Consider the following 112,516-nt stretch of genomic DNA (forward strand, 5'->3'; position numbering starts at 1 on the left):
GATTTGGACGGGCTCTCTCATGGGTGTTGCCAGAACCATACTGCACCGGGCTCTCACTCACCAGGCCAGGGGTGAGTTTGGGTGGATGTGAAGAGCTGAATTCGGCCAAAGGTATCAGTATGGTGTACCCATGTTTCTACTCTGGCATCGAGGCTATATTCGTGCTCTCCTATGGGGAGTAATTAAGTCCCAAAGTGTTATTCCAGAGCGGGCTGAACTTCACCTAGATTCTTTGGGTTGAGGGAAAGTAGGACGAGGGACTATTGTTTATGAGCCTGGAGTGACCCATATTACATCGCGATTGCTTAAACCAGAAACGGGTAAAAGAAAACCGCAGACTAAAATCTCTGGATCAAGTTTCAAAGTGACCCAAAGGGACCATCACTGAAAAAATCGTCTGATCAAATCTTCATCTGATACAATTATAATTTGGAAAGGCAATATTAATCGTACAGCTGATTTTCTTTTTGATAAATTAATATTTTCCAAACACATAAACTGAAAATGAATGATGAAGTGGTAGCCAAAGAACTTGTGTCTCGCAAGTCCATCTAAGGTAGTTCCAATTAGTTTGTTGTCATACTTATTACGAAAGTTGTAACCGACTATGGACCTTCGATGTCGCCTTGAATTCCGAAGCCAGACCCCTGACAGGGTACAAGCGTGTGACCGTGTTCAAAGAGTTTTACATTGGTATCGCTTTCAGCATGGGACAAGATGGGCTAACGGTATCTCAAAGTGGACTCGGTTTTTAATATTTCATCTTCAATTTGTATTTCAGTTGTTTCTTTCTTTCGTCTGCAATGTTTCTTTTAAAGACAAAGTATACCTTTGGTTTGTTCAATCGTTCGATTGTTTTAACCGTATCTAAATGTAGGGTTATACAACAAAACTATATAGCATTTGAAAACGTGGTCGCGTTTTTGAGATACCGCCGAAAGTCCAGAGCGAATTATGTCCACGCATATTCTGAGGTTAACGACAGAATTGCTTCTTAGATGTAAACTTGTTGGCATACCAATTTATATCTTCAACATAACCCTACTACTTCAAGTGCACTGATTTTCAATATCGTAAGCTGCTATATAGGCTTTTATACCAAAAGTTGTATTGTAAAAAACAAGGCTATAAAAGCCACTCTTGATAAGGGGTTACACGAGGAAACCATTGTATATAGTGGTACATGTATAGGATCCAAAGTAGCAAAGTTCATGGTTGCGGGATGCAATCGCACAACTAGATCGCAGGGCGGCGGGGGGGGGGGGGGGGGGGGTACCTCGGCCGGGGAAATGGGAAATGAGTCACGGATTGATAGGGGTTTGTCCCTAGTGGAGTCAACATCGCTACTTGCATCCCGGGGTGAGGTCGTCCAACACTGGTTTTACGTTTAAGATGAGCCCCTTTAACTCCTTTGCACAACATACCGTTGTATGACAGAGGCTTCATCCCCGTTGTACTTGCAGAGGCTTCTCCTGCCGTATAAGCCCGTTCGCCAGCTAAGGTCCAGTGATGCCAACTTGCTTGCCGTTCCACCTTCCAGGTTGAAAACTTATGGGGATAGAAGTTTCTCGGTTGCAGCCCCCCCGCCTGTGGAACGGCTTGCCTCTCACCCTTAGATCACAACCAGACATTTCTTCATTCAAATCCAATCTCAAAACTTACCTCTTCAGTCAAGCCTACCATTAATTTTTCCCTTGGTCATATTTTAGCGCAGTGAATAGTTTTCTAGATACCAGCGCTTTATAAGATTTATTATTGTTATTATTATTATTAGCTACGAGAAGAAAAACTTACGGAGTCCCAGCAGAAACATTACGTTAGTAACGATTTACGCGCGAAGAAATACTTTGAGTGCTTTACTTTGTGCGCTATAAATAATTTCGTTCCCTCGAAATAAAGGTATCGTTCGTATATTCGTACGCTCTAAACCATTCATTTCATGCGCTCGAAACACACTATTGACGTCAAGTTAGTGTGAACTATCTAATAGGCCTATATTTTGTGATATTGAATTATCATTTTAAGGCGAGGTGAAGTTGTAAGAAATAAATCGTTTTCATTATACATTACTACTCTTGTCGATTGGATATAAAGAAATTAACGACAACGAGCTTTCCCCGATAGCACATAACTGGTATAGGCACTGTGTCGTAAGTTCTTGTTATCGGTACCCTGTAAATAGTAACCAATTACGAAGCAAATGTTACCATTGCTGAAGTACGATGCACTGTTAAGAGCCCTTTAGCACAGAGTAAGGAATGACTGCCTTATGCAGGGGAACAGTAAACGAGTTATTTAATGAGAACTAAAACGCAATGAAACAAACCATCGCACCGAGCATGCTATAACGACAGCTGCGAGCCGAATCTAGTTTAAGCTAACCATCATTGCAGGAACAAAATAGAAAAGGATTTTAAAAGGTTCCCCATACATTTCATGAAAGTTTGATATGAATATTATCAGGATTTTGTTTATGTTACTTTAAAATTTGTTTTAATTTGTTTTAATTTTGTTTTAATTCTTTGTATTTATTTATTGATTTATTAATATAGTTTTGTTGTTAATATTTATTGATATAAATTGTTTTAGATGGGGTTCAAGACAACACAAGTCAAGCTGTTTTATAGGTGATTCCACCTGTTGCAGTTGAAATATGGTCGAAACAATGAATGAGACAGTTGTCATGGCAGCTGATATTCTTCAAAGTTAGGCTGTGATTTGTCGACAGCTTTTGCATGGCGAGAATACACTCTTTCAAATCGCTCCACATCAATATAGGTCCACGGTCATCTCGTGCCACAGTCAATATACCACAAAACAGCCGTTGACAGTTTGAATGACAACACGTGTGTTGTACAAACTGACATTTACTTGATATGAATTGAATGATATCAGCCTTCGTCACTTACGACGCCATTTTTTTTTTTTTTAATCATACGACGCTGGGTGACAACGTCATCCATCAACTAAACCGTCGCACTATAAGAGCAGCCACCACAAACACAACAACAAAACCACAATAATCCAGGGGATTCTGAGACAAGATTTGTCAAACTTCTCTAACGCTTGAAAATAGTTAATGGTCTGACGTTTCGACCCTAGCAGAGACTTTCTCGAAGGCCGTAGCAGAGTCTTTAGCCTTTGAGAAAGACTGAGGTCGAAACGTCAGGCCTATAACTGATGTTTCGCATTTATACCAAAGGTCCTTTTGGTCGGTAAGCAGTTTGAAACATCTATTTTTGTTTTCTCTTCTTAAGGTTGAAAGGCTTTTGTCGTTATTATTTGTGATAATCTTTGGGATATCGTCCCGCTGACAGAAACATATGTGTAACTTTCTAATTGCAAAACAAGGAGGAAATGGCCGATTACACATTTTGTACAGTGTTTTTCGGTTTTCTATTGCACTGTTTTGAAAAGAAAAGAGGAAATCAGCTGATCAGCTGAAAAGTTGAATGCCTGCCGAGGTGTTAATAGGAGAATGAATGGTCACAAAAGGTAGATGAGTGCGAATTCATTTTAAATACCAATAATATATGACCACGCGTGGTTCTGGTTGCTAAGTGAATAATCATGTAGGTTCAATCAACTGACTTTAAAACGGATCCTAAACGATACCAACAACTCAGGTAGGATTTCTACACTTGACCTTGTCTTAAAGGCAGTGATATTTTTGGTAATGTTGTCAAAGGCAAGTACATGTAACCTCACTTGGTTGAATGGTGTATATCAACATGTGCATGAAATAACAAACCTGTGAAAATTTTGATTCAAGTGGTCATCGAAATTGCAAGAAAATAATGGAAACAGTCGACCCGTATCGCATAGATATGTGTTTTCATAGATGCATAATAGAGCTTTTCTAAGACTAAAATTTTGATGTAAAAATTACCTATTTCTGTACCACTAAATTACTTCAAATGGGGTCGTTTCTAACAATGTCTTAAAATATCAACAGCTCTGCAGTGCTCTTCCCAAGTAAGTATGTATGGTCATTAACTTGTGAAGGAAAGTACACCATGCCTTTAATGGAAAATAAAGTATTGGAATAGCATCTTAAAATGTTCCATCTGGGAGCATATAAAGCAATGTTTTATTGGTCATTTCAACGACAGAAGAAAATATTAATCAGAAGTCGACCACTCACAACAGGTGGTTCGCTTTTAGTCCTACTCTAAAAGTGACCTTGTCAGGCCATCGGATGTGACCATACATCATCCATGGCTCGGGGCCACTGGGGGAAACCAGCCGACCAATTAGATCGTTGACAGAAAATAGTTTGTTTTTGTCCTTGGGATATGACATTGCTTGAAATGAGACTGATGGTATGGAATTGTTTGCCTGGGGAGAGAGGATATGTTGGCCAATCAGAGCGCAGATCTGGAATTGTTGAAGGTGCACTCGTTATAATATGTATGTAGCCCATGGTCTGTGACTCTGCCAAAATAGGAGTACATGTATAGTGCGGTATTGTTTGTTTTAGGAAGAGGGGGCAGCTAGCCACTCATATCATAGTTCAAAACTTATTAAAGCAGCACTCCAATAACTGAAGGAGCATTACGTTGTTTCAGTCATTGGTCTGTGTATTTTCCAAATGAAATTAAACATGAATTGTGGACAGAAGCGGTCAGGAGCACGTGGATCAATGAAGATTTGAAATTCACGCATGCTCAGAGAACCAGTAGATCTACTGCCACCAAGTGCCCCTTCTTAGGCCATAGATTCAAGGTGATTAAAGGAGCACGCTAATGAAATTTATTATAGACCTGACCTTGGTTCAAGGTGACTTCACATGGGAATGGAGGTATGGGCTGCCCTGTGTTAATGGGAGAAAGCAGTTGGTCTAACGGATCAGAATTTCAAGGTTAAATTTGATCTCGCCATAAATAAGAAATCAAGTAGGCTCTAAATGGTTTGCATCGGGTTCACATCATTCCATATTAACGGCCGTTGCTCAATCTGTTGGGAGTTACTTCTGGATCTGGATAAACATTCTCAAGAGAAGATGGTGGAGAAATTAAAAAAATATATTTGTGGGAGGAAAACCCTAGAGAATTATTCCAGTAAAAACCCACGCAGTCAAGTAGGGACTGAAAACCCATCCACATAGTGCCCCGGTGGGATTCGAACCTGGGCCCCAGAGGTGGAAGGCGGGGCAAGGTTACAGCAACCTGAGTGCCTTACTACGTAAGAGCTATAAACCAAAAATAACTTTTCCAAAATCGACAATTCATTTACCAGGTTTACGTCGGGAGAATTTCACCGACTCATTCAATATTAACGACCGTTGGTAAAAAAAAAACTGCCGTGATTCTAAACCAGAAAACAACTGCTCCACAAAAATCTTTACAAAATTACGATTCTTTTATCAGGAACACAACTTCAAACAAAATGCTCCATAAATATCACTTGTATGAAAATGTTGATATATTCCCAAGATCAAAGATTAAGGTCACACAAGAGATGTCTTGAGTTCTTGGTCCCACTGTGGAGAGGCTTTACTTTTGTTTTATTTAATAGCATAGCAGAATGTTTTTTTTTGTAAACAGACTTCGAGAAAGACTCTGCTAGGGTCCAAACGTCAGGCCTTTAACTATTTTTTTGCAATAGTTTATCTTGTTCACATAGATATCAAGGGAGTATACTTAGACATGGCGGCTCAAAGGGTAAAATTCAATGGGGTTTATAATACGTGAAGCCGGGGGGCATATGTATCTTGGGACCCACCATCGACCCCTGTGGGCAACCTTTTACGGGCGCATACGTCTTCTTCACTGAATTCATCACAATGTCCCCTCGATCTAAAACCTCGATTTTGCATCTCAATCATCGATGTTTTTTGAAGGCATTTATGGACACTATATTGGTGCTGTTTTTAGATTAAAACATTGTGAGAAACAGTTTACTCTGAAGTAACGCAGTTTTTAAGAAAGATGTAATTTCTCACTCAAACATTAAAAGACTTCAGCCTGAAGCCTTTTATTAGGCATTTGAAAGCACACAAACTTGTGCAACAATGGCGTTTTTCCAGTATTATCTCGAAACTTCGATGACCAAGTGAGTTTAAATTGGTTAGTTTGTTCATATGTTGAGAACACCAAGTGAGAAGACTGGTCTTTGACAATTACCCAACGCGTCCAGTGCCTTAGAGTGAAACAACTTGACATTATTTGAATCAAGGTTGAATATTTCTAGGATCAGCTGATGAATGCGCCCCACCGGGAACGAGGTAGTGGCATCAAGGCTAAGATTACCTTTTTTCACATTGGGGGTGATCTGGGGGTGCTCGATCCATCATAGAAGATGTTAAGCACCTCCTAGGGCCATGGGAAGATGGAGGTTAATATATGGGGCAATGATTCCTGTTGGTGTTAAAAAGGGCAAACACCATTTACATCAGGTACATGTTGGGAACAATTTGAGGCGCACTAAGGAGTCAGTGGTAAATCAATTTCAAATCTCCGGGTGTGCAATCATTTTGTATTTCCTTCACTATACAGCAACTTTATAAAAAGGGGGTAAATTTAGAGTATTGTTTCACGGCTTACTCATTGGACAAAAATGGTACAACTTGGCCGCAAACCAACTTACAATGTGACGTTCACGCTACAAAATCGGCACGTCAATCTTAATGTTGGTAAAACGTAAAGCTCGTCTCACAAAACTGCGCTAGTTGTACTAGCAGCACAGATGGTAAAGCACATTATGCCTTAAATGAAAAGGGAACATGGGTTTTTCGCTAAAAGGGAATTTCATTTGTAAAGGCACACATTTCCTTTAAAGCGCAATAACTTCCTTTATAAAGACACAATTCCATTGAAAGGGCACACCCACTTAAAAGACTTCCTATCAAAAGACACACAAAGGTCAAGATTTACTTTAAATACCACAAAACATGTAATGACAAACACAAAATTAAGTTTAAAAATGGCTTTTGTTTCGGGAGAGTAAAAAAAGACCTATTTTATGTTGCAGCTATTCCCAGGGGTTTCCCCAATCACTCATTTAACAAAAACAGTCTGGTACCTTTTTATGTCACGCTCCTGGGAACGGTCAGTGCCAAAGATACACCCGGGAACTATAAAAGATGACCACAGTCTGGTAAACGTGTTTAGTTTCCGTTGTTGCAAGTGAGCCCTATAGGAGGGGAGGTATCTCACAGAACCCTTGTTCTCAGCCTCGCTACCCATAGGCAGAGCGCCGTATCGAAACCCCTCGTAAGGCATTCAGGGGGTAGATGGCGCAGCGAGATCGTACACCACTGGGAACGAGGCTGTATTGCTCTTGAACCGACCTCAATTTTCTCTGCACTCCGAAATAATTGCCACTGTCGTTAATGCTTATCAAAGAGGGATCCTTTAAATCAACCCAAAGTAGGTAATCCTTAAAACAAAACTCAGGAGGATGGCAATTCTAAACAGTGGAAGAAGAAAATGAGATCCGCACGGCTAGGTGAAAAAAGAACAGAACAAGGAAACAGCTGTTGAAGTGAAAACTTTTGACAATTACAGTCAACTTACCGGCGGTCTTGACCAACACTGAATCGGTGCCGACTTTGACCTCTGCGCGCTGCACTTGTTGCCGTTAACTCAACACTGTGCGGTCCATGAATGTCAGGGTTATTCCTCGGTTTCTTTAATGACACCTTTGAGTCTCGACCTTAAAGCTCAGCGGGCTCCGATGCCAACCGCAACTGGGCTCACCACTGGGGCGTGATGGGGGAGAATTGTTTCAATGTGACGACCTGTCAGGAATAAAAACACAAATATACATAATTGAACAAATGAAAATTAAATATGATGAGATACATTTATGAATATTCTCCGTCATCCAGAATATATAATATTGGTATATTGGTATTTAATCAAGTCAACTGGCATACTATGCTATCGTCACAAATAAATAGCAAGTCCATTTGATTTGAGTAAATTCTAGACCAATGAAACGTGGTGATATTTCAACATAGTGGAGATGGAAAGTAATTATTAATGTGGTCATAAAGGTATTATGATGCAATTATGATTAATAATAACCGAACGGTTTTAATATTAGTTATTGACTTTAAACACCAAACGTATCACTGGCATAACTGAAGAAGATGATATTTTCGAAGTTAAATTTATTTTGGGTTATCGTATTACAAAACTATTGTCTATTTATTTTAAATTTTTAATGTTTTGGGACGAGCAGATTTGAATAAATCAGTAATGATAATATCACCGTCTACAGCCATTTTGTTTCCAAAGTTCAACCAAACCGAGGCTTTACGGGCTAATAGTCAGACCCCTTGTGTGTGTTGACGTAAATCGAGAGCAAGTATACATTGCATACTAATTGAAGAGGGTCAGACAAAATGGTATCGCCATCGAGTCATTAAATAAATGTGGAATGAAACTGCAAAAACAATTTTAATTTTTTTTTTTTCGAGAGAGAATAAGATTTTTTTTAAATATCAGTTCTGTTGCAAGGGTTTATTTCGCGTTTACAACTAAAGGACATTCCAACTCCGTGGTACTGTAGGAGGTGCCCCCTCCACTATACCTCCATGCCGTGGATCTGCCACCATTACGGGACACTTTCACAATACTTCCCCGCCCCAAAACATACTCTCCATGACCCCGGAACTCTAAGAAACATATTTTTAGTCATGGCTATTTATGGGAAATTCCAAGACCCGAACGAAGAGTCGAAGCCAATGTATCGGAATCAGCAGGTGTGACTCCACCAATTTATTTCACCAATTTATTGAACTCTGATGCGATTAAGGATTCAGTGATAACTTGGGATTAATAAAATCCCTAATTTGAGTCCTTTCCCACCTGAATATTTCCTCTGAATGAGTTCGTTTATTTCTCAGCCATATGGCGTAGGATGCAGGTGTTTGTTATGGGAACCTTTATTGGAATATTATTACCGAACAGAGAATGGGTGAATTCCGCGTAATTGGTTTCGACGGTCAGAGACGGGCTACGAGTTCACCAAGGAAGCAAGGTTACGGCGGCAAATCGTTTTGAAAACTAAAGGCGAACTTAAGATTAGCTATCATGTTTATACCACAAGGAAGAATCTTTAAGATTCGTGCTATATCTCGTGAACTTTCTGTTGTTGTCCTGGTTCTTAAAAGTAGCTAGCGATGGAGCAACTTGACGGTTCCATAGAAAATGACGATGGTTTCAGGAGAAAGCTTTGCGTTGGCACAATAAGACGCGCATAATAAGCGTATACAGTCTGACCAGCAAAGCTTGTGACATTTCTAATTTTTCGGACACTACAATAAGCATTAAAATAAAACAAGAAGAGGCCGTCCAAGGAAAGGCAAAAGTAAACAAACCGTCATCAACAAGATCTGCCCTCCCAGACCTTGCTCGTAAAAAGGGTAACCATTTATATACTCTACATACAATAGAAACATAAAATTTAAGTGACAACTAAAACTCGAGTGAGAGAGCCCAAATTATTGTCTTCACAAACACTAAATTTCTAGTTTTTCTTGGAAATCTACACAACACTGTTTTCAACCGAAGTACACATCTGAAATACATTTCTGTGTTTGTTTTCCTGCGGACCAAACACCGTGTGACCATCACCAGAGGTCAGTATGGGTGGGTGGTAGGACAGATGGCTTTCATGGGCCTCTAATTGCAACAATTTCCGTTCAAAATACAAAACAAGTTTCAATTATTTGGCTGTGAACTTATAATAGCTCCAAAGTACACAAGAAAAAGTAGTAGCGAAAACATATTATCATTGAGGATTGGGAAAAGTTTAGGTAGTTAGGGGTGGAAGGTGATGACCAGGGCAACTCTCTTGGTAGAAACTTTTGTTGCTCCTGTGTTGGTCAACAGAGTACGCCGAGGTACGCTGAGGGCCCTGTTGGTGGCAAGTGGGACCCTGCGTTCGCTCTGACCACTATATAAACAAGGTGTTTGAAGGTATCTGTGGAACGTAATACGTAAGGCTTGACTGGCAATTGCCTTCTTCTAGTGACTAGGGTGGCAACAGTTGGAGAGAAGGTACTGGTGGGTGTCGGTGTGTTTACTGTATGCATCCGTAACAATGCCATTAGGGGAGTCTGTAATGGTTACATCAAGAAAATTCAGTAGTGCGAACTTTATGGTGGGGTGAATTTTTTTTTTAGTTTAGATGGTCAATGAACTCATCAAAGCAGTCTTTCCCCCACACCAGATGGGGAAAGTGTCATCAATAAATCTCCACAAAACTAGTGGGCGGTTGGGGGCAGAGGACAGCTCCTCAAAGTCAGCTATGAAAAAATAGGTAAGCATGAGGTGGGTGGGTGGGTGATTGGGGGGGGGGGGGTGGGTGTGCTGTAGAGGTTAAAAAGCGACCATGACAGTGTCTTGTTTGTAATTTCTGTTGTGACTTTTAGGTTATAATAATTTCACAAATCTTGCATTTCATAACGTTGTCATTTCATTAAAGAAAAGTGTTTTGATGCAGGTAGTTTGTTCCTTACAATCACGCCTATCCCGCGAAGGTCAAGATTCGAAGGACATGATTACAGTATTAACACCACAAACCATAATGAGGAAACCTGCCCAGTGAATGACCGTCGTCACGATTCTCTGGCCCTTTTCGAAACCACGGCTTCGGCTCCGGATTCGGCTCAGGCTAGCTTGGCCCGCGGTTGTTTGACAATTCGTGCTTTGCGTACGCGCTCAGGGCTTCAGACGAGAGGACGGAGCCTGAAGCCGAATCCAAATCCGAAGCCTTGGTTTCGAAAAGGGCCATAATTTGTCTTCAAGATTTGTTTGTTTCTTCGGAAGGGGGCAAGATGGTGGTTAAGACAAATGGCGACAGTGTGGGTGTAGTGTTAACCCAAACTCGTGGCGCCTCAAAAAGCTCCAAAATGCATTATAAATGTGCATGTTTATAACAACTATATATAACTGCGAGCCCTGGAAAAAATGGAGCGGGCTTCTGAGGTCGTTGACATCTTTATGCCATAATACAAATTAATAATACCCATACTCTCCTACGGGCTGGAATAAATATCCTTTATTAATTCCTGATATTACATTTAATATAATTCTAAGAAGTTTGAAACGGAGAAAGGGGCTAAGAAAGGCTCATTCTATCAACACCTTAACCGCTAATGATCTACAGACTTCCTTTGGTCAGCCTTCACTATTACGTGGGTGTGATGTTTACGAGCGCAAAATACCACGAAAACTAGTTTCAAATGAACCAACAGGGACCTAGGAACGGGTAGTGGTACGAGAGCCCAGTGACTGACAGTAGCCTACGTCACACATGGCCCTTGCAGTTCTCGATAATGGACCATGTATCCTAACAAAAACCCGTTTAGGGAATTGCTTCAAACCAAGCAATAATATCGGTCGAAATGGTGATGGTTGCTTCCGAAAAGGTCAAATTATTGCTTCATCATTTTCAAAGCTATGCAGCTTCGTAGTGGAGCAAGTTTAGAGGGCTGGGCCGATCGTGAAGCCCACACCATAAACAAAGGCCCATTCTGGGGATTGATTCAAACCATCTAATGCATGTAGATATTGGTGAAAGTTGCCTCAGACAAGGTCAAATTATGGCTCCATTTTTTGGGATCACGTTCGTGAAAATTTCTTTCCACGGAGAATGAACGTCAAAATGTGATCCGTGCACTCACTTCGACAACAGACACATAAAAGTCAGTCCATCGAGACGCAATCATCTATCAACCTATTGATGACGTGTACGGTTATACTACGAGTCAGAAGTATCAACTGCACGTTTTAAACAAACTGCTCATCGTAAAACCAATAAAATATAATTTCAGACATCAGGTCTGATACTTCACGGAGACAACGAAGGCGATTGCCCCCATGCCCCCTGGTGCCATTGAAAAGCTGCACTAGAAATCTGCAATTTCCTCGTGCCCTCAATCAAGGAGATAATGCACTGGTGTCCTTCCCCTTCAACAAAAACGAAGCATACAGGCCTGAGAAATGCATTTCCAACCACCACGAGAGTGTGGGTTCGAATCCCACAGGAGTAGTTTGGTACCTGCCATGCGAGATTTCTATTACAGTGATTGCTTTAGCTATGGGCACCAGAATGGCACCGCATACTCCTAATGAGTTGAAATAGTTTCATGAAGGACAGCAACAGCTAATTGCCAATGTGGCATGGAGTCCATCATTACACGGTTGCGGGTTTGAATCCCAAACAGAATGCCGACATCAAATAATTATAGGACTGTTAACTGTGCGTACTGAAAATGTGTCAAAGTGTTAAATCACTGAAACTACGATTGTGTGATTGAAAAGATGATCTCGTCAGTTTGGGGGCGTGCACTCAATACCCCTCGATGCCGACTCGCCCCAAAGGGGGATCCAGCCATACGTTAAATATTAACATAAAAGACGGCACTTTGTTTCTGGGGTGCAATTTCAGCAACTCTTTCCTCAGTTCTGTGTCTCACTTCCGTCCATTTATTCCACATTAGAAACATGAACTTCCCAAGTTCAAATTACACATCAATAATGTAAAACAGCCGTGTGCTGATATTTTGAATCCCGTATTAAGATCTTGAAATAAAAAAAATATAAATAACAAATTACATAACTCCATGTTCGCTGCATGTGTTGATCCATTCATGTTCGCCACCGAAAGGTTAAAACGATGTTACCGGGGAGGTCATGAGCAAGAAGAGTGACACGACACGGGGGCAATTCGTTATAATCACGGGGCAGTTCAAGGACAGTACCATCAGACAAGGAGGGTTCCCATGGGGTCGAGGTTGAAGCCTTTTTTCATAAGAGGGGTGGGTTCAGCGGGGTTCTCTACGGGATAGAATGAGCCTGTTGAAGTAGGAGGATGACACGGAGAAGCGCAAAGCCAAGGGAACGAATGATTTTACAATTATATGGAATGGTTTTGCGGTAACACCATGTAATGACTATCTCTAATGAGTTGGGTTGGTTCTGAAAAGAACCGTTGGTTTCAACTCGACGTTTCGATCAGTATGCTCTGATCGTCTTCTGGAGAAAGCTTTTACAATATTATTAGTGAACAAAATGTTGTTCTCGTGACTTATACATGAAATTGCTTCATGATGTTAGGCCGATGTGTATATAAAGGTTGACTGCCATTATGTGACAGCACTATATGCATGCAAGTGATAGCCCACAGACATACATGGTGCATGAAACGAAATGAAACTTTGTATTCGGTATGACCCGGTTGGTGATGTATAACGTCGTTAACGAGTTTGCTCCGGTGGCTGCGCGTGATTTATCGAGATTTCAGACATTTTGAATTTGATATGAAATAACCACAGAAGCATCGGTGTGTGTCTCCACTCATGCTACGAAATAATGTGTACCACATAACACATCACTACGAGAAAGTGTATACATCATTGAAGACTGGTGTTGGCGTATAGTGGCGCAGTCCGTGCCTTTGCGTCAGAGGACCAGGGTTCGAATCCCACATTTCGAATCTTGACTGCAGCTTTGCGGTGGTTTTAAAGTCATTTTCATGCAAAAAATGGTACCATGCAGTGACTTTATAACTTGGTTTTCTTTTAACGTTAAGCTATATATTTATTGTTATATTTCGCAAATAAATCTCCGTCATTCGATTGGTGGAACACGCGTTACGTGTCCTTATTTTGCCATACACCCCAAAATTAATTAAGGGAGTTCTATATTGATAAATATAGGACGGCTGAACAGTTTGGACGCTTCGCAGCTGCACTTCGCGCGTATTGGAGATTTTACCTCGAGTATCCTATGTATTGATTGAGTTGGACCATATTGACGCGCGCGTTAGCTTGAACGCCGAAGGCGCTTTAGCAAACCGGTTATAAAACAGCTCCATTTATATTGCTTTATCCCGTTTAATCTTGTTGAAAAAAAACCTATAGATATTAATATAAATGGGGATATAGCTTCGCCAACTAGAAACACCCTCAAGATCCCAGTCAGGGACTTAGTAACCATCAAAACAAAACGACAAAATCAAACTGACTTGGTTCCCGTACGGGTCGATTTTAGTCTCTGTCGAAATAACAATCGTGAACCAGACTGTAACAACAACCACCGCCTCTCTCTATTCCCAATTGGGACCCGCGTTTAATCTGGAACCCATTTTACAAAAAAACCGGTTCAACACTCGGGGCACTCTGAACTGCACCTGGCATCGCATGTGGTTGGCCTACCCTTTAATATATTTTGTCTCAACAATAAATTCGATATTTTGTTTCACTCCTCTTTCATGAAATCTGCAAAAATAAAAGCTCGAGTCCCCCTTACTTAATAATTGTTCACCTCTCACTCCAGCTCTAGAGCCATGTCCCCGTAGACGAAACGATTGCACATGATTTTTTGTTTCAAAAATAATAATCGAAAGGTCGAGTGGACTCACGTCCATTTGAGGCAACAAAACGTGGGTTTTTTTTTTAGTTGCTATTTTTCGGTTAAGAACATTGATTTGGCGCGAAAGCGTTGAGAAAATAAACCAAGCCCGACGACTGCTTCATGACCATGTTATTATAATTAAACTGTCGCTCTTCTTTTTGGTTTCAAAGAAGCTTGTCCACCAGGGTTTCCTGACTAACTTTTTTTTAAAGTTGAAGATTAAGAACATTGATTTGTTACGAAAGCGTTAAAAAAATAAACCGAACCCGATGACTGTTTCATGATCGGACGAAAAAGGGGTTGGAGGTCGTCAGCCCTGGATTTTAAATTTTCGCTCCTTAGTTCAAAAGAAGCTTGTCGACTACTAGGTCTCAAGAGAACTTTCCTCGATCTTAAGTTTCCGGTATTTCGTCTTCCTTCTACTACCTCCATGCTAATAGCCCTTGGGTTTCAGTTAAAATATGCCTACTTCATTTCAAAATGTCAGTATAATCTTCATATTTATCTTGCCTTCGAAATAAAATAAATAAAAAATATGACTTCACTTTAGTAATTCACCAGACGACATCAGCTGATGAAAACCATCTCATAATAGGAAAGTTGAACTAGAAAAGTTTGTGAAGACTTCTCAAAGATGACGTATTCGATGCAGGTGATAGCCAGCCGAGATCACTGGTACCCTTAATCCCATAACACGACTCGTTGGAAGGGTCCAGGGTGGAGGAGATCTGAGCCAAGGGGAAACATCAACCCCCTGATGGTAGACGGGTATATTTACAGCTACATGCATCGGTCACGTTCGTGCCCAGACTTTCCAGGGCCACTAATACTATAGGGTCAAGCCGTTTTAGTCTCTTGGGGGACGGGGGATACTTTCCTCTGGTCTGGTGCCGACTACTTACTTGGGTAATTCTTCATTGTCAGAGGTCTTGGTGCCCAACGGGTGTAAAGCCACATCAATCGTCTAGACCATCTTCGGAACTCTTTTAGAAACAACCCATAGTGAGTGGTTTTATGCGTACGTTTGTTCCATAAAGGTCTGATTTTACATAAGAAGATAAGTTTGTTTACAATATTAGTTCAAAAATTCTGATTGAAATTGAGTGCTGTTGTCTTGTCCATACTGTTTCCACATAAGATAAGTTAGCCCATCCATTCGTCTTCTTTAAAAATAGTTTCTTCGTCTTTAACATAGTTTGTTCGGGGTAAACTTGACATTTTTGAGCGTTTTTTTTTTTATTTTTTTTTATTTGTATGGTTCAATGAACCCTCGCCTACTATAAAATAGTAGTTGATTAATGAATGAATAACTATCCAGATAACTATTACTCTGTATATAAAAATGTCGCCAATATGGCGTGGTACCATTGCGCACAAAATAATTTTCAAACCGTTCGAAAAGCACGTGCAACGCATTTCAAATTCAGATGCAGTTCCTCTGTTTTTTTTTATTGTAAATATAAAACCTACTACATTTCCAATATCAAAATAGCCTCGTCTAATGCTACAAGCCAAGTTCAACCAGGCTGGACAGAGCTGATTTTCGACCGCGGGCCGGGTCTAAGGGTGTGTGCTTCACTGCAGCGTTGACTTGAAATAACCGTTCATTCACCACACGCGTTCGTTGTCGCTCACGCCGCGGGAGTTCAGTGAACGGGTTACCCGGTGTAGCGAGGCGGCCGTGGCTCGCTTGCTTTGCTCCTGGGCAGCATAATGACGTCGCCGCGGCGGTGATGGCGAAACAATCCCCTTCAGGTGTCGGTCAGACTGATCCTCACCTGAAAAAGAAAAGAGAAATCCACCGACCCTTTTTTCGTTCTCTCTCTTGAGGTAGTCTTATATTACATTCCTCATTCGCTCCTTTACCCAATACCGTGTGTGACACACCTGTTCTTTATAAGAGGCACCCCAAGGGTACGGCGCTATCTTCAGATTGACATTACCAGGGCGGTTGGTGAACTAAATACAGATTCCAATAAGTATGTTTCCTCTATACCAATATTCAGACCTGAATCGTGTTGTGGTGTCTGATGCTCAGGCTAGGGTGGTGAACTAAATACAAATTCGAATTAATGTTTTCTCCACCATTTATCAGACTTGAGTTGTGCTGTGGTGTTAACTTGCACATGGATGCGGCCGTCTTCTTCATGTTGTGGTATAGAATGGTCTGATTGGATTTTAATAATGTATGTGTGAAGAAGAACAACGTATAATAGAGAACAACTTTTGTTTACATTGCTCAAACACCACTCGAACTTGTCCTTCGCAATTGACAAAATTTGGCTGTTCAATGGTCGATATCTATCAATCACTATAATAAATTGACAGTTTAACAAAACTGCAATCAATTATTAGACTTAATCGCTACATTGCGGCCATGTTTATTTGGTACCGAACCAATTCGACAGAGACGTGCGCGAAACATTACCCAACATTCATTACGGCCTCGATTTTGATACGCCCGCGAAAATAGAGAAGAAGAAAAAACGAACCCACGATCTAGGATCAAGTGCGCCACAATACAGAGATGTTTTATCAAGGGACCAAAGACCTTTTTTTTTTAAATCGTATTTTACGTAGATCCAGAGTTCGGGTTCGGTTAGACCGGTCCCTTACGTTCCACTGCGAATCTCCATTAGAAATGATGCGAGGTCAAAGGTGATTGGACGTGGGCTCAACGGAAGATATCTGGCGTAACTCAGGGGCCTCGAAATGTGACGTTAGATGTTCAGGCTTTGGTTCGGTTCCCCACCTGGACGTCCGTAGAGTTCAACGTACAAAGGAATCACTTTATTTTGTTATAGTGTCTGCTCGTTTTTTAAACTAATGTTGAGCAACATCTATGTTCTTTACTCCCCATCTCGTGGCTGGCGCAGACAAGTTCGTCAGACTCAGTGCCTGTACTGTAACCCCAACAAACACGAGAGTGTCACAGGATGTTCCGCTTTCTGCGACTGTACTTGTAGATCATAGTGACTAGCACTCACAGAATATATATAATTGGGGGGGGGGGCGCAGACATGCAACTTTTTAATTGCAAAAAAAAAGAGAGGAAGTGGCCGATCACACTAAACTTTTGTACAGTGTTTTTCATTCATTTACTGTTTTGGAAAGAAAAAAGGGAACATCAGCTGAAGATTTGCATGCCTGGGTCCGCGCCGCCTGTTCAACCATGGAAGGTGTGTATTCTTATTTATCAATGGTTCAGCCGAGTAAACCGTAAGGCCCTGAATTGGTACCGACGTACGAGCCCTCCGACCACCATGTCCTCAGATTAACACCAAATTTGTCCACCAGCCTTAGCTAATAACCGGTCATTCGCAACAACTATATTAAATAACCAAGCAGGAAATGATCTTTATTTCCACTAAAAGTACAACTCCAAAAACATCGGTTTACTATCCAATTACTGCCGCATACAGTTCTATAAATTATGTCCGGTGTCTGACAGTAAATAAACTGTAGAATTGACCTTCGTTTTAAGTTCTTAACCCCGCCAGTCTAGGCAACTAAAGTCTTATAAATCAATTTATCTTCAAGCCAGCGTGCACGAGTTGAAGCTTACGGTGAAATCCGGTCTTTTTTTAAGGACACCAATGTAAGTTTTTTTTATTTTCAATACAATGAGAGTAAATATCCCTTGCAATATTTAGTGATCGTTTGCCAAGTTGACATTAAAAACAACATACAAACGAATCCCGGAATTTTCAGTTTAACCTGGGGCTTAAACAGCCGTCGTGTATTAAACACAACTATTCTCGAATATAGAAGCTACTTTCTCCCACGATATACATATTACTCCGCCCATTGAAACGTAACACTCTTTGCTTATTTATGGAACCATTACAAAATATTGACGTAGGGCCTATACGCAAGTTTACATCACTGGCCTTAAAGATCGTACAGAGCAATGACGTGTTATATTTACACACATACTTTAAACTTCTTCCTACGCAACGAACATTTCGAGTTCCAACCGTGACCATAATGCAGTCCGTATTTATTCAATTAGTCATGTGTCGATCAACTTCGATACTTTTTATTTTTTGTATAGCTGTGCTCGTCCGCATTTCGAACATCAAAACCTTTCTCAATCTCAGCGAAGTATACATTGAATTACAAGTCAGATTGAACCGAACTTTAACGTACACCTCGAAACCAAACAACGACCACGAAGCGATTTTTATTCCGTTTGTACAAACATGAGAACTTATCGCACATTTTGTTTTCAAAACTCATTTATGAAAATCGACGAATCCTCGCCAATCGATTGTTTTTGTGAGCTCGTCCCTATAGCCAAATCCATTAATTTAAGTTGCTCTATTCTGTCTGGTAAAAAGTCGAACACGGCCTAATGATTTCGATGTCGCTCTCCTCGAACAGTTTGTAGTTTGATCGACCGGATAGAAAACTGAAGATTATTAACGGCTTTGTTACTCCAACATTCGAACACATTTTGTGTTATCTCGGTATCGTTTTTCGTACTTCTTTTTAAAAACCCGAAATTTACCGCAAGCAACGGCCGAAGATTGAGAGGAAAAGTAGACATCGATATAGGGTTGCGGAAGTTTTCTAGTCGTTCGTTTGTGTTTCTACTTGTTTTCATTTTAATTAATTTTAGTTTATTTTTCGATTAGATCACCGCTAAGAACGATTTTGCTTTTGTCGACTTTAGTCAGCATTTCTCGATTTTTTTTTTCAGGTCGGTTACAAACGAACCATCCAAATTCGAGTCGTGTCTACGAACGGTCTGGTTAGAAAGTAACTCGATCTAAAACGTGAACTGTATTACATTTTAAATGTACATGTATAGACAATAAGTTAATTGAGCCAGTGAAGTTGTAAAAGCTAGAGGAGCCGACGTTTCGATCCATGGTTATCACACTGCAACTGAGTAACTCCAAACATTGCGTCATCTTGTTTGGGTTAAATTGTTCTTGTCGATGCATAGAGTGCGACACTCCTCACGAAACGAAACTCACGTGAAGTAACAAAATTCACAATACTGTACTAACATATTTTGAAGGTCTAGCAATATCAATATCCCCAATTCTGTTTTTAACAATTTGGGGGAGGGGGTGGGGGTAAAGATGGGAACATATTAAACAGTATGGACATCTGGTTTGTTTAAGTTTCTCATTACCACGACTCTACAAGTTTATTGTTGACCACAATAGGAATTTTACATAGTCTCCGTTGCGGTTTACTGCATAAAGTGATTATTGTGTACATAAACAATTATTTGTTTGTTAACAATTCCGAAGCATCAATACAAAGTAGACTTTTGAAAAAGTAATACAAGGAGATTACCTTAACTACACAATGAACTGTGCAGAGAAATCTACCAAACAGTTAAGATACATGCATTAGTTTAGGATTTATAAAGAATGGACCAATGATGGAACCTTGCAGAACTGAAAGGATTTTTAGCTTCTTCTTATTGAGTATTCTGCCTATCATGCATATCAAAATAATGAGCAAATTATATGAGCGGATTAAACTAAGCCTACAGGTCAATAACTAAACTACTTCTAACTTGAAATGTTTACTTTGATAAACGATCACAATATTCACAGCTTTTGTAAAAGTACAAAATGTTCCTAAAACACGAGTCGTGCTGGTGTGTAAAAACTCACTAAACGATTAGCCGTCTGCAATAGTTGGTTTAACTGGTTATTCGATTAACAACAAATCGCCATCATTGGTGCTCAATTTTGTATCCAGAATTAATTTACTTTTAGGTCAACAAACCGGAATAGCCGATGACAGTACTAACATCTCATCCCATCCACATGTACACGCTTTCAAGCTGCTAATTGTTTTGCAAAACGAACCCGGGTGTTCCACATGTCATTTTCGAACAGGAAATCTTAACTTTAAACACTTATTTAAAAATTACACACTGATCACAATTTTTTAACAGATGAATTGTTATAAATTTTACCTCAATATGAATAACAGTGGCTTTTAATGATTTTCTTTAAACATCCACTTCAGAAGAATAGTTTTCAAAGCTGTATGTAAAAAAAAGAACAATGAATGAACACTATACACTAAATAATTGCCAGCTACTTTTAAAAATAAACCATAAGAAAGATTAGGTGTTTGCAGTTTACAATGATCAAGGGAAGTATGAATTTCCAACAAAGTCTATAAAGATTATTCAATCACAGATGATTTTAGAACATTCCTCACCAATAATTGTGCTCAGAAAAATACTGCAGCTAAAGTTTCTTTGTGGAGACCCGGTAAACCTTTGTCATGCTTTCACCATCCTTGTCAGATTCCCTGCTCACATTCTAAAAGGCGCATGCTGATTCCAATCACACATAAGCGGGACCAGACTAATTGTTTTATCCTGCCTCGGTTTGGGAATTTATTTTATAAGGAAAGAAACAAGAAGGCTGCAACATGGTAAAGATGTACTTGAGTCAAAGGAATGAAAAGATGACACCATTCTCTGATAAGTTATAGTTCTACAAAGAATGGGTGTCAAGAGTAAACACTTATTTACACATCAACTTCAATAAGACAGTTCATACAATCTACAAGATACTTGATCAGATGTGGCGAGGGTAGCTACAGGCCTGTATGCTTCATTTTTGATGGTGTAGAGGCATCAAGGCATTTTCTCCTTGGTAAAGGGCACCCTATGTGGAAAGTTAAAATTTCTACTGGAGCATTTCAAGGGCACCAAGGCAATGGCCCGAGGGGGCATGTAGGCAATCACCCTCCATTGCCTCTGTGAAGTATCAGGCCTGGTAACTAACTGCCAAAAGTTTGATCTGCTGAATCCAGGTGCTCTCAGATATCATGATGGATGCAGGAAGGCATCGGCTGTCTATGTACCTGGGGGTCCGGGCTGGTTCTGCCAGCGGTAAGACTGCTGGGGTTTAGAGTTACCCCCTTTTGCCTGATTCTGATTCTGTTGATAAGAGGTTGACTGCTTCTGTTGCTGAGACATAGATTGATTAGGAGGCCAGCCAGCACCACCTTGCATCATAGCATTGCCACCCGCCGCACCAGCACCCATGTTTGCGGATGGCATGGTCTGACCAACATTTGGTTGAGAGCCCATCGCTCGAGGTCCCATACCCTGACCTTGCATCTGGGGATGTTGCTGCTGTGGTTGTCCCTGCTGCTGTTGGTACTGGGCCTGCTGCTGCAGGTACTGGGCCTGCTGCTGCTGATACTGAGCATACTGAGCTTGCTGCTGAGCATATTGCTGAGCATATAACTGCTGCTGCTGCAGCTGTTGCTGCAGCTGCTGGGGACTCTGAGCAGGATTTTGGGGTGTTTTCTTCTGTTGAGCCTGTTGTGCGATGTGGGCCTGAACTGCTAAAACAGCCTGCTGCTGCATCTGTGGGTTTGGTTGCAGGTTCGGTTGCAGGTTCGATTGCAGGTTCGGTTGCAGGTTCGGTTGCTGGTTCGGTTGCTGGTTCTGCTGCGTGTTCTGCTGCGTGTTCTGCTGCTGTTTCTGCTGTTGTTGCTGAAGAGTCTGAAGAGCTGCTGTCTGTGCTGCCCTCAACTGAGCCTCAATATGTTCTTTATTAGGACCAGTAGGCTTTCTACCACTAACTGCATTCTTAAGGTCAAGAATGGCGTTGTTACTAGCCTGGGTTTTACTCATGGTGTTGATGCTATTTGTCATGTTACTAGAAGTAGCTAGCTGCTTCAGCATTGTGGGACCAGATTGGATAAGGTTATCTAACGCCTTCTGAACATTCGGACTGTCTAGGTTAATGTTTTTGTTTGTTGCTGCTGGGGGAGCCTTGCTAGCTGCGGGGGCACTACTCATCGTAGAGAGACTTCCACCGTAGGAAAATGGAAGGGGGGTACCAGCCACAGGACGAGGGGGAGGGGGTGGTGGTGCACTTGGGGATTGGTTAAATCCGATCTTGGGCGCACTAGGCATGCTACTCATTATCGGGGCGGTCTTAGCGGATGTGGTTGAGGCTGAGCCGCCAGGACCAGGGTGAATGATACTCAGGATCTTGGCCGATAGTTCGTTATGTTTAGTGTCTACCGGGGCTTGTTGTACTGGGTTGTCAATCACTGTAAAACAACAGAGACGAAAAATTGTTGCAATGAACATCTGAAGAGAAGGATTCTTTGTTTTGTTTGTCCAGCTGTTTTTTCCCATGAGGAGACGTGCGTATCCATGTCTTTAAATAAATGTTCTTCTATGAGGTATGAGGCAATGGCTCTGTAAATAGATTGTTCTTATTTTGGAAATTGTTTTACTCAATAGGATTGTCAGGTAAAATGACTGTTGACAAGGTTACTAGATCATTTGAAAAAATATTACAACAATTTTTGATAATCATTCTGTAAAATAATCTGCAGTAGCTTTCAGGAAACGTGTCACAAAGTCACAGTCGCCGAGCATTGAAACTCAATAAGTACAATGTTAAGAAACAATACACGATCATGTCAAGGTTTGAAATGTTGACACATGATCAAGAGGAATATTCTGGAAGCAAAATGAACAAAGGAAATGATTTGTTCCATGCCCCTGTCACAGGGACAAAACTTTTTACTAGATGATTCAAATTTGTGAGATTGGTCATCGATCATTCGACGTTATAGTCATACTCACTCTGTTTAGGCTGGTTGCTCTGCATCTGGACAGGGTCAGTTTCAACACCTTGCTCAACGGCCATTTTCCTCCGTACAGCCTGTAAGTGACCGATCACCCGATCCATCTCTTGTATGGTCAGCTGCTTACGATCAGCCAACAGGTTGATCAACTGCGGAATGGTCAGTTCCACGTTTGGAATGACCATGGCAGCGGGCGACGTCTGACCGGAGGCCGGGGTAGCCGCAGAGGATAGAGGGGGCTGGATACGTGGTTGGGTCGGTTCGCTGGGAAGAGGGGGCAGGGTGTGTGGGGCAAGAGCTGTGTGTGTGGACGCTACAGGGAGCGCCGATTTGGGGGGCAGTTTGGCTGGAGCAGAACGATCTTGAAGATAATTTGTGTAGTTTCGTTCGACTAGCGACAGTGCATCTTCTAGTGGCATATTTCTGTGTTCTGATTTACATACAAGGAAGAAAATGAAACAACACTGTTAATCTGAACAAATTGACAAATTTTGTTATACCTATTATTCAAATACAAACTACAACGCATTTATAAGTAATTTTGCAGACTTATAAGCCAAATTGAAATAATAATAGACCATTACAAAACAGTTTTGTTTTCTATAACAAAGTATGACACCTTCACATACCAAAAATAATTGATATGCATTTTATTTTCATTTCAATAGAGTATTTAAAACTAAAGAAGTGTATTTTAAATAATGCATGCACTTAAATGCAGTTACACAAATAAATAAATCAACAAATATGTCTCAACATTATTCATTTTCTCCATTCTTTTTTGCGATTGTACTTTGGTAGATATTTGTAATGAAAAACCACAAAGATGATAAACCATGCATGTAAAGACAGATGTTTGAAAACATGATGCATAATATAATGGTAAGAAAAACATGTTAAGATCAGTTAAATGGAGAAAAGAAAATCTGCATGATCTCTCTTCGGCTGCTGCAGGATAAAAGATGACAAGTCTACAAATGTTACAATAAAATGGGAAGAAACAAAGTATAAACATACACGTATCCGATTCATAAAATATTTGCTGTGTTAAAAAAAATATGAAATTTGACAAACACAATTTTAAAGACAGAATAAGAATGATTTGATAATGTTGCATTTAATTGCATCATACAGCGACAAGATACACAATGTGGGACTGAAACACAGCCAAATATGATTTTATTTTTCAACAACAATGCTTCGTTCAAATTATACACTCATTATTGTAAAGTCCTAAAGTGCGAATATTTTTTTCTTCTTATTCAAACAACTAAAGTATTAATAACATTAAACAGTTATGTGAGACGGAAACACAATACGCCTTAGGTCAATTTATTAGAAAGATTAAAGGAACACGTTGCCTTGGATCGCTCGAGTTGGTCTTTGAAAAGCATTTGTAACCGTTTGTTATAAAATGCATATGGGTAGAAAGATGTTGTAAAAGTAGAATACAATGATCCACACAAACATGGCTCTAAATTGCACGGTTTTCTTTTTACCTCGTCGACTAACACGGTCAGCCATTTATGGGAGTCAAATTTTTGACTCCCATAAATGGCCGACCGTGTTAGTTCGCATAGTAAAAGGAAAACCACCTAATTTTGAGGCAAATATGTGTGGATCATTGTATTCTACTTTTAAAACATCTTTCCAACCATATGCATTTTATAAAAAACGGTTACAAACCCTTTTTATAGACCAACTCATCCGATCCCAGGCAACGTGTTCCTTTGAACATCAACATGAAACCATGTCAACATTTTAATCAGTTCAACTGGTGTTAATTTCCAATAACGAAAAAGCTCCTATTTCAAATAAAAGTGTTAGCAAACTCTAAGTTGATGTACGTCAGCTGTGGAAACAAAAGTAGCTTGTCTGCGCTAGTAATTATTAGAAGGAAAAACACTTTTTCATTAAATATTTTTATGTCATCTGCTCTGCTTTTTGGGGGCTGAAATAGAAATGAAATTATTTTCTGGGAGAGAAGACAAATTAAATTGTTAAGAAGCAAAATTTGAGGATAAAAAGAACAGAAAAGAGATTAAAGTGGGAAGAAATACAAATGGACATTGAGGTAGAAAACATAACTCTATAAGTTTATCCCCCACAATCAAAGAAACAAACAAAGAAACAAACAAAGAAACAAACAAAAAAACAAACAATAAAACAAACAGACACATCAACAGGTGTCAAAGGGCAAATTCAAATACTGAAAATCTAAAGTTTATTTCAAAATTAACTGCTGCTCCGGTGACCTGAAAACAATATTTGTGAAGAGGAAAAGTGAAATGTATTTGTGTGTGTGGAACAACAAATATTAGTTTAAATATCATGAAGATCTACCAATTTAATTTAAATTTAGAGATGAACGAATATTTAAAATCACTGCAAATTCTAAGCAACAGAACATGACAAACTTCTGTTGCTCGATTGAGAGAGCTTTGAACTTAACTCCACTCATAACAGTTGAATAATTAACTACTATTTCACAACCATTCACAACCACAAAATTTCCTCACACTTCGCTTTTTGATGCCACATTGAAAATGTAAATCTATACATTTGTGCGGCTAATTCACGCTGTTCGATTTTTGCAACATACAGATTTTTAGACGTAAAAAAAATAATTAAAATTTGATGTCACACTACAGGTTTAAAGCATATAACATTCAAGGACATTTGCCAATAAAATATTTTTTTGTAACCTCCAAACTAAACCACACTTCAATATTTTGGTGGATTGTTAGATTTTACAAAGCTTACCGGCAGCCGGGCAGAGTGACCTAAGAGTCTCCAGTTCACATCCAGCTTCACTTACTTCTCATAAAGAAGAAAGACTTGATCCCAACTTAAAATCGCTTCTAAAGAAAAGACACATCTCACCTTCTTCTACCAAAAATGAAGTTTTGATCTTCAAAATTACATAAATAAGTAGTCAATTTTACTGACACATCTTTAGCCTCTGAAGCAAAGAAAAGTAATACTTTATTGGTTTTTGAATTTTGTTAATATAATTTATACTTTTAAAAGTGCAATTTTATTCGGGTTTTTTTCTCGGATACTCTAAATAAACTGAAATATAAAGTAAAGTAAAAAAAAAAAAAAAAAAAAAAAAAAACTGGGAACAAAAGTATCGAAATAAATTGCGGCCAGGTTTTTAAAACTTACCCTGTGGGCTCCCGTGCAGGATGTTGAGAGTGACAGATCGATGTACTTCATTCTGAGAGGTAAGAATGATAGCGTAGAGAACCTTGCGTCTAGTCACGTCCTCCAGGGCTTGCGGCAGTGAAGCCTCAACAGAGATAAGGAGCAGACCTGTGTTAAGGGCTATCCCCTTCAGACGGCGCTCTACCAAATCAGCGTAGTCCCTGGTTGCAAACAGATAAAGCCAGTGGTCACACTTAGGCTGTGTCTGAATAGACCGATTCATTAGGCTCCGCTAACAGCGCACGTGTGAGCAAGAACATGTGAGCCTCTCCAATGCCATTCTACACAACTCTGCCACGCGCAAAGCATAGGCGCATGCATGTCGGACCTTCATTTGTCAGACTTTTGGTTGCACAATGGGTTGTGATGGTCAATACGCAATTGATCAGTCTATAGGCGGCTACAGCTACGCTACTGCTGGATTTCAGCATCATCTTGCGTTGAAGTATAGGTAGCCTTAGCAACAACCTTAGCAACAGCCATAGCCGTAGCCGCCAATTCAGTTACAGCCTGACCCTTTAGAGATGATGCCTTTCTAAATCAAAACCTCATTATTTTTCAGAGTACTTGGCACATCGTCTAACACTTATTGTCTGGAATTCACACAGAGAAATTGGCCTTTGTTGCCCCTGATGTTGGCCTTAGTGTTGCTTCAAAAAGATTCCCATATTCTTTGATTTTTCAACGGAAGTGCCCTTTGCAAAATGAAAAATGCCTAGCCCCCTCAAAGTATAAGTTCCTGTCCTGTTATTAGTGACTGTTCTCATGTTTGGTTGCCAATTTGACTGTTCTCATGTTTGGTTGCCAAGTTGACCAATTATTGGTTTGTTCTCTTGCCTGGAAAGTTATGATAAAGATACCGGAGGGCGCCAAAATTCAAAACATAAGAGTCTAAAAGAAACCGCAGCACACCCTGATGTCTGCCACTGGGCCTTGTGCACTTATACTGTACTTTTTTTCCTTTTTGTCTAGATATCCTTTTTTGTTTAGCTTTCCTTTTATCTTGTTGACTTGGTGTTAAAAACACCTGCAATTCAGCTTTTGGCTGCCATAAAATATTTTGAATGAATAAACCACCAATGGATAAGTGAATGAATGGTTTGTTTTCTGGCCAGGCAAGTTATGATAAAGAGAGTGCTACAGTTTCGAAACACCAAGTCCAAAAGATACCGAGACAATGACTTTACTACTGCTACTTACCGGAGGTGCTTTCCCAGTAAGAGTATCTCACAGTCAATCGGTTTATCATCTAGTGGCAGGGGGGCACTGGCAGGTCCAGGAGACGCCAGACGAGGGGCTGGTTCAGAGGAGCGACCATGGAGTGGTGGTCTCCTGTCATAATGGTCCCTCAAATCTTTCTCTCGCTCTGGAATATCACGCCTTGGTCGTTCAAGAGAATCTCGTCTGGGAAATGAAACAAGATCAAGAAGAATTATATTTATTGAGTTTGTTTACCAACTGGTTGAATGTTTTTAAGAATATTTACTGCCGATGTTATAATTCTGGTTCTTATTTGTTAATTTGTCCATAATGCCATGATCAGTGCCCTAGAGCATGTCTACATGATGAGGGCACTATTGAAAGAAACTGTCTCTACCTGTCTCTATCCAACCTATCTCTGTCTCTATCCAACCTATCTCTCTCCCTCTCCCTCTCTGGCAGCCTCTCTCTGTCTCGGAATGCAATATCTCGTCTGTAATCATCCTCCGGTAACAAGCGATCTTCGTAACGATCTCTGCTTGGTGGTAAGCGTTCATCGTAATACCGATCTCGTTTCCTGGTTTGGACAAGGAAAGATACATCTAGTTACATTTAAGAAAAGCAAAGTCAATTTATTTCTGTTGCATTGTATGGACACATTGCTTTCAGATGGGGTGAAAGAGTTTTGGATGGAATACTTTGGAGTCTTTTTACGAGAATTCCAATTCACTCACCTTAGATCTCTTTCATACGGGTCACTCAAGGGATCATCGTATCGATCAAGATATCGATCGCTGTAGCGGTCACGAAGAGGCGAGCGTTCTCTCGGCCGTGAGGGAGTGAGATCCCTGTCACCGTATCGACCCATTTCCCTGGAAAAATTAATAAATCACATTTTTTAAACAGATTGAAAAACTTATGTTGAAACAAATTTAAGGTATGATATTTGACCCTAGGAAAACAATAGGATCCATTTTTTAGCACAATCCTCAAACATCTCTCATCCAAAGCTCAAATGTCATAGAGCTGGGTGAGCATTAAATGTAACAAAACCACTACTGGGCAAAAATGTGCAGGATATAATAGTCTAGTAATTTTAGCTGGTAACCTTAAACTGGTAAGCATATTTGCTTTGCTACCTTTGTGCTTCAGCATCGTTATGTTATTGGAACCGGGAGGCTTTACAAAAAGTGTATTAAGAGCAAGTGCCCTAGTTAAGATGTATGTGTGGCTATTAAACGGCAAAAACATAAGTTCCCACTCGTACGTGTCCTCAGAAAAACATGAAACAGTCTTTCGCAAACTAAACACAAACCTCACTTTTGAAACAGAATTCTTAAAAACCCCAGACAGTTTCGCTATTCCTATTAGTGGAGAGCACGTCATGTGGGGGTGTTTAAACGGCTGATAAAGACATAACTGGAGCTGTTAAAGACCGACTGGCTTTGTGTGTTGGGCAATAACTTACCTACGCGGAATGCAATATGTATTTTGAACACACACATATGCACAACACAACGCGTAGCAAAGATAACTTCAAGACAGTTTTTGGAAACGTACAATCTCAAAACTTTGAGACAGATTGTCACAAATTGACTATACAGTTGAACATTTTTGTTTGCTTTTAAACAAAAGGGAATTTATAAAGAGGAATAAAAGAGTAGTGACTAGTTCTTAAACAGCCGTTTAAACCTTTGCAGGGTACTGTACTGAGCACTGTATATCGCAAAGCAATAATAAAGCATCCTTTATTGAATGATGCCAACAAAATACCACTACAAACAAATTTGTTGCTCCTGAAACCTCAAAGAAATATTTGTTACCTGTCCATAGTGTCATACGGATCTTTCTCTCGTCCTCCTCCATTGTAGTTACCATCAGAATTGATCGCTTTACCAAATCGTGATTTGTTGGTCAATGAAACCCCTGCAAACAAATCAATTTTCAAGATGAATATTTTCATACAACTCATTGAAAGACTTGGAATAGTGTTCCTGATAAAGATCAGAGCATACTGATCGAAACGCTGAGTCCTTTTCAAAACCACTAAACTTGTATTGTAATCTCCTATTCCCGCGGTACTAAGCACATTTCTTAATCAGAATATAAACAAAATCAACAGCATGTGCAAAATGTCCTATCATTATTATTATTGTGCAAATATTATTTTCCACTTTAAATAATCTGATTAAATTCTTCAACAATGTTTTATTCACTTCTAAAAGACCATTGTAGCAATTCAGGCAAAAACATTCCAAGGGAAGTTTTCACCATTATCATCATTATACAAATGTGTTTGTCTCTGAACGTCTGTGAACATCTGTTTATCTCCATTTATTTATCTTTTATTATTTATTTTGTTTTTTCAAAGTCCCACCTCAAGTTTGTTGATACATTCATTTTCGTTTTGCTATTCTAGTTTTACTTGTTGCTGCACCTTCATGTTTTTCACTACATTTCAAATCTCTACTCATTTGAATCCACACTTTGTGCTACATTGACTTACATAATTTTCTACCCTCAAACAGAGATCCATTTTCATTCAATATTGCTCTGTCTGCCTCTTCCTCAGTGCCTAGCTGTACAAAGGCAAATCCTTTTCTTACACACACCTCTGAAAAGATTGTTTGTAAAGATAAGATAAGATAAGAACTCTATTATCCTACACTGGGGAATTAAAAAACTGGCCTTGATCTAACAGTATCAACAAAAAAACAAAAAATTGTAAAACAATACACAGACAGATAAAAATATTAATTAGAATATCAGGTATGTATAGAAATATGTTTCTTGCATGGATTAAAAATTATGCACAGCAATATTTATATATTATTTATATACAAGGTAAAATGTACACAACATTGGTCCATAAAACACAGCAGACTTTAAAGACCATTGTAAAAACGGATTGCAGTAGGGACAAAGGAGTTGTTGTAGCGTTGTGTCCTAATTCTACGTTGCAAAAGGCGATCCTCCCGCTAAGCTTGGGCGATATCGATTTATTTTATTCACGATATATCGCCGACATTATATCGCGATATTCGATATAATCGCGATTAATTAAATTTGACATCATCAGTCTTCAAACTCCAAGTAAAAGTTGTAGAAGAGACAGTCATAGCATAAGAGAGGTGTTCTAATGACCTATTCTTCTGGTTTTACTCCAAACCTATGGGGTGCAACATGTCTCAGCTAGCAAATACGCTTGTTTGTATGTGTGTTTGTTTGTTAAGATGACCTCCTAATAAGCTTGGGCGATATCACGATATTATCGAATATCGCGATATTAATTTGGAAACGATTTCGATATCGGATGGATTTGGTTTTAATCGAAATATCGAGACATCATGCACCCCATAGGTTTGGAGTAAAACCAGAAGAATAGGTCATTAGAACACCTCTCTTATGCTATGAATTTCTCTTCTACAACTTTCACTTGGAGTTTGAAGACTGATGATGTCAAATTGAATTAATCGCGATTATATCGAATATCGCGATATATTATCGGCGATATATCGTGAATAAAATATATCGATATCGCCCAAGCTTACCTCCTAATAAGAAAACTTGGCAATGCTCCCACTTCATAAAATATAAAAAAAGAAATTTCCGATTCAGGTTCATGTACAATAAAGTTTTATTGCAATGTATTGTATGACTAAGTACTCACCGTAGACTCGCCCATACTTTCCAAACCTCGCCTTCAGTCTATCTTCAGTGACGTCAAAGGGTAGTTGAGACACATGAAGACGAGCAGTAATTGGTAAGATCTCAGCAGCCATTATTGTACCATGTCACTGGATAATAAATAAAGGGAAAACAAATTTCAAAATTGAATTTAACATCAAACAAGAAAACTAGCTGCTCCACTGCTCACCAACTAAATTGATGGATGCAAGACAGATCACCTGTGACACAACTCCTCCGTCTGACCAATCGACAGTAAGACAACTTGATGGATTGCACGTTCAGCTAAAAATTTGTCTTGTAAGTTCACGCAAACATTTCAGCTTTACAGGATTTGACAGGAAAATTGTTGATAGGTGGAGGTAGGACAGTCATTCGCACATCGACTTGCCTTGGCACTCCGACTGTTGAGTTGTCTCACTGTGACTCTGGTGACTTGTCAAGCTGAGCTGAGTTGTCATGGTTGTAAAATTGTTATTTGACCGGTCGAGTTTGTCTGACCGTTTAAGTTTTTAGCTGTTCGACAGACTCGACTAGACGATTGATACAGTTGCGATAATGTAACCCTCCTCCCGACAGCCGCAGGCCGGAGGTGGCGGCCGTCGGGAGGAGGGTTACGTTATCGCAACTAACGATTTGTCTGAACCCAAAATTGACCATTCCCTATGATTTAGTGTAATCAAAATTGTGGAAATATTTCCGCATCCTGCAAGCACAGTTTTTTTTTTTATAAAATAATTAGTATCAAAATAATTAACTTTATAAAAAATACAGTCATACTGTAGGGCCACCTATCTGCCTAACTGAAAAAGTGGTGACAAAAATCTTTCCAATTTATTTTGTTATTTATTTTAATATTAGCCTACCTCACTTTTCAGCCCTAGGTACTTAGAAGTAGAAGTAGACTCTGAGTCTGACTTTATTTATTAAAGGCTAAATTTTACGGATAACTTTCTGTATGGCGCCTCCACTTTTTCACTCATTTTTACAAAAAGGGTTATCTAATTGAGAGGAAAGCATGGTAAGTAAAGTTAGATTGATTCCCGGATGATTCCCCTATCAATCATGCCTATCTCAGTACTATCACATCTGTATTTTTTATTTATTTCATTTTGAATGAAAAAGTGGTGACGCCATACAGAAACTTTTCCAATTTTACAACTAATAATAATATAGGCTATACTATTCATTAACTTTTAGTTTTAAATAAGACTTGTCTGGAATTGCAAGTCATTAACAGTCTTCTAAGTAACATTAAATTAAGTAGGCCCCTATTAATTAACAACAGAAAAGTCAAAACGACACACATACACGACGAACAACGAGTCTGATTTTGACCACAAAAATACTTCATGTCCTTTTCTCTGACCTCCACAAAATTAGATTTAGACAAAATGTGTGTAAGCTTTTAAGGTAAAATATACAAATTAAATAAACGTACCGTTTTTCACTGTGAATAAAAAAGTTGTTTCTTTGCTTTGATTTTGAAGGATTCCCTTTTTTCTGCACATGGGATGCCGCGTTCGCTTCAGTTTCAGAATGAGCGTCAATGTCTGATTTCTGGGAACGTTAATAATGTATATTAAAAAACGTGTGTACATCGTGTACAAGTGCGACCACGTATAATTGAGCTCGAGGTTGATGGTAAGATGGAAGAGAAGGGTACCAGTCTAGATTTTGGAAAATTTCCGTAGCACACGAAACACTTGATTAGTCTAAACCTTGACGTCTTTTTCATACACCAACTCAACCTGTATTTTAATTTGTGTTCTTCAAATCTGAATGCTGCAGATTTTCTCGATTTCGAGTAATTTCCGGTGAAATATTCCACACTTTTTCGTAAAAAATAGAACCAACAAACTAGCATTGATGATGAAAATGCCCGTGGAGCAAGTTCAAACTGAAGGTATGCTATTTAGTATTTCTTGTCGTCAGTTCTGACAGCGACATAAATATTGTCACATTGAGTGATTGACTCGACTTTTTGTGTGTGTATTTTGTTTAAGTAAATAAAGGGGAGGGGTCGGGTCATTGGTTGCCGGTGGGGTGGATTTATTCATGATGGGTTCCACTTAGTAGATGTCCTCCATCCATGTTTGAGATAGTTTATGCACACTATATCTTGACCTCAGTATTTATTTGGTATACAAATAAAGCTAACTAAATCTTTTTAAAAAGACATGTAGTTTGTACAATACAACCATGATTTTATTATATATTTTTAAAATTAATTAATTCAACAATCTGTTATAAAAAATGTATCATGGCTGACTGACAGTGACATAGGGTTTGTAATTGTTGTATTTATTTGCTCATATCATAGATTTGAGGGCATTTGAGCGGAGACTAACTGAATACATAGAGAAACAGCGCCCTCAATCATGGTGCTGGAGAGGTAAGAACTAAAAATACAGTGGAAATTATGCAAATTCATGTCTTGCCGTTACCTATGATTCAATCATATTTTTCTACACTGTTTTTGTAATTTTCTAATTATGGTATCCTTTACATTTTGCCTTGAAATATTGCAAATATCTAAAGAAGAGACGGAGGCTGGGTACAGACCTATGTATGGTGGGAAAGAGGATGAAATGTTGATCCCAAAACTGTGATCTACAGTTATGACAGCTTCATATTTAACATTTAATAAATACGGGATGTTGTGGTAAGTGTCTACGCTTAGTAACAAGTTGACATGTTCCTTTGTATTTTTAGTGGTCCTAATCCTAATTGCTACAATAACAGCTCTTGGCGCCTGGTGTTGGCTTCTAGACAAGGAAACATCACAAGTAAGATTCTGTTCTTTAATCAGTAAACCAAGTTATCTTAAATACTAACGGCTTTTAGTAAACCGATGTTATCATTTCTGGAAAAGATGCCAAATCCGAATGATTGAAAAAGTGGTGGTCATATTTGGTATATTTTCCTTAATAAGATTTCTCTCAGAAAATAAAAAAACAAAACAAATCTAACTGTTGAGTGTTCATTAACAAACAACTCTACTCTCCTAAAAAGGGCCCGGTACTTCGTGGAGGCATCAAAAGCAATTGCCTCCATACCCCCTGGGCGTGCTTTAGTGCCCTTGAAATGCTCCAGTAGAAATTTACAATTTCCTTAAAGGGTGCCATTTACCAAGGAGAAAGAAGCATATGGGCCTGACCTGCTTAAAAACATTATTTAATGGCATGTAGATGTTTGAATGACTTTGTCAAAACAATGTTCTAAATCCCCCCTTTCTTTTTAACAGGTGTCTTTTGTTCAGTCTCTCTACAACCATCCGTACTTTGCAATCAGCGGACTTTGTTTAATATTGTTATTCCTATGTGGAATACACAAACGAGTTGTTGCACCAGCTATGTATCCTTTGCTATTAAGCTTTCCAGGAATAGATTGAACGTGGTCAGTCCAATTCTGTATTAACTGAAAAATAGTATTTTAAGGATCTGTATACGTTTGGTAATGACTCTAAAAATTAATGTCAATAAAAACTTACTAGGTTAGTATGAAGTACAGCAGCTTTGGGTGCTTTGAGAAAAAGATATCACTGGTTATCCTTAAAAAAAATTGAATCTTAGAAGCATTACTGCAGTAACATTTCTCAGATTGTGTATTCAAATTGCAGACTTTTCTTCCTGCATGGACAAACTGCTCTAGATTTTCTGCAATATCTCAAAAACGCTACAACATGTACCACCTTTTGAAATGATTTTTTCACTGGTTAGTTTTATGGTATAAACAGTATTTACAACTGTATAGGCTTCTATAGGCAATCAACCAAATTGAAGATAATGGCTTACCTCATGGTGAACTTAACAACTAAAGTAAAACTAAAGTTCAATCTTTTTGTTACAAAAACTTAACTAATAAATTATCACAGTATCACAGCCAGATGTCGCTCTGTACTTGCAGACTTCAATATGTCATGCGATGATGTAAGTATGATATCATATGAAACCAATCAAAAATCATTTTAAAAACTATTTTAAATTTTATTGCAGTATGTTATATTGATTTTCAAGGATAAATACTTGATATTTTTTAAATTGTCTTAGTTTTACCCAGTTACAGGTTTGGTAAGGTTATGAGATAATGGTTAATCACAAAACACATGAACATTGTCTGGAACTATTTTGCTAGCTCTACCAGTCTTGTGTAAACCCTTCCAACATAAAGAAATTTTTTGAGTGAGAATTTTTGCAAGATGCTGCTTAAACTCCGTTATACTCCGACATTCAAATAATAACAAGGGCGGACTTTCTTTTGCTTTTGATTCACAGACAGGAAAACTTATACTTAAGCCACGATCAATGTGACATCGACTATGCCTGCTCTCACTAATGGAGGAACATTAATGAAATAAGATTCAGAGAATCATCGCCCCGTTTCATACATAAGGTCTAGTGCCAACTAGAGGAATTGCTTCCAGCTAGCATCTGAGACATGGATGATGAAGACAGGCCTGGAATTTCATCTTTGAAGGAGGAAGGCCACAATCTTTCAAAGAATGCTCTCGTTTGCATATAATATTACAAGGTCTTTAAAAACATTTCAAGGGAAACCAGACCTAGGCCAACACCAGGGCAATTAGATTATGATGGATTCTGTGCCCTTGAAATTCCAGGCTTGTAAGAGAGTCTTAAAAACTATGAAATGAACCAAGGCAACAAAAATCAACACGGTACACTTTGTTTGATGATAAAGACTTCTAATTTATTGTTTGACACAGCTGGGCATTTTAGGTTCAAAACGCAACAAAAAGCAGAAAGAGTTAGTCAAACCTCTCCCAAAACCCCTTTCCACCCTTTTATATAATGTTCAAGTGAACATAATTGTTATAAGTGCATCTTGTCATTCTGTATCATGTAATGATTACATTTTAACTCAATTAATTTGTATAGATGATAAAATGAAATAAATGATGAATTTATTATACATTATGGGTAAACAAGACCAATATTATTTATGTTTGTGTTCATTTTGGGTATTGGCCAACAGTAATGACAATTGAACTGATTTTGTAATCATAAATATGGGAGCAAGTCCAGGATTCCAGCATACCATGGCTGATTATCGGATGTGGCTTTTACACAGCCAAGGTTTCGGACTATTTATTATAAAAAACAAAAAACTAAAAATCCTGGTGTATTTTATGGAAAAGTTTGTTGTCTTTACCTCATTTAGTCAGAAATTTATTGTGGCAACGGTGTTCTCAACAAAACAAATTATTCTGGAAGTTCCGAAAAGTTTTGAAAAACAATACCAGCGCAGAGGCGAGGTAACAATTTTTTTTTATAGATATCCACGGAAGTGGTCAACAGCTCTGTGGCATTGAGGCTTAAGGTTATGTCTCACGAGGCAATGTACAGGCAACTAGTTCCAGACAATCTCCAAGAAGAGAATCCATTCTGTCACATTTAAATATTCACAGATTTATCTTGAGGATTGTAAGACATTGTTTGAAAATTTACTCGTGTGCTACCAACGTGCACTCGCAGCCAGCACTGCAGTTTGTTGCCTCAACTTTACCTGTAAAAGTTGCTACATGTGACAAAGCCCTTTTACTGCTCTGCTCCACAACCTCAGGCCATAGCTCTGTGTCACGCCAAACTGTATTTAACTTGGGTTGTTAAGCTCCACTCACAGATAGATGGATGGCGGACTTCAGTTCTGCATGCCATTTCTAAACAACGATTTGGATCAGGATCTCTTCCAGTGTAATCAGCTTCTTTGTTCTGCCCAAGAGCTGACAGTCCCTATTATCCATTATAAACCAACCCCCCAAAGGGTGTGTATGATTATCTCCATGCAAAGAATGGGTGGTTTACCTACTGCAGTGAACAGGTACACTGGACATTGTCTAGTACCAAATCACCAAAACTCATGGCAAACCATGATTTTCATTATGGTGAAGCGGGGATAGTTCGGGTTCAAAAGGATGAAGCTCTTCTGGATGTCAAGTGTCACCTCGTTGAGCTTTGTACTGCTCCATCTCTTCAGGGAACATCTTGTTCAACTCTGTTATCAAACTCTTCTTGAATTTCTACAAAAAAAAAAGATACAGCAATGAAAATACTCATTTTAAAATCTTCCTTAATTTCTACCAGAAAAGAAAGACAAATGAAAATATCAACTCATTGTAAAAGCTCATCTTCATTCTAAAAATAGACATGCAACTTTGTAACTACCACCAAAAAAAAGAATATCAGCCAATCCACTGAAAGGAGGCATGCCAGTAAAATGATAATAAAGCTTTTTATACAGATAATTTACTCATTTATTATGCGCAAGTTTCATAAATAATATGTTCAGATCTACATTACAATAGCATTTTGACAGCAGTGAACGATTTCCCTTGTATAGCAGAGCAAAATGCTATGCAAAATGTGTCAGTTGCTAATCAAAAATCATCACTTGCTAAATATTAGCATTCAGTATGCACATAATCTGTTCAGTCGAAATACCTTGCTATGCAAAAATGCGGGATGAAATCATTCCCTGGACAGTACTTTTTGCTCTTACAAAGAAATGGCTAATCAATTGCAGTTTTCTTCACAGTTAATGACACCTCTATGACGAGAGTTTAATTTCTACTGGAACATATCAAGGTGCATCAAGGCAACACTTAGCGGCGTAGAGGCTGTTGCCTTTATGAATTAAAATACTTACTGAGAACGTTTCAATTTTGCCCTTGACTTGTTCGTTTTTGATGACAGCTTTCTCCATACAGTCTTTCGTGTACAGCTGAGGATTTCGGCCCTGGTCTATGTAGCTGAAAACAAATTACAAAATAAAGTTTCCACAACTTAAAGGGTTTGGATACTTTTTTGTTTCACACAAAACACAAACGTCCACAGATTTACGTTAAATTTACACGGTTCAAGATAATAATAGAAAGTTTCTCTTAAGATCCAACTTGCTAAAGTGCTGTAGTTTTTAAAGGATTTGGGTACTTTTTGCAACACGAAACATGTCTACAGATTTATATTAAACTTACACAGTTTGAAGATAATGATAGTAGAGGTGCTGTAGTTTTTGAGAAATGAGTAAAACAATGTCATGAAAAAAATAGGTTTTTACATGATGAAATAATTGGTGTCTCATGATCACTAAGACGAAAATTATTTTCATGACATTGTTTTACTCATTTCTCAAAAACTACAGCACCTCTACAAGTAATATTTTCAGGGAAGCTTTCTACTACCATTATCTTCAAACTGTGTAAGTTTAGTGTAAATATGTGGACATTGTGTTTTGTGTCCTACAAAAAGTACCTAGACCATTTAAGAAATGATTAGAATAATTTCAAAAAATTATTTTTTGTCTCAGTGTTGAAAAAAAGAACTAATGACTTACTCAAACACCTCCAGAGGGACTTGAACATCTTGTACCTGCGCCTTTGTCTTTTCAATTTCCAAAAGGCCCGTAACGAGGGTGTGTCTGCAGAAAATGAATAATGCCATTAGTAATAAGAGAAGTGACAGTTAAAACAATAACATACAACAGGATAACTACAAGGCTCACTCTTAGCACTACACTAACCTAGCATACATTGTCTATTAAAAAGTGCTTACACCACTTCTCAACTTGCCATTTGGAAACCCTGTGCAACCTACTTGTATTAATGGTTATGCACCTTATGATCCAACACCTCTATATGTTTTCCCAACCCTAATCCAACCCCTAATTTTTTTACAAGGGCAGATTTGAAAATAGAAAACCAAACTACCTACACAGTATAACATTTCAACTGTTTTAATTTGAAGAATTTGAAGTTTTTCCTCGTATTGTGTTCTGGGGAAGTTTTATTCTCAACTTAAACAGATTTGAATTTTTGTTAACAGAGCACAGTGGCTTAAGACCCAGACATCAGGTCCGATTTTTTTTCTGAGATAACTACATATCTTCGGTGACTTGAACAAGAAGAACTAATTTGTTGAAGAATTTTTATTTTTTTGAAATTTATTACCCTGTTTTTTTAAGGAATTGTAGTTCGTATATAGTGACATACGTTTATAATCAGCAAAAATCACAAACCCTTATGTTAAAAAAAATACCTGGGTAGGCATATAAAAATTGTTTGAGAAAAAAAATATTGTTTTTAAATTACCTGTATAAGTGACCTTTCACACTGTAGAAAATTAAATAGGGACCGAAGTTTTGATGATACGGCAAAAATGCTTTGAAATCTTCGACTAAAATGTCAAAAATAATACTTATAAAAAAAAAATACCGCCACACATTTTTAAAATAAGCCATTAAGGGCCTGGACGAAATGCTAAAAATATGTAATAGATTAGTAAAGTAACCATTCGTTGTGGCTAGAAATTCACGGTAAATTAGCGAAAATGAGTTTTTACTCCTGAAAATGAGAATTTTCAAAAAAGCAATTGTCTACATCGCAAAATTAAGGAAAATAAACAAAAATCAAAACGTTGGATATTTTCCCAATCGGCCACCAACGGCCAACATATTTTTTGTATTTGTTTCCATAAAATGATAGAGTGACTACTTAGCTTTGAAAATAAAATAGCGCCGAAATCCCGCAAGATCGCCTTCACTCCCAAAAACTAAGTTTTCAGAACGCTGTTTGTAACCAAAAACATCGTGTACATTAACATTACACACAGAAAATATAGCGCCCTCTGTTGACTTCAAAACCACATCATAAAAATTGTCACAATAATTCATGAATCACGACACGGATCGATAAATTGTGGATTATTTTAAAGGACAACCTCGTTTTATCTACCTAAAGATGACATTGAGACATGCTTGAGATATTATAAAGGTATTTTGACCGATTATAAAGGTATTTTGACCGATTATTGTACAGAAACTTGTCGATGTCGGTGTCACATAGTGTGCAGAGTGAACATTTGAACAAAACACAATATTGTCGGACTGGTCCAGTCATAAGTTTACGATGTAAAATCACCGGTTTTAGTCCTGCAGTCCAGTGCAATTTTCAAGCCTAGTACTTTCAACAGGCAACACTTTGGTGCAACCTAAACTGCTCAGAGTTGAGTCATATACCCCTCTCATAAAGCAAAACCATACAGGGACCCTAAGGTCATGGGCACGTTTGTAAGCACAAACAACAAATACTGACAATCGATTTGCCTCCTTAAGCCACCCTGAGTGAGGGTGCTGTTTGGCCTCAGTAAGGAGCTTTTTGAGAGTGTAACATCATATGCAAGGGGTCTACCAGAACTTAAAAAACCACAACAATAATTTTGATGACTGATGTACTCTTACAGTTTCTGATTGAGTGTTATTTGTCCCTGAGGCTGAAAGTCACTGACGATGATTCCCAACTGACGAGTATTCTCAATGAAACGTTCAAGACTCTCAACTAGTGGATCAAACTTCTCAGATGCCATGTTGATTATTACCAGGATCTCTGTTGATAACAAAGTATACAAAAAATTACAAATTTGACAGCAAGAGCTCAGGAACTGAAATATCTAAATTGTTTCCTTTCAAACACTCTTTCTTGATGTAAATGTTTAAACTTGCACTAGACCCAGTAAACTGGGGCGCTGTACTCTTTTTCTATTTGTCATTATCAGTCAAAGTATGAACATTTTTGGGGGAAAAAGGAGTACAGCCCCCCAGTTACAGTGTCGAACATACTTGCACTAATAATAAACATTACCCCGTTACTACTTTAGTCTTTATTATATAAACAATGAATATGGCTCCCACATACGTTCACTTCAGTTCAGACGTATTTAAATGGAATTTGAAGGTGGTCTTCTTTCTTGTTCATCACTTTAAAAACATCACACTTGGTCTGGACAATTTAATCATTTGTAAGCCCTTTTTTTTTTTACAATAAATCCATAAATGTAACGATTAAGATGAAGAATATATGTGATATTTATAAATAAAAGATGGACAACTTTCTGTATTCTGACACTTTTTCACTAACGAGCGTATACAAAAAAAGGTATGGGGTTCAAATAGCGCACACCTTTTTTTGACAAACCTCATCTGCTCATGGTTCTAGAAGTATAAAAAAAAGGCCAATAATATCTAATTTTATGGTAAAATTACACAGGCCTAGCATATTTTAATTCTATTTCGGGAAAAGTTTCCGTATGTACGGCGCCACCACTTTTTAATTCGATATGAAATAATGGAGATCCGAAATTATCTAATTTACCTCAATGAGATATCCCTTTTCGTAAAAATAAGTGAAAAAGTGGTAGTGGTGGCGCCGTACGGAAAGTTATCCCTATAGATTTCCTACCAAGTCAAAGTACACTGACAACAGTTTTGGTTTACTAACACTACTGACTACTACTGTACTAATACTACTAGGCTACACAGAAACTTCTCCCTTTAATTAGGCTTTCCTTTACTTTTATATATTTTACTTTTATTTTAGACTCGTAGTCGTATATAGATGGTGGGCAAACAAAAAGAGAGAGAGCTAGCCGGAACGAGAGCCACGTACAACAACCCAAACAAGGTCAGGTTACAGTAGGCTTAAACTTGCCTTTTTAACTTAAAGGAACACGTTGCCTTGGATCGGACGAGTTGGTCTATAAAAAAGCGTTTGTAACCGTTTGTTATGAAATGCATATGGGTAGAAAGATAATTTAAAGGTAGAATACAATGATCCACACAAGTTAGTTGCGATAACGTAACCCTCCTGCCGACGGCGTAGCCGGAGGGTTACGAGTCACTCCCATTCGATGCAGGGCGAAATATTTTAGTCAACTGATTTGCTCATTTTTTACCACTTTAAAAAATGACACAAATTCTATGAACACGAACTTAATCCTCAATGTCTAATGAATAACATTCAAAAACACAATTGAGAAAATATTTTGAAAAAAAGGACAAAAACTTACCAGATTCCGGGAGCGTAACAGTCACAAATTTGAACCTGTCGCTGGTTACCATGCGCTGACCCCAAGCGCTGAACCAAACCGCAGGTACCAGCCAATTGAATTGACTACCTGCCGACCGAGCCGCAGCCAAGTTTGACTAAACCATTCTGTAAAAGGGGTGTTACAAGGGGTGCTGCAGTGCTTTAAGTGAGTGAACAGCGGGCAAAGTAAATGGACAGCGCACACGCACTGTCGCGCTGCCTTATAACACCCCTTTAACAGAATGGTTTAGTCCAACAGCAATGAACATCGGGAAGTCACAAAATGGCGACTGTTTCGTTCCGGGATCTGGTAAGTTTTTGTACTTTATTTCAAAATACTTTCTCAATGGTGTTTTGAATGTTATTCATTAGATATTGAGGATTAAGGTCGTGTTCATAGTCATAGAATTTATGTCATGATTTTCGAAAGGGGTAAAAATTGAGCAAATCTGTTGACTAGCTGTCGAAATTGTTCGTGTTTGACCATTTCGCCCTGCATCGAATGGGAGTGACTCGTAACCCTCCGGCTCCGCCGTTGGCAGGAGGGTTACGTTATCGCAACTACACACAAGTTTGCCTCGAAATTGCGTGGTTTTCCTTTTACTGTGCGAACAAAATCGGTCGGCCATTTATGGGAGTAACAAATTTGACTCCCATAATAATATGGCCGACCGTGTTAGTCGACGAGGTAAAAGGAAAATCGTGCAATTTCGAGGCATGTTTGTGTGGATCATTGTATTCTACTTTTACAGCATCTTTCTACCCATATGCATATTATAACAAACGCTTTTCAAAGACCAACTCGACCGATCCAAGGCAACGTGTTCCTTTAATCGAAATACTAAATATTTTCACGAAAAGGGTGCAATGAATATCGCATGAGATTTTCCGTTATTAACCCACAACCACCAACAAAAATACTATGCTTTCGTTACTTTTACTTATCCATATTAACGGAATAATTCAGTCAAAAGGTAGATTAAGATGTCTCTTAAACTTACCAATATCTGTAAATATTACATGCCTTCGAAAAATCACCTTTTAACAACCTTTTCCCGAAGCAACGAAGTGAATATTGTTCACAGTGTTAACCTCAGACGGCGATGGTCAACGATGCTGCTCGTTGCGTTACTTCACTAACCAGCATGTACACGACGCCGGATACCAGCGATTCCATTAATGTGGTTTTTTTTTTTGGGGGGGGGCCCACCCCCCCCCCAAAAAAAACCAAAACACAAAATAATTATTGTAAAATTTTACGCTTGACCAATACCGACAGGAAAATCAAAATGGGGAATTTAACACAGTAACAACATATTAAAAGGCATGGCCAGAACCTTTTCAGGTTGGGGCTGGGAAAACCATATTCCTACTTTATCAAGCATACAATGGAAGCTTCTTGATCGACCGAGTTCCATTTCCCCACAATAAGAGCAAACCATCACCTTTGGTTCTTTTTTGGATTTCTGATATTTCGACTATAACTTTTAATGGATGGTAAATTAAAATTAGATTGTGATGGAAAAAAATAATAAAAGTTGAGCAACTCAAAGAAATGAGTTATGTATAACGGTTGGCAATCTCTTGTTCCAAAGAATTGGTCATTTAAAAAGAAAAGATTGACTTTTATTTAAATAAATAAATAAATAAATAAATAAATAAATAAATAAACAAATAAATAAATAAATAAATATTTAAATAAATAAATAAAGAAGTAAATATATAAACAAACAATTGCTATTAATTTATTTAAATTTCTGCATTATTTCCTGTTACTCAAATTTGTTATATAACAGTATTTTTTTGAGACTCTTATTAGTTTGTTTTATTTGATGTGTTGTCGGGTACACCTATTAACAAATATTGTAAATAAACAAATTAATAAATGAAGAAAGGACATTTAAAAGGACATTTAATTTGTGAAACAATAGGTTTAGATTTGTCTTGAAATAGTTATACTTTTGTTTTTTGGGAGTGACTTCTGAAGTAAAATAGTCTATTCCTTGTGTATAAAACATCATATAGCTAGATCAGTAACAAAATACAATATTTAAACAACTCACATAGTTATTCTGACTTTATTTTGATAGGATTTCGTAATTCAAAAAGTTGGCTGTCAAAAAGTAACAAAGACATTAGCTCTGTCCTGAGCCAATTGTGGCTTGATCACCAGGCCAGTGCTTAATGGAAATCCGATTTCATTAGAAATATAAACTGTGAATAACACCCGTGTCTGAATTAGCGGCTATACAGCTACAGCTAGAATTACGCATCAATGCACTAAAGTACATGTATAGGACATCATTAGCAGCAGTCGTAGCCGTAACTGTATAGCCACCAATTCAGATTTTGTCTATTTCTATTCCCTCAGACAGGCTGCCAGTCCAACTCCATTTGCACTCCTGGGTGGAGAGAAGCAATTAAGATAAACTGCCTTGCTTAAGAACACATGGGTCATGACTGACTAGGCCATAGGATTCAAACCCACATTCTGTGCAGGAAAGAGTTAGAGCCAACCGACCAAGAATGCTCAGCATGACACCCCAAGGCTGGTATAGGATGCGGTTGTTCAACAAAAGTCTGATCTAACAAAACTTAGCCAACAATGCAAACTTTTTCCTGAAAACCAAATTTCCCTCAAAGTCAAGTCCATTAAAACCCAAATGAGTGACCAATCAGAGCAGTCAAGTAGTTCAAAGTGTGCCTCAAAGAGTGCCTCAATAATGAACCAGGCCCAATTTCATGGCTCTAGCCTACTAAACTTAAGCCAAAATCAGCGCATTTGGATGCAGGGAATGCTTACCTGGTACATCAAGCGTATTTGCAGAAATTCAGCGCCCCGCAAGTGGAGAATGGTGATCGTAAGCACAGAAGCAGCGGTAAGCAGAGCCATGAAAGTTGGGCCTTGGCTATTTAGTGTATACAAGTATCCTTAACAATGTTTTTATTTTTGCAAAACAGTACAAATTATTTAAACGCACTATAATTTGTGAAAACAAAAGATCACACATGAAAGGGAACTTTCTAATTTCCAAGTGTGCTTAAAAGATGAACAAAGAAAACAATTGCACAAAAAGGGTTAAAATGAATAAAATCTGAATGAAAAGTTTTGAAGATACAAATATCAAGATGGTCATTAGTACAATATTCTATTTTTGAAATTTGTCTCACTGCAGATGGAGCTGAAGTAGTTTAAACTTTTGTAAACAAAAAAAAGTCACTTTCACTTGTTGTTACAAGGACACTTTTGTCGACTAGAGATCGATATTGCCTGGTGCCCAACACATGTTGTGAAGCACGAGTACCAGTTAATATCAACAGCTAGTCAATGAATGTGCAAACTTGGCCATGTCTAGTGGTTAACTAAAAGTAAAAACTTTTTTAACTTTTGGATAAAAGGAAAATTCCAGCAGTTTTTCACAATTATAAATGTTATGTTATATTTTAGGAAATACAAGTAGGATCCTGTTTAAAAACTTGTACAGCATTGTAAAAAGACAAAAATACGGACTATGAAAATTTCACTCCACATACACTCTCCCTTTAAATTACAGGCTGTGTTAAAACATAGTTTGTGTTAAAACATAGTTCTAAAACTTTTTTTAAAAAGCAATTAACATGAAAAATATAGGCATGGTTTGGTAAATAAATAGGCTCTCATTCGTTAACTTTACATGAAGTTAGATTAGTAATAATAGAGTAATCAGTTAAAATTGTTATCAAATGTACAGAAGATGCTCTACAATTAATTGTTTGTTTTCATTATAAAAGTTATTTCAGCTGCATTTTTAAAATTTAATTACAATAAAAATCACAATTATTCGGAAGAAATCAATTTAGATTTTGTAAATTTTGTTCTTTAGAGTAGTGTAAGTTGAAAAGATCAGAGTGATATGAAGACAGTTGGAAGGAATTGTTTCAAAAATTAGATAATATAAATGATGAAGAAGACATATTTCAAGAACTCAAAGGTAACCATGTGGATGATATCATGAGACATTCTACATTTCATGTACGAATAGAAGTAAAACAAACACCATATATTAGAAGTAGGCTTTTTGTACAAAACACAAACTCTTATAATGTATTACTGTTACAAGTATTATCAAGGGCAATGACAACCTGACAAACGTTTAGTTTGTTTTGAAACTCAGTTGATTTGTGTTCAACTGCACAGTTTTTCCTTTGCAAGACATGAAGTGATTATTTGCTTTTCTAACTGTACGTTGATGCTTGACAAGAACTGCATACTCAGTACTTTGCCCCAGAGAGCCATAGAGAATAACAGATATGCCACAAGTATATTTATGTGGGATTTGAACCCACAACTCCTATATTCTAGAGTAGATGTCTTACCACTTGACCAGCAATTCAAATCCCATACATCAGCATCGGGTTCCATACCTTGGATGATTTAGATTGGCTGGGGTTTGAATCCTACCCAAGTAGTATGCCTATGAATTTGTTTTACAAAAAGACTATGGAAAGCACTGAATGTACTATGCTCAGCACACATCAGTGTATATAGGGTAAAAATATATATATATAAAAATAGTATATTTTTATCACCACTGCAATGTGAAGTTGTGTTTCTTTCTTAAAGGGTTGTTTCTAACTCAACAAAATAATGATAAATCAAAATAATCAAATAGTGATAAAAACATATGTTGGCATGGAAAGACTAAACTAGTGAAAAAAGGAAACACTCAACGCTTAACTCTTTAGATACCATAGCGATCACAAATGGCTTGCACCAAAATGCCCATAGCTGCCGCAAACGGCCGCAAAATTTGACCTACTTCCTCTCAAAGCAGAGGGTCAAAGAAAAGGTATTGAACCAAATTAGCATTTTCCAATTTGTCCATGTTAGCATAGACTCTACAATTCTATAACAAAGCTATGTATATCTGATTCAATAACAAATTTTCCAGACAATATTCCCCCCAAGTATAAGAGAGCCCCCGCCCCAAAAACTCTATGAATAAGGCGTAGGGTGATGGTTATACAGAAATAATGGTCTCTAAAGGGTTGAAGGCAGTGGACACTATTGGTAATTACTCAAAATAATTATTAGCATAAAACTTTTCTTGGTAACAAGTAATGGGGAGAGGTTGATAGTATAAAACATTGTAAGAGACGACTCCCTCTGAAGTGACGCAGTTTTCAAGCAAGAAGTAATTTTCCACAAATTTGATTTCGAGACCTCAGATTTAGAACTTGAGGTCTCGAAATCAAGCATCTGAAAGCACACAACTTCGTGTGACAAGGGTGTTTTTTTCTTTCATAGTTATCTCGCAACTTCGACGACCAATTGAGCTGAAATTTTCCCAGGTTGGTTTTTTATCCATGTGTTGAGATACACCAAGTGAGAAGATGCTGTTACTTTAGAGGGAGCCGTTTCTCACAATGTTTTATACTATCAACCTCTCCCCATAACTCGTTACCAAGTAAGGTTTTATGCCGACAATTATTTTGAGTAATTACCAATAGAGTCCACTGCCTTTAACACATGAGGCGTAGGGGAAACACAAATAACATTGTTTATCCTGCTGCAAATTTAAAATATAAAAGACAAACAGATCAAAAATTTACCTTAGAATTAAAAAAAGGAAGATTCAAGCCCACAATTTTGTTCTTAAATGTAACAAGGCTTGCCATAATCTCAATGGGCTCACCTTACTTTGAATACAACAATGTAAAAATAAAATTAAAATAAAATTGGAAGTAAAAAAACCCACACAGCATTTATAACTGAATGTCCTACCTAGGGTTAGACTGGAAGTGCTGCTTTCAATGATGGATGGATTTGCCACGTGAAATATGAACACAAGAGTAAATGGGAGACTTTGGAACGCTAGGTGGCAGCAGACTTACCAGGTAAATGTCCATTGTTAACGTATTTCTGAGCATGCGCACATTACCGAGAACAATAGATTTTACCTGGTAAGTCTGCTGCCACCAAGCGTCCCGAAAGTCCCCTATTGTATGAAAGTTATGCTGGACTTTTCGCCTGTGAAGACATAAGATACTTTGGTTGCTCTGTAACACTTGCGAACTATCATTTGAGCATTACTTCATCAGAATAGCACAAGACGACTAAAACTCATTTTGGGGGAAAGGCTGCATCTTGCAATCTTGAAAAAAAAAAGACTTCTCGGGACACTAGGTGGCAGCAGACATAAAAGGTTAAGCCATTGTGCTGAAAAAATGTCTTTGTGTTCTAAACATTGTCAACAATAGAAATTTACCTGGTAAGTCTGCATCCACCATGGTTCCAAAGAGTCACATTGGTTCTGTGCAAGAAGGCTATATTTTAAATGGGTTGTTTTATGTGCTCACTGAAAAATTAAAAGGAAGATTCAATCTTGCTGAGGCTGTAATACAAATGTGTGTTTCTAATGTGCTTTTTTGCAGAGGCAAGTTTGCCTCTTAATGCCCATTAAAGTCATGGAAAACTGAGATAGTACAGTGGTTTTATAATGCAGCAATTCTTGTTGTACTGAAGCAAAGAATTGTTCACTTCAGGTTACAGCCGATGACCTAAATGGGTCTTCATCTTTATCCATGTGCTCTTCTTTAAAATGTTGATTCAACTGGCAACGAGACTGACCCATGTGACTGCATAACTGGCATTTCATTGGCTGTTCATCTCGTCGCTGATGCCTGTACATCTTCTTTGGCTCGGCCGTGTGGTAGTCACAGCCCCAACAACACAACACGGTGCGGCCAGATTCCCGCAGAATCTGGCGGCTACATTCAAGCGTAACATCACCAAATTTGACGATCTGCTCGCTGATGAGTTGGGAGGGGATTGTGACGGGGGTGGGTGTGGTTACTATCGTTGAAGGAGACGAGACAACTAACTCAAGAGGAAGGTACTTGTCACTAGTGTTTCCCACATTGTACACCCGCGTAGGTGTGGTGTTTGAGGGGCTAGTGGTAGCCGCTAATGCTGAGGGACAATCACTTCCACTTGATGATATTGTGCTCCCAGGGGTTGCTACTGCTGTTGACGACATAGCTGGACTCACTGCATTAACAAGACTACCAACACTGTTTGGCTGTATGGGATTACAACTGGACACAGCACTCACCAGAACACTGGTATCGAGGGGGCTACAAACATTTGTCATGGTTGATGAGGTAGGTGGACTGGAAAAACTACTGGTTGGTATAATGGGTGTGTGGAGTTGATGTGGAGAGGGGTGTCTTATGCCTTCGTGAAAGAATGGGCCAGGGTGCCTTTCTGGGATGTTCTGATGACCACGGTGACCAAATGGTCTCTGGAGGCTGTTGCAAAGGCTCGTCTGTATAGAGGGTTGGTTTCGACTCATTGATGGTGACATGAATCCTGGTGGGAATATATGACCAGAGTTGTCATGCATTGGAGGTGAGTGAGCATAGGGTACAGAGCAACAAGTATCCAAACGCTCATCAGAGAAACTTCTCGGAAGGGAAGAGCTAAACATTCCTTCGGTCAGGTTTGAGGTTGGTAGATTCCTCAGCGGCGAAGAGAAACGAGGACTGTATAAAACGCTATCATGCATGTGGACTTGTCCATAAGATCTTGGAGACATGAGACTGATATCTGGGGGGTGAGGACTCGGAGGTGGCATATAGAGAGAGCGGTGGATAGGTCCGAATGGAGTTGATACAAACATGTGGTTGACAGTTCCTTGGGGGTTAGGTCCAGTGGACTGCCCATGGTGCGGCGTTGGGGGAGGTGTGCCATGTAGCTGGTGGGCCACTCCATGCCCCTGCATTGAGTGACCCGGTAGTGCTCCTGGAAGCGGTACGCCATGGAGAGGTGTCATGGATAGATTGGGAACAGGAGTAGAACTTCCATACAGAACTGATGGAGGAGGCATTAGTGGCATTGGCAAATGAGACACTGAATCTGTAGAGAGTCTGCTTCCAGGTACAGCATGCATGTGGTGAGCAGGATGCTGATGGGGCATGGTGTGCCTTGGCTGCCCCATCACAACATGTTGAGCATCTGTGGATGTCAGTGTATGCCGATCAGCTCCAAGTTGAGGGTGCACTTCAATCGAACTGATGCACTCCTGGTTTGAAGTGATGACACCACTGCTGGTATGACTCTGTGAGCTAACTACTGAAGCTGGTGTTGAACACCTTCGCAACTGAATGCGTGGGGCTCTTGTTCTTTTCTGCAGTGCTTCATTCATGGCATTTCTAGCATTTGCTGAAATATTGCTGTGAAGTGGCACAGATTGTACAACAACATCAGGGTTCTGAAAATGCTCTCCTGAAGTTGCTGTTGGAATAATTGGACCAGGCTGTTCAAGTTCAGAATTTCTAACACCTGCTAAATCAGAACTGAGAGTTGCCATTCTCCTTTGCCTCAAGAGGTTAAACTGTGAGACATGACTACTTATCAAATTTTCTGTCTCTCTTTGGTTACGGATGCCCTCTGGAGGCATACACCAACTTCCCGATTCTGCGGGTCTACCCAGTGATGTATGCATGCCTGGGGCAGCTCTCAAGTGAAGCACATCTCCAATATGATGTGAATGAGCAGTGCTATCATTCACTGCACTGGCAGAATGGGAACTGCAAACTGTCCCTCCGGAGTAACCAGCTGTTGTGGACAGAGTTGATGTGGCTGTAGTTGGGAGGCTATTTGAAACTGTGGATGAAGTGCTTACATTCAGTGGAGACATTAACCAAGGGTTTCTCTCAAGAGCTCTTGATCTGAGTATTGCTGTTGCCAGAATGCCTGCATGATGGGGTACAACTGTTGCCGGTGGTGTGAATAAACTTGGTTCAGCATTTCTCAACGGCAAGGAGTTGGGTTCATTTGGTCTGAGAACAGATGCATCAACATTTTGCCTAAGTAGAGCAGGTTCTGGAATAGTCTGTCTAGGAATCACTGAAGGCATTTCGCTGTTTGGCTGATTGAGAACCAGGCTTCCTATCTGACCATTGGTGTGAGTGGGAGGGTTTCTTTCATGTTCCTCCAGGAGCTGTAGCTGTCTGCGTGCTGGATTCATCACTCTGTCTTCTCTTAACGTCTCTCCTATTTCGGACGGAAAGGGCAGTTCTCTCGATCTATCCATTTCAGAGAAGAAAGCTCCCTGCTGTGTCAGTGGGGTTGGTAAGGTAGGTACATTCAAGTTGGTAGGACTATTGACAAGGGTTGGAAAGTCTTCGTTTCCGCTGTGTACCGATGTCATTGTATTGTGAGAATATGTCACTGCTGTGCAAGTCCCAACACTTCGTCTATTGAGAACGGCTGCTCCTTGAGAAGCGTTGACTATGATACCTGGGGGTCTTATAGTATCTTGAGGCTGAATGGAGGATCTTGGAAGAACACTGTCATGGGGTCGCAGGACAGAGGAGCTTCTATCGGGAAGAGTGAGGGAATTCCTCACTATAACATTGTCACTGGAATTGAAAACTGGTCTTGTGATAATACTAGATGTGATAGTGTTTGGCAACGGCACAAAGTTCGAAGTGGTGATGACACAATTCAAAGATTGCAGAGGACGCTGGGGTTGCATAGGTTTCATGACAGATGACGGGGACAACACTGGAGTACTGTCTCCAAGAGACTTGTCCATTGCTTGTTCAAATCCCAAAGGTGAAGGCACAGAGGCATTACTTGTATTTCTCAGCTGGGGCGGATGCTGATTTGTAGGAACGTGAAATGCTACGGGAGGTGTGGTCGTTGCAGTTGGTACACCTCTCGAACCTGTTGCAAAGTTAGGAAGGCTTGTAGCCCTTGGTGCCACATGGTCTGTCCTACTCCAACAATCGCTTAAAGCTCTACCCATGTGTTGAATGTTAGTGCTTGTGGTCACACAAGTTGACACCAAAGTTTGTCGACTCTGATTCGTTGGCCCACTGTTAACAGGTGCGGTCAAAGGGGAAGCTGCAGTGTCTGGCTTACATGCGGGTCTCCTAGACAATTCTGGTGTTCCGGCACCTTTTCTGTTCAAATCACTTACTAGAGGCACAAGATTAACACTGTCATTATTAGTTACATAACCTGGATGTCTAGTGTGTGTAATCCTGGAATTTCCTATTAATTCTGATCCAAGGTCACTCTGACCCGCCAAAGCACCGTCACGATTTACCGACGACCCATATTGCACATTCTGTCCTTTAGCAGACACTCCATCCCCGCTTTGCTTTGGTGTGTATCTACTAACCAATGGACCATGGGCAACTTGAGTTTGATACAAAGGGCCCCTCTCCGTACTTTGATTGGATCTAGAATCCACTATCACAGTTCTGCCACCACTTTGCTCGCTTGAAGTACTGTGTACAATCACTGGAGGTGCACTGGATGAAATTGGTTGAGTCTTTTTTCCCTTATTGCGACTTCTTGAGCTACTAGTTCTATGTGGTTTGGTTTTCTTTGGTTGATGGGTTTCTTTTTGTTTATCAAGAGAAGCAGTCGCTCTGGGACTTTTCAGCATAGCTCTCAATGTCTCATCCAAAGACATATTGTTTGTGTCCAGGGCACTGGTGTTGTCATTGGGGGTCGAAACAGAGTCTTGCGTGTCACTTCCAATAGATTCAGGAGTTAATACGTTAGAAACAGCTGTGTTGGGTGAGTAGACTGGGGGCATGGTGGCTATTGTAGTCGCAGCCGTTGATATCTGCGGGGATGTGATACCAGGAGCCACCACAGTTGGTTGTACGACCTCAGCATGTTGCCCACAATCAAAGATTTGCACTTGGCCATTGGCGATCCCAACACTAGGCACAGTTATCTGCAGTACTCCAGAACTGGTCAACACAGCTGGGAGATTCAGCCGCACACCTCCATTCAATGAAACAGGAGGAGTGACAGAGGGCTGCAACTTCTGGTTCAAAACAGGATTATTAAGCATGGCTCCATCGTACGAGCCTCCATTCATTAAAAGACTGTACTTGTATCTACTAGCTTTAGGCTTCGCTTTAGTTTTACTGTTAGGACTGGTTATTTTCGGTCCTTTACTTTGTTCACTTCTTGTTGCCGCTTTGGAAGCTCGCCTTTCACTACTTGCCTTACTCGCAGCAACCTCGGTAGATGTTTGACAATGAGACGGTGTGCTGATATTGTTAGTGCCGTTTGGCAATAGCTGAACTACTGTCTTATAATGACCAGCAACATCAGTCAGTGATACCCTAGCTGGAGGGGTCATTACATTCAGGTACTTGCCTTGTGGAAACAAAGTATGGGTCATCGAATACGGAGAAGTGTTCATTGGAATCTTGTCGCCCTCCCCGGGTGGAGCGCGGGCCAACATTGGCATACTTGGGATCAACTGGACTTTGGGGCTCATAAACATGACAGGTCCATTCTTGCAGCCCCCTTTAGTCAAATGGTCTGTATAAGTGACATCCTTGATGGGGACAGTGGCTGTGACGACCGACTGATGGTGGTCCGTGGGTTTGGGAGCAATTGGCTTGAACTTCTTTCTGCAGAGAGTCTCCAGTTTAGGATCAGTGGTACTGTCATCATGTCCTTCTGCTGACTCCAACCTTCGCTTGGCTTTAGGTTGGCTGCATGTGGAAGGGGTTAACTGACGATCTGTTTTCAAACACATACAAAAATAACCACAATTACAATTCTAGTTCTTTGAAGATAATTTAAAAAAAATTGTCCAAAACAATAGAATTGGTATGTTTGCCATTTAGAGCCTATGACGATAAAAACCCAGCTTTATTTGTCATTCAGTCTCTGTTAAACTGTTTGAACAGTATATCACATATAGTTGCACACAGTTTACCCAAACATTGATTAATACAAATGTGTACAAGGGATTTTCTGGCAAGCAACATCCGCGTGTTGTTCATACAGTAATGTTTACAACATGTACTTAGATCTAAACAATACCAAGTACTTTATTGAAAAATAATCAAAACTAAAAATTATTTGTGATCTTAATTTCATACATTAGACAGGGATAAGAACTGTATGAAACCCAAGTAGGATTTGAAACTTTGCATCATGGTGGAAGTATGTAGAAATGCATGGTAGAAATAATTCTGCTTTCTCCAGAAGACGATCAGAGCATACTGAGCAAAACAGTGAGTTGAAACTGACGGTTCTTTCAGAAACACCCCAACTAGAACCACCCTAACTCATTTTAGAGACAGTCATTACATGGCATTACCGCAAACCTTTCCATATTGTACGAAACCTGTAAGCATCACTTCTTACTTCTGCAACAAAGATCTGAAGACGATCAGAGCATACTAATCAAAACATTTGAGTTATCAGCCACTGGTTCATTTCAGAACCAACACAACTCAAAAGAGATTTTCACATGGTGTTACCGCAAACCACTCTTAATTATACTTCCACCATGCATAGTTTCAAATCCTACTCAACAATGATCTGTTTGAATTCCTTCCACACACAATTTGACAGTTACAGGATAACTGATACCCATGTGATGGTGGGTCGCTATAATTTATTCTTCACCTTTTGATCGTTTATCCTTGGCAGTGTGGTTGGTAGTTGTCTTAGTTTTCTCATGAGGTTCTTTAGTTGTCATCTGACGAGGAGGTGAATGGCTTCTGCCACCAATGACTCTTCCTGGTGGCTGGCCAGGTGATTCCTAAAATCAGAAATTCAAATACAAGATAGTTACATTTCAAATTGACAGTTATTGCAGGGTCTTTTTATAATAATAATAATCATAATAATACCACCATTTATAGCGCCTTTTCCTAAGGTTGCAAAGTGTTCAGAGAATGACAGGAAAAAACAACAATGGGAATGCAAACAAAAACCAAGAGGAAAACCACAACTAGGCAAAGCCTACAGTATTAATCAAGAATGTCTCACGAAAAGCAGGTCTCTCTTTGACTAAACGGTAAACCGCCTCCATGTCAGATTTCCTCAAAGGAATTATTCATCATGTTCTTGCAAACTAGTTGATGTCATTTTCAAGCCTCAGGTGGTGCATTTTTTTATTTGTGTGGGCAGGCACTGCAAACAGCAGTAAAAAATTATAAACATCTTAAAAGATTGTGCCCTACATGTATTGATTGTGTTGTTGTTTATATTTGGATTGTTACCGAAAGACTTTCCGCATCCTGCCACCACTTTCTTTAACACTAATTTTTACACAAAAAAAGGAACCTCATTGGAGGTCGAGTAAATGGATTCGAGTAAATTAGATTAACTTTAAAATAATATGATGATAGTAATACTAATACTATTTTTAATTTTTATTTCATAACGAATGAAAAAGAGGTGGCAGGAATGAGGATACAGAAACTTTTCTATCCAATCACACTCTTCTTACCCTTCATAATTATATAATAGAGTATAGACATAGTCATACTCGGAAAAGTTTCCGTATGGCGCCACCACTTTTTCATTCGAAATAAAATAATATAGTATCTAATTTACCTGATTGATATATCCCTTTTTGTAAAAATGAGTGAAAAAGTGGTGGCGCCATACGGAAAGTTATCCTAGCAAAATATCAAGAGAGGGCGCTGTTGATCCCACATAAAGGAATAGGCTTGCATGCCTTAGTTGAAGAAACTGCATAGAAACCGCCCCATATTCCTTCCCACGATTCACAAAGCATTGCGGTTCTGAATCGCGATAAACCTTATGTGGTGAAAAGCAGCAGTCACAGAACGTAACGCTGCACTGCCCATGCACAGGATGACACACTAAGAGTGCCTGCTGACACCACTGGAGGTAGAACCTCCATGATGACACCGACAGTGACACTGACAGGTGCAGCGAATGCATGAATGCATCACCACTGCAGTTGCTGTCTCTGTCGTCGGTCAGTGTGATACAAAGTAGTAAGTTGGGTCCCGCAAACTCAACTTGGGACACAATTAAAACCCAATTATCTATTTGTTTATACATTATTTTTGCCTAGCTAGTGAATGTACTGATACCTAAGACAATACAATTTTCAACAGAAATAACTTTCAGGTAAGCATTAAACGCAGAACACTTTAACAAAACAAAACATTACTTTACGAAAGTAAAACTTACAGAAACATTGGCAGCCATCTTGACATATTGAACCTTCGGTCAACAGAGGGCGTTTTTCTAAATAAATAATCTCATCTGACAGCAACTGAAGAATAACTGAACAAAGTTTACCTCAATATTTAAAGCAATACCCTTCCTTAGTTATGCTCGCTCATCCCATTAAACCAAACATTAAAGAGCGAGTATAAGTATACTTGGCTTTCATTCTTTCTTGCGAGCCTGAAAACATGTAATTTTGAGGTGGAAACTTACACAACATAAACTTGTGTGAAATTGTTTTTTGAGGGCGTCATCTATTTCCTTTTTTTCATTTAATATCCATCCTTTTTGTCTCACCATAGAGTTAGAAATAAGATAATAAACCTGTGGAGTAAAAACAGTAAACTTTAAAAAAAAATATAAAATTGTAATTGAGTTTTTGATATATACCACGATATTGTTATTAAAAAAACTTTTTACAAAACACAACACTTGATGATTGAAATGGCCGGAACAAACCATTCACAAAGAAGGGGTTTCTATTAATCTTGAGCGACCAGTTGTTAACAAAACCATCCAAAAGGTAATTGTAAAAAAACAACTGAAAAAAAAAACCCGCTTAATTTGTTTGGATTTTTTTAAACAATTATGTTATTACAATATTCAACTGTTGTCGAACCGGCATAAAAATAAGATGGCATAATTTAATTAACCCCTATTTCCCGCACCAATTCTAATGACCCATCAACCCATGTCGTCATTTCCAAGATGGCGCTGAATCAGCGAGGCCTATGTCGATGATTTTGTTCGTGTTCTTCATGTTCTTAGATACAAAATAACGGAATCATGGCTGTTCAGGACGTGAAAGGATCTATTGTACTTCCAGGCTCTAGCGTTCCTGGGTTCTTGTCAAAGTTGTGGCTTCTTGTGGATGATGCAGAGAATGACGAATTAATTGGATGGAGCCAAGTAAGTTTGGGAAAGATCTGCAGACTAGACTCGAATGTTGATCGTCTCAACAAAAAGTCATGTCTAAATTGTCATTATCGAGTATACTTCAACGTTTTGTTCAATTCAATTTCAATTTCGACCGATATTAAATTTGAAATGAGACTATACAGATCACTCAGCGCAGTAGGCTCAGCAGGAAATTGGAAAATTCAACATGAACTTCAGTTCAAAATAAAGAAAAACTCTTGCTTTTAAAAGTTGCTTGTGCCCCAAAAAAGAAATTAATAAAGTATGCCACTAACTGTCTGACCTTGTCAGAGCATGACAAAATTGACATAGCAGGGAGTGTCTGTGTCAAGACCAGCTCCACCAAGAAAATGGCTCATTTATTTATATAGTTTCATTATTATTACCCTCTTGATTCAAACACAAAGGCAAAGTGTCTGTTCCTCTTAACTCACTCTGTTTTTCTGGACTTGGTGAGTTCGGGATATCATGGACATGAGTTGACGTAACATGATTAAGGGAATAAAACTAAAAGGAAATAAATAAATAAAATTAATTCATTTGTAGTCTGCACTTTTCCCATAGGTGACTACAAAGGGGTCTTCATTCAAGGCTCCCTGCATGCTCAATGTGTATTATTTTTCTTAAAAAACACATTTTTTTTATGAATATGACCTGTTGTTTATTACACTCGAGTGAAAAATAATAAATAAACAAACTAAATGTAAAAATACAGTACTAATTACATTGTTCTTTTTGTAGTTGACCATAACCATGGAGGTAGATACCTCCATGCCATAACATACACAGAAAACCCATCTCAAAATAAGATACATTTATAAACAATTATGTATAAAACCTGAAATTAAAATAAAATATGAACGATCATTAATTATGGAAAAAACTTTACTTGTGTTCTTATTGCAGAATGGAAGCAGCTTCATCGTTCAGGACCAGACCCGGTTTGCCAAGGAAATCTTGCCCAATTATTTCAAGCACAACAACATGGCAAGCTTCATCCGTCAACTCAACATGTGTAAGTTCTCCATAGTTAAGGGAACAATAAGACTGTCGTCCTTTTTTGTAAAGGGAGTCCTAAATAAATTATTAACATCAACTGGCAATGAATAGTTCCCCATCGTTGTATTGATTGCATGTTATTAGTGATTGATTTGTACACGTAAATTGGTTATTAGTGATTGATTTGTAAATTATAAACTAGTTTACCATAAATTAATTTCAAAAAGTTTGAAGCCTTTTTTAACATATCGCTGAATATCAAGAGTGGGTATGTACATGCAGGAAGAATAATCCGTAACTAAAACACAAAATCTGAGAAATGTGACACAGTAAGGTTTCTCTTATTGAAAATGCTGGGCGATAAAAACTTTCTTTTTGTAATAACCACATTAATTCAAAGTGAAATGATTCTCAAAATGCTTAAAACTATCCACAGCTGCTGTACCTCTAACCGAGTGAGTTCATAATACCATAATAAAGCTACACCTTCCCTTTAAACAGTGTTCTGGCTTGATTTTTCAGATGGCTTTCGGAAGAAGGCAAACCTGGAACATGGTACTCTCAAAGCGGAGAAAGATGACATTGAGTTTCAGCACCCAAACTTCAAGAGAGGGAAAGTGGGACAGCTTGAACTCATCAAAAGGAAGGTATGTTGAGAAACAAGTGTCACTGAAAGCATTGTTGACATTGTTGATCCTGCTTTTTGGAAAAGTCAACACAAAAGGGGTGTTTGGTTTATTTTTGTTGTTGTTGTTTTATAATGATAACTCAGTGACGCTCCTGGCGCTGTAACATACAGTTATTTCCTGCAAGGTATGTGGGATAACGTTTGAATTATGATACCTAATCCTTAGCACCATGTAATGGTTTACAAGGTGCTATGGCGCAATGTGCTGCCAATAAAACCAGCAACACCTGGGCAAACCCCCTTTTTATTTACATGTGTAAACAATACACGCTTTCGTGCCTTCCGAAAGGATGAAGTATCATAGTTAGGTTGGTGTCTTGCTCAAGGACACAGGTGTCAGGACTCCACACCCAAACTCTTCTGAACAGAAACACCAGAGTTTGAATCCGGCGCTCTTAACCAGTAGGACATGACACGCCACGCCATGTTTTGTGTTCAAAGGAGAGTTAGACTCCTTCTGTTTTTGTACTCGACAGTGAGGCTCTAGTCTTACAAAATAAACCTCTTTCAGGTGTCCGCTCGGGAGGAGTCGAAGCTTAGAATTGACAACGTACATCTTCTCCTGAACGATGTCCAAGACATGAAAGGCAAACAAGACAACCTCTCGGGCACTTTGGAGGGTATTCAGAGGTAAGCATACATGTCTGTCAAATCTCCAAAATATGCCAAATAGTTTTTTTTTTTTTTTTCAATTTGAAAAAAGGGTAATAGATAACCCTAAAGATATTTTTGTGCCTCTCAGCCTCACTTTATTTTGTATGTATGAGGCAAAGAAAAACGCCTTAGTTTAAAAATCACTTTTACGTGTTCCTTTTGGTAGAGAGAATCAGGTATTATGGAGGGAAGTGGTTCATCTCAGACAGCGGCATGAGAAGCAGCAAAAGATTGTGAATCGTCTGATCCAGTTTCTGATCACAATGGTCAAACCAGTCGGCCTTAAGAGAAAACAGTGAGTACATCCAATCAGATTATAAATTAACAAAATAACAGGGATGCTGTTGATACCCCCTCATCTCTTTTTTTATATACTGTAGCTAACGCAAAATATAACCAAAAAGTGTTCGTATCTGTGAGCATCTTGACCTTGCCACTTGACCTGTGAAAAATAACTTGTCACCTTTGACCTTGTTCAGCCCCAAAACAATCCAAACTTTCCCTTCTCTAAGACAAGGGGCAGCTGATGCCATAGCCTCCATTTGGTTCCAAGCCTGCAGCATTAATTACTATCCAGTTCCATTTTTTTTTCACTTAGCACTTTATTTAAAAACCACAAAACCATTATTGAATCCAATGAACAAGGCAAAAGCAAAAAAAAAATTAATGTAATAATTTGTCAGTATTTTTCATAATTTTGTAATTGTATTATGTTTATTTTGAATCAGGCAACTGATGCTTGAGCCAGCCCCAGAAGAAAGTAAATCCAAGTACTCAAGATATGCACCTTATAGTGAGGCTCACCAGCTCGTTAGCCAACAACCTGTAAGTTGAAAACAACAGAATTCAAGAGAATCATCAGTTTTGGATTGATTGTGCATAGGATTTTGGAAAATATTTCTGCTCACAAATTGCTATGGAAAAATATTGAATAAAGGACTTACTTAGGATTGTGTGTTTCAGACAAATAAACGTAGATGATTTTCCATGAGTTTTGTTGCAAATTGCATGGAGAACTTTCCAAAACAAAGTCTTCCGACAGGACAAGTGGGTGTAACTGGACATTTTTCAGCGCTCTTGTGCAACCTTTTTTTCAGTAGAATTGAATCTTTGCATGGTAGAAATACGACTGTTTTACAATCTGGTTTTCAGCATATCTCGTACCTTGCCCTTATTAAAGTCTTTGTAACCATAACACCGTTAACAATCTTGACTCTATGTTGCAGCTACAGAGTACGTATGACACTGATCTTGACAACCTGCCGGGCTTAAGTGATTCAGAACCCATCTTGGCAGATGTAACCGAACTTCCCGTTGAGGCCTTCCGAGCATGTCCGAGCAACGATGGTGATAATAACAGTGCAGTGCCAGCCGAGCTCGATGCATCCACAGGACAACTTGACCCCTCTCTATTTGACCTTGAAATATCCGCTGACTCAACAGATGACGTCAACTCACCCATTGTCACATCACCAGGTAGCATGGTACCATCCACCCTTCCTTTGTCCGCCGATCTGGAGCTATCACCTGGCTCTTACAGCAGCAGCTCCACCATGGCTCCATTTGGGGTCGGAGGAGCAGATCATCAGATTGTAAGCACTAAAGGGAATAGCTTCGGACTTGATGCAGGACCAATTCCATCCATGGGGGATTTGTCATCTAGGACAAATTCTTATCCAAACTCAAAAAGTCTGGTGAAGAGAATGCCTTCACATGATGAGCAGCGGTGAGTCAGCACAAAAAGCCATAGCACTTTAAGTCTTTAATTCTGTTATTGTGGAGTGTTGGTGGACGAGCTGTTCACTACACCAGGCCAAGGTTGTCAGAGTTTGGTTTGTTGTTCCAGTTATGACACATTTGTCTTTAAGCAAGACACTTGCTCCCCTTGGTGTTTCTGGCATAGTTTAGCTGCAGATTTAATAATATATATATTATGAAGGAACGCCTAACATCACAAGGCCCCAAATGGCCACTTCAAGATGAGGGCTACACTATAAATGATTTGGGCTATCGAATGGGTTTCACCTGCTAGAAGTCTGGCTGATAGAACAGGATGCATTACCATCCCTACTTTTTAAGAAGCATTTATGGTAAGTGCCTTGCTCAAGGGCACAAGTGTCATGAATGGGTATCGAATCCACACTCTGCTGCTGACAGTACCAGAGCTTGTGTCATGACACACCATGATTGCACACAGCATATTCTATACCTGTAACCAGTTAACTTTATAATTGTGTCTCACACTTTAAGATAGCTCTGACATAAAATTTGAGCACTTTGAGATTTGAAATAAAATGTTGTATATAAATAGTGCATTTAATATTTTTTTAATAATGACTTTTTTTATTTCTAGGCATGAAATTGGAGAGCATGTCACAACTGTTCAGGACAATTTAGACATGATCCAAAATTTGCTGACATCTATCGGACCTTCTGATGGCTACAGCCTTGACATGGATTCACTGCTGGGGGTAAATAAAAGAAAGAAAACACCTCTTTGGGTTGTTTCTAAGAACAAAAATATTTGTTAACCCCCCCCCCCCCCCTTAATCTTTAGGAAAGTAACAACAAAGAAAAGTTAAAGACATTTTACGAGTTTCCATTCTGAGTACTGTTTGAAGCAATAAGGTCTGATGCTGGAAAGAGACATTACTCATTAACAATTTAAAAGGGGTGTGACACTAGGGTTATGTTCATTCTTAGGTATGTGGAAGCTTTATAGTTCCAGAGCGCAACTCGTGGAAGAGCTTATATATTTCCAATTCTGAGGACTTTGTTGGGTTAAAGGAATAATTAGATACTGCTGTGAAAATCTTGAGTCTAATGAAAAGAAGACAATGAAGTGTTCACTGTTCGTTCTTTTCCTCTCTCTTTGCAGATTTTCAGCTCAGATAATAGTGGGAGTACCACTGAGCCGGTACGTTAATGTAGCTTTAGCGTATCAATGTTAGTCATAGGTGCATTGATTACATTATGTCTGATTTGATGGTTAGTAGGCTCTAAATGTCCTAAAGACTTAAAAAAGGCAAAAAGACTTAAAAAGGCAAAAGTGAGTTGTTACACTAACTTTCGTTGTAGGCCATTAACCCTAATCAGCCCTAATCCAGTTGGTATTTTACCTCGGGAACTTAAAAATCCATTTTAATGTTTGCTAGTCTTGTTACATTTAAATCATGTTTTGCTTTCACTTTTTAAAGTAAAGAAGACTACCAGCCGAGATTTTAAATCCCAAAATCTGTTTTTATTTCACCAGGACCTGTTTCCACCTCCGAATGATAATATGTCTACGCTGCTTTTTAACCCGGATTCAAACACCACAGGTGAGAATGAGAGTTTGTCTGTTCTTTAAAGATATTTTGCAGAGACCCTGTAATTCCTTTATAAATGCTTCCAGGTTTTGGTTGGATTGGATCAGTTTTCCTTGGTGAATAAAACCAACGTTAAGTTTCTTTCTAATAATTGGTCTACTTTGGGGTTGAAAAAATACAAATTCACAAGGCAGGATTTGAACCAAGGACCTCTAGATTAACGTACCGGAACTCTACTAACTGAGCTATCTATATATAGCCCTGTGTTGATGGTTGACAGGTTTTCTGCTTGAACAAGCTAGGGGCCAAGGCCATGCTCATGCACCACCCCTAAGAAACACACTACCATGTAATCATGCTATTTTTAACACAAATAATAAGCACATATTAAGATAATATTGAAAAGATAACTTTTTTGTGACTAGCCAGCAAGACCAGTTAGTTTTACATTTCACTGGGCCATCAGCCTTTTCACTAGTCATACTGTTTAGTTAATTTGTTGCTTTCTCTTGTATAAATTGGTTTATTTGTTTGTAAAGCGCATTGAGAGTACTTGCAGAACTGAATTGGGCTATATAAGTATTTATTCTTCTTATTGTTATTATTATAATATGGATGCTTTTAACATTGAACTATCCACACTGACCACTTTGAGAGAATTTTTGGCTGGTCCTCAGATGTTTTAAGTGCCACTTGGCCAGCAGACCACTTAAGGGAAAGTGCTGGCATAATATCAAGGGTGTTACACAATTGGTTAAAAGCTTTAAAATAACCCTTAGGAATCCCAGACGACTGAAGAGACCTATGTTTGAATTCATTCATACTGAATTTTCCCCCCGCAGGCACAGAATTGGTTCAGTACGTCTCCCCTGGCGATGACGATGATGATTCATTACTGCAGTCACTTAATGAAGACTCAGATGCCTTGGAGAAACTATCAGCCGTTTATGATCACACAGTAGATTAATATTCTGTTTAATAGGCATGGCTCGATCCACAACAATCCACAAGACAGCATGGGTCATTTTTACAAAGATACTGGGCCTTGAATTTCATCTTTGATAGTACAAGTCCATTTCTTAAAGTCTATGGGAAACTAATGAAGGGGCACCAAGGCCAAGACTAGGTTTTTTCTTAAAGTCTATGGGAAACTAATGAAGGGGCACCAAGGCCAAGGGCAACAGAGGCAATGACCCCAGTGGTCTCTTATGAAATTCCAGGCCTGAGTCCTAGAACTCTTTAGGAGTTATTAAAAACATAAGGCTAGTCCCAAGTTAGGCGCGTCCTAACTCGAGATAAGACTAGTCTTAACTCTTACACCCCAACAGCCGATGTCACGAAACTTTACGCAACTGCATAAGTCTACTTTCGCAACATTTATGGCACAAGGATGACCATAAATGTTGCGCAAGTGGACGTACACAGTTGCGACAAGTTTCGTGAAATCGGCTGCAGGATTGTTGCTCAGAATCTTTACTGGACTGGGATTTGATTAACAATACCACAATCGAAATGAGAAGAGAATAAGTGAAAAATCTAAACTGCTTCATTTGAACAAGACGCTATGGCGAGATTTATCTCTTCTATGTTATGAGTGATACTCAGCAGGATTGAAGATGATGTGAGACTCAAACTCAACATTTGAACCTCATTCTTTTGAGACAAAGATGTGGAATTGGAAATTTGAGCCCTGCGTGGGTAGTGCGTGATGTCAACTTTTTACACTTGATGCTTATTTGCAAGATGATATATTATTTGGGAAAGTTCCCTACATATTTTTTAGACATTTTATTTTTACTTTAAAAAGAATGTTGAACTGGTCACAGGTGCTATTTCTTAAAGGGTACCCTTTGAAGAGAATTGAAATTGTAAATGTTTGTAATTTGATGAAAAAGCAATGAACGTAGTCACCAAAGTGTATATCAGGGTCGGAAGAGGACCTTGTAGGAATATGGGTTTTACACAGAGGTAAAACACTGGCGTCGGTAGGACCATGGAGCTATAAATAGCTCGGTATGACCATGGAGCATAGCTCCGTAGGACCATGGAGCTATAATAAATAGCTCTATGGCTGGACTGTTGGTTTGCACTAAGGGGAAACAGTTGCATGTGTGCAACCATCAAGACATGGTACCTGAGTAATTTGATTTGATTTGAATGTATTCTGATAAAAACACGAATGTGGCAAAAATATGTACACAGTAGCAGGGGGTTATACAAAAAAATAAAAAAATGTTGAAAACAGGAAAGAAACTTTGCACAAAATTATCAAGAAATAGGAGTTTATATACATATAGAAAGTGTTGTTACTTTGTGAAAGAAACCCTGAATAAAGGGGAAAAGGAGGCCTTGTGTGTCAAGTTAAAATTCTGTATGGAAAGGGAAGCACGCAAAAGAGGCAATTAAAAAGGTTAATTTAGAAAATGTCAACCAAAAAGTTATTGGTATGATTAGACCTTGCACTCTACAAGAGAAGCTGTTTATCTTAGAAGGTTATTATTACACAAAAACAGGAACATGTTCTTCAAGTGGTGCAATGTTGTGGACTTGCAGTTGAAGGACACTCATAAGACTACAGGGTGTAGATCATTTGTTGGCTGCCTTATTTGCTTAGAAGCTTTAGTTTTTGTTGTTGAGACTGAAATTGTTGGCTAATATTTCTATTGAAAAACACAAAATTAAAAGTCAGGATCCATTTAAAAGAAATTGTTTTACTTTTTTTATCTGAGAACCCCAAACTGTATGAAATGTAGGGTCTTGTACATTGTGTGACGTATACATAACATTGTAAGAGATTTAAACAAGCTGGCACTAGCTTGATATAACCAGTAAGCACAGTAATTATCATGTTAATAATGTCAACAATATTTGCGCTAAGCAACTGGCTCATTTGAATCTAACTCAAAGAGTTGTGACTGGTATTGCACTACTGCAGTATGGCTTTGCTTGTGCAAAGTCGGTTAAAAACTAAATTTGCCGAAATTTCAGAGCGTTGGACTTGATCGAGTCTTTTCTCAAAATAGTACAAGAGAATAGGGTTTTACATTATCATAATAAACATCAATATGTCAGTTTTTTTTCTGAATTAACAAAGCAAAAGACTTGAAGGGAGGGTATACCTATTGTAATTACTTTACAGTACTAAGTAACTTCTGACATAACACAATTCATATATGAACTTTTACAAGCTGCACACTACATGCTTAGTAGACCAATAAGCCACTTTAAAAAGGAAGAGAAGGTGGTTTTGTCCAGCTTTAAGAACTTTGTAGTTACAGGTTAAAAAAGTGAAACGTCATGTGATGTTATGGTTTGCCATTGTGGCTGTTCTCTACAAGTGTTTACAAATTAGATAACATTTGCTAAACAAAATATTAGCAGCTAAGCATGGATCAACTACACATGAGAAATGTTTAGATCTACACAAATAATTTGACTAAATTTATTAGTTTATTGAAAGAGTGGCTTTTTCTGCGTTGTCCCAATCAAACGAAACTTATTTCAAATAGATTGTTATTTGTTGTAGTTAAGCGTTTTACTTTGGTTTCATTTGGTAGTTTAGCTCGAGCTGTGTCCACATCTTGTAAATGAAAACATGTACATTAAAATATTCATGCAAACTTCCTGAATTCTGGATTAAACCCAGTCTGTTGCCGTTTTATTTAGTTTCTTATGTGTTTTCTCTATAGTAACAAATATTGACTGCTTCGAGTGCCATGGTTAAAACTATGACTCCCGAGGTGATCCCCGGAGCGTTCTATTTTCCCGAGGCGAAGCCGAGGGAAAATAGAACGCTACACGGGGATCACAGAGGGAGTCATAGTTTTAACCATTGCACGAGTCAAAGCAGTCAATATTTGTTTTATTACACCCCAAACATTTCTAAATACTGTACTATTATTATTTAGTTACAGACCTGAATGCTACAATCCACGGACGACGCGAATACAGATTGCAAAAACTTTTACTGGGTGCATGTAGTGTCGTGCAATCCGAAATGGTTTATTAATTTATCATCCTCGTACACGCAACGGACGTCTGGGTACTGCAAGGAGTGTGCTAGTCTTCGGACTAGCGCACGGCAAACCGACGCACTATCACACGGCCGTCGTCTAGCAAAACTAAGACATGTCATGTGACGCGCTCTAAACCAATGAGCAGGCAGAATACTTGCAAGGGGTGTTCTACATTATAACACCCCTTGCAAGTATTCTGCCTGCTCATTGCTCATTGGTCATTAGAGCGCGTCACATGACATGTCTTAGTTTTGCTAGACGACGGCCGTGTGATAGTGCGTCTTGGTTCAAGACTCGTGATATCAAAATCCCCCATAGACGACACTGTGATAGCGGTCTATGGTGAGAGTGCGCCCTCTTGTGATAGTACGGGAGAGTCTTGAGCCAAGACTAGTTCTTTGCGTCTGGGTGGCGGCCTTGCCCCCCCCCCCCCCCCCATTCATTATCGCCACAGTGTTATCAAAATGTTAACATTGGAGTTAACCAACATCAGGGGACCTTTATGTTTGGTACACACTACACACAATGGGTGTTATCTCACTGCATTGTGTATGTGACGGATTATAAACTCTAGATTGGCAATCGAGTTTTTATAACGGTAACATTTTCTCTTGTTATCTTCTCTCGATGTACAAACATTCAACCTACTCAACGCATACTAAAGCAAGTTGTGTAAGGGGTACGGGTTAGATTAAATAACTGATGCAATCTGTCATATGGGTCAGCCATACCTTCGGGGCTGCCATTTTGTTGTTCAACCAACAAATCTACATATCCAAACCGAGGCTGAAAGGTATTACGAAAGGTATTAAAAAAAGACTTCAATATTGTGACTTTGGGGTGTTAATGCAAATGACCATGCTGGCTCTGACTAATTGAATCGAAATGTGGTGGTTCCTCTGTATACGGAATAATAAACCATTGCTGTAGTTGCAGTTAGAATTAAAAATTAATGACAAAAATACCCCATTGTCCACATTGGACTCGTTATTGTTGCAAAGGTCATTTCAACCCAAACATCATCTCACTGATTGTTATCAAACAAAATTTCGTATTAGATTTATCATTTAGCTGCATAATGATGGGCATTTATTTATACGATCTTTAATGACTAGAAATAACGTTCCACAGAACAACAAATACACTTAAGGTCAATTATTTTCCCAGTTTGTTCGATTCTCTTATAGGTATTTGTGGAAGCAAACGCAACGGGCAGTGTTCGTTATAGCCTAAAGCGCTCCCCGTTAAGGCACTAAGAAAAATTGCAAAGTGAACGCGAGGTATGCTTTGCACAGCACACGATTGGAAACTAAAAACAAAAAACAAAAACCATCAACAAACAAACGAAAAAAGGTTGGTAAGCAATTTGCAACAGCTTATTATATATTTTCTCAATGGATTTATATATAGTTACATGATATGCACTTTTCACGAACGATAGTGGACATTGTGTTTTCATAATGCCGCTGGGTACCAGAGAGCACGCGCGTGTTTGTGTATTATAAATAGCCCATGACCTTTATCGTTATTTAGTACGAAATGCAAATCGACTGATTCAGAAGAAAACAATTAACAGGACATTTTTTTTTTCTTTTCATAATTAACATCGCGATCATGTTTCCTATTTATTTCTTTTCGCCACATTTCATATACATGATTTTTATTTTGTAGTATTTTTTGTATAAAGGCTACTCGTTTACTATACTTGGCAGGTTTTTCCTTCAGTCACGTTTGGTAACCTAATTAAACCTTATCAAACTAAATATTAGCACATAAACTTCCATGGTAACGGGCAACGGAGAGCTGTTTATGGTGAACAATTATTGTGAGAAATGACTCTCTCTGAAGTAACGTGGGTGTTTATTTAAAGGTAATTTCTCACTAAAATACTTGAATCTGAGAAAGACTTCATCAGTCCTGAAGGCATACAAATTTGTCAAACGATTACAATAGTGTTTTCGATTAATTCCTTGCAACTTCGATAACCAATTAAGCCAAAATGTTCACAAATTTGTTAATTTATGCATACGAGTCCGGTGCATCTAAACTATACAAATGTGTTGCGAGTCGGTGCCTCCCTTTTAAAAAACCTCACAATACTTTACACGAAGCACCCCCCCCCCCCCCCCACACACACACATCAACCAAGGTTGATAAATCTTCTTACTGTCCATCCCCTTACACACACAGTGGCGGTTGCTATGCGTGCTACTTTTCCCCAATTTTGTAATATTATTTACTTTGGGTTGTATCTGTAATTTATTTGGAAACTCGAGTGTTGTAGCTTAGCAACCACTGACCAAACAACATGACATGAAAGGCATACCGACAACGAGACAGATAGTTCTTCTTTGCATCCCCGCATTAGTCCCTCCCTGTAGTATAGAACTATAGAATTGGCATCCTCAACAACTTTCCCGATTTGTTTTTAGACATTCCCTTTTGGAATCGCACTATACGGCAGTGGCAAGTTGATGTAAAGAAACAACAAAAAACAATTACAGAATTAAAAGAATCAAAGTGACTTCTCCCACAATAATTTCGGTCTTTTTTAAAGTCCAACTTAGACTATTGACAATAAATTCTGAACCAAAAACAAAAACCATAACAATCAGCTCAAGTGATAAATCCCGTCAACTGAAGTGCTTGCGAGAGAATAACAGTCGTGCAAACGAAAATTTCCGGTCACAAGAGGTAAAAAGGTGCATCAACGTTATTAACTTGCATCCGTACACAGAACGAAAAGCTTTCAACGTGGGCACCATTCAGTTTAATCTTACAGTCGGTGACAAGGACTTATTACACGAGTTTCATACTTTTAGATTCAAATTTTTGATTTGATAAATCACAACCAAGGTTTTTTACAAGATGGTGCAAGACAATTCCACTAAGCAACACTTGGGATGTGTGGAGGTCTTTAACTTCAGGTATGGGATTTGAGGCATTGCATGGGGAGCAGTATTGTAGTCGAGACCTTTAAGTCCGAGAGAGACCTACAACACTGATGGAGAGGTATCAATGTATATTTGGGTTGCGGTAATACCATGTGTATATCTACTTAGGAGATTGTGTTCTTTTGAGAACTTTTCCTGCCGCGGCAATAGACCTGCTTCCATCTTGGTCATGTTCCTCGTATCGAATATCAATTATGAATGTGAATAATCATTTTGAAAATAGGTACCAGACTATTTTGTTCAGCCAGCCTCGGTTTGGTTACATTGATATCAATGGGAGAAATTCAAGATGGCTGCACCATGATAAAGGTCTATAGAGAAGTCTCCCGAATTCCAAAAAATATCTACTCATCAGCAGCATGGTAAAATAGCAAGACGGCCCGGCTCGTCCCAATTTCCCATACAAATAATTGTCTGCTAAGCAAAAGAAAGAAGGATACCAGTCACAGATTATACATGTGCCATGCTTTTTTGGCTGGTAACCTTTCACACAGCAAGTATAGATAAATACACTACATTTAGATTTGTCTTCTTTATGCAATATTGTTTGAATGTCATCCGCCAGAGGGCTAGAAGATGACAGATTATAGACATTGTTAAAGAGTTGTAATTGTTCTCCCCTCCCTTGTCTCACATTGTTTGTTCTAAGGCGGGTATGTAACAGTACTTAATTAAGCTGTGACGTCATGGTGTTTCATCAGATATCACCTATCAATGATTTACGCTATCTACACACAAGCAACCAGGATTGGCTTATCACATCAGCCTCGTACCATGTATGATCGTGGAAACAATGCTATCGTTACTATATACTTACTAATATCAATAATTTCCACCTACAAAACTTGATGTGAACTTTGATCTACACATCGAGCCAGTGCAATGCTGGTAATCTATCAACAACCACACCCGTACATTTGCAGTTAATCTGGGTAGAGATTGTAGAGAGTAGAGACGGTGGTTCTTTCCTTTGGAAATATAGTCGCTGTGTATTTTTAAAGAGATTTTTTATTGTATAAATATTGTGTTTTTTCCCTTCGGGTTGAGTTTAATCTCCCCGCAGGATGGCGAGAAGTACTGCTTTACGGGACCAGCTTTTGGCTTGCTTGATATTTGGAATATTGTTGAAGGTAAGCAATCATTGTATCAGTCAAAGTAAAGCAAATGTGCACTTTATACTATTAATCTAACGTACCATAAAATTACACAATATTAAAATAAATGGCGATCGCACGGGGTCAAAGCGATTCAGCTATAAATAAAGTATCACTACATGTGCATAAAATAGCAGAAAAGATCTGTGAATGGACCGAGGGAGTTCATGAAAATTACATTATTGAGAGTTGTTTATGTTTTGTCAAGTGTAAAGTGAACGAAAGTATAAATCTGAAAGGGCAGAGGTAGTTTGTTTACGAAACAACATAAAACTCAGAATCAAGCTTGATACATGTTTTTTGTTTTGTTTTATACATAAGTTGTATTTTACAACTATCCCAGAACAGTTTTTGTTCTCGTTTTGTTATTGTAAACTGTTATTTGTGGTGTAGTGTGCAGTATTGTGTATGAAGACAGTTAGTGTACGTTCACAGTTGTCTGCTGCTAAACATCTCGATGTGAAATAAATAATCAAAGTCATTAATATCTAACCATAATGTTCCTAATTTTGTTTCCAATAAAGTTTGGAGAATCAACGATCCACGAGGCTGGTCGATGTGTCATGTATAAGGAGTGTACACCAGGCGAATTGAACTGCATTAACAATACATTAGCGGTGCAGCTAAGTGGGCCCGACCATAAGACATTCTTAGCCCAAGTCTGCCCTCACCTCGCAGACAGTGAGAGGGTTTGCTGCGATCTAGATCAGTTGAACACATTGAATGGATACCTCGCTCAAGTTCTAGGAGTGTTCAATCGTTGCCCGTCCTGCCAGGCCAACCTCATAAGGTACCAGTGCGACCTGGCATGTAGCCCGGACCAGAGTGTCTTTGTTGAGGTGGTTCCAGACTCACCAACCGCGACCGAAGTTACAAAAGTCCGACTTTATGCGACCGAGGAGTGGGCAAACGGCACCCTAGACGCCTGCCGAGATGTGTTCTTTCCTTCGGCTAACAGACCCGTCATCGACATCAACTGCAATGGCTATTCGGCTGAGCAATGCCAACCCGAGATATGGCTGGACGCAATGGGAAATCCAGCCAACCGATTCGCCAAATTCACCACTGATGTGGTGTTGACTTCTAATGTGGATATACCAGGTATGGAACCGTTGGATTCAGTCGTAACATCATGTGCTGAGAAGGCCTCACCTGACTTACCAAGCTGTAGCTGTCAGGATTGTCGTGCAGCCTGCCCGCCTGGAATCCAGCCTACCATCCCGCCGATTGCAGAGCCTTTCAAGGTGGCAGGAATCGACGGCTATACCTTCGCCGTAGTCGTTGGCTTCAGCGGTTTCGCAGTGCTGTTTCTAGCCGGTGTCATCGCCTACCACTGCATGCGTGACTCAGACGATCACCCCGAAATGGAAGACGGGAAACGACCATCCAAGAAACAACCACAGATAACCGAAGACGACGTGAGTTGCTTCGAGAAAATCGGGAAAGTCTACGATGATGCCGTCCGTAGTTTCTTCACCCATCTCGGTACCTATGTTGCTTACCATCCCCTAGCTGTCTTGCTGATTACCCTAGCCGTTGCTGTACCATGTAGCATTGGGTTTGCCTTCTCAACAGTGACCACCGACCCGGTGCAGCTATGGTCCGGTCCCAACAGCAGAGCCCGCACTGAGAGGGTGTACTTTGATGACAAGTTTGTTCCGTTCCAGAGGACAGAGCAGCTCATCATCACAGCCAACCAAGACAAGTACAAACCAACAAAGTATACACCCTGGAACTCAGACGAACCTCTCACTTTTGGATCAGTACTCAATATTAAAGTTCTTGAAAAGGTACGAATTTTTCCATAGTAAAAAATAATGAAATTGTAATAACAATACACATTTTGGTACTCAATAAATGCGTCAAGGAACGGGTTGCTAATAATCCAGGTGCTGTATGAAACATTAGTAAAACAATGTCATGACAATAATTTCCGTCTCAATTATCATGAGACTAAATTATTTTAGCATGTAAAAACATGATTTTCAAGCCAATGTTTTACTCATTTCTCAAAAACTACAGCACCCCAGCCACTAATATTTTAAGGTACGCTTTCTGCTATCGTTATCTTCAAACTGAGTAAGTTTAGTGTAAACCTGTCGACACTGTGTTTTGTGTTACAAAAAGTACCCAAATCATTTTGGTCTGAACGCAAGAACAAAGCATTCAAAATGGCTGCTACAAAATAACGTTGGTACATGCACATTGCTTTTTGAACTTTCAAAACAAATTTATCAACAAATTCAGATAAATTAATTGAGTACCATTCCTCATATAAACAGAACCACCCACCAACTATATCTGACAAAATCTTTGATTAAGGCAAAGTATAACATCTATAATCTATAATTGAAGTCTATGGTCCTAGTTTTGTGAGTTCAGATAGGCATGCATGGTTATAGATAACTTCTATAACTGCAATGTCACACACACACCACACGTTTCGTAATCACTCTTCAAATTAATGACTCTACAAACTTTTGGTTTGACCAAAAGTTTGTAGAGTCATTAATTTTAAGAGTGATTACCAAATGTATGTTACGTGTGACTTTACACATATTATACAAGCCTACAATAGCTTTCGACAGTAGGCTTTTAAAGCATCTGGAGAGAACATTTCACTTCAAAGTAATGTGATTATGTAAAAAGATATCAGTTTTTATGCCGCAAAAGTTGAATCTGAGAAGCGTTACTGTCTACTGTCAGAAATTAAGAGATTATTCTTCCAGCGTGTACATCGCTCTGAATTTTCGGTGATATCTAAAAAAAAAAAAGGGTCACTTTTGAAATGAAGTTTTCACATGCTAGTTTTATTGTATACATCTACATTTACAAAGGATTTAAACAACCGAAATGTTCCAAAAACCAAAATGTATACTTTGTCTTTAAAGGCAATGGACACTATTGGTAATTACTCAAAATAATTATCATCATAAAACCTTTCTGGATTACGAGTGATTGGGAGAGGTTGATAGTATAAAACATTGTGAGTAACAGCTCCTTCTGAAGTAAGGTAATTTTCGAGAAAGGAGTAATTTTCCACGAATTTGATTTCGAGACCTCAAGTTTAGAATTTGAGGTCTCGAAATCAAGCATCAGAAAGCACAAAACCTCGTGTGACAAGGGTGTTTTTTCTTTCATTATTATCTCGCAACTTCGATGACCGACTGAGCTCAAATTTTCACAGGTTTGTTATTTTATGCATATGTTAAGATACAACAAGTGAGAAGACTGGTTTTTGACAATTACCAATAGTGTCCAGTGTGTTTGACAATAATGGGTAATATCTCTTTCAAGCGTTAAACCATGTTGCTTTCCCGAAACCCTATAACAGTTAGGTATACATTGCCTTTCAATTTAACAGTTTGAGAATGTTTTCATAAAGTTGTATAGTAAGACAATACAGAGAATGCAATTTTTGTTATACTTGGTAGATTCTCGAGGTCCAAAAATACCTTCAAAATATGGAAGTTGAGCGCCCTTTAGAGGACGGAACCAGTGAGACTATCTCCCTTGCCGATATCTGCTGGGTACCAGTTACCTTACTACCACCTCCTACAACATGCGCGATTACGAGTCCCGTACAATACTGGCAGAGTAGTAATAGGAGTCTACACCAAACAGCTACGTCAGACGATGGCAGACCACAAGACTGGCATGATCATTTCTTATACTGTGTCAGGTAAGAAAGCAAGACCGTGCGCCATGACAAGACGCATCACGTCCTCTCCTCCCTCAAAACCACCCTTGCAGGAGTGTTTTAAAGGGGATGATATCATTTTTCATAAAGCTTTCGAAAAGCTGCGACCGAAGTTGTCTCAGCCAACTTAAAGGGAGCAAATATTGTAAAGCATCTTGCTGAATGACACAAACGTCATGACCGGGACGTGAACCAACATTCCGATTAGTAAACCACTAGAGTTTGAACCACTTGCACATGACACCAGATACCAAAAACCTTGTCGATATGACGAGCTCTGTGCCTAACACACCGGCACATTCAGTGGAACACGATACTACACAATAGTTATTGGTTTGTTTATTACATCTTTCCCTAGTCCAACAAATATTTTATCACCCCTCCATGTCGACACAATCTGGAGATACCATCTTGTTTTCTCCTCCCAATAGGAACCCACTAGCTCTAGCTGATGGGACTAATCTTGCCCTACCTCTCGGGTGTGTATCAGAGTTTCTTGGCCCCAGCTATCCCTTCATTGTGCTTGGTGGATTTAACGTCACCGATGAAGGTAAGTTTCCTATACGGTCGTCATACAGGACGGTTGGTTTAACGGATTTATTCACAAGACCGACTTTAAAAGTCTGAATTCACACAAAAACGTCTGACATTTATCATCTCTTAACAATTGAGCATATTCTAAGACTTCTATCATTCATACCTACATTGTGATCATGGATTATTTTTTAATTACCAAATTGAATCGTCTGGATAACTCGTAATATCGAAAAACACAGAGAGCAACCCTTGATCGAGACGAGTCCGGTTGGGCAGTCAGGTTGGCTCAGTGGCTTCTCTCCACACCTTTCACCTCTGTGTAACCCCGGATCGATACCCGGACCGGAGCCTTACATGATTGGGTTTTAGTCTCTTCTGGCTGCATGGGTGTTCCCTATATATAGGGGTTTTCCCTCCCAAGCCTAAGACTGAAATTCCTTCATTGACTTCTCTACAAAAACTTGGTGTGATGTTTCCATTAGTATGATTTGCCGACTAAATAACTCAGATGCAGAGAACCCTAGAAAACATTTCCTCTCCTTTACAGATGTTACATTTACATCGGGGAAAAATATTCATTTTGGTATTACCCAAATACACCGATTTGTGTTAGCACTGTTTGCTCATCACTTTCTGGCCCAGAGTTCTGTGGAAAAATATCACAGGCATATGTATACTACTTGGTGGGATTCGAACCCACGAACTTTGCAGTTGTATAGAGCAGTATCTATACCAACTAGACTCTTATTTCCTCTTGTTGATGCTAAACAGGTGAGCCGTTGTACCACACTGCCGAAGCAGTCATGGTCACCTTTGCCGTTAATAATTACCGTGATGATGAAGAGGATCTTCAATTCAAGAGATCTCTAGCCTGGGAATCAGCTGCCATCGAATACATCGAGAAATACTTGGAAGAAAATGATGACTTGGTTATCAGATATATGATGGAGGTGGGTCTTGAGAAAAGTTGGGTTCTTTTACTCAAGAAGAAATATGCTTTTTCCAGAAGACGATCAGAGCATACTGATCGAAACGTCGAGTTGAAACCAACAGTTCTTTTCAGAACCACCCCAACTCATTAGAGATAGTCATTTCATGGTGTTACCGCAAACCTTTCCATAAAGAAATATACTCTTGAACGCATTCTCCTGAATACGATCAGAACATACTGATCGAAGTGAATAGTTGTCAACCACCTGTTCTTTTCAGAACCAACACTACTCAAAAGAGATTTACACTTGGTGCTTACCGCAAACCTAACCTTATTATACTCTTTTACCTCCAGGAATTTCCTTTATTTTATCCAAAAAACAAAAAAGGATTGACTTATTATAAGTGGATCAACACAACTAACTTCATATTCAATGCTAATGACGTTGCTTTTCTCTTGACATTGGTTAAAGTTGTTAAAAAAAATTGATATCAACAAAAACCTCAACATTACAGATTACATTTCTGAGTCACAGATGACAAAGTAAAAGGTTGACAATTATCTCGTTTTTCCGTCTTGATTCCAAGTGGGTCATAATTGTTATATTGGGAACCGGAATGGTTGCACTTGACTCAAACTTTAAAGATGTCTTATTTATTTATTTATATGTTGTCTAGCGTTCCATTGAAGATGCCTTGATTGAGAGCAGCGAGGCAGATATACTGACTATCATCATCAGCTACTTGGTCATCTTTGCTTACATCGCGGTGGCTTTAGGAGAATTCAGCAGTCTTAAACGCATCCTGGTAAGATCAGTGCACATCAAGCAGCACATTTAGTGCACGCTCAGTTTTAAATATTGGAGGAAAGCTCCACAATGGGAAAAAAACACGCGATCAGGTTGGGACTCCGCGTCTGGGGTGGGATTCGAACCAGGGTCCACATAGGTGAAAGGCAGGGAAAGAAACCACTCAGCCAATCTGACCACAAATTTTTAAGTGATTAGTCATGATTTACCGATTTCACAGCACAGTACAAAAATTCACAATATCTTGATTAAAATATATATTTCACAAGGCGTTTAGACAAAATTGCATTATTGTTAACAGTTATGATTGAGTACTGAATACAATCCTTACACACATCAGTGTGAGGGTAAAACCAAATAAGGTTATTATTTGCAACAGTTGGTAGGGTAAGACACTGCTCTAGAATTACAAAGGTCGTGGGTTCGAATCCCACTCGAGTAATACACCTGTGATTTTTTCCACGGAGCTAGGGAAAGTACTGAGTACAGTGCTAACACACAGGCGGTGTAAGGGTAAAACCAAATAAGGTTATTATTTGCAACAGTTGGTAGGGTAAGACACTGCTCTAGAATTACAAAGGTCGTGGGTTCAAATCCCACCATAGTCATACGCCGGTGATTTTGTCCACAGAGCTAGGGAAAGTTCTGAGTACAGTGCTAACACACAGGCGGTGTAAGGGGAAAACCAAAATTAATATTCTTTATCCAGGATGCAAATTTCTAATCTATTATGTTTTTTATTACGGTTATGATTATTAAGATTATTATTATGATCATGATTAATATTATGATTATGATTATAATTATTATTATTTCTAGATTGACTCTAAAGTGACTCTTGGTTTAGGAGGTATCGTAGTGATTCTACTCTCAGTCACTATGTCTATGGGTATCTATGGATATCTCGGTGTGGCTACAACACTTATCATCATTGAGGTGGTGCCATTCCTTATGCTTGCTGTGGGTGCTGATAATATCTTTATTTTAGTCTTGGAATATCAGGTAAGGACAGTATGGAAATTACTATCAATTTGTGTTTTTTTTTATAAAATAAGGCAGTTTTATCAAACTACATGTAGCACTTTGCTAGGATTGAAACGTCAGGTTACAGAAACCCTAAGATATTGAAAACCTAAGATGTGGAAAACATGATATCACATGATTAACTAGCCATCAAGAAAGACTCTGCTAGGGTCGAAACATCAGGTCATTGAAAACCTAAGATGTCAAAAATAAAAATGATTTAGCAAGATGTGTAGCCTTTGAGAAAGACTCACCTAGGGTCGAAACGTCAGGCCATTAACTATTCTTTGCATTTATACCATAGGCCCTCTTGGTTGGTAAGCAGTTTGCAACAGCTAATTTTCTTGTTTACTTTGTAACATCCTAACATTACAACTACTGATTTGTTATAAAATAGAAGGTAGTGTATTTGAAAGTTCTGGGAGACGTTTTCCCAAAGGAAAAAATGTTCCTAATTAATTTGTTGCTCAAAAAATAGGAACCAAGTACACCATCCTATAACGACAACTGATTCGTTACAAAATAGAAAGTGTGTGCATTAGAAATTTCTAGGGGACTTTTTACAAAAAAACATTGATTTGTCGCTCTAAAAAGAGGAACCAAATACACCATCACAAAGTATCATCATTGCAGTCTCTCCTGAAACGTCCAGACCACACCGGCTCTTTTCAGGGCCAACACTCCAACAAAGAGATTTAAACACGAATGTACCCAAAAGTTTACTCTTATTTATGATTTCTTCTTATTTATCCACACCTCAAAGCTTCCAACAATACTTAATATTGCAGTTGATTACATTTGTGAACAGTTTTATAACATGAAAGTTTGGTTTGATTTGCAGCGTGATGTGAGACAGCCCGGAGAGTCAAGAGAGCAACAGATTGGCCGAGTCTTGGGCAAGGTGGCTCCAGGAATGCTTATGTGTGGGCTGTCAGAATCCATTTCTTTCTTTCTAGGTTTGAAATTTTTAAACTACTTCAGTACCATGCCCTGAACTTTGCTAAAGAAGGGGTACAGCCATTTTCAGGCACAGTCCGGCACCCTTCTGAAGACGATCAGAGCGTCTTTATTGAAATATTGAGGTGTTCAAAACTGGTTCTGGTAGACCCCACACAACTCAAAAGAGATTTAAAGATGTGGCTATCATAAACCTTACTTAACAAGAACAGGCAATGGGACATTGGACTCATTTTTCATAGTAATGGGCTGGCCTTAAGTCTTACTTCTTTTTCCTCTATCCTTGCTTGCAGGAGCTTTAACTGACGTACCAGCCGTGCAGACGTTTGCTCTGTGTGCTGGCCTGGCTGTCCTGATTGACTTCCTTCTTCAAATAACTGCCTTTGTAGCTCTCCTCTCTCTGGATCTAGCAAGACAAGAAGTAAGAAAAGAAAAATTTAGACCAAATTAAGAATTCACTCCGCGATAGTGAAGTTATCACGATCCACTGAAAGCTAAAGTAGTAGTCCCAGCCAATGTCCTGTCTTGTTCTTCCAAGGCAGAAGTTATTAAGCAAGGCAGTTCTTTTCAGAACTAAGTAATCTCCAGAATTCCGAATCTACTCTATGACAGTAGAAGTAAGACCAAGTTCCCAAAGAACAAAATCTACACAGCAAAATAGATAAAATGTGTTACCAAAAACCAAATATAAATTGTTGTTTCAGTAAAAGTTTATAGATAAATATGCAATAAATTTGCACAGAATTTATTTAAAGTTTAATCATTTCTGAATGTTCTTCTTAAAGAGTGGCCGAGTTGATGTAGTCTGCTGTACTCCTCCATGTCCATGCGGAAAGGGAAATATTGTTCGTCATCCTGGATTCATTCAAATCTTCTTCAAGAAATTTTACTCTCATCTCCTACTCAACAAATGGGTCAAGCCATTTGTGGTAAGAAGCAACTTCACTAGAAGTATTTTTTCTTTGTACAATAAGACCGAGATATTAACACCTTGTTGCCCTTGAAATGCTAGAGCAGAAATTTACAATTTCCTCATAGGATGCCCATTACCCGAGGAGGAAATGCCTTGGTGCCCTTGCCCTTTCAAAAACAAAGCATACAGCCTGTTAACGATAATAATAACAGTGGCTTCTTAAGGCCAAGTCACACTGCAGCGATAACAAAAACGATAACGATCACAAAGCAAAGAGGACGCATTCTATTGGTTGAAGTGCTCCACGCAGAATGCGCACACGCTTATTCACCCAATCGAGGGCGTTCATTTTTAACGTTCTCGTTATCGTGGCCTGTGTGATCGGGCCTTTATAATAGCGTTATTTTGCAGTATTTTTCCTGCAAGATATTGTGGAGCTAGGCTTTTGAAGTATGAAGCAATTCCTTTAAACCAATGTTTGCTTTTAATTACAATTACTATTAATACTAAAACAACTTTAAAAGTTGTCTTGAATAATGCTTGCGTTAGTGTTAATTTTTCATTAAGACCTTGTTGTTGAAGCTTCCCTTAACAATAAATATAACTATTTTTATTACAGTTCCTTGGGTTTATACTTTTGTTTTTGATCTGTGGGTTACTAACTCTGAGGCTACCTGTTGGCTTAGAACAACGAATCCCTGTACCTGATGTAAGTTTGTTTAAGATACTACAGTAACTCTTCATAGTAATTAAGTAAACTTTTTTCAATCTTGGCCGGATTGAACTGGGTTGTCTTTGTTTGCTGTTCCCTCTACCAAACAATTTCCTGTTCTTACACAATCTACCCTAATCGCTCATCTATTCTTCACAGGTTCTTTGTTGTGTCCAAACCTTGCTGTCAGTCATCTTGGTTCAGGACCAGTGCTTTAATTGCTATTTAGCCTGTAGGCCTACAGGTAGTTCTGTAAAACATGTTTAATTTTTCCTGTAGCTTAACTTTTGTCTGCAAGTATTGTTTCTGTACTTTATTAAATAATAATAATAATTTCAATTTGTACTTTTCACAGAACCATTATCTGTTAGATTATTTTGACTATGTGGAGAAATATCTCTCCGTTGGACCACCGGTATATTTTGTCGTCAAATTCGGGGACATGGATGTTGCGAATAAGGTAGAGCATCAGAATCTCCTATGTGGCAGTGCAGGATGTGATATGCAATCATTATCTCAACAGGTCTTCCGAGCCTCTAACATCAAAGATTAGTAAGTCTTCTTGACCTAAACCTTTTTTTTCGGTCTGTTGTTGAGATTTTCCTTCTCTGGCCAGCCACACTAGAAGGCTGGCCTTTTCATAAGTCTACTTCTATGTCATTAACAACTATTACTTGGGTCATCCACAAATTACATTTTCAACATTGGCTCTTGCATTAGGTTGCAATACAAGGCGAAGAAGAAACCTACTAGTACCTAGTGACTATTTTATTGTTTAAAACAAAAAATTTGTAATTAATTCTTGTGTTTTTAAAATGTAATATTTTTGTTTGTAGTTAGTATCGAGTTGAATGTTTTAAGTGCACACATGGAAAACAATTTTCATTTTTTACTTATACACTGTGATGAAATAAATAAATTGAATTGAATTGAAAGTTTGACCACGTGAAGAGAGTTTTATCGAAACTTTTAAGTAACTTGAACTAATATTTAAATTATTGAAATGTGCATGAAATGTTTCAGTACTCGAATATCTACTCCCCCGACATCTTGGATCGATGATTACTTTGATTGGCTAACTCCTAGCACATTGGAAAACTCCTGCTGTAAAGTATATGAACAACATCCAGAAGACTTCTGTAATTTTGGTAAGAACTATTAAATTTGGTTCCACTATCACCATTTAAAGACACTGGACACCTTTGGTAATTGTAAAATAACAGTCTTCTCACTCGGTGTATCTCAACATGTGCACAAAACCTGTGAAAATTTTGAACTCAATTGGTAGTTGAAGTTGCGAGATAATAATGTAAGAAAAAACACACTTGTCACATTTGCTCATAGTGCCCTTAACCGAGGAGAAACTGCCTTGGTGCCCTTGCCCTTCAAAAACGAAGCATACCGGCCTGATATAACAAAGTTGGTGCAGCCAATAAAGTCAAACTTTGCAAAACGCACTTTTTAACAAAAAGGTCTAATTAAAATGTTCTTTGGTTCTGAATTTCAGATCCCTGGGAGACTTGTGAAACCTGTGTCCCACTAAGCCAGAAAGGAGAGCGTCCAGTTGGAGAAGTCTTTGAAAAGTTTCTTCCCGAATTTATCAATCATAATCCAGGAATATCCTGCCCAAAAGGGTGAGTAAAAGTTAGATTGATATGGTATGTGTCTTGGTGTTAATTAATAGTGGTGGGTTTTTTAGTTGTTAGTCTTTTGGTGGTGTAAAGTCAGGACATCATTCATGACTGCCCAGACTTCAGACAACCAAAGAGCGAGCAGGGAAGACCTCGATGAGGATACCATCAAGTGGCTTGAAGTCACTAAAATACCAATTTAATTGCGTTCAATGTTCACCTTGGTCCAAAGATCAAATTAAACAAGAAGAAGTTGATTTTTATATCTTTATTATTTGTTTTTATGTTTGCAAAGTGTCAGTTTGTGGTGAACCTCTAGCTATGAATGGCATGATGTGTGAAATAAGTTACGTAGCTGTGACATCAATCAAATACAACATCTCTTTAAAAACAATAACTTGTTTCTTAAAATGTAAACACAAATGTTGTTTTGTTTCTTTCAAACAGTGGAAGACCGTCTTACCATGATGCACTGCACTTCACAAATGATTCTCAAACACGATTGGATGGTATGTTAGGCTCGGATACAAAAACCCCCAATTAAACTTACTCATAAAACTTTCTAATTTGCACCTCCATCTGCTCTCGGAAACTAGAACAGTTTTCTCTCAAGGCAGAATCACCGGGGACACATTTCCCTATGACACTTCCACTTTATAAGAGTTCATTATCATCTCCTGAACAATCCGATAAATCTACTCCGCGGCAGTAGAATATAGAAAGACAGTTTTCTCAAGAACAAACTCTACCTGGCAAGTAGATACACACATGGTGTTACCGCATATATTCATTATCATCATTATAAAACCCTACTTTTGTACTTTGTGCAATTTGCAGCTTCGTATTTCTTCTCCTTCCATACCGTCTTGACCAAGTCTGAACAGTTCACTGCAGCCTGCAGAGAATCTCGCGTTATTGCTGCACAGGTCAAGGCAGACTTACAGATGAAGAATCCAGACCTTGGGGATGACTTTGATGTATTCTCATACAGGTTAGTTATAAAGGCAAAACTCTTGGGTTTGGGAACTCTGTGATTGTTTTGACCCTATAAGTGTAAATGTACATGTTTACAGTACAGATCAAAATTTAGTAGATGCCTCACGATAGATTCAACGCAATATAAATAGCCTTTGCGCGTATATTGTACAATAAAACTAACATGTGAACATTCCAAAAGGTGGTCAAGATTGTGAGATATCAATGAAAATCCGGAGCCAATATGTCCAGCAAGGAAGAATTATCCCCGATGAATACCAGTACACAAACTGACTGCAAGTCAAATTTTAGGGCATAAAATACTGAGGCAAAGGACACTTCCATTGGATAATTTCAAGTCTATGAGAAACTTTTGAAAGGGCACCAAGGCCAAGACCAGGGCAGCAGTTGCCCGTCCAGTTAGTCAAGGTCTGCCTTAGACCACTAAGCGAGCCTGGGCCCAGTTTCATAAAGCTGTTAAGCAGAAAATTCTGCTTGGCAAAATTGTTTGCTAAGCAAAAATTGAAACGGGCACCAATCTAAACAATGTAAAACTTAAGGCTGGTAACCTGTTTCTGTTAAGCAATACTTTTCTGTGCTTAGGAAGAAATTGGGCACAGGAGTTATTCTAGCCTGCTTTAGTCACTAGACCACTAATCAAGCCTGGTGCCAAGAGGCCCTTTTTCAATCTTACATTTATATATTTTCAGCTTCTTCTATGTTTACTACGAGCAGTACATTGATCTGGTTCAGAAGGCTATAACTAATATCTCGATAGCCCTAGTGCCAATCTTCCTTGTCAGTTTCTTCATGCTGGGCTTTGATGTCATCTCTGCTTTCTTCATTTTGTTGAACATCATTATGATTGTTGTGGATACACTTGGTTTCATGTACCTGTGGGGTGTAGACTTCAATGCTATATCTCTAGTCAATCTAACAATGGTGAGTTACGGCAGGTTTGTTACAACTTTAGTTGTTGTGGAAAGGGTTGAGACAGGGGGAGGGGCCAACAATAAAGGGCGAGAAGATCAACAAAATTATTCATGTTTAGTTATGAAATATGAGGCCAACAATGCTGAAGTGCAGCTTTAGGCATGCTGCCAGGTTTACAAAATGTCGTTTTTGCCATGCAATAAGTTGAATTGACTGTGCGTTTTCTTGATGACTATTGATACTCCTTGTCATAAGCTATGTCTGAGGTCAATACACAGTGGAAATTTTAATTTATTCTGGGAGAAATCTGTGCTGGGCGATACATTTTGAGTTCTGGGCAGACCTAGCCAACAATAAACAAAGTAAATAAACCTCATCAGTTCAATCTATTGTTCATGTTTAAACCGTGCTAAAGATGTATTTTTATGTTTCTTTACAATTCAGGCTATAGGTATGTCAGTGGAGTTTGTGTCACACACAACCCGTACATTCCGGATGTGTACAAAACCAACGAGGAACGAAAGGGCAAAGTATGCCCTCTACCATACTGGAAGTGCCGTAAGTAAACAACCAAAATATTTCTCCTTTTCTAAAGATACAAAAGAGTATTGCTCCTCAGCGATCATTGAGTGGCTTGTCGTGGCTGAGCAGATAAGAACACCAAAATCAAACTCTGGTGTTTCTCAGCAGAATGTTCGAGTCCCGGTCCTGACACTTGTGTCCTTAATCAAGACCCTTAACCATTATTGCTGCATACTTCCGATGGGACAAAATCCGTAGGTCCTGTGTGTTGTGTAATGCACATAAAAGAACCCAGTGCAGTTAGCGAAAAGAGAAGGGGTTTGCCCGAGGTTCCTGGTCTGATCAGCAGCATATTGTACCAAAGCACCATGTAAACCATTACATGGTGCTACATACTTCAAAACGTAGCTCCACATACCTCGCAGGGAACATACCACTTAAATACACTCCTAGGGGTGCATTAAAGCGTTAGATAAGAACCTAGTATTACTACTGCAAATTTAATCCCTCCAATCCTCAAAAAACAGGTCCTGAGCGGAGTTGCTATGACCAATCTACCAGGTACCATCGTCTTAGTCTTCGCTACATCACAGCTGTTTGAGATCTTCTACTTCAGGATGTTCCTTATCATCACACTGCTCGGCACTGCACATGGAATCATCTTCCTACCAGTCCTCCTCAGTTACTTTGGTGAGTAAGCCTAGATTCAAGAGGTTGTGGGTTCGAATCCCACCTAAGTAGTATGCCTGTAATGTTTTTTACATAACTCAGGGTACAGTGTTTACACAGTTACTTTGGTGTGTAAGCCTAAACAAGATCGGCAAAGGTCATGGGTTTGAATCCCAAACTGATTTTTCTTCAAATTTAAAACCTATCCTGATGTGTGTCACAGGTCTGAGCGTGAACAACCAACAAGATTTACAGATTGTTTTCTCTCGTTTTCTTGTACAGGGCCAGGCATAAATAAGGCACAACTTCTGATTGAGCAACAGGAAGATAAGAAAGCCCTGCTTGCCAATGGCCCCAAACAACACGAAGCCAATGGCACTAACCCCATCTATGAAACAGGGCTAGGTAGCGGTGACGAGATACCACCAGATTATGCTGAGGTTGTGACCTATGAGGAGATCGGAGTTAAAGTTAACTTGAAGAAGAAGAAGACAGCGAGCGAAGACAAAAGCAACGTGTCGGAAAAGGAGCAAGACACATCCCCAGAAGAGACAACACATATGTAATTTATAAGTTGTTTTTAATAGAACATGTAAGTAGACGTTATTCGAAACGGCGCCCTCGTCTAGAGGTCAAAAGAAAGTTGCTCATTGGCCTATCATGCGCGTCGAGCATACATGCATGTGTTTACCATTTTTACGTCTTCAATTTGTCTCAAGATGGCAATGCATAAGGTTTATTCTTCATAGAGCAGAGATTAAAGACACTGGACACCTTTAGTAATTGTCAAAGACCAGTCTTCTCACTTGGTGTATCTCAACATGCAAAAAATAACAAACCTGTACAATTTTTTAGCTCATTCAATTGGTCGTCGAAATTGGAGATAATAAAGAAAGAAAAACTACCCTTGTCACACGAAGTTGTGTGCTTTCAGATGCTTGATTTCGAGACCTCAAAATCTAATTCTGATGTCTCGAAATCTCATTCTTGAAAAATAACTTCTTTCTCAAAAACTACGTTACTTCACAGGAAGCCGTTTCTCGCAATGTTTTTACCAATAGTGTCCACTGCCTTTAAGACAATGACCCCATTAGTGTAGCAGAAGCAGTGGTGGGGGCTCATAGATGGGTATCTGGTGTGATTGCAAAACTGCCAAAAGTCATAAGAACAAAACATTTTACGTCAGATTGTTCTATGGTAACTCTTTTCAAGAAAAATAAGGTTGGTTTTTCTCACTCCCTGGCCCATTTTCAGCTCATTCATGCGACAACATACAATATTGTATATGTGTGAGACATGCAAGGTTATGATACCTCGTTAGCTTCTACATAATTAATTGTATACTGCTCAAATAATGAAGACACTTTTTAGTATAAATGTCTGATAAAGTCTGACTTTTATCATGTAATGTTTAACTTTTATTTTTACAACAATGTTTGGGATTTACGTGAGGGAAAGAGGGGAGTGACCTAAAAAATATCTTTGAAAAATAACTAAGAACAATTAACGTGACACGAATCTAACTTACAAAATATGAGGCATTAATCTTGTTATGGCTGTTTACTTAAAGAATCTATTTGTATCATTTTTTGCTGCCATTAAATTAAAAACAAAAGATAGCTGCAAAATGATGTGGGGTAGGTTGATGATCTGAACCCAACCGATGTTGCCAAGGCAACGGCTTGGAGATCTGAATTGCCTACATTGTTCCCATGTTCAAACTTTTTAATATATTTTCACCAGGTTTGTGTTTACAGTGAATGTAATATCTGATGTGTGTAGTGGTAGTTTGAATTGTTCAATGTAGGAACTTGCCAGACCTAAAATAGCTGCATAGTGTTCCAGCCATATTAGAAAATACAAATCAACTCCGCTTTCCTACCAATACATAGCTGCCAATATTGGCATCGACAAACCATGGAGTTTGTGTACAACAATCACAGACATATTTAAAGTTACATTCAACACGATAAGAAACAAGTTTACATAATCAGGAAGATTTTCTTATTTGTTCATCAAAATATAGAAAGATTGGATAATTTGCAGGGAAATGTCTGCAGAGTCAGAGAGAGTGGACAGCCCTCCCAATAGTTTTGAGAGTGGGAGCTTTTTGATGAAATTACACAATTTCTATAGAAAATTCTGATATTGTTTCAATGGCAAAATTGTATTCAAATATTTGTCACTGTTTCAGTGAGATTGAAAATAGGGTGCCTTTGGTTCAATTCATCACTTCATTGAATAGAAGAAACAACAGGAGAAAAAAATATACAATTTGTTTTACATTTCAAAAAGTCAAATTGTTTCTCTAATGCCATTTAAATGGAAGGTATCTGTTTGGTAAACACTCATAAAATCAATGGCAATAAATACTTACTTCGATAGAAGTACAAAAGCTTTCGATTGTATAAAGCATTTGACTTTAAAGTAATTATTTTTATGTGAAAATATATTAGTCTTATCCCCAACAATTTTGTGAGAAACATAACTGTCAGAAAAGTTTCTCAGATGTATCCCAACTACAGACTACTCTTCCTGCGTGGACATAACCGCTCCGGATTTTTGGCAATATCAAAAAACGTGACCACGTTTTAAAACTAAATTTTCAAAGGAATTATTTTATTGTAAATATCTTTGTTTATATAAGATTAAAACAATCGGTTCCAAACACCAAAGGTTTACTTTGCCCATATTGTGTGATCCTAAGTGTATATTTTCCTCAACAAATGCAAACCTGGTTATCTAACAAACTTGTCAATTTTGGCATTTTACTTATCGTTCTCCTCAATTATGCTGGAAAACCTCTCAGGGTGAGTGGTGATTTTGCCAACTTTATGTACGTCAAGTGGGTTCTATATCGCAAAAGCTTTTATATATTTTTTTTTTTTTTTTTTTTAGTTAGCTGAAAGTATGAACTAGAAGAATAAAAATGGGTTTACAAAAACTAAGATTATGATAAAAATTGTAGGATAATTATTTCGCTAGCTCCTGTAAGCCTTTGCTAAGAACCCCTTTTCACTAGACACATTGTAATGACAAATAGTAGAATTTTAGTTTGTCTACATGCACTTTATTGTACATTTGCCGATTCACAATTTTCTTTTGCAAATTTCTCTGATGTGTCTGACGTCTTCGACAGAAGTGAGTTCGAGGCACTATGACGAACTATTGCAGGTGCTATTAATTAAGGCTTTTAAAGTAAACTCAACTCTGGAAAGCAAAGAAAAAAGCTTGTTCATAAAAAAGAAGAATTGGTTCAAATTTAAATGTTGCATAACTCTAATGTTACATTATGTGTGACTGTAACTTTGAATTTTATACGTATGATGAATGATATTAAAACAAGAATGCCAATGAGTTCTTTGTCTGTATTGAGTTTCTGAATTTATTTTCAAAGGATAAGTTTTTAGGTGGACTCTTTGAATATTTTGAGAAGAATTAGATTTAATATGGATTGACAAACATTATTTTATTTCATTGATTTAATTTATTCTTGTTGTGAAGCCAAGGCCTCTTATAAAAGCAAACTTAATAATTGTACTACTAGTCAAGAACCCCATGGATAGAAGACAAGGGAGGAAGTTTTAGTTTTAGATGTGGGTGGGAAAACCTCAGAGAATTATTTCAGGGAAAAACCAATGCAGCCATGTAGGGACTGAAAACCCAATCCACACAGTGTGATTCGAACCAGGGTCCGAGAGGTGGAAGGCGAGGAAAGATACCACTACGGCAAACCAAAATCATAAACATTAGAAGTGCTTTATATATTGTTCCTAGAAAGAACATCCTACGATCAAAGATTTATATGAGAAAATTTCCAAGAAGAATCACCAAATCCATTTGACAACAAAGAATGCGGTTTGCTGGCCAAACCACCCATGGCAGACCAACACCAGGACGTCAAAGGAAGACCAATATTGACCAATTGATGGAGGATACCGGATGCAGGTTCAAAGATCTACCAAACACAATGAAAGACAGAGAAAGGTGGAAGAAACGTGTCAAAGAAAGCTGAGCACGCTCACATGATGATGATGAAGATAAATCTTGAATGAAAAGGAGATGGAAGCACTTTGTCTAATGTCATGCTGACATTGTAATATTGAGAGGACCGAGTAACGCATGTTTCCTAGAGTAACTCATGCTAAGAATTTGATACAACACATAGAATACAGATACTACAAAGTTTCACATACTTTGTCTCCATTATTTCTGTGCACAAATCAAACTTTGCAGCCTACTTTACATATTATCTATGAATATTTATAGTCTCACCTGTCACCTCCCCATCCCCAGTGGTATTCTGAACTACTTGCAGCCTACTTTACATATTATCTATGAATATTTATAGTCTCACCTGTCACCTCCCCATCCCCAGTGGTATTCTGAACTGCTTGCAGCCTACTTTACACCATATTTCACTGACTGACAATGGAAGGCTGGCTCTACAAAGCTTTCTGCATTCACGCTATAAAGACAACGTTGAGAAAACCTTTGGAGTCAAATCAATCAATTCATTGAGACATAACTACCTATTTCATTTTTCTTCTCCAACAAGAAAAACAATTGCTGTAGAAAACTATGGGTGTCATAGCCGAGCAGTTTAGAGCAACAAATTCAAATTCTTGTGGTTTAGTCATCCCGGTGTGGGACTTTACTATATTTGCTTCTCTTCATCCAAGGGTATAAATGGGTACCTGCGAGGGTAGAGGTTGGTATTTTGTTTGAAAGGCCTTCTGAGGGTCACGGCAGCTCGGGTTTTATACTCCCCAGGGAGGTGATGTTATGGGCCCAATGACCAGGACACTAATGTAAAGTGCATTGATACATTATTGTAAAATGAGTTATATAAGAAGTAATTGTTAATTAAATTAATTAATCAATTAAGAAATATGACAGGAGGGAGTGTCAGCGAAAAGATTTTGGGATAAAACAAACTAGGAAAATTCAGTGGATTTACCTGAATTCTGGGCATATCACTGGCACCAAGAAATGTTTGGTAATCTCCAAGGCACCAACCAAAACTGACATGAAACGACGGTTTCTAAAAATGAAAAAGAAAACTGAATTAGGCCCAGCTCTTGGAGCACCTATACAGCAATCTACTGGTCTAAGGTTCAAGCTCACCCTTCAACAATTTTAAAAGTTACTAAAAATTTAGCCCAATTCATCTTGAATACCACATGGGCAAAAAAGTCACATTGTACGCAAAACTCTGAAAACAGCAGCCACAGCCAGTAACACCAGGGTGAACCCCTTCTCTTTTCGATAAGTGCCCTGGGTTCTTTTAAATGCGTTACACAACACATGGGACCAACGGCTTTGCGTCCCATCCGAAGGACGAAGCAATGATTAAGCTTGCTCAAGGGCACACAAGTGTCACGGCTGGGGATCCAAACCCACACTCTGCTGATCAGAAACACCAGAGTTTGAATTCGGTGCTCTTATTCGCTTGGCCGCGACACTTCCAACATATAAACCAATTTAACAGAAGTATCACAAGTGCCAATAATATACAGTGAAGAGAAGTTTTCAATGTTTTTTTGTACCTCATAGTAAACAGGAAGAGAGAATTCTTGCAAGCAGACATCAATTATCTTCACTAGATTCAACATCTCTTGGTGTCCATGGTTGGCTTTCAAACCAATAAACGACCTATATTTTGCAAGGAAATGAAAATGGACTTAATAAGAATAATTAAGTAACTTTGCGAAAGATAAACTAATCGGTTTAAGTCTCACCTGTAACACCCATAAATAAAATCATCAAGTTCTTTTCAGAATACAGCACTGTCTTCAACTAACCCCTTGCATCGTAGTTTGTCATTCTCATTGAGAATCAAATCGCATGTAAGAAGTCTGCTCCGTATCGACTGAATGAATGAAACTGGCATTTGGCCAGGGGACCACTGTTAAGGGAGAAGGCTAACTTACATAACATATCCCTCACAGAAGTGCCCCTTTGAATAGGTGTACCCCTTCAAACAAAAAATTTAACACTAACCTGGTCTTCTCGTCATTAGCGTAAAACTCAATGTTGTCGAAGCAGTAGGTGAACCCTCCAAAGGAAGCCAGTCGCTGGCGTATTGAATCAACAAACGGGTCAATCCATTGATACTGGAGGGTCACTGTCCTCGATAAACTAATATGGAGGTCAGGCACTGGCTCCATGTCAACACTAGAGGGCATCATGCTGAGAAGATCCTCCATGATGATTTTGAGTTGTTCTGTTAGTTCAACTGTAACATAAAGACAAACTGTATGGAATAAGTGTGCTTCTCTATAGATGGTTTGCACATGATGTCATTGACCATCATCTTTGATGTAAAACAATGAAAAAAATGCAAATAAGTTCGCGCTGTACACGGCTCTCAACCAATGGTAGACTTTCAGGCGTGACGTTTCATCATAGATGACGGCCAATGCAATGGGTCTATTGTCTTTATTTCTTCTGACCATATCCTCCTCCAAAGACAAGTCCCCTCCCCTACCACCCTACCTTAGTGTTCTCACCAGAATGAAACAGGTAGTAAGTTCACAACAAACTCACCCCCTTTACTCTCACCACACACTAATGTAGCACTGAGCTTCTTCAGCCCCAACACACACACACTCTTGTGCCATGGGAGCCCATAAGGGCAATGACTCATAGGGCAACCTACATGCAACCAGTTCCAGGCAATCTCCAATTATTCCAAGGAAAAATCACGCAGTCAGGTAGGAACTGAAAACCCAATCCACATAGTGCCCCTGCCATGGTTCGAACCAAGGTCCGAGAGGTGTCAGGAAGGTAACCCAACAACCTGGTGGAAATGACATCAGGTTGGCTCAGTGGTTTCTTTACCTGTCTTTCATTACTGTAGACCCTGGTTTGAATCCCATCTCAGACCAGAGCCTTGCATGCCAATTGGGCTTTTAGTCTCTACCTGATTGGGTAGAGTTTTCCTCCCACATTTAAAACTGAACGTTTCTTCTCGTTTCCCATTCATCCCGTTATTGGCACTAATTGTGCTATTTTGTAATCAAATTTAATTGTTTTCTTCATAAGATAACTTTTTTGCATACCTGGGATGTACACCAATGTAGCCCAATTACCAGCGACATGCTCAAATGACCTGATTCGGCCACCATGCGAGCTGGCATTGCTGTTGCCTTCAGCGACATGAGATGACGTATCAAACATACCAAGTATTTCAGATGGTACTGAAGGTAAAGCTGGTCTGTAACATGAAAAATATTCACAAAATATGATTTCAAATCAAAAATTGCATCCACTTGCTGCCGCTTGCCAGTTTGTATTGTAAACTTGGGTGTGAGTCTTTGCTATACAGCAATTAAAGTCACCTGGAAATAGATTTTTTTTCTTTCAAACATAAGAGTATATGCTTACGAACAATAAAACAATTTTTTTAGTAATTGTTTGTCACGATTTATATGTTAAAAAAATATATAAAGTTGTTTGGGGGGCTGACTCCGCCTACCCCTTTTGTGACGTCAATCGAGGCAGACTTTGCCTGCAATGCGTATAGTAAACACACGTGCAAAGTACATGTACGTCCAAGTCGTGAGTTGGTACATTTCAAAAAGTGTTTTTCTGCATTCAGCAGCAATACACCTGGTCGGCATTGCCGGAAAAAAACAAATTTTTTTTTTTTGAAACGTACAAACTCACGACTTGGTCCGTACATGTACTTTGCAATTGGGTTTACTCTACGCATTACAGGCAAAGTCTGCCTCGATTGATGTCACGAACAGCGCCCTCTCGGGTCAGGGTCTACTCTTAAATTTGTAAATAACATAAGAACTGATTTTTTAAAACCTTAGTTAACTGTTTATTCACATTCCACTCATCAAAACACATATATTAGTGACAAAAGCTTTATTTTGAAAAAATACCACTTCCAGGTGACTTTAAGGGTTTTATGGCTTTTGACTGGCACACCCCAATCAAAGATACTACAAAAAATAGGGAGACCCCCACCGACATAAGATCAAGATCAGTTGATGGCGTGCTGGCACCTTCAAATCCAACAGTCTCCCTATTAACATTTTTACTGCAACAATCATATTCCAAAGTGGTGAAAATTTAGTACAAACCTTTTCCCGTCTTTCTGGTCTTGAACAGCATTCTCACTTTTAGAATGATCTATAAAATAAAACAAAAACACAAATATATCATCACTGATGATAAGTTGCAAGAGAGCTTTTTAAAAATTTCATTTTGTTTCTTCTAAAAATGACTCAGAAATGTTGTCTTGTGAAAATCACCCTTGAAGTAGGAGACTTATTTTACATACTTCTGTTATGGAGACTGCTTTAACTGATTTCTTATATCCAACAGAACCATGTTTATAATTAACCAACAAACCAATGAGTTATTAATTTTAACTAACTCAATGAAACATTTCATTCATTCCTTTTCTTCCTGACTGTCATTTCGCTAAAAACACTGTCTTGTAATTTTAGGTCTTCTGAAGAAGACTCTTCTCTACCAACAAACCAAGTCTATACTATTGTCAAACCTTTACCACTTTGGGCATTTAGTCAACTAAGGTCAATTAATTTGGGTTTCCAAGCAATTTGCAAATACAATAACCTTTTTCTATTAAGAAGAATGCATCACTTTGTGAGGAAAAAACAAAATTAGTGGAATGTTTTTTTTTTTACTTAAGCATTTATAAATTTAACAAACTTTATTAAACAGAGTACTTAATAAAACATTTTGAATCATTGAGTATATATAAATAATGTTAATGACAGTTAAATCCTTACTGTCGACATCGTCCAAGTTCAGTTCTTCAGATTCGCTTGAGCTACTCTCATAACCTTGAAGAGCCTGTAGAGCCGACATTGTTTGCGGTAGTTGGTGTCATGAAGAATGAATGGTCTACTCTAGAATTAAAAATAAAACAAAACTCACTATTTGTCAGTTGTCACACTCACAGAACTATTTTTTCCTTACTAAATATCATCATAACTGCAATTAATACGACAAAAATGTCGTACTAAAATAATTAGAGTAGAGTGTGTAGTAGTTGCGATAACGTAACCCTCCTGCCGCCAGCACACACACTTCATAACAATCCGTTTTCCCCCATTTCAGACCAGTAATGTTTGGTTTCAGGAGATAAGAAACCAATCTATGATATTTTCTCTTTAATGTAGACTTAATTATTACGCTTATCGGAATTTATTACAGTATGCAGTAAATCAAAAAACTTGTTGTTGTTGTCATTTTCACTTAAAATATTTTAATATTTTCCCAACATTTGCACACCGTAGAATCCCAAACAGTAACCACCTCACGTGATCCATCTAGTGACTAAAACAGAATGAAACTCAATCTAGCAGATAGTAATTTTGTTTTGAACTTTCGAGGTTGGATGATGTTTCTTTGACTCATTTGAATGTTGGCATAAAGCCATAATAATGCACTAGTGATTAGTACCAAAAATCAATCATTTTATAAATGTTTGAGCATAACCAACGACAGGAATCTTTATTCTCAGCATGATTAAGCCTGATGAAAATACAGACCGTGAGTAAACTGCATAGCTTTTGTCACCGGTGCAGCTTGCACAATCTCGCGGTAAACGGGAATCAAAGTTGGGGACCGAAAACATATGACTTTTATGAGGGTCGATAACGTATGACGCTACGATATGATTTATTTTGTTCCATGGCGTTATATCCTGACTTACGGACATTGCCGAGTATCACGTAGAAGTAGAAGTAGAAGAAGTATAGTATACCTTTCTAACAATGTTGACGCTCCCAAACTTTCTACGAACTGTTCATCAGTGAACAAGCAAATTTTTAGCAGACGATAATTTTGTGGCGCTGTTGCTTTTTACTTGCTTTTTACTTGCTAGCCACGTTCAATATTTATTTTATTATTACAACATTTAAATAATATTTTTAATGTATTGATTGCATTTAGAAGGTTTTGAAAATAAGTATGATACGGTCAAATATTTTTAAAAGAAGTACATACTCATTTAAATAGTTTTTTTGACGAATTTTGAGACGAGAAAGTAGAAAAAAAACTCGTGCCAAAAAAAGGTAGTGCGACCTCTGTTGTTCCAAAATTCGGTCGCGTACAAAACGGTGGTGCGACCTCTGTCGTTCATTTTAATCCATTATTTCCACCCTGGGCCGCAGAATGGATGGGGCGCGCTGCTGATGCCGCAGACATGAATCGAAAGTGGCTGCCATTATTGAAATTAGATTACATTATTCGTATCAGCGCTCAGATCAGCTGACCTAATTTGGGCACCTAGGGTTCATGGTCATATTTCAACCGCTGCCTGCAGCAAGCAGAGTATAACACTTCATGCATGCCATTGAGTGCAATGCAGATTGTGCATTACGGTGGCTTTAGGAAGGATGGCTTTTGATGAGAGCAGAAATTATTTCGATGAGAAGATACATTTTTAACTGCAAATTGCAAGGCGGGAACAATGCAGAAAAAAATTAAGATGATTATAAAAGCCCATAGCATGCTGGCGAAGAAACGAAGGTTTCCAAATGTCTTATTCAAATTGTCTGCTGTCTAAGAAAACACATTCGACAGCCGGGTTTTCTTGCCAATGGACATTATTTTTCATGAAGACATTAACACTAAAACAGGCATTTTAGCAACAACAAAAATAATATTGTTTTTCACTCATGATGAGCGTTCGCGGCCGACGGGCCAGCCTTTTATTGTACTATTATCTGCCAACGAAAAGGAAGGCTTATTAACATTTAAAGAACAAAAATCTTCTGACTATTCATAAAACTACAACCATGACGTTTCGCAAAACTGTATTCTCTCTCAATCCAATCTATCTTGAATAACAATCGTTCTTTGATAAAAAAAATGATTTATGCTGTTCTTTGTCCGCCCACATGTACTTTCTCATGGTCGGCTGCACTCCGTTTGCAAAGTGATGGTTTCATTTCTTCCTCCATTGGTTACAACCATTACTATTTTTGAGTGATGTTTTTTCTCTATACAAAATAGAAACAGAACCAGTGCCAACAACGTTTTTTATGACCAAAATGTTGCAAGTACTGTGCTGCAAGCACGGATATTTTGTAGAAAACTATAGAACAATGAGGGAGATTATTTAGAATATTAGGCCTACGTTCAGGGAAGAGTTTCCATAACCTGGGAGATTTTCATATTCATCCAAACGCTCGGCAGATAAGCTTCAAAACATGAAAACACACATAAAAACGAGGGGAATATGTTCGCGAAAATGGATGTCACTATATTTTTCTGACATTTTTTTTGGATCGGGCTTCATGTCCTGTTCCACCGGAACCTTTGTATACATTCCCAGCTTCAAGTGATTACACAAATGATGTAACATTACGTAACATCTAACATTTTTCACACCAAGCGAAATCGCATGCACTGATCGTTTGTGAATGGGCTCACGCTAATTAATAATAATGTAATATTAGACTATAGGATTACAAAGCTGTGTGTGGTGTTCATAGAACCATACGGCGGCTTACACATTACAATGGAAAGGTCGCCTCATGCAAACCCCATACCATGATGTCACTATACGTATAGACCAAAAAAATGCGCATTGCGCATTTTGCCATAGGGACGTGCAGTAACCGTGAACATTTTAATTCGCCTTGTTCACTCCTTTCCATCGAATCCACGGTAACAAACCGTCATCAAACTTGCTACATTCCTCCCCCGTGAAACAAGCACAAATTAAACCATGGTATGTATCTGATTTTATATCTGAGTGCGTTTGTGAGTCAAATGTTGATTTTTGGGGGGATAAACTGTTCTGACATTTTTGATTCTCATGAAGTGTTTATTCATGTCTTATTGTACCTCGTAGCTAGCCGAAGGATATTCGAAATGACAGGTACTACTGTTGGGTGGTGTATGACTGGTATTGGAATCACACATGTACCGGCATTTTCATGTGCCACGAAAACACGAAGTATATTGTGCGCACCTGTCACCGAGCAATCATTTAACTGCTCAGAAATTCGGCCTTTAATCTTAAATCTGATATATTCTCTAACATCTGGGACCCATCATGTCAAATTAGTAACTTGATATTTCCATGCTCTACAGGGTCTTTATTATGGTATGTAAATGATAATCTATTGATTTAATCATTATTATTTATTACCTGTCGGTGCCAGTCACTGTTACATTTTCATCGGGTGTTTTGTGTCTTTTTCTTCCCAACAGACGGACCAACTTACAGAGGAGCAGATTGGTGGTAAGTGCATCAAATTAAATCAATTTTTTGAAGAGCAAATAAATTATTGTTTGTAAATAAATCAAGTAATTATTTGTTAAGATATGAGTGGCAACAAGGCAAAAACCGAAGCTATCATAACGAATATTATTCAGTTATACTTTCAACGACTCATACTTTCAATAATTTCCAATCTGAAACAATAGAAGTAGTTTATCGAAAAGGAAATTCAGTATTTTGGACTTCAGATCAAATATTAACGAAAACATGAAATTTATTTCAAGTTTTGATTCATAACATTAATATTTATACATATGAATAGAAATATTTGTCCAAAAAGCTTCTTAAATCAAATTCGATTTAGTCAGCGGTATTAATGGATCCCTGGAATTTTCAATTTGATTATAGGAAATTTTGTCCACTGGCTATACATGTTCAACAATGAAAAATTAATACCGGGCAAGTAAGGGCAACAAAGAGCAGATGCATGCGCCAAAGCACTTACAAAAATTAATTCTAAATCAATTTATTGAAAAGAAAAAGTTGAAAATCAAGGCTGACAAAAGACAATCTGGGTACAATGCACTGTAAGTTATTCAGAACACGGCTGGTCCTTTTTTTAATTTTACAGTGGTGCATTAATTTGGTTTGTGAAATTAATATACACAATTGTGTATTGAACTCTAGCTCAAATTTTGTCATTTTCAATATAGAATTCAAGGAGGCATTCTCCTTATTCGACAAGGATGGCGACGGCACCATCACCACCAAGGAGCTTGGAACAGTCATGAGATCACTGGGTCAGAATCCCACCGAGGCTGAGCTGCAGGACATGATCAATGAGGTCGATGCTGACGGTAAGACACGCAAAGAACAACACAATCACAATCCCAAACACTTTTTGTGTACAATATTTTCATTGCTGTACTTTAGTTCAATCGTCAACATTGCAGAAAACAAAGACAACACATACTTCTTTTGAAAGTTCTTTTCATAACCAACACTTGCTACTCAACAGAGATATTCACGGTGCTCCCTCAAGCCTCTTTTAGTTACTTAATTTTTGTTGCACCTCAAAATGTTGCCTAATTTCGTCACCCAAAAGCCTCACTTCATTGTCCTTCTCTTCTCATTTTTCTCTTTAGGTAACGGCACGATTGATTTCCCAGAGTTCTTGACGATGATGGCTCGCAAGATGAAGGAGACAGACTCAGAAGAAGAAATCAGGGAAGCCTTCAGAGTCTTCGACAAAGACGGCAACGGTTTCATCAGGTATGTAGGCCTACATGATAAAAGAACTGAACAATTATTAACAAACACGATCACACCATTTTTGTTTCAGTTAGTGGCCCCCACTAGAGTCGTTTGGTTTGTTCAAATCACTTTACGGCTCCTACAATTAAATATGCATGGCGGGCAGTTGTAAACCGTACCCGACTTGTGGTGGAGGTTGTGCCCTATAAGTGTCCATACACTGTTTTTCTCTTGTGCACACGTACACAACAATCCTCTAAATAATTCCTGGGATTTACAAAACACAATTAACACACACTGTGGAAAGAGGGTACACCAAGCCACAAGTCGAACACTGGGCAGTTTGCTCTTGATTGACATGGCTAAAGAAGAATTCCCTTTTAGGGTTTTCTAATATGTTTGATGAACTAGATATAAATGGTGTTTGAAGCTTTGCATGGTGTTGAAAATAAGAAGCAACTATAAAATAGTTAATTTGCGGGTACCACCGTGTGTAAAATCTCTTGTGGAAGGAGTGTTGGAGCCGATTTGGTCTCGACGCTGCGAACAGTATACTCTGCTCGTCTTCAGGCGAATGCTGAATTAGGATATGTCTACTGATTCAAATACTTTGAGATTTCTACACGAGATTTATTACTATACTCTGTTGAGTTAGATCAGATGATAACATGTATGTTTCTGTTTTTCCTCCTCAGTGCTGCCGAGCTCCGCCACGTGATGACCAATCTTGGTGAGAAGCTTACAGATGAAGAGGTTGATGAGATGATCAGAGAGGCAGACGTAGACGGGGATGGACAAGTCAATTACGAAGGTAAATAAATTGTCTGCTTCATCAATAAGAATGAATTAAACTCATCAACAACCAAAATGTTTTAGTGTTGTTCATCAACACGTTATTAATTAGAATTGAGAAATAGCATATCAATGTTTGCGAAGTACCGGAATAGTTTTATACGATTCTGAACACACTAGTGTCATAGAAAGCAACTCGACCTTTCAGTGCTCACTGACTTAATCCGAACTGTTACATCACGGTGTGTGCTCCTGGGTAGTAATTTACTAATTTAGTGTACGACGGGAAAACAAGTTTCACATCTTACCCGTAAACTGTGATGAAATAACAAACCAAGAAAAGAATTTGTCTTTTGATATTACAGAATTTGTGAACATGATGACTGCCAGGTAGACCAGTACGCATCGAATTCTACGCAGACGTTCCAAGATGAGAAGTATTCACTTTGCAGACCTCATCACTTTTTTGGTTTTAGTGAGACCAGGACCAAGCCATTGTTTCTATACATCTCGTTTAATGGGGGTTTACTTTCTTTTAAGGCCAAATAAAAATATGTTTAGCGTCCCCGCCTGCTTCCTTTTTAGAGGCCTTTTTTAAAAACGCACACAATTTTAACGAAAAAATAAATTTTGAAATTAGCCCAGTCGGTTATGTTTAAAAATGTGTCGGGCGCCCATTTTGAAAAGAAAAAAGACCTTCCTTCTTTCTTTTTTCAAAAAGGCAGGACGCTAAAGATGTTTTTATGTTTTGCTTTATACCGTTGTAAAATGTTGGCCTACCCAAGTGCATAAGGTTTTACAATGCATTCTGGGAAGGATTGGAAGCAATAGTATGCAATTGAGCATTCGACAAGTCTTTGAATTTTTGTTCCTGTGTACAAAATGACACTATCGAAATATAAAGTGTTTTTAAGAATCAAGCCAAAATAAGATACCAAAGTTATCTTACCTTGGTAGGCATATAGTAATAGTTTTTAAGAAGGTAAAAAGAGACGATTATGTTAAAGTACTCTTGTTTTGAATAAAGTTATATTACTGAAAAAGGAAATGTTTGAAGTGTATGAAATGTGTTTGAATGACTTCTAGCGGATATTTTAGAACTGATCTTTGCTAGCTCATCTGCAGTTAGTGAATTTGATATGTCATTTGTACATCTGACAATTTCTACCTTAATGGTGTGACATTTGTACCGCCCCTTTCCTTGTTTCCCATCCGACGGCTTGGTAACCAAAATCAATGCGCGTCCTTGCTGATAATGTTATGAATTGTATCCCATGATCCCTTGCAATCCATGACGTAATATTACGTAAGATCTGCCAAGACAAGTTCATCCTTGCCAATAATATGAAAAGAGAAAGGACAAAAATCGAAATGCGCATTGCGTCTGTTGTGTTGGTTGAATTGAGAAGCTGCAAAACTTGCCATCAATTTTTCCGCTAGAGCAGTTGATTGATGATAATCGTGTGTGTCAAACCATCAAACATAAACTTCCAGCCTTCTCAAATCTTCACTGGGTACATGTAAATCTGCTCAGACATGGTATGTTCACGTTATTTTCCACCACATGTTATTCATGAAACTGTAATTTTGTACACGAAGTGAAGGTTTTAGACGCCTTTTTATTCTTCTATATCGGTGCGTGTGCGGCTTGCAGTTTGAAGCCGACATAAACATAATGCATCGCTCTTGCATAAATACAGGCAGATCGATAAGCGTTGTATTGAAGGGGAGCAGCTTTTCTGCCTTACGGTGTTTCATTCTTTTTGATATTATAAGCGTTTAAAGCTGCTATTGAAAAGGAAGGCCATTCACTAGGAAACCGCGGACACATGATATGGGGGACAGAAGGAGGATTCGGTCATATTATGATTTGAAGAAATGCAAAACAGTAATCAACCATACTCTGTTTTCATGAAGTATGGACATAAAAATAAGATTTAATGAATGAATGAATACTGAATGTTGTATATTATTTATATTTAAAGGCACTGGACACTATACATTGGTAATTACTCAAAACAATTGTTGGCATAAAAACTTACTTGGTACCGAGCAATAGTATAAAACATAGTGATAAACGGCTCCCTCTGAGGTAACGTAGTTTTTGAGAAAAGATGTAATTTAATCACCAAATTAAGAATAAAAGGCATCTGAAAGCACACAAAGTAATGCAACAAGGGTGTTTTTTCTTTCATTATTCTTCAGCAAATTCGATGACCAATTGAGCCAGAATGTTCACAGATTCGTTATTTTATACATAATTTTGGCATACAAGACTGGTCTTTGACGCTTATACCGAAGGTGTCTAGATCTTTAAGCTCTGCAAACAATGATTATATTAAACCTTTAATTAGACAACACTAAGTCAGTGTGATTGACGACAGTACACATCAAACCATGGTTACCTCCATGATCATTCCATCATTGCTAAACCCATGAGCAGCAGACCATGTTATAAAACGCAAATGTTGACAATAACTCACCCAGGCTCAGAAGAATGAAATTATGCAGAGCAATGTTACAAACCTTGGGGTTGGCGTTCAAACATGGTGTCGAGGGAATTTTATAAGTTGATTGATTATTTTGGGCGATTGAAATATTTTTCAATTACAATTATTGATGGATAATGTCAGATAATTAAAAAATGGGACATTTACAGAAAATTCCAGGAAGTCAATAAAGGACGCAGGTTATTGGGAAAAGTATTAACATATAATTTCCTAAAATTTATGAAGGAAAATGAGAGACTCTCCGCGTTGAAACAAATGGATTGGAAAATAATGTAACACCAAATATTGTTGATGCTTTTTAATTTTATGTATGACCCACCAACCCTTCTATATTACCATAATAAAGTATACCTTATAGACAGTAATATTTACAACCATGTAATAGGACGTGATGTTCAATAGAGGCAATTAGGGTAATTTATTCAATATATGTAGGTGTTGTTTCCACTGTGGAAAACCTACCTATATATTCTCCGATCGAAAACAACATTAAACAATCATATTAATTTTGGTTTTACCCATATACACCAATGTGTGTTAGCACTGTATATACTCAGTACTTTCCCGAGCCTTAGAAAAGACTGAGTATACAGTGCTAACACACATCGGTATATGTGGGTAAAAAACAAAATTAATATTCCATATCCCCGATATAAATTTCCATCGAACAAAAATCATTTAAAATCTAACATCAATTAAGCCTAGAGTAGCGTTTGAAGGTCAAAGTTATTTTGGTATATTTTGAAATAAACATTTCATAATATACAGTTTTTATCGTTTGTTATTACAGCAAGCCGATCAGTTGTCAGAGGAACAAATTAGTGGTGAGTGTCAAACACAAAGGATCTATTGTTATCTATTGTTATGAAGAGTCTATTGTATCGGTACCAGTAAAACTCAAGCGTAACATTATGTTTTATAATAATTTAAAGGAATAGTGCATGCAGCGTGTGACCATGATACTTCAATAAATTTATAACTAAAATCGAGATTTTAAATAATTGTCAAACACCAGGACCTACCTGCCAATCAATTTTATTTGAAAACAAATCTCATAACAATGCTTAGATGGCACTTGAAAATGAAAGCTAAACTAAGACGTTGAAATCAAAAATGTGAAATAATATTGGGCTTATTTGAACAGTTACTGGCAAAGCAATACACGTCGTCACATAAAATGTCCACATTTTGTAAAGAAACCTTTACATAATCTTTAAGTGTTCCTCTAAAACTTAATGATGCAGATAAGGTAAGCTTCCTCCAACCACCCCTTTAAATTGAAAAGACCTTCACAAAGTAATATCCATCTAGACTGGCTTTGTGCACTGGAGATTGAGTATTGTTATTATTACAATATTATCAGAGGCAATAAAAAAAAAACTCTCGCATAATACAGCCTGTGTATATTCTGTTGGGGGGGGGGGTAGACTTTAGCGGTAAATGCCACATGCCAATCATAATCATGGAAAATACTGTAGGTGGAGTAAAGATCAAGGTATTCTTTAAATCCTCTTAACATTTTTTTTTCTTCTTGAGCCTCTTAGTTAATGATAGATGACGCCGGATAACTTGAAGTAAGGAATAGCTTCTTAAGGATTTGCGGAATTTGGCAAAGTGTTACCATTAATATACAAATACAAAGGATGGAAGTTCATAATTATTGTATTTTAAAACGAAATAAATAAATGGGCTATTTTAGAAGGGGGAGGTTATAATATGGCGTCATTATCAATTACCTACATAACCAGCTCCAGATTGAAACATTGTCCATATTATATTTTACGAATATTATAAGCACCTTTATAGCTTGAGAACAGTCCTATCATCTACACATTAATCTATATTATTCATTAGTTTAATCATCTATGACTTAATTATCACAGAATTCAAGGAGGCGTTCTCCTTATTCGACAAGGATGGCGACGGCACCATCACCACCAAGGAGCTTGGAACAGTCATGAGATCACTGGGTCAGAATCCCACCGAGGCTGAGCTGCAGGACATGATCAATGAGGTCGATGCTGACGGTAAGGCATCATAGTAAACTGTAATGAGAGAGGCCCGCTAAAAGATCTACAACTGCAGCCATTTTGACTTTCCATTGACATTTGTACTATCAATTAATTAAACATTTAAGAGAGGCTTCTCCTAAATACGAGCAACTGTTTTCAACGTCGAGACCACACCGGCTCTTTTCAGAGCCAACACTCACACAAAAGAGATTTACACATGGTTGTACCCGCAAGTTTACTATTTATTTGTAGTATTTTGTCCTATTTATCCACACCATGCAAAGCTTCAAACAATACTAAAAGTGCATCAGGCTTGACGAAAAAATAGTCGGGTCCCATTTCGACCAATCAGTAATCATTACTACTGTGCAAAGGGAACGTGACAAAGACTTTGGCACATGATGACATATTACGACGAGGGCCCAATTTCATACAAATTAGTATTCCTTGACACGTTTCTGCTCAGCAGGTTTGACAAGTTTTACATGTGACATTTGGCTTGTAACCTCGTTCTGATAAGCATTTATTCTCTTGTGCTTAGCTGCTGTTAGTGCTTAAGCAGTTCTATGTGAAATTGGTCCAGCATCGTACGCTAAGCTTACACTGGGCCAGTAATACTGCTTTAAATTATGTTTCAAAATGCCTCTCTGAAATTTGCATTTTTATTATCCCTTTTGAAATGAATTGAATCTTGGATTATAAAGATTTCCTATTATAGTAGTGGTTGAACCGTATGATTTCATCATCTGCTCACTCATTTTTTCTGTTCCCCTCCTCCCTCAAAAAGGAAATGGAACGATTGATTTCCCGGAGTTCTTGACGATGATGGCGCACAAGATGAAAGACACAGACTCAGAAGAAGAAATCAAAGAAGCATTTCGAGTATTTGACAAAGATGGCAATGGATTTATCAGGTCAGAAAATAGAAATCAAGACCTTAAAATAGCGAGACTTTAAAATCATGCCAAATGTGTATAATTACGGTGGGTGAATCCTTCCAAAAGTTGCTTTAAGCAACCTTTTTTCCAAGAATACTTGTATGGTTTGATAATTCAAACAAAGACAAAAAATCTCAAAAATGAGTTGAGAAATGAATATAAATAATAAAACAAATTAATCTAACTAAATCGTGTCACCTTCATGCAACGAAATCTTGGCAGATATTGTCTGGATTTATCGAGACTTATGTTGTACTTTAAACCGAAATAATGTTCGTGTTTTACCGTGCTCACAATTGAGTTTCCTGTTAAATTACAATTTAAACACTCATTTAATCATGAGTAGATTTTAAAAAGGACAAAAATATCAAATCAACTTTTGCATTAAACACCTTCAGTGCTGCCGAGCTTCGCCACGTGATGACCAATCTTGGTGAGAAGCTTACAGATGAAGAGGTTGATGAGATGATCAGAGAGGCAGACATTGATGGAGACGGACAAGTCAATTACGAAGGTGAGATGTAAATGCTGTGCACACCTCACATGTAAAGCAAATAATGGGATGCATAGCTCGAGGTGCTAACATTATCATGCATCGTTGCTCTGATGGTTAAAGGCACTGGACACTATTACTCAAAATAATTGTTAGCATAAAAACTTACTTGGTAACGAGTAATGGAGAGCTGTTGATAGTTTAAAACATTGTGATAAACGGCTCCCTCTGAAGTAGTGTAGTATTTTCTCACTTAAATATTTGAATTGAATTCGAGACCTCAGCTCTCAGCTGAGGTCTCGAATTCACGCATCTGAAAGCACACAATGATGTTTTTCTTTCCATTATTACCTCGCAACTTCGACGGCCAATTGAGTTCAAATTTTCACAGGTTTGTTATTTTATGCATATGTTGAGATAGACCAAGTGAGAAGACTGGTCTTTGACAATTACCAATAGTGTCCAGTGTCTTTAAACTAATAGTGTGTGACCAAAAAGAGAGAGAGAGCAAAGCGCGATAGAGAGAAACACTCGAAAGCCTGCATGGAAGCCAGTCTACTGATTAGACAATCTCATTTTCATTTGATAATATGAATGTGCACTAAAGGCAGTTGTTGTTAAATGGAAACGATTTTACGTTCAGGTTGAACATCATCAATGTTGGTAATAAGACACTGCTCTATGAATTACAACGGTCTTGGGCTCGAATCCCACGATGCCTGTACACTGCTCTATGAATTACAACGGTCTTGGGCTCGAATCCCACGATGCCTGTACACTGCTCTATGAATTACAACGGTCTTGGGCTCGAATCCCACGATGCCTGTACACTGCTCTATGAATTACAACGGTCTTGGGCTCGAATCCCACGATGCCTGTACACTGCTCTATGAATTACAACGGTCTTGGGCTCGAATCCCACGATGCCTGTACACTGCTCTATGAATTACAACGGTCTTGGGCTCGAATCCCACGATGCCTGTACACTGCTCTATGAATTACAACGGTCTTGGGCTCGAATCCCACGATGCCTGTACACTGCTCTATGAATTACAACGGTCTTGGGCTCGAATCCCACGATGCCTGTACACTGCTCTATGAATTACAACGGTCTTGGGCTCGAATCCCACGATGCCTGTACACTGCTCTATGAATTACAACGGTCTTGGGCTCAAATCCCACGATGCCTGTACACTGCTCTATGAATTACAACGGTCTTGGGCTCGAATCCCACGATGCCTGTACACTGCTCTATGAATTACAACGGTCTTGGGCTCGAATCCCACGATGCCTGTACACTGCTCTATGAATTACAACGGTCTTGGGCTCGAATCCCACGATGCCTGTACACTGCTCTATGAATTACAACGGTCTTGGGCTCGAATCCCACGATGCCTGTACACTGCTCTATGAATTACAACGGTCTTGGGCTCGAATCCCACGATGCCTGTGATAATTTTTTTTTTTACAGAACTTGGAAAAGTACTGAGTGTACTACAGTGCTAACACACATCGATGTACAAAACCAGAATTCATATTTGTTATCCCCCATGCACATCAGCAATGTTGGGAATATCATTTGACTTGTTTTATTGTGCAAACATAACCGTTCCTCTAAATTGTTTTAAAAAAACCGAGTCTGGATGCTTTATCCTTGATTTATAATTAGTATAAATGCCATAATAACATCACACTGACTTTTAATCACAAAACACAAAATCCATCAAATATTTATGCGTGTTATCTGTAAGGCCTTTTCGGCAAATAATTAGACGATCGGCAAACCACAAGAGAGAGAGAGAGAGGTTGGTGGTCGAGTCTTGGGAACCACTTATCTTTTTCGCTTTCATTGAAGGCTTATACTACCTGTATTCTCAGTGACAAAATTTCAACAGTATATCTAGCATTTAAAATAAAACATGAGCTCGACGTTCCCCCCCCCCCCCGAATAATTTGTAAAGGTTTGTCACATATTAAAAACAGCAATGTTTTTCAACCAGCTTCAGTAGCTACTAAAAGCTTTTTCCCCTCTGGGAATGATGGATGCACCTGTTTTTCAGCATCGTGGGAAACAACGATACAGACCAAGCAATGGGCCAGAAACAAAGAATCAATCGGAATCCACTGATCTAATAATTGATTTTTCTTGAATTGGGATTCATACCAAATGCAGCTTCGTCAAAACATCTGGACCCTGTTCGATAAGCACTGAGAACATTATGTTAAAAAAATGCTGCCTTAACAAACCGCAACACACAAACAATGCACACTCAAAACCTGTCTGCAGAAAAGATGTCATAATATTCATGGACCGAGAACAAAACAGAAAAGGGGAAATAAACGAACTCTATTATAGAGGAATTCTAAAGACTGTGTGTTCCTCAATGAAAATGTGTGTACAAAGTCTGTTGTACGCAACTCGTTACTGTACATCAATAATTTCGTAGTGCTTTCCAACGGGGACTTTTTTTTCTTCTAAGTCGTTTTTAAACAAAAATCAGTATTTTTGAGGATTGAAATTCTATACTGAAGAAAAACAAATTGGCAGCCTGTTCTGCAGAAAACATTTCATATTCACTACCTTAATGTTGAGATCGAGACCGAGAACAAGACTGAAAAGGTAAAAGAGACGTCTCCTAAATTCCGGGATGCTTTAGCACTAGACTATTTTGTGTACAAGGTCTCTGAGAAAATCTTAAGTCCAGAGACAATGGCAAAAACAAAAGAATGCCCCACAAGAGGATGCAATTTTGAGAATGTACTGCAGCAAAGTGCTCACTAGATTCATGTCACCAGACTAAAATGCTGTCCGATCCACTGTGGTTTTTGGTATAGATCCCTACTAAAATATCCTAAGCATCAAAAGACCGTAGCCAAATTGGCGTCTAAAGCTACGGCTATGGCTGTTTCTACCAGTTAGTCTTTTTGAGATATGATGGACACCGTGCACTGTTTGGTTGAAAACATACAATTTAATACCAACAGCTACGGCTATGGCTGTCTCTAAGGGTGTTGCTAAGGACGTCTACCTCAATAAGTCTTTTTGAGATATGATGGACACCTTGCATTGTATGGTTGAAAACATACAAATTTACCTATACATAAAAATAGTGACATTATAAGTGTTTTGTCCACTGTACCTCAAAACGGCTTATATAAGCCGTTTTGAGATATAAAATGCATAAATGCATGATGGTGCGGAAATCTAGACGTAGCCGTAGCCGAAGCCCTAGCTGTAGTCACCAATTCGTACTGGCATAAACAGTGATTCATGTGGATACTATTTTGAAACCCATCCTTTTTGCCACAGCCAGATGGTTTTATTCATAATCAGATAGGATCGATCAATAGTTCACGCATTGGAGTTGCAACTTGGGAATGTTAATAATGCAATTATGTTAATTATGACATCAGGTTGAATAAATTAGGCAGGTTCGATGATAATTGTATTTAATTAAATAAATATAATTAGTTGCAAACTGCTTACCGACCAAAAGGACCTATGGTATGAATGCAAATAATAGTTAATGGCCTGACGTTTAAATAAATTGTAAAAAGTGAATTGGTTAGCGAAATAAGGAGATAAAAACTTTCTTCTTTTTATATTTTGCGAATAAATAAAAGTATGATCACGAAAATAATATTAAATTTGATGATTTAAGATTTAACCAAATGCTTCTGAAAAGTGTATTTTCGAATATTTCGCACGACAGTTTAACAAGTGAAAAAGGAAAATGTAATATTATTAATTATTATTCATTTTAAATATTGAGTGTGTTGGGGTGTGTGTAGAGTCAATATCGAACATGGTTAATCATTATTAATATCCTCTCAAAAGGCTTATAAAAATCCATCTATACGTAAAAAAAAATCATAAACTCAATCACTTTGGACAATTTTACAGGAATCTAATTATTCCCTCGTGGAAAACCTATTTACTAAAAACCAACTTGTTGTTATTTTTCAGAATTTGTTGCCATGATGTCCTCAAGGTAATTGCGTAAAACCTCCTGCCTATAGTCATGTCCCAGCGTGCCAATGCACTGGACAAATCGGCAGGAGACTAGCAAACTCGGACCCGTCTGAATGCGGGAAGGAGAGACGCTCTGCCCCCGTTCAGTGCGAGTGATGTGAGGTCTTCAAGCCCGGACTTTTGTATTGTTATGTATCATTGTGTTTTATGGTCGTGGTGCTGTTTTTCAAGTCATCTATAGTTTCACCCTAAATGCCTTTTCACATGAGGCAACTTTTACAGACAACTTGGGAGACAACCATCTGCAGTGCACGCTACAGGGCCAGTGTGGTCACATAATTATAACAAATCGGAAATTCGAATGTGAATGCCCTTTCTTGTTCTGAAGCTGGTTGCCTGTTAAATTGCCTTGTGTGACATGGCCCCTAAACAGTCGATATTGTCAATTGAAATGTTTTACTGCCAGCCTGTGAAACAATGACAGGTATTCATTGTGATATAATACAAGGTCACAAACCCATTTTCATGCGACAAATTGGGTTTTATTTGCCAAAGTGTTAAGACAAAGGTGCTTCCCTTTTTTTCAAGGTAGAATAAACATCATTCCCCTTTTTAAAAATACAGAAATAGTGACAAAACCCCTTTTTTGTAATGACGAAACCACATAATCATAATCTGATGATTAGTCAGGTTCAATGACAAGTTGTAAATGTATCATCAACTTAAAAACATGTTTTATGTATATGACGAAGGTCCGGTTTGGATCGACAGCTCAGGCCATCTACCCTACTTATTTTATATATGTATATTATTATCAACTATTTAAAGGTACGATATTCGCATATGCATCTTATCTAATCTTATTTGGAATCTAGGTTAAAATAAGCCTGACTAACTTATTTCCAAGAATTCTCTTTACGCGCGCGTTAGGCGTGGAACGAGGTGCATGCTGGTCTAGATAGCGGTCAAGTTTGATTGCTAGCTAGACCAGCATGCACCTCATTCAACAGTTAGCGCTTGCGCAATGGGTATTTGCGAAAAGGTTTATGAACGCAAAGGAAGAGCTCTTGTCAAACACGAACAATTTAATAAGAGTCATTCTGAATGATGACATAGTTCGTGACGAAACGGGTAGAGGACAATCACGTTTTTTTGATTGACTCAGAACATCACTATTACACAGAACATGACAGAACATAGAAATTACTTACGAAAATGTGCAGTCAATATTGTCTTTGCTATTTACAACATTATGCAAATCAGCGGTAGTTTTTAGAGTCATATGTCTATATTTTGAGTATCTAGCCAATTTAATGGAATTCTTTTTTTAAATAATATCGCAAAGTTGGGAAAGATTTCCGGTGCTTGCCGTTTTTGTTTGAGTTTGTTGAGGTGTTTGTTTGTTTGTTTGTTCACACATTGCCCGCCACATTCCGACAGAGGGCGCCTTAAAACACTAATGCGTTTTTATTAGCTCTGTTAATGTCCATATTTTATAATAAAAAGTCTCTGTGTGGCTACGAGCTTGTCTAACTTTTTACAGTTTGCCATAAAAAGCTAAGTTTAATATATTGTAAAATCATGGAAGAAAATTTTCTCCATGGTAATTTTCCTCCATGGTATAATATGTAGCAATTGTAATGTCGACATTTTAATGGCTGCTTTTACAACGAGAACAAAGGTTGTTTATTGGGTGTTTTTAATGTATTGTTCTTTTGGGGGTATTTGTTTATTTAGTTGATTTAAAGAGGGAAGAGGTTCAAATAACTCTATTTTTGTGACAAACCTAGGAGATGTAATTTAAAAAGGTGCTCACAAGTTGTTTTTATATAGTTTTAGGCTATGGTCACATTTGTTGTTGTATTTTGTTTAATAAGTTTCTTTACGGATCACTTGTGTCTTTTTTTCCTCATAATACCAAGCCATCTTCTGAACAATACATTGGTGCTCGTATACCAAAGAGTGGCGGCATGTACTTGTAATGTGGGGAATCTAATGAGTTTAACAAAATTATAAATACTATTGTCAATAGTAATGAGTGGTGTGCAATGATGTACCAACTTAAAAGGTACGCCATGTTTCTATTTTCATTATTTCTCTCAAAGTTTATACACTAGCTGTTGTTGTACACTAAAATGCAACTCCCGACACGCAAGACACTGAACTATATATAATACTCATCTTTTACATTTTATAATTATAACAAATTACTATCATTGTAAAAGAAATAAAAACTGAACTAGTCCTTTTTTCCTTCATTGTAAAGTACGAGACAAATAAAAATTGTTCGGCAATTTCCATACATGTATACATGGTCTATATGTTTTCAAATATTATGCGAGTCATTTTTAATCCTAATAATAACTTTATTATTATTATTATTATTATTTTTTTTTTTTTACCTATGGATTGGAGGGAATATCGAGTCAGGTTAAAACATGGAATAATGGTCCAGTACCCCCCCCCCCCCAAAAAAAAACCCCCCAAAACAACAAACGGGATCCCCCTTCCACGCTGCAACTGTAACCGCTAGCTGCTACCTTGCATCACCGAAGTGATTCGTCATCGACAGGTGTTAGATTTGGCTGCCACTCATTTACACTGTGTGTATTTTAATGGTATTCTAATGGTAGGCAGGACCAAATAATTCTGCTAACAGCTATAATCGATTCCCATCGACTCAGCCATGATTTATTTCAACTCGACCGGACCATTCCATTTCAACAGAACACGTGCTTAGGCAGAGTCTGAGCTCAGCAGAGTCTGAGATAGACTCGCCCACGTCATCGGGTCGATATTTCTCGATCGCCCCCGCTCCTTCCTTTTTTCATTCAGACTCACCAGGTAAAGGTTGTCACAGGATTACAAGTTGATTGACCTTTTTTGTCAATTAACGAGTTTCCCCGCTGAAAGATAACAAAGGATTCTGGGATAGGGTTGCGGCAAAAAGGCTTGTAGTACCGGTGACTGTGTGACGCATTATATGCATTATGCATTATGCGATAACACAATCGGTCACTGCAAAAATTATACTTCATATGAATATTCATCAGGTATAGACATGCAGTTTGCAACATCGGTGATCTAGCAGGAAGCCCTCTATCCTTATTGGAGTTGTATTGTGTATCAACCGCAAACCATATCGCTAGACTTGTGGACAAGTCGTTAAATGTCAGTTGCGGTGATATCGAAACGGCTCTCTCGTAAATTCCTCGTGCATGACAATACTACTGTCACTGCTCTCACTCACCACGCTCCTCACTTCGCAGTGAGAGCAGTGTCTCTCCCCAAGCAGCAGTCTCACGAGATACTTACGAGAGTCCACTTATAGTGGTCCCTGGATATTGTTGACT

General features: G+C 38.4%; 9 protein-coding genes across 13 annotated transcripts; 5 read left to right on the plus strand and 4 right to left on the minus strand.

Moving 5' to 3' along the window:
- Positions 1-19,498: 19,498 nt before the first annotated feature.
- LOC117289228 (nuclear receptor coactivator 5-like) lies at positions 19,499-32,617 on the minus strand. The gene is made up of 10 exons (XM_033770248.1): positions 32,509-32,617; positions 31,051-31,177; positions 29,887-29,994; positions 29,204-29,306; positions 28,115-28,252; positions 27,778-27,957; positions 27,381-27,584; positions 26,142-26,341; positions 22,972-23,403; positions 19,499-22,427 (listed from the first exon to the last, which is right to left on the minus strand). The coding sequence occupies exons 2-10, from the start codon at positions 31,160-31,162 to the stop codon at positions 21,214-21,216; spliced, it is 2,691 nt and encodes an 896-aa protein (XP_033626139.1). The 5' UTR covers positions 31,163-31,177; positions 32,509-32,617; the 3' UTR covers positions 19,499-21,213.
- Positions 32,618-32,795: 178 nt separating this feature from the next.
- On the plus strand, positions 32,796-35,999 carry LOC117289493 (nuclear envelope phosphatase-regulatory subunit 1-like). The gene is made up of 6 exons (XM_033770633.1): positions 32,796-32,973; positions 33,391-33,462; positions 33,783-33,856; positions 34,315-34,424; positions 34,945-34,999; positions 35,345-35,999. The coding sequence occupies exons 1-6, from the start codon at positions 32,937-32,939 to the stop codon at positions 35,378-35,380; spliced, it is 384 nt and encodes a 127-aa protein (XP_033626524.1). The 5' UTR covers positions 32,796-32,936; the 3' UTR covers positions 35,381-35,999.
- A 52-nt stretch (positions 36,000-36,051) lies between these two features.
- Positions 36,052-43,062, minus strand: LOC117289492 (mediator of RNA polymerase II transcription subunit 10-like). The gene is made up of 5 exons (XM_033770632.1): positions 42,948-43,062; positions 40,323-40,467; positions 38,421-38,504; positions 37,734-37,836; positions 36,052-37,107 (listed from the first exon to the last, which is right to left on the minus strand). Exons 2-5 carry the CDS (start codon positions 40,445-40,447, stop codon positions 37,021-37,023), a joined length of 399 nt encoding a protein of 132 aa, XP_033626523.1. The 5' UTR covers positions 40,448-40,467; positions 42,948-43,062; the 3' UTR covers positions 36,052-37,020.
- Positions 43,063-47,861: 4,799 nt separating this feature from the next.
- LOC117289470 (mucin-17-like) lies at positions 47,862-55,948 on the minus strand. Its single transcript, XM_033770608.1, has 3 exons — positions 55,931-55,948; positions 54,386-54,521; positions 47,862-53,488 (listed from the first exon to the last, which is right to left on the minus strand). The coding sequence occupies exons 1-3, from the start codon at positions 55,946-55,948 to the stop codon at positions 48,468-48,470; spliced, it is 5,175 nt and encodes a 1,724-aa protein (XP_033626499.1). The 3' UTR covers positions 47,862-48,467.
- A 731-nt stretch (positions 55,949-56,679) lies between these two features.
- LOC117289029 (heat shock factor protein-like) lies at positions 56,680-63,653 on the plus strand. 2 transcript variants are annotated; one of them, XM_033769937.1, is made up of 11 exons: positions 56,680-56,878; positions 57,794-57,902; positions 58,409-58,533; positions 59,086-59,204; positions 59,395-59,523; positions 59,957-60,053; positions 60,455-60,954; positions 61,582-61,699; positions 62,107-62,145; positions 62,482-62,548; positions 63,379-63,653. In XM_033769937.1, exons 1-11 carry the CDS (start codon positions 56,756-56,758, stop codon positions 63,501-63,503), a joined length of 1,551 nt encoding a protein of 516 aa, XP_033625828.1. In that variant the 5' UTR covers positions 56,680-56,755; the 3' UTR covers positions 63,504-63,653. The 2 variants fall into 2 exon arrangements, with proteins under 2 accessions (XP_033625828.1, XP_033625829.1); XM_033769938.1 differs by lacking the exon at positions 62,107-62,145.
- A 6,917-nt stretch (positions 63,654-70,570) lies between these two features.
- On the plus strand, positions 70,571-85,537 carry LOC117288820 (NPC intracellular cholesterol transporter 1-like). Its single transcript, XM_033769671.1, has 21 exons — positions 70,571-70,636; positions 71,185-72,450; positions 74,095-74,337; positions 74,688-74,981; positions 75,137-75,164; positions 75,669-75,847; positions 76,506-76,634; positions 77,456-77,638; positions 78,501-78,615; positions 78,910-79,037; positions 79,402-79,545; positions 80,149-80,238; positions 80,597-80,793; positions 81,265-81,389; positions 81,749-81,875; positions 82,320-82,381; positions 82,710-82,863; positions 83,558-83,789; positions 84,225-84,338; positions 84,830-84,992; positions 85,254-85,537. Exons 1-21 carry the CDS (start codon positions 70,571-70,573, stop codon positions 85,535-85,537), a joined length of 4,323 nt encoding a protein of 1,440 aa, XP_033625562.1.
- On the minus strand, positions 78,941-94,818 carry LOC117289030 (U6 snRNA phosphodiesterase-like). 4 transcript variants are annotated; one of them, XM_033769942.1, is made up of 9 exons: positions 94,723-94,818; positions 93,743-93,857; positions 93,068-93,116; positions 92,036-92,190; positions 90,975-91,209; positions 90,521-90,626; positions 89,932-90,015; positions 89,329-89,439; positions 78,941-79,022 (listed from the first exon to the last, which is right to left on the minus strand). In XM_033769942.1, the coding sequence occupies exons 2-8, from the start codon at positions 93,819-93,821 to the stop codon at positions 89,332-89,334; spliced, it is 816 nt and encodes a 271-aa protein (XP_033625833.1). In that variant the 5' UTR covers positions 93,822-93,857; positions 94,723-94,818; the 3' UTR covers positions 78,941-79,022; positions 89,329-89,331. The 4 variants fall into 4 exon arrangements, with proteins under 4 accessions (XP_033625833.1, XP_033625830.1, XP_033625832.1 ...); XM_033769939.1 differs by having other exon boundaries at positions 93,743-93,862; XM_033769941.1 differs by having other exon boundaries at positions 93,743-93,862; positions 94,672-94,818.
- A 1,741-nt stretch (positions 94,819-96,559) lies between these two features.
- On the plus strand, positions 96,560-100,285 carry LOC117289032 (calmodulin-beta-like). Its single transcript, XM_033769943.1, has 6 exons — positions 96,560-96,696; positions 97,182-97,212; positions 97,905-98,048; positions 98,337-98,463; positions 99,141-99,256; positions 99,603-100,285. The coding sequence occupies exons 1-6, from the start codon at positions 96,694-96,696 to the stop codon at positions 99,629-99,631; spliced, it is 450 nt and encodes a 149-aa protein (XP_033625834.1). The 5' UTR covers positions 96,560-96,693; the 3' UTR covers positions 99,632-100,285.
- Positions 100,286-100,387: 102 nt separating this feature from the next.
- LOC117288821 (calmodulin-A-like) lies at positions 100,388-109,186 on the plus strand. Its single transcript, XM_033769672.1, has 7 exons — positions 100,388-100,776; positions 102,538-102,571; positions 103,631-103,774; positions 104,226-104,228; positions 104,547-104,673; positions 105,096-105,211; positions 109,158-109,186. Exons 1-7 carry the CDS (start codon positions 100,774-100,776, stop codon positions 109,184-109,186), a joined length of 456 nt encoding a protein of 151 aa, XP_033625563.1. The 5' UTR covers positions 100,388-100,773.
- The last annotated feature ends 3,330 nt before the right edge of the window (positions 109,187-112,516 follow it).

The sequence above is a fragment of the Asterias rubens genome, chromosome 4, assembly GCF_902459465.1.
Source record: "Asterias rubens chromosome 4, eAstRub1.3, whole genome shotgun sequence".
Classification (NCBI taxonomy): domain Eukaryota; kingdom Metazoa; phylum Echinodermata; class Asteroidea; order Forcipulatida; family Asteriidae; genus Asterias; species Asterias rubens.

What these genes read in the sequence shown, in the direction of transcription:
- LOC117289493 (XM_033770633.1), top strand. Translation starts at nt 32,937, where the DNA reads ATGATGAAAATGCCCGTGGAGCAAGTTCAAACTGAAG. An exon ending in TCAATCATGGTGCTGGAGAG is followed by an intron (nt 33,463 to 33,782) that starts GTAAGAACTAAA and finishes TTGTATTTTTAG; the next exon opens with TGGTCCTAATCCTAATTGCT. An exon ending in TCAATATGTCATGCGATGAT is followed by an intron (nt 35,000 to 35,344) that starts GTAAGTATGATA and finishes TTTGATTCACAG; the next exon opens with ACAGGAAAACTTATACTTAA.
- LOC117288820 (XM_033769671.1), top strand. Translation starts at nt 70,571, where the DNA reads ATGGCGAGAAGTACTGCTTTACGGGACCAGCTTTTGGCTTGCTTGATA. An exon ending in TATTTGGAATATTGTTGAAG is followed by an intron (nt 70,637 to 71,184) that starts GTAAGCAATCAT and finishes TTTCCAATAAAG; the next exon opens with TTTGGAGAATCAACGATCCA. An exon ending in AACGAATCCCTGTACCTGAT is followed by an intron (nt 80,239 to 80,596) that starts GTAAGTTTGTTT and finishes TACTTTTCACAG; the next exon opens with AACCATTATCTGTTAGATTA.
- LOC117289228 (XM_033770248.1), bottom strand. Translation starts at nt 31,162, where the DNA reads ATGGCTGCTGAGATCTTACCAATTACTGCTCGTCTTCATGTGTCTCAA. An exon ending in GATAGGTTGGATAGAGACAG is followed by an intron (nt 27,585 to 27,777) that starts GTAGAGACAGTT and finishes TTCATTTCCCAG; the next exon opens with ACGAGATTCTCTTGAACGAC. An exon ending in TTACTGGGAAAGCACCTCCG is followed by an intron (nt 26,342 to 27,380) that starts GTAAGTAGCAGT and finishes GTTTGCAACCAG; the next exon opens with GGACTACGCTGATTTGGTAG.
- LOC117289032 (XM_033769943.1), top strand. An exon ending in TACAGAGGAGCAGATTGGTG is followed by an intron (nt 97,213 to 97,904) that starts GTAAGTGCATCA and finishes TTTTCAATATAG; the next exon opens with AATTCAAGGAGGCATTCTCC. An exon ending in CAATGAGGTCGATGCTGACG is followed by an intron (nt 98,049 to 98,336) that starts GTAAGACACGCA and finishes TTTTCTCTTTAG; the next exon opens with GTAACGGCACGATTGATTTC.
- LOC117288821 (XM_033769672.1), top strand. An exon ending in GTCAGAGGAACAAATTAGTG is followed by an intron (nt 102,572 to 103,630) that starts GTGAGTGTCAAA and finishes TAATTATCACAG; the next exon opens with AATTCAAGGAGGCGTTCTCC. An exon ending in CGGACAAGTCAATTACGAAG is followed by an intron (nt 105,212 to 109,157) that starts GTGAGATGTAAA and finishes GTTATTTTTCAG; the next exon opens with AATTTGTTGCCATGATGTCC.
- LOC117289029 (XM_033769937.1), top strand. Translation starts at nt 56,756, where the DNA reads ATGGCTGTTCAGGACGTGAAAGGATCTATTGTACTTCCAGGCTCTAGC. An exon ending in CATCCGTCAACTCAACATGT is followed by an intron (nt 57,903 to 58,408) that starts GTAAGTTCTCCA and finishes TTGATTTTTCAG; the next exon opens with ATGGCTTTCGGAAGAAGGCA. An exon ending in TTGAACTCATCAAAAGGAAG is followed by an intron (nt 58,534 to 59,085) that starts GTATGTTGAGAA and finishes AACCTCTTTCAG; the next exon opens with GTGTCCGCTCGGGAGGAGTC.
- LOC117289492 (XM_033770632.1), bottom strand. Translation starts at nt 40,447, where the DNA reads ATGGCATCTGAGAAGTTTGATCCACTAGTTGAGAGTCTTGAACGTTTC. An exon ending in GTCCCTCTGGAGGTGTTTGA is followed by an intron (nt 37,837 to 38,420) that starts GTAAGTCATTAG and finishes ATTTGTTTTCAG; the next exon opens with CTACATAGACCAGGGCCGAA. An exon ending in GCAAAATTGAAACGTTCTCA is followed by an intron (nt 37,108 to 37,733) that starts GTAAGTATTTTA and finishes TTTTTTTTGTAG; the next exon opens with AAATTCAAGAAGAGTTTGAT.
- LOC117289030 (XM_033769942.1), bottom strand. Translation starts at nt 93,821, where the DNA reads ATGTCGGCTCTACAGGCTCTTCAAGGTTATGAGAGTAGCTCAAGCGAA. An exon ending in GACCAGAAAGACGGGAAAAG is followed by an intron (nt 92,191 to 93,067) that starts GTTTGTACTAAA and finishes TTCATGTTACAG; the next exon opens with ACCAGCTTTACCTTCAGTAC. An exon ending in GTGATATGCCCAGAATTCAG is followed by an intron (nt 89,440 to 89,931) that starts GTAAATCCACTG and finishes TTGTCTTTATAG; the next exon opens with CGTGAATGCAGAAAGCTTTG.
- LOC117289470 (XM_033770608.1), bottom strand. An exon ending in CAAGGATAAACGATCAAAAG is followed by an intron (nt 53,489 to 54,385) that starts GTGAAGAATAAA and finishes GTTTGAAAACAG; the next exon opens with ATCGTCAGTTAACCCCTTCC.